General features: G+C 34.3%; 15 protein-coding genes across 24 annotated transcripts; 9 read left to right on the top strand and 6 right to left on the bottom strand.

The window, feature by feature from the left end:
• Positions 1 to 23568: 23568 nt before the first annotated feature.
• LOC25482738 (alkane hydroxylase MAH1) lies at positions 23569 to 30781 on the top strand (the record flags this gene model as incomplete). Its single annotated transcript, XM_039832683.1, is given in 3 exon segments — positions 23569 to 23626; positions 29332 to 30597; positions 30600 to 30781. Coding segments are annotated over 3 exon segments (1506 nt in total), but the record flags the coding sequence as incomplete, so codon positions are not given.
• Positions 30782 to 35852: 5071 nt separating this feature from the next.
• LOC25482735 (alkane hydroxylase MAH1) lies at positions 35853 to 37394 on the top strand. The gene has a single exon (XM_013611328.2). It carries the CDS (start codon positions 35853 to 35855, stop codon positions 37380 to 37382), a length of 1530 nt encoding a protein of 509 aa, XP_013466782.2. The 3' UTR covers positions 37383 to 37394.
• A 5400-nt stretch (positions 37395 to 42794) lies between these two features.
• Positions 42795 to 43409, bottom strand: LOC112418343 (uncharacterized). The gene has a single exon (XM_024774646.1). It carries the CDS (start codon positions 43407 to 43409, stop codon positions 42795 to 42797), a length of 615 nt encoding a protein of 204 aa, XP_024630414.1.
• A 719-nt stretch (positions 43410 to 44128) lies between these two features.
• Positions 44129 to 45667, top strand: LOC25482734 (alkane hydroxylase MAH1). Its single transcript, XM_013611327.1, has one exon. The coding sequence runs from the start codon at positions 44129 to 44131 to the stop codon at positions 45665 to 45667; it is 1539 nt and encodes a 512-aa protein (XP_013466781.1).
• Positions 45668 to 50264: 4597 nt separating this feature from the next.
• On the bottom strand, positions 50265 to 52131 carry LOC25482733 (alkane hydroxylase MAH1). The gene has a single exon (XM_013611326.2). It carries the CDS (start codon positions 51853 to 51855, stop codon positions 50341 to 50343), a length of 1515 nt encoding a protein of 504 aa, XP_013466780.1. The 5' UTR covers positions 51856 to 52131; the 3' UTR covers positions 50265 to 50340.
• Positions 52132 to 58767: 6636 nt separating this feature from the next.
• On the top strand, positions 58768 to 59666 carry LOC25482732 (kunitz-type trypsin inhibitor-like 2 protein). Its single transcript, XM_013611325.3, has one exon. It carries the CDS (start codon positions 58827 to 58829, stop codon positions 59499 to 59501), a length of 675 nt encoding a protein of 224 aa, XP_013466779.1. The 5' UTR covers positions 58768 to 58826; the 3' UTR covers positions 59502 to 59666.
• Positions 59667 to 60813: 1147 nt separating this feature from the next.
• Positions 60814 to 62654, bottom strand: LOC25482731 (alkane hydroxylase MAH1). Its single transcript, XM_039832570.1, is given in 1 exon segment — positions 60814 to 62654. A coding segment is annotated over 1 exon segment (1563 nt). The 5' UTR covers positions 62518 to 62654; the 3' UTR covers positions 60814 to 60954.
• A 2947-nt stretch (positions 62655 to 65601) lies between these two features.
• Positions 65602 to 67611, bottom strand: LOC25482730 (alkane hydroxylase MAH1). Its single transcript, XM_013611323.3, has one exon. The coding sequence runs from the start codon at positions 67439 to 67441 to the stop codon at positions 65918 to 65920; it is 1524 nt and encodes a 507-aa protein (XP_013466777.1). The 5' UTR covers positions 67442 to 67611; the 3' UTR covers positions 65602 to 65917.
• Positions 67612 to 78408: 10797 nt separating this feature from the next.
• LOC25482729 (probable xyloglucan galactosyltransferase GT17) lies at positions 78409 to 80069 on the top strand. The gene has a single exon (XM_013611322.3). It carries the CDS (start codon positions 78481 to 78483, stop codon positions 79861 to 79863), a length of 1383 nt encoding a protein of 460 aa, XP_013466776.2. The 5' UTR covers positions 78409 to 78480; the 3' UTR covers positions 79864 to 80069.
• Positions 80070 to 81604: 1535 nt separating this feature from the next.
• Positions 81605 to 83264, top strand: LOC120580502 (probable xyloglucan galactosyltransferase GT17). Its single transcript, XM_039834154.1, has one exon. The coding sequence runs from the start codon at positions 81687 to 81689 to the stop codon at positions 83097 to 83099; it is 1413 nt and encodes a 470-aa protein (XP_039690088.1). The 5' UTR covers positions 81605 to 81686; the 3' UTR covers positions 83100 to 83264.
• A 19171-nt stretch (positions 83265 to 102435) lies between these two features.
• LOC25482728 (BTB/POZ domain-containing protein At3g19850) lies at positions 102436 to 105470 on the top strand. The gene is made up of 4 exons (XM_013611321.3): positions 102436 to 102516; positions 102651 to 102724; positions 102858 to 104018; positions 104761 to 105470. The coding sequence occupies exons 2-4, from the start codon at positions 102662 to 102664 to the stop codon at positions 105121 to 105123; spliced, it is 1587 nt and encodes a 528-aa protein (XP_013466775.1). The 5' UTR covers positions 102436 to 102516; positions 102651 to 102661; the 3' UTR covers positions 105124 to 105470.
• A 297-nt stretch (positions 105471 to 105767) lies between these two features.
• Positions 105768 to 114647, bottom strand: LOC25482727 (uncharacterized). 10 transcript variants are annotated; one of them, XM_039834143.1, is made up of 9 exons: positions 114379 to 114647; positions 113634 to 114157; positions 111092 to 111197; positions 110683 to 110757; positions 109896 to 110016; positions 109201 to 109283; positions 107298 to 107359; positions 107082 to 107187; positions 105768 to 106248 (listed from the first exon to the last, which is right to left on the bottom strand). In XM_039834143.1, exons 2-9 carry the CDS (start codon positions 113969 to 113971, stop codon positions 106090 to 106092), a joined length of 1050 nt encoding a protein of 349 aa, XP_039690077.1. In that variant the 5' UTR covers positions 113972 to 114157; positions 114379 to 114647; the 3' UTR covers positions 105768 to 106089. The 10 variants fall into 10 exon arrangements, with proteins under 10 accessions (XP_039690077.1, XP_039690078.1, XP_039690080.1 ...); XM_039834144.1 differs by having other exon boundaries at positions 113634 to 114122; XM_039834146.1 differs by having other exon boundaries at positions 107082 to 107178; positions 114379 to 114644.
• A 4610-nt stretch (positions 114648 to 119257) lies between these two features.
• On the bottom strand, positions 119258 to 125464 carry LOC25482726 (uncharacterized). Its single transcript, XM_013611317.3, has 6 exons — positions 124376 to 125464; positions 122319 to 122374; positions 121991 to 122221; positions 120777 to 121065; positions 119700 to 119896; positions 119258 to 119621 (listed from the first exon to the last, which is right to left on the bottom strand). Exons 1-6 carry the CDS (start codon positions 125249 to 125251, stop codon positions 119468 to 119470), a joined length of 1803 nt encoding a protein of 600 aa, XP_013466771.1. The 5' UTR covers positions 125252 to 125464; the 3' UTR covers positions 119258 to 119467.
• A 10393-nt stretch (positions 125465 to 135857) lies between these two features.
• On the top strand, positions 135858 to 137391 carry LOC25482725 (alkane hydroxylase MAH1). Its single transcript, XM_013611316.2, has one exon. The coding sequence runs from the start codon at positions 135877 to 135879 to the stop codon at positions 137389 to 137391; it is 1515 nt and encodes a 504-aa protein (XP_013466770.1). The 5' UTR covers positions 135858 to 135876.
• Positions 137392 to 141077: 3686 nt separating this feature from the next.
• On the top strand, positions 141078 to 143059 carry LOC120578013 (B3 domain-containing transcription factor VRN1). The gene is made up of 6 exons (XM_039830092.1): positions 141078 to 141205; positions 141314 to 141707; positions 141802 to 141947; positions 142335 to 142614; positions 142746 to 142845; positions 143044 to 143059. The coding sequence occupies exons 1-6, from the start codon at positions 141137 to 141139 to the stop codon at positions 143057 to 143059; spliced, it is 1005 nt and encodes a 334-aa protein (XP_039686026.1). The 5' UTR covers positions 141078 to 141136.
• The last annotated feature ends 1120 nt before the right edge of the window (positions 143060 to 144179 follow it).

Below are 144179 nucleotides of genomic sequence, written 5' to 3'. Positions count from 1 at the left end.
AGTATTTGACAAATATGTTTGAAAGGTTGAGAAAATACAAGCTTCGATTGAATCCCAACAAATGTACATTCGGCGTCAGATCCGGGAAGTTATTGGGCTTCATTGTCAGCCAAAAGGGCATTGAAGTCGATCCTGATAAAGTCCGGGCCATCCGAGAAATGCCAGCTCCACAGACTGAGAAGCAAGTCAGAGGTTTCCTCGGGCGTTTGAATTACATCTCCCGATTCATATCTCACATGACCGCAACCTGCGGGCCGATCTTCAAGCTACTCAGAAAGAATCAGCCTATTGTATGGAATGATGAATGTCAAGAAGCTTTTGATAGTGTTATCATGGTTTTTGGGTGCCAAGCCATTAATTGGACTTGAACCTTTTGACCGTTGATGTCTCTCTTTTTTCTTGGGAAGGGAAAAATTGAGAAAAAACCCTTAGATTCTAAGTTCGGGGGTCGGTTTTACTACGGGAAGGTGTTAGGCACCCGGAGTAACTATAGTCCTCTATAGGAGCCGTTTTCCTAAGTTGATTTCTACGCTTTAGTTTTATTGCTTATTTGTAAAAAAAGAAAATGTGATTAGTTAAGAATGGGGGTGAGAAGAAGTAGAATTTGATTTTATTTCGGCTTGGATGAGTTTTGACTCATTGCCTACGTACCCTTTTAAGGGATCAAAACCGTTCGTAGTTCTTACTAAAAAACTTGTTTTTTGTTTTAATTGTTTGATTTTAAGTTTTGAAAAAAAAAAGTTTTGAAGAAGGAGATTGGGAGGCTTCATGAGCATTAGATTTAGCAAAAAAGTGAGGTTTGATTAGTGATTAGAAAGAAAGTCTAAATGATTAAGATGAATTGAATTTTTTCTTAAGAAAAAAAAAGAAAGGAAAAAAAATGAAGTGTTGACTTCATACTTATTATGAAAGTTTTTGAAGTGAAGTTCAATTATTTTTTGAAAAAAGATGGATTTTCTCTAAGTGTTTAAAACCTAAACGCTTATTTAACCATACAATCCTATGCATACATCTAAGGTGAGTGTGTGCGTGTCGGTGCGTCATAGTGTCCATGGTCCATATTACAAAAATTGCCTAAATACATTCTATGGCCCCTTTGCCAAGCTACAAAATAATGATGACAAATTACATCTCTAAATGAATTAAAACTTGAAAAAAAAATAAATGCTAGGCTAAAGAAGGTGGAGGGAATACTAAATGAGATGCATGAAACATGGAAATAAACTTGTTAGTCAAAAGAAAGAACATAATAAGCACTAAGAAATAAAAGCATGCAAGATGGCACAAAAAGTTAACAAAATGACATTAAACCCTAAAAACTTAGGTATGAAACCTAAAGCATTCTTGGCCTCTAATTCTCATGCTTTAACAAATTTTGCAAGAGTTTTCTTTATCTCAAGTTATAGCATAGAATTATTGGAAACATGCAAACATGGTTTCATGCCATATCTTCTAGAATAAACTTGGCATTTTATATCTTTCAAAATATGCATATATTGTTCATAAAATCAAGCACTCATGAACCAAATCAAAACAGCAAATCAACATGAAATTAGTGGCACAAATCTCTCATATTAACACGTCAAGTAGCTTTTATTACATATTCTCACATCAAGGACAAATGTGTGAAGAAGAATCCATAACAAATAATTTAAAGAGAATTAAAATGCTATGAATTAATTATACAAAAATTTCATAGATCCTTAATGTTCAAAAATGTCATAAAAACACTAAGAAAATATCAAGAAACATGTGATAATTTTTGGAGATTTTTTGGAGAAAATTTTAAGCATGCAGGGGTTCAAACAGCAAAGAAATATGGTGCAAATAGCAGGAAAACAAACAAAAACGTAAAAGATCAAAGCCCAAACCAAAGGCCCAATACACAAAACTCAGATTGCACAGGAGACGTTAGATTGATCTGAAGGCTGAGAATGAGAGAGTAAAACCGAAAATAAACCGGACCGGTTCAAGTCTCTATATATAGAGGTGAAATCCGGTTTTTTTCATTTTGATACTCCTCTTTCTCTTTCTTCTCTCTTTTTAGAGAGAGAAGCTCCAACTTCTCTCTAACTTTCCGGTCATCTTCTCCGGTTGGCATGGCTTTTCCGGCGCGGCGGACGGCGGTGGCGCCTCCGCGCCGGAGTTCGAAACTGCTCCGATTCAAATTTTTTTTACGTTTTTAAACATCCTTTTTTATGTATTCAAAAGAGCTTTGAATCGGAGTAGATCTAAACTTGAACCTTGATGAAAAAACTTAAGAAAACGGAAGGGAAAAGAGGAGGAACGACGGCGGTTACCTCACGATCTTGTTGCTCCGCGTGTTTGCTCGCGTCCTTGCTTGCTTGTTGCTTGCTTGCGTGCGCGCTGCTTGCTTGCGTGCGCGTTGCTTGCGTGCTTGCTTGCTTGCGTGCGCGCTGCTTGCTTGCGTGCGCGTTGCTTGCGTGCTTCTGTACAGATTCTGTTTTTCCCTTCTTCTTCTCGGATTCGCACGCCTTTCGTGATCGTGCTTGAGTCCGGTGACGGATTCGCACTCGTATTGCGAAAGGAACAAATCGATGATGATGATTCTCTGACGAATCTCCTGAGATTTGCAGAAATTTCAATGGATTTTGATGATTTTGTTATGAATTTGTGTGTTAGGGTTTGATGAATTTCTGTGTTCTTGGTGATTCTGTTTTCTTTGATCTAACAGAATGGAGAGAGAAAGTTTTGATCTGTTTGTGATGTGTCACTGTGTGAATGGAATCCTCTGAAAAAATCTGACACTGTTTCCCTTTTATATGCTGCCATGTGTACCTGAACCAATGAAAAAAAGACACCTGGACTGGACTAAAATTTGTGCGAAAATTGGACCAAAATGCCCTTTGGGGCGCCTCTGCAAAAAAAATGATAATAAAAGGACTGAAATGCAATTTTTAGAAACTTTTGGACTGAAATGCAATTTTGGGACCTTAATCGAGGGACCAAAATGCAATAAAAAAATAAAATTTGAATAAAAAACGCAATTTGATCAAACGTAAAGTGAAACCAAAATAAAATTGACAAAACGGACTAAAACGAACCAATGGCCTAAATGAGGTACTTCAAAGTAACCTCCCCATGCCAAAATTTCACGTGAAATGACCAAAATGCCCCTAGGGCTAAAAACGACCTAAACAGATTCAAATTGACCTGACACTGACTCAGACGCAAACTTAAAATGAATTTAAACAGGGTTTACTGATGAAATGTCAAAAATGAATTTGAAAAGACTCAGAGATAGTCACAAGGATGAAAATGGGTCCCACTGCAGGAAATGACCAAAATACCCTTCTGTATGACTTTTTGCAAATTTTGAAATAAACTGTAGAAAAAGCAATGTAATGATTCAGAGACACTTTTGAATGACTTACAAGACAAGTAAAGACATTTTGAAAGGTTTTATGCAAGAAAAACATAGGTAAAAATGTGATTGAAAACACTGCGTAGCAGAGACAAATTGAACTGTGCAGTTGAAATTTGACATTTGACAATGTTTGAAATGAAATTGGGCCCAGTATTTTTAGGTCCAAAAACAGGGTATAACAGCTGCCCCTATTTAAGTTTCTTTGTCTGGAGAGTCAAGAGACGGAGTCTTTGGCTTGACAGGACGAAGATACTTAAATATTAGCATTTGCACTGTATTTGGACGTAAAAATACGCCTACCCATTTTCAAATAATATGCATGCCATGCATCATTTGGATTATGAATGCAAGACCTCATGGGGATTGGAATTAACAAAATATGTCGTATCCATTGCGGGATTGGTAGACATTGACAAAGATAGTGAATAGCAGAGTAACGGGAAACTAGAAACAAGTTGGACAGGTACAAGCTGTTCTTGGATTCGAACTAGCCACTTGACCGGGGATGAAACAAACAGACAACTGCGAGTTGTTCTTATGGATTCGAACTGGTCACTTCACAGGGGATAGAGGTTACTGGACGAACATGAGTTGTTCTTATGGATTCGAACTAGTAACTCACTTGGGGATATTGGAGAGTGCGAGTTGTTCTTATGGATTCGAACTGGTGACCCGACTGGGGAAATTGACAAGTACGAGTTGTTCTTATGGATTCGAACTGGTTACTCGACTGAAAGCAAGGCAAATAGACAGGTGCGAGCTTGTTCTTGGATGCGAACTGGTTACTCCACCGGAGACAAATACAAAATAGACAGGCGCAAGCTGCTCTTGGATCGAGCTAGCCACTTGAGCGAACAGAGACAGATAGGCGGGTACAAGCTGCTCTTGGATTGAGCTGGGCACTTGACCGATAACATAAGCAAATTGATAGGTACAAGCTGTTCTTGGACTTGAACTAGCCACTTGACCGAACAGAAACATATTCACAGGGGATTGGTTTGTTGACAAAATATAGATTGAGATTGACTTGACGTCGATTTGAATTGAAAGGTAGAAATTGACCGATATTATTGGCTCACAAGGTTTTGACAGAGAACCTGACATGAGTATTGAATTGAGACTGATGTTGACATTGGAAATGCGATATGCATGGATGATATAACAGTTTCATTAAATGCATGGGTACGCAATATGCATGCTTATGCATGTATGAATGCTTGTAATGCATGACTGTTGGCAGTTTGTAGGCACGACTTCACGGGGAAGACAAGACATTAGAGTATTGGGCACGTAGTGGCTCGTGCTATATTACACATTCTTGGAAATCCTCTTTGGAGATGACGTCGTTGGGAGACGTGTCGGAACCATAGCTGAGGGCAGGTAGATATGCAACTTGCTGGAGATAGAATCTTGGAAGACCTGACTGGGGAAAACGCCGTTGTGCTGGGCATTTCAGTGCTGGGTATGTTGTAGACATTGCATCTGTGGTCAATGCTTTTTGCATGTTATTTTCTCAATTTTCATTCATTTTTGCATCCCGTTTTTGCCTGGATTGCCCTTTCGGGTTTTCGACCCACCGGGGAAATAAATTCTTTTCAATGCCCCATTTTTGCCTGAACTGCCCTTTCGGGTCGTCAATCCAGCGGGGTGCTCATTTTTGCCTAAGCCGCCCTTTCGGGTTTTCAACTTAGCGAGCTCATTTATTTTCATGCATTTTTGTTCTGTTTTTTCATTCTTGCCATTGACCACAGACTATCCTGGAGGAGAACCTGCTTGTAACATATATTGAAATAGACATTAACATACTCTCGCTCATGCATGTTTCATTTGATTGTACCCTGTTGCTCAGGTTTGCTTTTCAAAATAAACAAAAAGTTTTCAATTTTCAAAAATGTTTGTTTCAAACATTGTCATTATCAAAATAGAAGGAAAATGTTTTGTATATAGCTTTGAAAGTAGAAGAAAATAGAGTTTTCAAACAAAAACAAAGGCTCAACTTGATGTATAAGAGTGGTGGTCAGCCAAAGGCGTGACTCCACGGATTCACAAAGCTTGGAGAATGGTAATTTTATTGGTTGGTGGTACATTGAACACAGCAATCATTACATTTCCCGAAACTTTGAATTCACAAGTACAAGAGCTTTTGATGAAGACGGTCATTAACAGCTGCAGATGCCCCAAGGGGGACGGTGGTTGGCCAGATATAGTTACTTGCCCTCTTGTTTCAATCTCATTTTTGCATGAACCGCCCTTCCGGGTTTTCGGCTCATCGAGACGCTCATTCTTGCCTGAGTTGCGAACAACCTCAGCGAGCTTTTTCATATTTGTTTTTTTGTGTCCCTTATTTTTGCCTGGACCGCCCTTTCGGGTTTTCGATCCATCGGGAAGCGCATTTTTGCCTAGGCCGCCCTTTCGGGTTTTCGACCTACCACGCTGTTCTTTTCATATTTCTAGGCAAAGTATTTCTTGACTATATCGGCATTCACTAGATTTGGAAGTTCCACACCATCCATGTGTGTAAGGATTAAAGCACCACCAGAGAAGGCCTTCTTGACAACATAAGGACCTTCATAGTTAGGCGTCCACTTGCCCCTTGGGTCGGGTTGCTGGCTTATCCTCCTTTTCAATACAAGTTCTCCTACCTTGAATTCTCGAGGATGTACTTTCTTGTCAAAAGCAGTCTTCATTCTTGCTTGATATGACTGTCCGCGAGCCATGGCATCCATACGTTTTTCCTCAATCAAATTCAACTGATCATACCGGCTTTGGCACCATTCAGCCTCAGATAACTTTGCTTCCATGATCACACGGAGGGATGGGATCTCCACTTCCAAAGGAAGAACTGCTTCCATACCATATACAAGAGAGAAAGGGGTTGCCCCGGTTGAACTGCGCACAGTAGTACGGTAGCCATGCAGAGCATAGGGTAACATCTCATGCCAGTCCTTGTAAGTGGTTACCATCTTCTGGACAATTCTCTTGATATTCTTGTTGGCGGCCTCAACTGCACCATTCATCTGAGGTCTATAGGGAGAAGAGTTATGATGCTCAATTTTGAATTCTTCACAAAGAGCTTGCACCACATTGTTGTTCAGGTTGGTACCATTGTCAGTAATAATCTTGCTGGGAACACCATATCGACAGATGATGTTGTTCTTGATGAACTTAGCTACCACTTGCTTGGTCACATTGGTATAAGATGCTGCTTCAACCCACTTGGTGAAGTAGTCAATTGCCACTAAGATGAAACGATGACCATTTGAAGCCTTTGGTTCAATTCTTCCAATCATGTCGATGCCCCACATTGAAAACGGCCATGGGGATGACATAACATTGAGAGCGTGCGGAGGCACATGAATCTTATCAGCATAGATTTGACATTTGTGGCATTTTCTGGCGTACTGGTAGCAATCATGCTCCATGGCCATCCAGTAGTAACCTGCTCGTAACAACTTCCTTGACATAGTATGCCCTGTAGCGTGGGTCCCGAAGGTACCGTCATGTACATCATGCATTAACTGCTCTGCTTCGTGTTCATCAACACATCTTAACAATACCATGTCATAGTTCCTCTTGTACAGAATATTTCCATCTAACAGGAATCTACCGGCCAATCTTCTCAGGGTCTTCTTGTCTTGTTTGGAAGCACCTGGCGGATACTCACGGCTCAGCAAGAACTGCTTGATGTCATAGTACCAGGGTCTATAGTCAACCCCATTTTCACCAGCCTGATCGATCACATCCCCAATAGCAAACACATGCGAAGGTCTTTCAAGGCGTTGCACTTTAATTATTGGCACATCATTCCAATGGTTTACTCGAAACATGGAGGATAGAGTAGCAAGAGCATCAGCCATTTGGTTCTCATCACGAGGAATATGATGCAGCTCAACCTTTGTAAAATATGTCAGAAGGCGTCTCGCATAATCACGATAAGGAATCAACTTAGCATGGTGGGTCTCCCATTCACCCTTTATCTGATTGATGACGAGCGCAGAATCTCCATAGATGTCGAGGTGTTTGATTCTCATGTCAATTGCTTCCTCGATCCCGAAGATACATGCTTCATACTCAGCCATGTTGTTGGTACATTCGAACAGAATTCGGGCGGTAAAGGGAATGTGATGCCCTTGCGGGGATACAATGACTGCCCCAATTCCCTTACCATAAGCATTGACAGCACCATCAAAGACTAAACCCCACTTGCTATTGGGATCTGGACCTTCATTAATCAACGGTTCGTCGCAGTCTTTGGATTTCAAATACATGATCTCTTCATCAGGGAAATTGAATTCAATTGGTTGGTAATCGTCAAGAGGTTGGTAAGCAAGATGATCGGCAAGAATGCTGCCTTTGATTGCCTTTTGAGTTTTGAACACAATATCATATTCAGACAAAAGCATCTGCCAGCGTGCGATCTTCCCAGTAACGGCCGCTTTCTCAAAGATATACTTTATCGGATCCATTCTGGATATCAACCAAGTTGTATGATTCACCAAATAATGGCGCAGGCGTTTAGCAGCCCAAGCTAGAGCACAACAAGTCTTCTCAAGCATTGTATACCGAGTTTCACAATCGGTGAACTTCTTGCTTAGATAGTAGATAGCATGCTCTTTCTTTCCGGTTTCATCTTGTTGACCAAGTACACATCCCATGGATTCATCAAATACTGCCAAATACATAATCAAAGGCCTTCCTTCCACGGGAGGGACAAGGATAGGTGGTTCCAGCAGGTAATTCTTGATGCTATCAAAAGCTTCTTGGCATTCATCATTCCATACAACAGGCTGGTTCTTTCTAAGTAGCTTGAAGATCGGCCCGCAGGTTGCAGTCATATGAGATATGAATCGGGAGATGTAATTCAAACGTCCCAAGAAACCTCTGACTTGCTTCTCTGTCCGTGGAGCTGGCATTTCTCGGATGGCCCGGACTTTATCAGGATCGACTTCAATGCCCTTTTGGCTGACAATGAAGCCTAATAACTTTCCGGACCTGACACCAAATGTACATTTGTTGGGATTCAATCGCAGCTTGTATTTTCTCAACCTTTCAAACATCTTTGTTAAATATTCAACATGCTGCTCCTCATCTGCTGACTTCACAATCATGTCATCCACATATACCTCGACTTCTTTGTGAATCATGTCATGAAACAGAGTGGTCATTCCCCTTTGGTAGGTAGCACCAGCATTGATTAGGCCGAACGGCATCACTTTGTAGCAGAAAGTACCCCATGGAGTGATAAAAGATGTCTTTTCTCTATCTTCAGGAGACATCTTGATTTGATTATAACCGGAAAAACCGTCCATGAAGGAGAACACCTTAGATTGAGCAGTATTATCAACAAGCACATCAATATGAGGTAATGGAAAGTTGTCTTTCGGACTGGCTTTGTTCAAGTCCCTGAAGTCAACACACATCCGGACTTTACCATCCTTCTTTGGCACAGGCACAATATTGGCAACCCATTCGGGATACTCAACTGTCATGAGGAAACCCGCATCAATCTGCTTTTGAACTTCATTCTTGATCTTGAGAGCCATATCGGGATGAGTCCTTCTCAATTTCTGCCTGACGGGAGGGCATTCAGGCTTGGTAGGGATCCGATGCTCCACAATCATAGGGTCTAGACCGGGCATATCTTCATAGGACCATGCAAAAATATCCGGATATTCCCGGAGGAGTTGGATGATCTTCTGTTTAACCCCTTTCTCTAGAGTAGCACCAATCTTGATTTCTCGCTTGTTTTCCTCGGTACCTATGTTGATAAGCTCAATTTCTTCCTGGTGAGGCTGAATGGCTTTCTTTTCTTGCTCAAGTAACCGAGTAATCTCATATGGTACGTCATCACCTTCCTCATCTTCGGCTTCATACACAGGGAATTCAAAATTTGGAGGAACCGTAGGATTACTGTGTTCAACGGGTTTATTATGGTTCAACCTGCATATAATGATTGGATGATTTTAGAAAGAGTTTTTTTTTTTTCATGCAGATTTTTGAAATTAATAAGAAAATACAGACGTTTTGGTTTTTTCTGGCATTACCATTGTTTCCAAGGGAAAAAGCACTAAAAAAATAGTCGTGGAAGAAACGACAAAATTTTATTAATCAACGGCAATGCCGAAACAAACATGCCCTTACAGAAAATATCACTCTCGCTTTGGGTAGAGCGAGAGGATTGTTATTTTGAAAACAAAGCATTAAAGCAACAAGACACATTACTCAGAAACATGCATGATTGAAGGAATGTCAATGGCATCCCAATTTGTCGCAATGCCTCCTGGTATAACAAATGCAGGCCTGAGACCAGATCCAGTGGCTTCTTCAGAGATAGCATTAACAAACCCTGCACTGTGGAAGACTCCCGAGGAAACCCTTGATGACGGGGAGAACCCGAGACCTTCTTTACGCTTGTTCTCGCAGAGCTGTATCACCTTGCCCCAGCCGGCAGTCTGACCTTCTTGGATGGCTCTCTGAGCATCCTTTAATGAAGCCATAGCAGCCCCAACTTCCTTAGACTCTGCACCTTCAATGGTCAAACCTTGGAAAGCAGTCCCTTCAGCAGACCCTGCTTCAATACAAGAAAAAGAAGACAACTGGCTGACTAAGTATGCTTCTTCACCATGGATTGTAACGAGTTTTCCATTCTTCACAAATTTCAACTTCTGATGTAAGGTGGAAGTAACCGCACCTGCATCGTGTATCCACGGTCTTCCCAGCAGGCAACTGTAGGATGCATTAATGTCCATCACTTGGAAAGTAACCAAAAAATTCTCAGGGCCAATGGTTATCGGCAAGTCTATCTCTCCCAGCACATTCTTTCGAGATCCATCAAAAGCTTTGACCAAGAAAGTACTTCTTCTCAACGGGGTCCCACGGTAGCTCAACTGATCTAGAGTTGTCTTGGGCATTACATTGAGAGAGGAACCGGTATCCACCAACACATTTGATATCATGTCTGATTTGCAATTCACCGAGATGTGTAAAGCCAGATTGTGACTCTTTCCCGCTTCCGGCAACTCTTCTTCACTAAACCAGATGTTGTTACAAGCAGTGATATTTCCCACTATGCCACCAAAACGATCTACCGAGACTTCGTGGTCAACATAAGCCTGCTCCAGCACTTTCAACAAGGTATTCCTGTGAGCCTCAGAGCTCAAGAGTAATGACAAGACGGATATCTTCGAAGGAGTCTGCAGCAACTGATCAACGATCTTGTAGTCACTCCTCTTTATTATCCTCAGAATCTCATCTAAATTTGAATCCTCTATAGATTTGCCTGGCTGGTTCACATCTGTAGCAATGGGTGAAACAACGGTTGGAGTTGCTTCTTCAACTGGTGGAGTGATTGGCGTAGCTACCTTCTTCTGAAATAATGGCGGACGAACCTTCCCGCTTCTTAGCGCTGCAGAAGTCCCTTCGGCAATATTGCTTACTGTGGCAAAGGAGGCTAGAGGCACCTCTACTCCATTTTCTATCATAGTAGCATTGTATTTGTATGGCACTGCCTTGTCCGAAACATAAGGAATTGGTCCTGGCAACCTTATCACCAAAGGCTCAGCACACTTCTTCAAAGGTACACTCTTGACGGGCGGATCGTGAAAAACTGGCACAATCACGCAAACATCACTGACGGTCAGAAGATTATCATTCATCAAGCTTTGGATGTCGTCTTGAACAGCATGGCAACCCAAAGGATCACGGAGGCATCCTAGACACTTGGCATGATCATGACTGAACAGAGAAGCTTTGCACAGCTTGATGTGCAGAGGTACCAGAGGAGTTGCGACGTTGCGGACATCAAGTCTAGGAACTTCCTCACACACTTCGATCATATTCACAGCGGCATGATTTGGAAGAGGATTGTCAAGGACATGTGGAACATTATTCTCAAAAGTCAGCTTTCCCTGATCAATGAGCTTCTTCACGATATACTTCAAAGCATAACACCCCTCGACATCATGACCTAAGGCACCTTGATGAAAGTCACATTTGAGATCAGACCTGAACCTTGGAGGCAACGGATCAGGTGGTGGCTTGCCCTGTCTAGTTGTACAATGACCTCTCTGGAGTAAGGTTGGAAGAAGTTCTGCATACAACATTGGTATAGGAGGAAAAGTTGGTCTAGCATATTGCTGCTGCTGCTGTTGTTGTTGTTGTTGAACCGGCAACTGTTGTTTCATCTGTTGGGCAATTGCATTGACGGGCACTTGAGGCTGGCCCTGTGGCAAAGGGTACTGATGATAAAACGGTGGGAAGAACGGATGCTGAGAATACGGCATATATGGGTATGACGGAGGCATTTGAGCTGCATTGATAGGAGCAACGGTAGCCATGGATTGACCGGCTCCAGCTGACACCATCCCCACTTCCGTTTCTTTCTTCTTGTGGTGTCCATTACCATACCTCTTCGACGCACTTGCAGAAGATTCAGCTTTCTCAAACACAATGATTCCATCCCTGACGGCTTCCTCAAGACGGGTTCCCATAGTGACCATCTCCGAAAAGTTGTTCGGGGCAGCGATGATCATCCTCTCAACATAATCTTTCTTCAAGGTCTTTAAGAATGTCTGGGTCATTTCTTCTTCATCTAAAGCAGGAGTGATACGGGCAGCTGCCCCTCTCCACCTTTGCGCATATTCACGGAAACTTTCCTCCTTTTTCTGAGATAGGGACCTGAGGAACTCCCTATTCGGCTTCAACCGAGTGTTAAACCCGTAGTGGCTCCTGAAAGCGGTGGCTAGCTCATCAAAAGTATGGACATCGTCTTTGCTCAGACTAGTATACCACTCTGCAGCATCTTCCATCAGACTGTCTTGGAAGTAATGGATCATAAGGGAATCATTGTCCTTGTAGTTGCCCATCTTCCGGACGTATTTGATGATGTGATTTTGAGGACAAGTTAGCCCGTTGTACCGGTCGAAGTCCGGAATCTTGAACTTTTTAGGGACATCCACTTTTGACACTAAGCAAAGGTCTTGAGTTTTGACAGAGTCTGCATTTCCTCGGTTGGCCTGGATTTCGTGACGGAGTTCTTTAGCAAGTTCCTCCATCATCTCTTCCATAGTCTTGGTTACGGGGATGCTTCTGTGCTGTGTGTTGATGTTAACACCTTGAGGCAGAGTGTGTACCAGAGGCTCAGTGACAGCTGCTGTTGTTTGTGGCAAAGTAGCAATGATGGATGCGGCATTTGTTGCAGGGATCAGAACATTGTTACCAGTGCCCGAGGTGCTTGCTGTAGCAACGGGAGTGAAGAACGGTGGAAGCCCATACGGAAACCCCACTGGCATAGTAAAGCGGTTGTCTGCAGAAGTGGTAGGGAGCACGCTTGTAGTTACTGGTGCAGCTGTGGTTGTAGGGATAGCTGTAGCTGATTGCTCTTGAGCAGCTAGTAGAGCAGTCATGACGTCATTAGCTTTAGCCAATTCCTCCTTTAGAGAGGCTAACTCGGTGCGAAGCTGAGCGTTCTCTTCTTCCATAGCCCTTTTCTTTCTTCTGTATTCTCTGGTTCGATCAATTCTATCTGGTTCGTAAACTCTCTGAGCACGAGCCACTTTTCACACTGCGGCAGAGGAACCAGGAGATAGTGAGCACTTGGAAGCCTTTGTGACCAATGCATGATGCATATGATGCATGATATGCAAATGCAAATGCGAAAGACTTATTTTTTTATCGAAGGATTTTTAAACAAATTAGAAATCTTGCAAATAAACAAAATTACACAACATTTTCAACAAGGTAAACAAATAGAGCTCTCAAGCATAGGAAGTAGTCGGAAGATCATCGGACTCGGAATCTGAATCACAGTATCTGTCAAAGAAATCTCGTCGTCCTCGAGCTCTCTTGGAATCCCTCATAAGCAGCTCGTCTTTCTCTTCCAATTCCCTCCGGGCTTTAGCTAGTTCTTTCTTCAACATCAGATTCTCATGAGTCTTCTGCTCATCTCTACCATCCAAAGTCATGATTAGATTCTCGGCTTGATTATACCGAGCTTTCCACACTTGCTTCTCACGACTCTCCATAGCTAGATGCTCCTGATACATATCCTGAGTTGCGGGAAGCAGAGGTAGAGGCATAGATGGGGTAGATGAAGACACATATCTCATAGCTGGATAAGGCATACCAATCTCCTCAGCTCGATCTATCACCCACTGAGTATAGGCCCCATGAGCGACACCGGATCTCACACCTAGATGCTTCACACTCTTCCTTCGAACCTTGGACCAAGCGTCTATGAAAGCTTTCCTTTGTCCGGTGGGAGCATTCATGTAGAAGAAGAACTCTGGAGATGTAGCAAGATTGATGGGCTTCGACCTCATAGGAAAACCAAACTGTCTCATAGCAAGCTCGGGATTGTAGTTGATTCCTCCACGAGTACCAAGAAGAGGTACATTGAGAAAGTCTCCACAACCCATGATAATTTCCTTGGCTTGAGAGGCGGGAGTGATCCAGACGACCTCATTAGGAGTGAGGGCCATAATCCGCTGCGAGTAGGACCAGTTTTCCGAGTTGTCGTGGAAGGAACTCGGAAGGTGCGAAATAAACCACCTATACAAGAGAGATATGCAGCAAAGAATATACCCACGGCCCTTGAGAGTCCTGTCATGGATGGCGTGGTAAGTATCCGCTAGCAAAGTAGGAACCGGGTTCTTGGAATGAAAGATCTCGATAGCATTCATGTCCACGAAGTTGTCGAGGTTCGGAAAGAGAATGAGCCCGTAGATAAGCAAAGCAAGAATAGCCTCGAGTGTATCCTGACGAGTAGTACCGAGATTAGCCTGATCAAGAAGATACTTCGAAGTGAACCCCTGGATGTGAGATTTGGTAATAAGATGGTTGGAGACGTCGGAAGTCTTGAGGTAGAGATCCTTAGCAATAACCAGAGGAGTAAGAGAAGCCCCGGGACCGGTGAAAGGTGTCTTCTCGGCTATAGGTAAACCCACTAGATTGGAGTAAACCTCGAGAGTAGGAACCAACTGGAAGTCCGGGAAAGTGAAGCAACGGAAGCTCGGATCATAAAACTGCACTAGAGTGTGCACTAGCTTCTCTTCCACATCGGTTCGGAGCAAAGTAAGCAATCCCCCATATCGGAGTCGGAACCCTGTTTGACTCTTGACCTTGAGTGCCAACTCTCTCAAACTAACCAAATCCACTTCCTTGAACTTGTAGCACTTAGTCTTCTTCATACCTGTGATTATTTACAAAAATTCTCATTTGTTTAAACCCTTCGATGAATGCATGAAAAATGTTTATGCATGAATGCATGTATGCATGATTGTTTTGTTTAGTTATAATGTGGGTTGAGATTCAAAGTAACAGGGCCACGGATGGACACGGCGTCCGGCGAACTAAGGCTTTGGATAGTAGTAACCAAGGTTCTAACACAGTTCCCAAACTGCAACCTCTCTCACATATATCATGGTAGTACAGGACGACACCCGTTCCATGATTATTTGTGAGAAGGTCTAGTTTGAGTGTAGTATCGCGTGACGACTAAAGTTTGAGACAACACTCAATTTAGCCACCGCACTACGTCCTAAGAAGGCTAGGATGGGTTTGGTAACTACGGTTCATAGCTTCGTCGAACAATTGAAAGTGAAGTGCCTAAGCATGACAACACACGCCGACAATATCACCTTCAAAATGCCTCAGCTATGTGAGATTGATCGCATAATCCAATACACGAGGCAACCCCCGGATCGAATTGTCGATTATATCTCTACCTAAACATAAGTTCACTCAGCCCGGGTTAGGACTTTTGATATTCTCACCCCACACGTTGAATGAAAGTAAACAAATATTCACATATATAAGCAATAAAATAGAGCATAAATATAAACTAAGGAAAACTAGGCGCGACCCGCTAAAAAGAATCCCCAGTGAAGTCGCCATTTCTGTTATCATGGTTTTTGGGTGCCAAGCCATTAATTGGACTTGAACCTTTTGACCGTTGATGTCTCTCTTTTTTCTTGGGAAGGGAAAAATTGAGAAAAAACCCTTAGATTCTAAGTTCGGGGGTCGGTTTTACTACGGGAAGGTGTTAGGCACCCGGAGTAACTATAGTCCTCTATAGGAGCCGTTTTCCTAAGTTGATTTCTACGCTTTAGTTTTATTGCTTATTTGTAAAAAAAGAAAATGTGATTAGTTAAGAATGGGGGTGAGAAGAAGTAGAATTTGATTTTATTTCGGCTTGGATGAGTTTTGACTCATTGCCTACGTACCCTTTTAAGGGATCAAAACCGTTCGTAGTTCTTACTAAAAAACTTGTTTTTTGTTTTAATTGTTTGATTTTAAGTTTTGAAAAAAAAAAGTTTTGAAGAAGGAGATTGGGAGGCTTCATGAGCATTAGATTTAGCAAAAAAGTGAGGTTTGATTAGTGATTAGAAAGAAAGTCTAAATGATTAAGATGAATTGAATTTTTTCTTAAGAAAAAAAAAGAAAGGAAAAAAAATGAAGTGTTGACTTCATACTTATTATGAAAGTTTTTGAAGTGAAGTTCAATTATTTTTTGAAAAAAGATGGATTTTCTCTAAGTGTTTAAAACCTAAACGCTTATTTAACCATACAATCCTATGCATACATCTAAGGTGAGTGTGTGCGTGTCGGTGCGTCATAGTGTCCATGGTCCATATTACAAAAATTGCCTAAATACATTCTATGGCCCCTTTGCCAAGCTACAAAATAATGATGACAAATTACATCTCTAAATGAATTAAAACTTGAAAAAAAAATAAATGCTAGGCTAAAGAAGGTGGAGGGAATACTAAATGAGATGCATGAAACATGGAAATAAACTTGTTAGTCAAAAGAAAGAACATAATAAGCACTAAGAAATAAAAGCATGCAAGATGGCACAAAAAGTTAACAAAATGACATTAAACCCTAAAAACTTAGGTATGAAACCTAAAGCATTCTTGGCCTCTAATTCTCATGCTTTAACAAATTTTGCAAGAGTTTTCTTTATCTCAAGTTATAGCATAGAATTATTGGAAACATGCAAACATGGTTTCATGCCATATCTTCTAGAATAAACTTGGCATTTTATATCTTTCAAAATATGCATATATTGTTCATAAAATCAAGCACTCATGAACCAAATCAAAACAGCAAATCAACATGAAATTAGTGGCACAAATCTCTCATATTAACACGTCAAGTAGCTTTTATTACATATTCTCACATCAAGGACAAATGTGTGAAGAAGAATCCATAACAAATAATTTAAAGAGAATTAAAATGCTATGAATTAATTATACAAAAATTTCATAGATCCTTAATGTTCAAAAATGTCATAAAAACACTAAGAAAATATCAAGAAACATGTGATAATTTTTGGAGATTTTTTGGAGAAAATTTTAAGCATGCAGGGGTTCAAACAGCAAAGAAATATGGTGCAAATAGCAGGAAAACAAACAAAAACGTAAAAGATCAAAGCCCAAACCAAAGGCCCAATACACAAAACTCAGATTGCACAGGAGACGTTAGATTGATCTGAAGGCTGAGAATGAGAGAGTAAAATCGAAAATAAACCGGACCGGTTCAAGTCTCTATATATAGAGGTGAAATCCGGTTTTTTTCATTTTGATACTCCTCTTTCTCTTTCTTCTCTCTTTTTAGAGAGAGAAGCTCCAACTTCTCTCTAACTTTCCGGTCATCTTCTCCGGTTGGCATGGCTTTTCCGGCGCGGCGGACGGCGGTGGCGCCTCCGCGCCGGAGTTCGAAACTGCTCCGATTCAAATTTTTTTTACGTTTTTAAACATCCTTTTTTATGTATTACTCGAATCCGAGCTTAGATTTTTCAAAAGAGCTTTGAATCGGAGTAGATCTAAACTTGAACCTTGATGAAAAAACTTAAGAAAACGGAAGGGAAAAGAGGAGGAACGACGGCGGTTACCTCACGATCTTGTTGCTCCGCGTGTTTGCTCGCGTCCTTGCTTGCTTGTTGCTTGCTTGCGTGCGCGCTGCTTGCTTGCGTGCGCGTTGCTTGCGTGCTTGCTTGCTTGCGTGCGCGCTGCTTGCTTGCGTGCGCGTTGCTTGCGTGCTTCTGTACAGATTCTGTTTTTCCCTTCTTCTTCTCGGATTCGCACGCCTTTCGTGATCGTGCTTGAGTCCGGTGACGGATTCGCACTCGTATTGCGAAAGGAACAAATCGATGATGATGATTCTCTGACGAATCTCCTGAGATTTGCAGAAATTTCAATGGATTTTGATGATTTTGTTATGAATTTGTGTGTTAGGGTTTGATGAATTTCTGTGTTCTTGGTGATTCTGTTTTCTTTGATCTAACAGAATGGAGAGAGAAAGTTTTGATCTGTTTGTGATGTGTCACTGTGTGAATGGAATCCTCTGAAAAAATCTGACACTGTTTCCCTTTTATATGCTGCCATGTGTACCTGAACCAATGAAAAAAAGACACCTGGACTGGACTAAAATTTGTGCGAAAATTGGACCAAAATGCCCTTTGGGGCGCCTCTGCAAAAAAAATGATAATAAAAGGACTGAAATGCAATTTTTAGAAACTTTTGGACTGAAATGCAATTTTGGGACCTTAATCGAGGGACCAAAATGCAATAAAAAAATAAAATTTGAATAAAAAACGCAATTTGATCAAACGTAAAGTGAAACCAAAATAAAATTGACAAAACGGACTAAAACGAACCAATGGCCTAAATGAGGTACTTCAAAGTAACCTCCCCATGCCAAAATTTCACGTGAAATGACCAAAATGCCCCTAGGGCTAAAAACGACCTAAACAGATTCAAATTGACCTGACACTGACTCAGACGCAAACTTAAAATGAATTTAAACAGGGTTTACTGATGAAATGTCAAAAATGAATTTGAAAAGACTCAGAGATAGTCACAAGGATGAAAATGGGTCCCACTGCAGGAAATGACCAAAATACCCTTCTGTATGACTTTTTGCAAATTTTGAAATAAACTGTAGAAAAAGCAATGTAATGATTCAGAGACACTTTTGAATGACTTACAAGACAAGTAAAGACATTTTGAAAGGTTTTATGCAAGAAAAACATAGGTAAAAATGTGATTGAAAACACTGCGTAGCAGAGACAAATTGAACTGTGCAGTTGAAATTTGACATTTGACAAAGTTTGAAATGAAATTGGGCCCAGTATTTTTAGGTCCAAAAACAGGGTATAACAGATAGCATCAAGAATTACCTGCTAGAACCACCTATCCTTGTCCCACCCGTGGAAGGAAGGCCTTTGATTATGTATTTGGCAGTATTTGATGAATCCATGGGATGCGTACTTGGTCAACAAGATGAGACTGGAAAGAAAGAACATGCTATCTACTACCTAAGCAAGAAGTTCACCGATTGTGAAACTCGGTATACAATGCTTGAGAAGACTTGTTGTGCTCTGGCCTGGGCCGCTAAACGCCTGCGTCATTATTTGGTGAATCATACGACTTGGTTGATATCCAGAATGGATCCGATAAAGTATATCTTTGAGAAAGCTGCTGTTACTGGGAAGATTGCACGCTGGCAGATGCTTTTGTCTGAATATGATATTGTGTTCAAAACTCAAAAGGCAATCAAAGGTAGCATTCTTGCCGATCATCTTGCGTACCAACCTCTTGATGATTACCAACCAATTGAATTCGACTTCCCCGATGAAGAGATCATGTATTTGAAATCAAAAGACTGCGAAGAACCGTTGATTGAGGAAGGTCCAGATCCCACTAGCAAGTGGGGTTTAGTCTTTGATGGTGCTGTCAATGCTTATGGTAAAGGAATTGAGGCAGTCATTGTATCCCCACAAGGGCATCACATTCCTTTTACCGCCCGGATTCTGTTCGAATGTACCAACAATATGGCTGAGTATGAAGCATGTATCTTTAGGATCGAGGAAGCAATTGACATGAGAATCAAACACCTCGACATCTATGGAGATTTCGCGCTCGTCATCAATCAGATAAAGGGTGAATGGGAGACCCATCATGCTAAGTTGATTCCTTATCGTGATTATGCGAGACGTTTGCTGACATATTTTACAAAGGTTGAGCTGCACCATATTCCTCGTGACGAGAACCAAATGGTTGATGCTCTTGCTACTCTATCCTCCATGTTTCGAGTAAACCATTGGAATGATATGCCACTAATCAAAGTGCAACGCCTTGAAAGACCTTCACATGTGTTTGCTATTGGGGATGTGATCGATCAGGCTGGCGAAAATGTGATTGACTATAAACCCTGGTACTACGACATCAAACAGTTCTTGCTGAGCCGTGAGTATCCGCCGGGTGCTTCCAAACAAGACAAGAAGACCTTGAGAAGATTGGCCAGTAGATTCCTGTTAGATGGAGATATTCTGTACAAGAGAAACTATGACATGGTATTGTTAAGATGTGTTGATGAACATGAAGCGGAGCAGTTAATGCATGATGTACATGACGGTACCTTCGGGACCCATGCTACAGGGCATACTATGTCAAGGAAGTTGTTGCGAGCAGGTTACTACTGGATGGCCATGGAGCATGATTGCTACCAGCACGCCAGAAAGTGCCACAAATGTCAAATCTATGCTGATAAGATTCATGTGCCTCCGCACGCTCTCAATGTTATTGCATCCCCATGGCCGTTCTCAATGTGGGGCATCGACATGATTGGAAGAATTGAACCGAAGGCTTCAAATGGTCATCGTTTCATCTTAGTGGCAATTGACTACTTCACCAAATGGGTTGAAGCAGCATCTTATACCAATGTGACCAAGCAAGTGGTAGCTAAGTTCATCAAGAACAACATCATCTGTCGATATGGTGTTCCCAGCAAGATTATTACCGACAATGGTACCAACCTGAACAACAATGTGGTGCAAGCTCTTTGTGAAGAATTCAAAATTGAGCATCATAACTCTTCTCCCTATAGACCTCAGATGAATGGTGCAGTTGAGGCCGCCAACAAGAATATCAAGAGGATTGTTCAGAAAATGGTAACCACTTACAAGGACTGGCATGAGATGTTACCCTATGCTCTGCATGGCTACCGTACTACCGTGCGCAGTTCAACCGGGGCAACCCCTTTCTCTCTTGTATATGGTATGGAAGCAGTTCTTCCTTTGGAAGTGGAGATCCCATCCCTCCGTGTGATCATGGAAGCAAAGTTATCTGAGGCTGAATGGTGCCAAAGCTGGTATGATCAGTTGAATTTGATTGAGGAAAAACGTATGGATGCCATGGCTCGTGGACAGTCATATCAAGCAAGAATGAAGACTGCCTTTGACAAGAAAGTCCATCCTCGAGAATTCAAGGTAGGAGAACTTGTATTGAAAAGGAGGGTAAGCCAGCAACCCGACCCAAGGGGCAAGTGGACGCCTAACTATGAAGGTCCTTATGTTGTCAAGAAGGCCTTCTCCGGTGGTGCTTTAATCCTTACACACATGGATGGTGTAGAACTTCCAAATCCAGTGAATGCTGATATAGTCAAGAAATACTTTGCCTAGAAATATGAAAAGAACAGCGTGGTAGGTCGAAAACCCGAAAGGGCGGCCTAGGCAAAAATGCGCTTCCCGGTGGATCGAAAACCCGAAAGGGCGGTCCAGGCAAAAATAAGGGACAAAAAAATATATGAAAAAGCTCGCTGAGATTGCACGCAACTTAAGCAAGAATGAGCGTCTCGATGAACCGAAAACCCGGAAGGGCGGTTCATGCAAAAATGAGATTGAAACAAAAGGCAAGTAACTATATCTGGCCAACCACCGTCTCCCTTGGGGCATCTGCAGCTGTTAATGACTATCTTCATCAAAAGCTCCTACGCTTGCAAATTCAAAGTTTCTAGGAAATGTAATGATTACTGTGTTCAATGTACCACCAACCAATAAAAATTACCATTTTCCAAGCTTTGTAAATCCGTGGAGTCACGCCTTCGGCTGACCACCACTCTTATACATCAATTTGAGCCTGTGCTTTTGTTTGAAACTCTGTTTTCTTCTACTTTCAAAGTTATGTACAAAAACATTTTCCTTCTATTTTTAAAAATGACAAATGCTCGAAACAAGCATCTTGAAAATTGAAAAAGTTTTTTGAAAAGCAAACCTGTGCAACAGGGTACATTCAAACGAACATGCATGAGCGAGTGTGTGTTGGTGTCTATTTCAATATATGTTACAAGCAGGTTCTCCTCCAGGATAGTCTGTGGTCAATGGCAAGAATGAAAAAACAGAATGAAAATGCATGAAAATGAATAGGCTCGCTAAGTTGAAAACCCGGAAGGGCGGCTTAGGCAAAAATGAGCACCCCGCTGGATTGACAACCCGAAAGGGCAGTTCAGGCAAAAATGGGGCATTGAAAAGAATTTATTTCCCCGGTGGATCGAAAACCCGAAAGGGAGATCCAGGCAAAAATGGGATGCAAAAAATGAATGAATGAAAATTGAAAAAATAACATGCAAAAAGCATTGACCACAGATGCGACGTCCACGATACATCCGGCATTATTCCCAGTAGAGTCTTCCGAGATTCTATCCCCAGCAAGTTGTATAGCTACCTGCCCTCAGCCATGGTTCCGATACGTCTCCCAACGACGTCATCTCCAAAGAGGATTTCCAGGAATGTGTAATATAGCACGAGCCATTACGTGCCCAATACTCCAGTGTCTTGTCTGTCTCTGTGGAACTGTGTCTACAAACTGCCAACAGTCATGCATTACAAGCATTCATACATGCATAATCATGCATATTACGTGCCCATGCATTTAATGAAACTGTTATATCATCCATGCATATTGCATTTCCAATGTCAACATCAGTCTCAATTCAATACTCATGTCAATTTCTACCTTTCAAATCAAATCGACGTCAAGTCAATCTCAATCTATATTTTGTCAAAAAACTAATCCCCAGTGAATCTGTTTCTGTTTGGTCAAGTGGCTAGCTCAATCCAAGAGCAGCTTGAGCCTACCTATTTGCTTATGTTATCGGTCGAGTGCCCAGCTCAATCCAAGAGCAGCTTGTACCTGTCAATATGTTTCTGTTTGGTCAAGTTACCAGTTCGCATCCAAGAACGACTTGTACCCGTTTACTTTTCAATGTTATCGGTCGAGTTACCAGTTCGAATCCAAGAACAGCTCGTACCTGTCTATGTGTCTATGATTTTGGTCAAGTGGCTAGTTCAAGTCCAAGAACAGCTTGTACCCGTCTATCTGTTTCTGTTCGCTCAAGTGGCTAGCTCAATCCAAGAGCAGCTTGCGCCTGTCTATTTGTCTTTGTCTCCGGTGGAGTAACCAGTTCGCATCCAAGAACAAGCTCGCACCTGTCTATTTCCCTTGCTTTCAGTCGAGTGACTAGTTCAAATCAAGAACAGCTCGTACCTATCTACCTTTTCTATGTCTCCGGTCGAGTGACCAGTTCGAATCCAAGAACAACTCGCACCTGTTTGTCTGCTTTTATTTCCGGTCAAGTGCCCAGCTCAATCCAAGAGCAGCTTGTACCCGTCAATTTGTTCCTAGTCTCCTATCTACCCTGTTATCTGTTATCTTGTCAATATCTACCAATCCCGCAATGGATACGACATCTTTTGTTAATTCCAGCTTTCGTTTGTCTCGCACTCATAATCCAAATGTTGCATGGCATTCATGATATTTGAAAATGTACGAGCGTATTTTTACGTCCAAACACAGTGCAAATGCTAATATTTAAGTATCTTCGTCCCGTCAAGCCAAAGACTCCGTCTCTTGACCCTCCAGACAAAGAAACTTAAATAGGGGCAGCTGTTATACCCTGATTTTGGACCTAAAAATACTCGTTCAAATTTCTTTTTTAACAACTGATATTTGTCAATTCGCTGTTGTTTTTTTCTCTGAAACTTTACTCTCTTTTTAAACGAATTTTACTGCCTCTGTCTTTTCTGACATTTCAAGTCATTTAAGAACTCTCTGAAACGTCGCGTTACTTTTTCTTGCATTTCATTTCAAAAAAATCATGCAAAAGGGTATTTTGGTCATTTCCTGCAGTGGAACCCATTTTTGTCCCTGTATTTGTCTCTAAGTCTCTTCAACTTGTCTGTACAAATCATCGTTAATTCTTTGTTAAAAATCATTTCAAAATCGCATCTGAGTCAATTTGGGTCAGTTTAGTCCCTAGGGGCATTTTGGTCTTTTCCCGTCAAAATTTCGGCAGGGAGGTATTTTAAAATACCTCATGTCGGTAATTTGTTCGTTTTAGTCCGTTTGTTGATTTTATTTTTCGTTTCACTTTACCTTTTTACCAATTACCAATTTTAATTCATTTTATTTTTTATTTACATTTCGGTCCCCCAAAAGAGTCCCAAAATTGCATTTTTGTCCAATACTTTTTTTAATTGCATTTTTTTAGTCTTTTTTTTTATTGCAGATTAGTCCTCATATTAACTTTTTTGCAGATTAGTCCTTAAGTCCAAAACAGTCCAGATGTCATTTTTTCATTGGTTCTCAGATACACATGGCAGACTATAAATAGTAAATCAGTCAAATCAGTCAAAAAAATCAGAATCAGTCACATCACAAAAACAGAAATTTCTTTCTCTCTCCAAAATCAGTTAGATCCAAAACAGAAAATCACCAAAAAATTCTCCAAGAACACCAAGAACAAATCTTCACAAAATCAACAAATCCGAACCGGATTCACTCAAAACCAACTCAAATCATCACAAAATCAACAAATCCGAACCGGAATCATTCAAAACCACCGCGAATCACCACACCAACACCAAATCCGTACCGGATTTTCGAGCAAAAGCGGCACCACCGGAGCAAATCCGCGCGCGCGCGGCGGAGAGAAGAGGAGGCTCGGATTTTTTTTCTCCGTTTCACGACTACGGTAACACTTTTTTCCCTCGTTTTCGCGCATATACACATGTGAAAAGTTTGTTACGGATATGTATTTGTAGATCTAGGCTTGTACGTTCGGATTTTGAAAATTTTGAGGCCGGATTCGGACACTAGAGCGAAAAGGATATCTAGATCCGTGGTTTTTTTTTCAAAAAAAGTGTGAAGAAATTTACAAAGAAAAATGTAGATCTAGTCCGAACCGAACCGTTCTCGCTAAAACTAGTGCCGGATTTGTGTAGAGGAGGAGGAGACGAAGCTTTTGGTATAAAAATTTAAAAAAAAAAAAAAAAAAAAAAAGCTCCGACGCGGTGGCGCCGCCGCCGGAAACCGGCCGGCCACCGCGCCGGAGCAGCTCCGGCCACCACCACCTCATGCTCGCCGGCGAGCTTGTTTTAGAGAGAAGGGAGAGCTTCTCTCTCTAAGTTTAACTTAGAGAGAGAAGAGGAAAAGGTTTTGTGAGTTTTTTGTGTGAAAAATCCTTTTTATACTCCCTCCGTTCCCACGCACGCGCGTGCGTGCTCTTGTTGTGTTCCCTCGCTCTGTGAACCATCAGATCTGGATTGTTCCAAGATCTGATGGCTGCTGTGTGTTTGATTTTGAATCCTGTGTGTGACTTTTTGTGTGGAATATGGTATATCTTCTGTTTGAACCGTTAGATCTTTGATCTAACGGTCACTGTGCTTCCTGCATTTTTACACTATCTTTTGTGCTTTTTTTTTGGACCCTTGGATCTTTGATCCAGTGGCTGTGATGTGATCTTGGGAGTTAGATCTGGACCTCTGGATTCATCCAGCGGACCAGATTAAATCCTGCTGAGCCTCTTTTTAATTGCTTTTTAATTGTGTTTTAAATACCTTTTTTACACTTTCTTGGTGTTTTATGCTTCTAAAAAAAATTTCTAAAAATATTTCCCTATCATTTTGATTTTTCCTCTAAGTTTTAGAATTTATTTGCTTATTTTTACATTTATTTTCTTTACTTTGTTCTTTTAATTCTTGCTCATTAAATTCTATATATGTTTTTGATGCATTTTTTCATATTGTGATATTTTGGCATGTGAAATAATGTGTGAAAATATCTCTAGGAATATGATATAATGCTTTGCTTGTGTGTGCTCTTATGATCCTCACATTGTAGCTTAAATTCAAACCTTTCAAAAATGGCTATAATGAGGGAATTATAGGTCATATGCATGTATGAGTGTTATACCTAAATTCTAGGTGTATTTTTACCACTTTATTTCATTTCATTACTTTTTTTTCTCTCTTGCTATTCTATTCAATTTTGTTTACCTTTCTACTTTTTTATGCTTTATGATACTAACCATCTCATCTCACATTTCATTCATCCTATAGTTTTGGCATCATTTTTTCTATTCATTTCTATATCAATTGGGTTTGTAATAATCTTAGATAGATTAGTTCCTTTTAAAATTCTTCACAAAGACCATAGCATGTATCTAGGACAATGTAAAGGACTATGGACTATCTCTAATAATGTACACCGACACAAGCACCGACACTCGCACACATGTTGCATGATTATCGATTTAGGTGTATGTTTAGGAATTCGACGCCTAGTGAAATTGCTTCTTCGAAATAGGCTAAATTTTTCAAACAAACTTTGGAGTCAAAACTCCAATGCCTTTTTTGTGAAATAAAAGTAAAGATCAAATTCGACATTTTTCTTCTATGCCTTACGGCTTCTCTCCTCCTTTTCAAAAATCATTTTCCAAGTAAAATAAAAACCTCAATCATCTTCTCCCCCCATTCTTCACTCAAATAAAATTTCTCTCTTAAATAAGTAGGCAATAAAAATAAAGCGTAGAAATAAACTTAGGAGAACGGTTCTTATGGAGTACCATAATCGCTCCGGGTGCCTAACACCTTCCCGTAGCGAAAACGACCCCCGAACTTGGAATCTAAGGGTTTTTTCTCAATTTTGCCCTTCCCAAGAAAAAATAGAGAATATCAAAGATTGAAAGGTTCAAGCCAAATTAATGACTTGACACCCGAAAATTGCGATAACAAAACTCATGATTTAAGACCCAAATAATAGGTTTATTCTATGCCACCAAATTCTTAGAAACGGCCCTGACAGGAACAATGGAAGAGTTGATGGAGGTGCTGGCTACAAGGAGTGGAAATTCTGAACAATTGGAAATTAAAGGGTGATTATCAATGCTAACTCACTAATAGATGATGATCTAGATCAAGAAACAAAGAAGAGTTAGTACCATCACCACCGGAATTAGATGAGCTCAAAGAGAATTTCGAAGATGGAAGAAAGAAGAACACGCTTGAGCCCGAGCTGGAAGAACTCTCCAGCATTTGAATATGTGTTCTTATATAACATTTCAATAAAAAAAAATATAATATTTTTTGCCTCAAAAAAGTTATTCTTACTATAACAAAATAAGACTAACTATTGGTGTTTGCTGCGAAAGATACTCATCATTAATTAATCACCATCTCTTTTCTATATAGTATGACTGGTGAGAATTTGAAATGTGTGTTCTTAGTGAAAAAGCTTTACAACTGATTACACAATTGTTCTTGTGATCTTAATTTTTACTAACAATTAGATATCATAATGACTTTTATCTCTCTTTCTCTCTTTAAGTTCAAACCGGTTACACTAGGTGAATCCGAACTTTTGTTTCTCCAAGTTCAATCTGATCACATATATGTTAATATGAAATTTTCAATGGACTATAAAGGATATTCCAAAGAAATAGTGGAAGCTTAAGTGTACTTCTTATTGTTATATAATGTTGAAGAATGAATCTAAAGTTCAGAAGATGAATGTGATCTTTTTCAAACAATCTTGATTTTCTGCTTTTAATCTTTTTGGGATTTGATCCTCATGTAGAAATATGAGAGATTTTGTGGAGAGATTCATGTTTCTCTTGAATGATGGTGTGCTTTATAAAGCTTTTTATTAGTGAGAAAACAAGAAAACAAGTTGTTTGGACCTAGCCATTTTTTTTGTCCTTTAGCTGAAGCTTGCACTGCTTTAAGTTTATGTTTTGTTGATGTTGGTTAATAGTTTTTAGATGATTTTTAGTACTAATTTTATTTTGTGGTTGTTTTGTTCTTGGTAGTATAGCATAGAATCACGTTAAAGCACCCATAAATCCATGGCCATTGTGTCATATGTTTTCTTAGTTTTTTGCATACCATTTTTGCATATAGAACCTTCATTCCAGGCTTCATATCGATTTTGACCTGTTTCTTCCCATTGAATTAGTGCAATCGTGTTAATGCAACCGTGTTACAAAGGTTGAACCACGCTAAATTCATCACTAGAAACTGTCACCATTGTAACAGCCCGATTTTTAGCTAGATTTATTTTAATTACTTTTATTATGTGTTTTATGTGTTGTGTGTGATTATTCTTCATTGGGTGCATTTTCATGGGTTTCCGTGTTAGAATGGTATTTTAGTCATTTTAGACTTAGGGGTATTTTGGTCATTTTATGAGAACGGGTAAAATTATAATTTTAGTGGGAATTACTTTTAGTGATTAGTGAGAATAGTTATTTTACTAAGTTACTAGAGTAAAATTGAGATTTACCGTTTAGTGACCGTTAGTGACATTTTACCGTTATTAGTTAATTATCGGTTAGAGTGTAGAAATTTTGAGATGTGAATAGAAATGGGTTAAGCCCACTAGAAACTAGGTTAAGCCCATTAAGGGGTATGCCAAATGAGTTGTCTTAGGAAAATATCACTTCATTCATTTCATAAGATAGGCCAGGCCTAGTTTAAAAAATTAAAGCTTAAGTCTGGCCTATTAGCCTATCAAATACTTTAGTTTAAGCTTGACTTGACCTTTTTAAAAGCCCAGCCTGTTAAAAGCCTAATTTATTCTAACAATTTTAAATATAACATTTGACCTATTTATAAAAAGGTTAATAAACATATATTGTTTTAAAAGGTTAATAGGTCAATAAAATTTTGTAAGGCATGTACATCAATTTTTCCCCCACTTTATATATATATATATAATAAAATTTGGTAGAGCTAGCACATCCAATTTTGTAGCTCATCAATTTTTCCATTGTTACGTAGAGTTTAGCTCATCATAAACTTTTAATGTTTAGCTCACCAATAAAAGTTTAGCTCATCAATTTTTCCATTGTTACCATTCCATATAATGACTAGATGTTGTCACGTGCGTATTTTAGATAATCTACTTCAATTCAGATGCTTAGGATAATTCGAAAAAAAGTTTAGCTCATCTCTACGGTTAATTTGGCTCTCAACCGTTATGGTTATATCGAAAGAAAGAAATTCAAGAATTTTCAAACATAAGTAGAAAACATTGCAATATTTACTTGACGAAATTAAGTTACAATCTTTTTGATGGTTAAAAACGAAATATACTACCTTTACTTTTGACTATCGTTTTTGGTGGTTTGACCCACCAATGTGCTTGGCTTTTAATTTGTTTAGTGCCCAGCTTGTAATTTCATGTTTTTCTTTTTGGTTGGTGTTTTCTTTTTGTTCAGGATATATGTAATTATTATTAGTGTTCTATAGTATTTATTCAACTAACCACTTATCTTCACTACTGTTCCATATTCTCTAATTTTCAAACCATAAAATTCCGAGTCATTAACAGGAGGCATGGCACATATTATTTTCACAACTGTTCAATGGTCTCTAATATGTTTTCGCTTTTGCTATATATCTTATATCTTATCTTGATGTCATCTCGCATTAGATTTTTCAACCAACCACTTATATTAATGCCATGCATCTAACAATGTCAAGTGGTTACGTTTCTTCACGCAGTAAAGGCTATATAAGTGTAAAGCATGTACACATTTTATAAGCATGCATGAAAGACACATGCAATTTATAAACATACCCTTTAGTAAATCTTCAATGTCTATAATTCAGTGTATTGGAGGATTTCACTACTAGGAAAAGCAAAATTAAGGAGGGAAATTTGTGACGGAAAACATAAAATTCATCACAAATTCCTTGGTCGCAAAATTTAGTGACGGAATTAGAAAGAGATTTTATGTTTTCCCTCACTAAATTTCCCTCACTAATTTTTGTTTTTTTGTAGTGTTTGTAGCCATCCTAATCTTCCTATACATCTACTGTCGGAGACGTAATAGAGATGAAATTTTACCAATCAATTGGCCAATAATTGGTATGCTACCAGCGCTTTTGCGTCACCTGTCCAATTTCCATGATCATACAACCTTAGTTTTAAAACATCATGGAGGAACGTTTCGATTTGAAGGAGCCTGGTTCACAAACACTGGCTTTATCGGTACCAGTGATCCAATGAATGTTAATCACATTGCGAGCAAGAATTTTAGCAATTACGGAAGGGGGTCCAACTTCCAAGATATTTTTTATTTTTTTCAAGGTAGTATTTTAAATTCTCATCCCGACGTATGGAAACAACAGAGGGCAATGTTTAATTCATATCTCAAAAGGAAAACCTTCATGAATTTCTTCCAACAAACTATGAAGAAAAAGCTGGAGAAGTGCCTACTACCGTTTCTTAATGATGTATCTGAAATAGGTGCTCATGTGGACCTGGAGGATGTCTTTAGTAGGTTCACTTTTGACAGCATCTGCACTATTGCATTTGGATTTGATCCTAATTGCCTTCCAAACAAGTTTAATGAGCTTAGGGATATTGCTTATCAAAAATCTCTTCCTGTGATGGATGAGGTGATAATTTACCGACACTTCATACCAAGTTATCTATGGAAGCTGCAAAAATGGCTCAACGTTGGTCATGAAAGGAAGCTAAGGGAAGCCGAAGAAAATCTTGACAGGTTCTTGTATGAAAGTATTACGTTTTCCAAGCAAGAGCAATGCAAGTGCAGCAGCAGTGAAGAGATGGATGACTTCCTAAAAGCACTAACGAAGGAAGGATCTGGAAAGGGGGAAATGGATGAGAAGTATCTTAGAGACAATGTAATCACTCTCTTTTTAGCAGGAAATGGCCCAGTTAGTTCAGCTCTCAGTTGGTTTTTCTGGCTTGTTTCCACTCATCCTATTGTGGAAGCCAAAATAATTCAAGAAATCAAAGATAACTGTCCTACACAAGAGGAGAATCAGATTCCTTCGAGAGATGAGTATCTTGATAAGCTAGTGTACCTCCATGGAGCTATATGTGAAACCTTGAGGCTTTATCCTCCTGTACCTTTTGAGCATATATGTTCAATCAAATCCGATATACTTCCTAGTGGAGAGCGTATTAGTCCAAATACAAGGTTATTGTACTCTTTGTACGCTATGGGAAGGATGGAACAAATATGGGGAGAAGACTGCATGGAATTTAAGCCTGAGAGATGGGTGTCAGAGAGAGGACACATTATACATGTACCATCTTACAAGTTCATAGCTTTCAATCAGGACCTAGAAGTTGTATGGGTAAGGATATTAGCTTCATTCAAATGAAGATGGTCGCAGCTGCTTTGTTACCGAAGTTTCACATACAGGTGGTGGAAGGTCACCCTATAACCCCGAAGCTTTCTTTTGTTCTTCACATGAAACATGGCTTGAAGGTCAAAGTCACTAAAAGATGCATTTAACGGAAGTCTCTCGAACTATTGGTGCTACATGTTGTATCTTATAACCCAGTGTAATTGTTGCTCTTTGTCTTTTGTTAAACATTGTTATGTTATTCTCTATTTTGGAAATTATGTGTCTATGTAATAATCTGCTTTAAGTTGGACTGTGGTTATATTTTGAAGTTCTTATCATGGTCTGGTTATGTTATTCTCTATTTTAGAAATTATATGTCGATGTAATAAACTACTTCAAGTTGAATTAAGTTTATATTTTGAAGTTATGGGCAAGGTTGTCAAAATCGGGACTTTACTTCAAGTCGAAAGGGAATGGCAAAATCGGAACTCGTAAAATCGCAATCAAAATCAAAGGATTTTACTCAAGGACATTTGTAGAATCGATATAAGAAATCTTAAAATCGCAATCAAAATCGATGGATTTTACCCAAAAAATAAATACTAAATATATGTTACAAATGGTATATAGTCATAAATGACTTGGTTTATAAGAAATTGTAAAATCGCAATCAAAATCGATGGTTTTTGCCTATTTTAGGATTCTACTATGGATTTGAGTCGTTGAACGTGAAGAAAGTCGTAAAATCCTCGATTTTAGAATTTAAGTTGGGATTTTGACAATAATGGTTATTGGTAATGACCATTTATGATTTGCTTCAAGTGTAGATAAAGATCATTTATGACTGCTCCAGCAAATAGGCCAATAGCTTGCAATATTTGAAACATTATGGGATTGAACACAAACCGTGTTGTAATGTAATCTTATTGTAATAAAACCCATAAATTTGAACATGATTTAATAATACAGTCCACTTCCTCCAAAGTAAAATATTCAGATCATGATTTAATAATACATTCTCTTTAATTTTTCTCCCCGGCTAAAATTTTTGGGACCTCATAGATGACTAGAGTACTTCAACGTCAAAGGACATTGATCAAAAACTTCTCTATCAAAAGCCCACATACTTGTCGACCCCCAGCAGTCGAAACCAACCATCATATACCATGACCCGATCAAGCCTGCTACCTTCATCTCAGGAATTTTTTTTTTACTGATCTTCATCCCAGCAATAATGATACATTTGCATTTTTTTTTTTAAATGGACGTTACTTTCGACTTCTAATTTAAGAGTCAAGCTAATTAGTGCCTTATGAGAGCACCGGTTAACAAAACAAAAAATATATATTTTATATTAAAAAATATAGTTTTTTCTTCAAAAAAATTATTACACCTAGTTCTTGAAGGCACTCTTTAATCTAATGCATTGCCACCAGGTAGGTTACTGTGGTTTGCGAGTAGCACTTAGAGTATGTGGAAGAGAGGGAACAAGAAACTATGAAAGTGTGTCAGCAGGTTACTAAGACAAGACATGTAGTCAAATTTTAGAGAGCGCATAACATTTACAGGAAGATTGGTTGAACACAAATGTAATGAAGTGTGGTCAGCAAAAACAACGGCATCAGCATCAGCATTTTTGGACTCCTATCTTTTCAAAAGTTGCGGTTATGGTTCCCTAACTAATTTAAATACAAAACAATCTCTTATATTTTGATTCTTTGACAATTTTGGACCCCCAATCTATTATTGACTTGGTCGTTGCTGACGTGGCACCCACATCCCATTAGTGAGGTGCCACGTGTATTTATTTATTTTTTTACTTTTTTTAATTCATCATGTTATTTTTAAATTGGAAAAAATAAAAAAAAGAGGAAAATAAAAATAGAAAGCACGTGAACTAATGCTTTTCAAGCCTTCAAAGTGCACAACAAGGCAATGTTACTAGTATGTTTAAACATGATCTGTTTAATGCTTTTTTCCTTTTTTTTCTTTCTTTTGCTGCCGCTACCAACGCTAGTGCCAGGATTTTTCATCCCATTTCCAGATTTGGGGGATGGGCTTTCTGTTGCATTCTTTAACCACTCGACAAATTCTTCCTCAGTCATGGTTTCTTCAAAATTAGGTGTTGGCATATTAGGAGTTGGCACCTGCCCACCCCTTTGAGTTGAAGAGCTAGTTCCTTTGCCAGGATTTTGTTTCAACATTATACTGGTGTTCACATGAAAACTTTGTTTATGTGTATTTGCTGGGCATCTCATACCCTGCAATAAAATATACTAATGTTAATATCTATGGATCTTTTAATCTCCAGAGAAGGCTCAAAGTGCAAGCTATGAAGTGTTACGTGTGAACAAACCTATGGATCTGTTAATTTTTAAACATTTAATGTTTGTAACTGTGCTTCAATGTTGACCCATTAACCGATGAAGATAAATATTCAACCATTTTTGGTTTCCAACAAAAACTGAGCTTCTTGTGTAGTTATGTGAGTCAGGTGAACAAACAGAAGGCCAGAACGAAATCGAAATCGATTTGAGAAGAAAGAAACAAGGACAACGATTGGACAAGAAGGAGGAGGAAATCGAACTTGATTTGAGGAGGAAATCGAACAAGGACAACGATTGGAGAAGAAGGTGGATTGAGGTGGATTTGCAGATTTGGGAAATTGGGGGTTTTTAAACCCTAATTGGTTTTCCTTTTTTTTATTTTTAATTTCTTCCAATTTAAAAATGCCTGCATGAATTTAAAAAAACAAATAATAATAAAATAATACACCTCACTAATGAGATGTGGGTGCCACGTCAGCAACGACCAAGTCAACAATGGACTAGGGGTCCAAAACTGTCAAAGAATCAAAACATAGGGGGCTGTTTTGTATTTAAATTAGTTAGGGGGTCATAACCGCAACTTTTTAAAAGATAGGGATCCAAAAGTGCAATTAAGCTAAAAGCCAATATTTTTGAATTGATTAACGCAGTGTTCTTCCACTAAACTGCCACCGTCATTTATGCCATTGTTGAAATCTTTTCAGATAATTTTTTAACTAGTTAGCTTAATAAACACAATAACAGTTTAGCAACTGAACCATATATGGCAATAGCAATATGATAATTAGTTGTCAACAAACTGATTAACGTAATAATTAATAGAGTAACAGCTAACAAAATGAAAGCGAACGAACCATGATGAGTTAAATCATGGTCAAAATATTTACTAATTTATTGAAACACCGTTGCATAATCGATACTCCATTTTCCAAATAAAGAAATCTTTTAACCACTAATCACTTTCAGTGTTGATTTGAGTTTTAATACAAAGCGGCATTTCCATAGGCGTAGCGTAATTAGGAGTTAGTAGTTAACTGTCATTAACTAGTTCCTTCGTTTGCTCAAAAAAAAAAAAAACTAGTTCCTTCGTAATCATAATTACTTCATCTGTCCCCCAAGGTATAAGTGGTTTTGGCCAACTATCATTGGACAAGTATTAAGAAATCATACCTTAATTGATGTATTATGAGTTATTTTACAAGATTGTCCTTTTTTTGTCTTAGATGAAGTGGTAATCCAATAAAATTAAACTCACATACAACTGTGAGGTTCTAGGTTTGAATCCGGGTCACGACGTCCGACCTTGCAATAAGGAGCATGATGAATGGAGGGAGTGTTGGTTTTGACAACCAGAGGATCGGTTGTGGTTGTTTTTGGCTTTTTTGTTGGAGAAGAAAATCAGAAGGGAGGCCGGAGGCGGCGCGGCTAGGGTTTAGAAGAGGGAGGAAATTAGGGTTGCTAAGGGAGATAGATTCGTGATACCATAATAGAATTATGTCTCATATGTTTCATTATGTTGTAATGTATATTTATAAAATGATATTGTCTTCGACCTCAACTATCTCTAACTTGGGCATCAAGTATCTTGGACATTAAGTATCTTTAACTTGGTCCTCAATTTTCTCTAAATAATATCTAATAATTTATACAATGAATATTTTATATTCTTTTTTTTTTTTTTTGTGGTGGTCGGGGTTCGAACCCCGACCTTGTATATTTTATGCATTGTCCATACCATTTGAGCTAAGCTCACGAGGACGAATATTTTATATTCTAATATAAGTTTAAAATTTCTGGTTAATATATATCATTTTAACTTATTAAGAAAAAAGAAGAGATATTAAATGAATGTATATGAATATAAGATGGTTAAATATAATTGTTATAATTTTTTAGCGGAGGACACTATTATTCCAAAAAAAATAGGCACGTGGTGTATGCTTTATTGAAGATTGAAAAGAAGGCATAGTTGTAATAATAGGCATATATGTCCTTCCTTTCAAAACTAATTACCCTAAACCCTAAACTCTCGCAAGGCGCAAAGAGGCGGAGAGGGAAATATTACAAGGAAGCCGCATATAGGCGTAACATCCACCCGGTAAAACTAGTTTACCACGTCCAAAACGAAACGGCAAACCAGCACCAAAAAGAACAACAGCAACCCTCAAGGCTGAAATTATGGCTCTGAAATTTGACTGATCAAACCAAAGTTCAGGCCCATAGCTATGCCTCTAACCAACCCAAGCCAGCACCTGTGAAGCTCCCATCCAAACAGCACCTGTCACAGCCATAACAACAACAAACAGCTGCGCATTATGCAGAAAAAACAGCACCCCCCGCATCTGTTCTGTCATGACAGCAGCTCCAAACATAGAAACAGACCAGCCCACAGCCGAGGCACACAGGAACGCCGCATGAGATTGAGAGTGGATAGTTCATGTGGATAGAATTTGGGATCACGGAGTGTGGTCCATTGCAAATGTCTGTACAGAGTTATCGTGCTGTTTAATTTTTTTTTGAGTGTTTAATGTTATGCACGGATTTAATTAAAATGTTTTAGATAATTTTATAAAATGACAATTTTGGTTACCGTGTTGAATTATTCTCTGATTTAAAAAATGACTGTAAAATTAACACGCAGTTTTCAATCTCAACTGTTCATCTCAGAACAAATGGTTGAGATTGAAAATTGTGTTTTTAGTTAAAACAATCCTAACCTTTCAATTGTGATTAGACCGCTATAATTAGGGAATCCTGTTCCTGTTAGATAAAAAATTGTTCTAAGTACAATCGGAAGTGGTTAGTTTTGTTAATGCACCAAAGGCTATATAAGGGTAATGCTTGTACACATTTTATAAGCATGCATGAAAGACACATGCAATTTGCAAACATACACTGTAATAAAACTACAATGTCAATAATTCAGTGTATTGGAGGGTTTCTAACCATCCTAATCTTCCTATACATCTACTATTGGAGACGCAATAGAGATGAATTTGTACCAATTAATTGGCCAATAATTGGTATGCTACCGGCATTTTTGCATCATCTCTCCGATTTCCATGATTATGCAACCATTGTTTTGAAGCGCCATGGAGGAACTTTTCTAATTAAAGGGCCCTGGTTCACTGACATAAGCTTTATCGGTCTAGCTGATCCAATGAACGTGGACTACATCACAAAGAAGAATGTTGGCAACTACGCGAAAGGGTCAAAATTCCATGATATTTTTGAAGTTCTTGGAGGTAGTATTTTCAATTCTGATTCCGACGATGTATGGAAACAGGAGAAGACAATGTTTCATTTAATTCTTGGAAGGAAAAGCTTCAAGAACATGGTCGAACAATCCATTCAGAAGAAGGTGGAGAACTACCTGATACCATTTCTTAATGATGTATCTGAAGCAGGAGCTCAGGTGGATTTGCAAGATGCCTTTAATAGGTTCACCTTTGATAGCAGCTGCATGATTTTATTCGGATTTGATCCAAATTGCCTTCCAAACAAGTTTAATCACCTTATAGAAATTCCTTATAAAAACTCTCTTCCTGTGATGGAGGAAGTGATGTTCTACAGGCACATCATTCCAAGTAGTTTATGGAAGTTGCAAAAATGGCTCAATGTTGGTCAAGAGAAGAAGTTCAAGGTTGCCCAAGAATATCTTGACCGATTCTTGTATGAAAGTATAACATTTTCCCATGGTGAAGAGCAAAGGAAGTGCAGCAATGAAGAAACGCACCAATGTTTTTTAGGCATGGTAAAAGCCCTAAAGAACGAAGGACATGGAAAGGGAGAAATCAGTGAGAAGTATCTTAGAGACACTGCACTTACTATGATATTTGCCGGAAATGGTACAATTAGTTCAGCTCTCAGTTGGTTTTTCTGGCTTCTTTCAACTTATCCTATTGTGGAAGAAAAAATCATTCAAGAGATCAGAGATAATTGGTTAACACGAGAGGATTATCGGATTACTTTGAGGGATGTGGATCTTGATAAGCTAGTATACCTCCATGGAGCTATATGTGAAACCTTAAGGCTTTATCCTCCTGTACCTTTTGAGCATATCTGTGCAATCAAATCTGATATACTACCTAGTGGATACCATGTTACTCCAAATACAACTTTAATTTACTCTTTGTATTCTATGGGAAGGATGGAACAAATATGGGGAGAAGACTGCATGGAATTTAAGCCTGAGAGATGGATATCTGAGAGGGGAGATATTATACATGTACCATCTTACAAGTTCATAGCTTTCAACACAGGACCCAGAATTTGTATAGGTAAAGATATTAGTTTCATTCAAATGAAGATGGTCGCAGCTGCTTTGTTACGGAAGTTTCACATACAGGTGGTGGAAGGTCACCCTGTAACCCCAAGGCTTTCTGTGTTTCTTCGCATGAAACATGGCTTGAAGGTTGAAGTCTCTAAAAGAAGCATTTGACTGAAGTCTCTCCGAATGAACCACGATTTATGTTGTCTGCTATAACCTATTTATAATTGTATCTCTTTGTGTCTTGCCTATACATTGTATGGTCTTTTTATTTTTTCGTGGTGGCCGGGGTTTGAATCTCGAACCTTGCATATATTATTATGCATTGTCAATACCAAGTGAGCTAAGCTCAGGAGGACATACATTGTATGGTCTGGTTATGTTATTATTTATTTTAGAAATTATGTTTCAATGTAATAAACTGCTATAACCTATTTTATAATTATATTTTGAAGTTATTGGAGATGACCTCTCCAAGCAACAATAATACATCTTATCTTTTAAAGACATGTTTCTGCAATTGATTAAATGTATTACAGTCAAAATCAAGTACTTCTGTTATAAAGGTGGGGTTCATTACAATGCAATTGATTAAATGTTTGGATATGAATTTTATTCTGATATCTTTAATTTAATCAGAGAACTTTAGGGTATGTTTTTAGGTTCCAAGATTCGTTCGCAGTGCGGTTCCTTTAAATTACAATTTGGAAATTTCAACATTTGTCTCATTTAAATTACATGTGAAAGTTTAGGTCCCCACTTTAATAACAATGTCAATGTGTATAGAACCTAGAGGGTTGTCGACGAACCTTTACCGTATTGCATGTACGACTTTAATTCATAATTGATAATCATAATTGCATTAATTCCAACAAAGAGAGGTAGATGGGATTCGAAGAATCCTAATCGTAAGAAATCATCTGAATCAACCGCATTATATTTCTGCAATCAAATCAAACTTGCAAACTCCCACCAATTTATTGCTTTAATTTAATAGATTTAACAAATTGCCTCGTTGAAACAAAAATCATTGTGGACAAGATTTACTTACTACTTTAGTCATCATGTTTTAAGCGATTTGTTTGTTAAAAAAAAAAAAAAAGACTTTACCAAATTGTCTTGTCGAAATCAAACTTTATTACTTGATGAACGTGCAAAATTTAGTCATCCAAATTTTGGCGCTATTACCGGAAATTGTTGATATTTTCAAATAGACAACTAGCTTTACTTATTTCGAATGTTATTTTATAAGTCTTTAATTTAGAGGTTAGTTTTTTTTTTTAGAACTTAATTTCTTTTAGGTTAGATTTGTTTTTAATTTATCGGTTAGAATTTGGTTTGTAATCGTTAGATTAGATTCTTTTATTCTATTATGAAAATTCAAAAAATTAAATAAAAATTTCTTAAATTAATACCATGTATACTACTGCTTTGGTATTTGTTTTTCTCTTAAAGGAAAATAAATAGGAATTCAAATAATCCATGTTATTTGCCATAGCAATAGAAAATGCATTCCTATTCCTAATGAAGACTACTCAGGAAACTCTACACATCACTAAAACTTTCTTCAAGATTCCATCCAACCGCGCATACACATGGCCAAAGATTGTAGCACTATCTTACAAATGAGGGTTCCACAAAAGAAAACCGACCTAAGAAGTTTCACCATTCCATGCTCAATTGGAAATCTATCTATACGGGAACGGCTTGTGCGATCTAGGAGAGAGTATTGTTTTGATGACACACATTATGATGAAAAATCTTGAAGGAATAATCGTTAAACTTGAAAAAATAATTCTTTATCTGGCAGACCGATCTGTCAAGTACCCATATGGAGTAATTGAAGATGTCTTGGTATATGGTGACAAATTCGTCTTCCCTGTTGATTTTGTAATCATGGATATGGAAGTAGATGATGACTGCCCACTTCTACTTGGAAGACCGTTTCTAGAAACCGAAAGAGAGATGAGCGATGGAAGCGGGAGAACTCATGCTACAGGCTCAGGATGAAAATAAGTCTAATGTGCTCAAAACCATGGTATTTTCGACCAAAACTTAGGAAGTTGAAGTAATGGGAACCAGGGCTCTGAGGCAGGGCTATTGTCCTAGGCCCCAAAGAATAATTATGAAACTTGAGCCCCAACAAAAAGAAAATTAGGTGTTCGTTAGGTCCTAATAAAATTACTCAAATTTTAATGGAAGATGTGGTTGTTAGTAATGAGCTTAGTTCTTTGCTGACCTGTTTATAATTTATTGTTTGTGATGTTGAAAAGGGAGTTCAAATCTCTAGCCTTCCATCATCACAAACCTTCCGTGAAAATAAAAATAAATTTTTCGAAGTTAAAATTATTGAAAGGCTACTCGAGATCGTCAATATCACAAGAAAAGTGGAATGATCTAGTCATTTTATGTATTGAGAAATATATGATAGAACATATTGATGTTGACACATTTATTAGTGACTTTGCACTTATAAATGCCCATTCGAAATGTTTTGTATGAACATTTGAATATTAAATAGAAAAACTCCGTGTTTTTTTGGATGAATTTTGATGTTTTTGTTAGATAATTTCTTAACAAAGTAAAAAATTATCCTCTTCAAACAAATTATTTTCACACTTTGAAATTTTTTTATTTTTTTACAAACTCAAGATTTAAGACCCAAATAATAGGTTTATTTTATGCCACCAAATTCTTAGAAACGACCCTGACGGGAACAATGGAAGAGTTGATGGAGGTGCTGGCTACAAGGAGTTGAAATTCTGACCATTTGGAAATTAATGGGTGATTATCAATGCTAACTCACTAATAGATGATGATCTAGATCAAGAAACAAAGAAGAGTTAGTACAATCACCACCAGAATTAGAGGAGCTCAAAGAGAATTTCGAAGATGGAAGAAAGAAGAACACCCTTGAGCCCGAGCTAGAAGAACTCCCCTGCATTTGAAATATGTGTTCTTATATAACATTTCAATAAAACAAAAATTAAATATTTTTTGCCTCAAAAAAGTTATTCTTATCATAACAAAATAAGGCTAACTATTGGTGTTTGCTGCGAAAGATACTCATCATAATCACCATCTCTTTTCTATATAGTATGACTGGTGAGAATTTGAAATGTGTGTTCTTAGTGAAGATTTACAACTGATTACAAAATTGTTCTTGTGATCTTAATTTTTACTAACAATCAATTAGATATCATAATGACTTTTATTTCTCTTTCTCTCTTGAAGTTCAAACCGATTACACTAGGTGAATCCAAACTTTTGTTTCTCTAAGTTCAATCTGATCACACACATGTGAATATGAAATTTTCAAATGTACTATAAAGGATATTCCAAAGAAATAGTGGAAGCTTAATTGTATTTCTTATTGTTATATAATGTTGAAGAATGAATATAAATTAAAGTTCAGAAGATGAATGTGATCTTTTTCAAACAATCTTGATTTTCTGCTTTTAATCTTTTTGGGATTTGATCCTCATGTAGAAATATGAGAGATTTTGTGGAGAGATTCATGTTTCTCTTGAATGATGGTGTGCTTTATAAAGATTTTTATTAATGAGAAAATAAGAAAACAAGTTGCTGGAACCTAGCCGTTTTTTTTGTCCTTTAGCTGAAGCTTGCACTGCTTTAGGTTTAAGTTTTGATAATGTTGCTTAATAGTTTTTAGATGATTTTTATTACTAGTTTTATTTTGTGATTGTTTTGTTCTTGGCAGTATAGCATAGAATCATGTTAAAGCACCCATCAATCCATGCCCCATTGTGTCGTATGTGTTCTTATTGTCTTGCATACCATTTTTGCATATAAAACCTTCATTCCAGGCTTTTGAATCGATTCAAATAATCTTGAATCGTATCACCAGTTCATTGATGGTCGGCAAGCATGATTGTCTTAATAAGGTGAATAATAGAATATTCAAGAGGCCGGTAAGGATCAAGAGAAAAGACGAGCGAGCCGACTTGAAATTTTGGGCATTATAAACACAAATAATACCTTTTGGATTTCCATTTTTTATTTACAAAAAAGATTGGAATCATAGGATTAAGTTAAGAAGTTTAAAACTTTCTATTCCACATATCCGTTTTCCAAATTACTAGTATTTTTGTTTGAGTCATACGAGATGAAATTCTCATATACGGTTCTCGGGGGGGTCCTTTGGTTTACCTATCTCAATAAAGTATATGATTGGTTCGAAGAACGTCTTGAGATTCAAGTGATTGCCGATGATATAACTAGTAAATATGTTCCTCCTCATGTCAATATATTTTATTGTTTAGGAGGAATTACACTTGCTTGTTTTTTAGTCCAAGTAGCGACGAGTTTTGCTATGACTTTTTATTATCATCCGACCGTTACGGAGGCTTTTGCTTTTGTTCAATATATAATGGTTGTGGCTAACTTTGGTTGGTTAATCCGATCAGTTCATCGATCGTCGGCAAATATGATGGTCTTAATGATGATCTTACACATATTTCGCGTGTATCTCACCGGTGGTCTTAATGACGGACTTAATTAAGCAATTTTTATGATTGAGTTTAAGAATTTCAATAATTTATCTTAAAAAAAAGTTCAATCATCATGACCATATTTTAATGATGTGTCATTTTTATAGTGATGTGGACATGGATAGGATGTTACGTGGAATCTCGCCTTAGTAAAAACTTTGGTGGTATCCCGGTCACCAATGTATATAATTTTTAATTTTTATATGACTTAAAATACATTTTGCAATATCATATGATGCTTCGTAAATATACAAAATTGGTTAGAAATATGTAGAAAGACAGTTAAAAAGATTTAATTGTAATTTTGGTCCCACTATTTAACAAAACCTCCATTTTTTTCTCATTAATTTTAATTGTGTAATTTTGATCCATTTATTTTAGCAAAATTGTAAATTTAGACCCTTGATCCATAAATTTCTACCAACACATAATTTTAACATTTCAATCTGATGTGACAATAAATTAAATGACATGACATTAGAACAAAAGGACAAGTGAAAGTCATATGATATTTATATGTTTTTAAAGTTAGAAAATGACATTTCAATCTGAATTGTTTTCTTATGTTGGTGAGTTTAACCATAATGGATTGGACGCAACCGGTCCAGCAATAAACGGTGAAGAAAAAAAAACCTTTTATTCATTTCAATATTTAGTACCTTTTTTTTTCATTTAAAATGCATATAAATATGACATGACTTTCACTTACCTATTTTTTTAATGCAATGTCACCTTTTTTTTTTTTGCAAATCATCAAATCGATAGTAAAAATTTATGAAACAGGAGATCCAAACTTCGGTTTTGCTAAAATAATAGGTAGACTAAAATTAGGATTTCATCAAAATAGAATGACCAAAACTGTCTTTAAGCCAAAAAATCATTCCCTAACAAGACAAGACGATGCATGAGGAGAGGAAAGGTCCACGACGGAGATGGTCGTGACCGTGGCACTTCCTAGAGGCTGAGTTATGATGATTCTTGTGGTGAATACAAATTAAATCCTTTAAAAATAGTTTAATTTCTATACATAAATATGTTGAGTTTTTTTTTTTTTTTTTTAAACAAACAAAACTCAGCTCATATCATTTCTTAAATAATATTGAATACAAAGAGGAGCATAATCATAAACATGACGATTAACATTTGAAATGGTTGCCTTTGCTAAGGTATGAGCAACCATATTTGCTTGACGTCGAACAAACTTTACCTCAAAGTTGTAATGTAATGCTAACAAACCTCTAATCTTAGAAACAATGACATAAAATTTAGGAATACCTGCACTATCTGAATGAACAGCATCCACAAGCATCTTGGAGTCTGTTTCAAATATCACATTTTGGAAGCCGCTACTAAAAGCCCAAGACATAGCTTGCCACAACCCCAGTGTCTCACCCTCATGTGGAGACAGTTCCGGTCGCGTCCAAGAGGTTAATGCTGAAACAAATATACCTGCATTGTTACGAACACAACAACCTATCCCGGTTTTGTCCGAAGCTCGGTGGAAACTAGCATCGACATTACACATAAGTCTGCCATATTCTGGAATTTGCCACCTCATATTAAAGTCAATATCAGCTTGTTGTCTGCCATTGTTACGCAAATCCTGGACCGCATACCACTTCTGCCAAAACCAGTTAACATTCAAGCATATATCATGTGCAACTAAATGTTTTTGGTTCCAAATCATATCGTTTCTATTGTTCCAAAGTCCTCACAACAGCATCATGAAGCGTTGAACTATTTCTAGATTCTCAGATGAGCAAATCATATCGTTGAGTTATTTTAAAATTATAAATTATGTGTGATCGTCACATAAACATCTTATTCATGTGAGCAGTTATAAAAAAACCGACAAATCATCAAAATGTTGTTCAAAATTAGTAACCGGTCAAATTGTCTAAAAAATTTAAAATCAAAAGACCAAAATTTCTTAATTAAAAATAAGATGATTAAAACTGTGGATTTGTGATAACAAGGAGACTCAAAATGCATTAAGTCTATCTTATACTATTCATCATATAATACATCATATAATACACTTATACGACCCAATTCGAATAGGTATCACACTCCAGAATTTCGAGAGAGGTTAAAGATAAAAGAAAATAAATTCATTGTATTTTTTCATTCATTCTCATAATAAGGCATACAATACTTATATAGACTCCCTAACATACTCGATATTATCCCCTAACAATATACCTTCTAGATCGTCTAGATTAAGGTGAGTCATAATAACTTCTAGAACTAGCCGAGTCACCACATTAATGCTCCTTATTCTGAATATCCTATCATACACACAAATTGAAACACATGCTTGAATGTTAGTATTTATACCCATATACTCTTCTTGAAGATATCACTCACAAGGAAAAATTTGAATCACAAATTCCTAGTCTAAGAGCAATGACTTTGTTTCAGTATATTACATTATTTGTAGCAATTCTACTAGTCATATTTTACTATATATGGAGACGCAACCAAAATGTACTTGTAACAAATTGGCCAATAATTGGCATGCTACCATTCGTTTTGCATAATCAATCCAATCTTCATGATTTTGTAACTTTAGGATTGAAACTTTGTAGAGGCACTTTTCATTTTAAAGGACCTTGGTTCACAAACATTGCCAATTTTATCCTCACCAGTGATCATTTGAATGTGCATCACATCACTAGCAAGAATTTTAGCAACTATGGGAAAGGAACTGATTTCCATGAAATTTTTGATGTTTTAGGTGTTGGTATTTTAAATTTGGATTTCGAAGAATGGAAACAAGAGAGGACACTACTTCATTCATTGCTCAAAGGGAAAAGTTTTGAGATATCCTTTCAACAAAACATTCAAAAGAAGCTAGAGAATTTCCTATTACGATTTCTTGATCATGCATCCAAAAGTGTACAGGTACTTGATTTACAAGATATTCTTGAGAGGTTTACCTTTGATATTACATGCATTTTGTTGTTTGGATTTGATCCTAGGTTCCTTCCTTACAAGTTCAATGAATTACCAGAGATTGCTCATGTAAAAGCTATTTCGATTATTGAGGATACAATATTGTCTAGGCACTATATTCCAAAATACTTTTGGAAGTTACAAAAATGGCTACAAATTGGTCAAGAGAAGAAGTACAAGGTAGCTCAAGAAAATCTTCACCAATTCTTGTCCAAATGTATAACTTATTATTCCAAAGGTGATGAAGAGAGAAGAAGATTGCGAAACGGTGAAGATTTTGATGAAAGCCATTTTTACTTGCTAAAGGCACTGATGAAGGAAGGCTTGGGAAATGAGGAAATGGTTGAAATTGATAAGTATATTAGAGACACTGCATTCAATCTCTTAGCTGCAGGAAGTGGAACAGTTAGTTCAGGTCTAAGTTGGTTCTCTTGGCTTGTTTCAACTCATTTCATAGTGGAAGCTAAAATAATTCAAGAGATAAAAGATAATTGTCTATCACATGAGGATAATTTGGTCACTAATTTAAGAGTTGAAAAGCTTAATAAACTAGTGTACCTTCATGGAGCTATATGTGAAGCATTGAGGCTTTATCCTCCTGTACCATTTCAGCACAAGTGTGCAATCAAAGCTGATATACTACCTAGTGGAGATTATGTTAAACCAAATACTAAGTTAATATACTCTTTGTATGCAATGGGAAGGATGAAACAAATATGGGGTAAGGATCGCTTCGAATTTAAGCCCGAGAGATGGATATCAGATAAAGGACATATTTTGCATGTACCATCTTGCAAGTTCATAGCATTTAATGCAGGTCCTCGAAGTTGTCTTGGGAAAGATATTAGCATTGTTCAAATGAAAATGGTTGCAGCTGCTATGTTATGGAAGTTTCACATACAAGTTGTGGAAGGTCATTCTGTAACTCCAAGAGTTTCTATTGTTCTCCGCATGGAACATGGATTCAAAGTCAAAGTTAGTAAAAGATGAATTTGATATAAACATTATCAGTTTTTTGAAGTTAAGAATGCTCATTGATATATGTTCAATCATTTTATTTTCCATTTGTGTTTAATGATATTCATTTTATCTTTAGTGTTTATGATAAGTTAGTGTTATCCTTGGTTCTTTTCTAATACCGGTATTCAATTTGGTTTATTTTCGGTTAATTCTCTATCTACCTACACTTTGGATATATAAAAAGGGTTATGTATTCCATCTTATATTAGATAATTTATTCTAGTCTTTATTAAGAAATTCCTAGGAATTCTTTATCTTTGTCAATTTATTACAAATTCTCTATATTTCTATAGTTATTAAGCCTTTGTTTCACACATGTTAACTATTAAGCCTTTGATACATTTTTTTGTGTTCAAAAGAGGCAATGAGGTTTATGCTAACAAACATAAATTGTGTATTAAAGTGTTACGCTAACAAGTTTTCTTAGACAAGTGCTAATCAATGTGTTAAATACACAATTCGCAAATATAAATTTCTTCTTTCAGCTTCTAAACAAGTGCTCCAAGGACATTAATTATTAGTATTTCCCTTTATTAAAACTTGAATGAAAGATTTTATTTTATTTTTGACAAAACTTTTGAATGTAAGATTTGACAACTGCTTGTTTTTAATCTAACCTATTTACAATGTTTGCTCATCCTTAGTTTTTTTTTTTCTATTTTCATGAGTGTAAACTCGCAAAACATATTTAGTAATCAAGAGCATTTTTCTTTTAAGGAAAGAGCATTGTTATTTATCTAGAGAGTTTTTATCAAGAAAATATCTCAGTCAATTAAATTTGTTATTTGCCGGAAATCAAGGGATGTAGTATCGTAGAAATTTTCTTGATACATTTTGTCATTGTATCTATTATTTCCCTACAATCAATAGATTTGTCAAAATCACGATAACACTGTAATATCGTAGATCTTTTAAAGAAGGTAACTACTAATGAATGTTCGAATTGCACTCTTTAAGAACTTTAGATAAATTTTTATGAAAATTTATGCATTAAATGCACCTGAAATTTAATTATTAAACTTTTTTTAGTGAATACTTTTTTAATTAAATATCCTTAAAGAGAAGTACACTCGTTAGCAAAATAAAATAAAGATTAGTTTTTTCAAAAACACAATGATTTTTGGTGATTCTAGGAAATTTATTATAAGTGGTTGACGCAGTTAAAACTTCAACCGCATGATGTCAATGAATGACTGAGATTGTTATAATGCATGATGTCAATGAACGACTGAGATTGTTATAAGTGTTTGATTTTACGTGAATGTGTCTACGTGCACTATCGAATAGTTTTCATCATTCACTATAACTAGCATAAGTATTTATGAACATTTATGGTTCTACTCTGAAATTTACTCTAACCAACAAAATAAATTTTAGAAGTCCACTGTATACATTTTCATGAATGGAAAAGTCAGTATTCGTATGGTCCTATTCAGACACATCATTAAACACATTCACGTAAAAATATACTCCATCCTAGGTTAGGGAAGAGTATTTGACCCCTGAATATATATTTACTCGGAGTAAAATTGTAACTTTTTATGTTTCGGTTGAAAAATTAAAATAATTTAAGACGTAGGAGTGATTTGGTGAAAACTGCAATTTGTCTTGAGAAGAAACTGTGAGAAACTTCAAGATGCCAGCTTGCAATTTTTCTATGATTATATGACAGTCAATCTCGAAGTGTTTGGTCCTCTCATGAAATACAGGGTTTACAGCTATATTAAGTGCACTTTGATTATCACAGTATAAGACATGAAGCTTGAAATAAGTAACGAAAGATCTTGAAGAAGATAAAGGAGACATTGGAGTTCACAAGTAGATGATGTTAAAGCCCTATATTCTGCTATAGATGAGGATCTAGAAACAATGATTTGTTTCTTGGTTCTCCAAGAAATGTGGGAATGTCCTAACAAGAAACATTGACCAGATATAGATATCCTTGTACCAAGACATTCAGCCCAATCTGCATGTAAGAAACCTTGGAGAGTGATGGAATAATTTATGGGAAAGAATAAACCCTTGCTAGGAGAACCTTTTAAGTATCTGAGAATTCTTAAGGCTACATTGTGATGAGTAATGGTGGGATCATAAAGATATTGGCTCAGTTGTTGGGTGATGAAAGTTATATCAGGTCTGGTAGTGCTAAGGTACGATAATCAAGTTCTCCATGCAAAAATGCATTGTTTACATCTAGCTAATGTAAAAACTAGTTGTTGATTGAAGCTAGAGCAATAACAAGTGGTTAACTTAGCAACAGAAGCGTAAGTGTCAAAATGTGTATTCTTTGGCAACCAACCTTGTTTTATACCTCTCTATGGAGCCATCAACATTATGCTTAACCTTATATATCCATTTGCCTGAACTTTTAGTAATGTTCTTAACACATCTGAAAAAAGTTGTTCAAAAACTTGAGAGTATAAGCATAATTAAACAAGTTTGAATTTACTAGGGACTAAAACTGAGTGCAGAAGTTTTTAATAGAGACTAAAAAAACTATTAAAATTAAGTGAGGACTAAACTTTGAAAGTCCTAATTTTATGGCGATCAAAAACATATTTAACCCTTTATTTTATTTTTTATTTATTTTTTTATGTGTTACTTTTTTATATTCACCCCTACAGATTTTTATATCATCTAAGTGAAAAATAATTGCATATGAGAACAATAAGGATACTCAAAAATGTGGTTTTAAGTTGTAGAAAATTCTAAGTAAACGAAATTCTGTCTTTCGACCAAGTCAACTCTATGAACTTTGGTCAACGCTCTAAACCTTGAAGTGAAGCTTTATGTCATATATAAGGACATAGCTCTGTATCAAGATCAAGGTCGAACTTGTGGAAGTTAACACTATGTGATTCAAACCTCTGGATTGAGATTCCTTGTACCAAGTGTCTGAATTAAGTACATGTCACTGATGCATGCAAGGATTCTTTGCTAAGAAAATTCATTAAGAGCATCATTAATAAAAATGAATGGATATATGGTTTGCAGAGTGCACGTAATCAAGATAATCTGTGCATTTAATTAGTTATTCAAAGACAATAGATTCTTCACTAACGTTCATGAAGCTTTATCTATATATAGGACAAGTTCTGATTGAAGTAGGTTATGAACCTGTAAACACATACAATATACTGCACTCTGTTTTTATCTTGTTTATATTGTACATCTTGTATTAGAAAAAGTCAAAGAAAACCAACAGAGATACACTTATAATGTATTGTGTTTAATTTTTGTGTAAATTTATTTACTATTATAGTTTGTATAAACACATATGTTGTAATATTTTTTTGTAAATCTCTCGATTAAAATTAGGATAGGTTAAAAAAAAAACAGTCTAGTGCACTAAAGCTCCCGCATGCGCAGAGTTTGGAAAAAGTTCCATCAACCATTTGGTGTATTGTACACGTCCGTACCTTCTTTTATTTACATTGGTTGTTTCTACGACTTGAATTCATGACCTTTCAATCACATGATAACAATTTTACCGGTTGCGCGAAAGCTCCCCCTTTAGAAAGTCCTCTAGGTTGAGGTAAAGGAAATCTAGGGCTAGCTGTCTTGGTGTTGTTGCTGTAATCAGGATTTTATTAATGTGGAAGAATCCTTTGAAAAGTGCAAGGGGACTGAACGTAATCTCAGTTTATGGGTGAACCAAAATAAATATATATATTGTGTCATCTCTCATCCCTTATCTCTTTATTTTCAACATTATTTTTATCCAATCATAAAAAGAGACCAACACAATTGAAACCCCTCTCTTATGTTTTTTGCACCTTCAAAAAATAGTGTAGATTCATATGTATTTATTAATTTCTTTCACAGGTTATATGGATTTCTGTTAACACAAGGGACTAATTTAATGTAAATCAGGTAACCAAAATCCTTATGAATTATTAAATATAGGATTCTTTCAAATTAATAGTTTTTTTTTATCATATTAATATTGTACCAACTTTATGTGTTCCACTTTAACATTATTCGATCATATACTTTTAAGTTATATTATACTCAAGTTATATGATACATAGTGACAATTGATTCTGCAGTTTTTTGCTAAAGGTGGTTTTCCTTGTCCAAACCTACACAAGGCTTCAGATCATTTCTTAAGGATCATAAACTGATTTTGAAATGGTAAGTAAACTTTGAATTTGGGTAATGTTTATTTTGGAGATTAACTTTCTAATTAAGAAAATGCAGTGGAAATCTTGAATATATTTGGAGATTATCATTTAGTTAGGAACTTCAGCCTTCATGGGACTACATAGAGATTTTGTTGGTTGAACAACGTTGGAGATTCGTCTCAGTTCTCGTCGGTAAAGGGTCTGAGCTACAACTGGTAATTCGCATAATCCTTGATTCATGAATATTTACAACGAACAATCGAAGGCTTGAATTTTAATTTCCGATTTGTTTATCTTGATTGTATTTTGCGATTTCCCTTCAGATATTAGCTACGCAAATTTTATCAACCAAACATTGAGGATATGCATTCTGTGTTACAACACACGACTAGAAAATAGTGAAGTTTTAAAATAACATTATTTAACAATGACAAATAGGGCAACATAAACAGATTTTAAAAACACACAACATGCATCACACTAATCATTCTGAACTTTATAAAACTTGTAATGCTTATATCAAATGCATCTTTTACGAATTTTGACCTTAAAGCCATGTTCCATGCGAAGGAGAATAGAAACCCTAGGAATTATTGAGTGACCTTCCACCACCTGAATGTGAAACTTAAATAAAACTGCAGCTGCAACCATTTTCATTTGAAGAAAACTAATATCTTTCCCAAGACAGCTTCTTGGACCTGCATTAAACGCTATGAACTTATAAGACGGCACTTGTATAATTTGTCCTCTATCTGATATCCATCTCTCAGGCTTAAACTCCAAGCAATCCTCTCCCCATATTTGCTCCATCCTTCCCATTGCATACAAAGAATATATTAACTTTGTATTTGGACTAACATGGTCTCCACTAGGAAGTTTATCCGATTTGATAGCACACTTGTGCTGAAATGCTACAGAAGGATATAGCCTTAAGGCTTCACATATGGCTCCATGAAGGTAAACTAGCTTATCAAGCTCTTCCACACCTAAATTAGCGATAAAATTCTCATCGTGTTTTAAACAATTATCTTTGATCTCTTGAATAATTTTACCATCTACCCTAGGATGCGTTGAAACCAGCCAAAAAAACCAAGTGAGACCTGTACTAATTGTTCCATTTCCTGCAACCAAGAGATTGATTGTAGTATCTCTAATATACCTCTCAACCATTTCCCCCTTTTCCAATCCTTCCTCCATTAGATCTTTAAGCAAGCAAAGATGACTATCATCGCTTCTTTTCTCTTCACCACTTCTGTAGTAGTTCAAACATTTGTATATGAATTGATGAAGATTTTCTTTTGCTACCTTGTACTTCTTCTCTTGACCAATCTGTAACCATTTTTGTAGCTTCCAAATACATTTTGGAATATAGTGCCTCGACAAGATCACATCCTCAGTCACAGATATAGCTTTTACATAAGAAATATCTGATATCTCACTGAAATTGTTAGGAAGGCAATTAGGATCAAATCCAAATACAGAAGTGCAAATAATGTCAAAGGTGAACCTCTCAAGAATATCTTGTAAATCAAGTATTTGTACTCCTTTGGATGCATGATCAAGAAATGGTAATAGGAAAATCTCTAACTTATTTCTAATGCATTGATGAAGGAGTATCTCAAAGCTTTTCCTTTTGAGCAATGAATGAAACAATGCTCTCTCTTGTTTCCATTCATTAGAATCTAAATTGAAAATACCAACACCAAGAATTTCAAAAATTTCATGGAAGTCAGATCCTTTTCCATAGTTGCTGAAATTCTTGCTAGTGATGTGGTGCACATTCATGGGATCACTGGTGATCATAAAGTTGGCAATGTTTGTAAACCAAGGTCCTTTAAAATGAAAAGTGCCACCATGATGTTTCAAAACTAAGGTTGCAAAATCATGAATTTTGGATTGATTATGCAAAACGGATGGCAGCATGCCAATTATTGGCCAATTTGGAACAAGTACATTTTTGTTGCGCCTCCATATATTGTATGATATGATGAAGAGAATTGCTACAAATAATGTAATATACTGAAACAAGGTCATAGTACTTACGAGTACCAAAGTGCATATGATTCAAATTTTGTCTTTTGAATGCTATCATGAAGAAGAGGTTGGTATAAGTAATTGATTTGGAGTCTAGAGGAACTCCAGGAGTAACAACGGGCTAATGACCATTCACATAACAAAATCTAAAATATTCAAGCATATGTCTCTCAAAAAAAATTGTATTTATAATGAATGCAGTAGAACATATTCTAATTCAATATGGACGTGCATCAACATCAAGCACAATTTCCACAAAAAAACATCTAGCAAACTTTCGGCCATGACCCACAATAATTCAGACCATGCATGTCCGATCAATTATAATTAAGTATATGGACATGCATCAATCACACTCTAAGCATTTAAATAACAAGAGTGGTTGAAATACGTACGGCTCGATATTTTAAGCTCTGTGCGATCAATTGTAATTAAATATATGGGCATGCATGCAATCAGACCACCAGCTATTAAATACATGATCATGAACTCGTTATTGTTGGCATCGATAGTGTCAGATTTGTTTAGAGAGGTTGGTTGATTGAGGGGTTTTGTTAGTTGTTTTTATTTTTCCGGTTGTGGTTAGGTGTTTCTGATAGAAGTTTATTTGGTTTTATGGTGTTGTTTTAGTTTTTGCTTTTATATTTCATTTTATATATATAATATATAATTTTTCATTAAAAAAAGTTATTACTCACAAGCTTTTGATTATGAGTAATGATATTTGTAGAACCATTTTATGATAATTTTTAAGACAATTTTCTTTTTCGTTCTTTTTATTGGTAAAAAACAATAGAAAGAAAAATGAGAGAAAATAAAAACACAACGAGAGTATGAAAGAGAGACTTGTTCAAAAATTGTATCAAAATGATTGTATAAATATCATTTCTCTAAAAAGGGTAATTTTACTTCTTGCGAAGAATTTTCTAGCGAAAAAAGATGACGACCTTGTTGCTAGTTTTTTATTGTAACTACAACAAACTCTTTCATTTTTTCCACCAATTTAGATCTAATGGTGGCATTCTTTTTGCTAAAGTTTCGTGGTTTTTCTTTACTTCGCTATGAATAGCAATGCCGCTCTAAAAAACAATGTTATTTTAACACTGTTTAAAAATACACCATTTATAACTATTGATTTGACTAAAGAGAAAAAAGAAAATCGTATTTGAACAACTATTTTAGAAAATTTTGATGACAACTTTCCTTTTTTCTCTCTTTATTGATAAAAAACAATAGAGAAAAAGAAAGAGAGAGAATAAGAATCTAATATAAATATGAGAGAGAAGATTTTCAAAAAATTGTCACACTAGAATGAATGATCATTGAAAATTATTAAACAAAGAGCCACTGATATTGTACACGGTGGCAAAGTTATACAATTTTTTAAGAAGTGGCCAAATATAATGAAATAAAATAGAATATATTTTTCTAATATATGTATTATATAATTTTTAGTTCAATTGATAGGGACAATGCATAATGTATGTAGGGGACGGAGTTTGATCCCGAACACACCACTTATTCACCTTAAAAAGTAAATTTCTAACCGTTAGCCCGCTTGACCAGAAAACGTCAGGCTACTTGACCAAAAATATTAAAAATACAACAATATATAATTTAAAGCAATACATTCTACTCATATAAGCAAAATAAACTATATAATATTCCTTATATAGTTTTGTTTTTTTAAAAAAATTCAATCAATTTGTCTTTACAAATTTTTTTGGGTTTTAATTTGTCTTTACAATTATTATTACTAAAAAGAACTCAATTAGAAATAGTTGTTGTTGAAGGGTGGAATGGGGGTGGTGTTGTGGAAGTGTCTGGTCGGGATCTGCATTACTCTTTTACGTTACAACGATGGGGCTGGAGTAGGGTTGGGAATAGGCCAGATCGGCCTACAGGGGCCTACGGCCTGGCCTGGACTGTTTAGTAGATAGGTCTAGACTTAGGCTTTTTACAAAGCCTGATTAGTTAAATAGGCCAAGCTTAGGCTTCAAAAAAAGACTGTTAAGCCTAATAGGCCGGCCTATTAATACTTATTTATTAAAAAATATTTTTTTATATTAAAATAATTGCATATATTAAAAATATAAACATCTTTTTCTCTATCTATTAGTCTCTTAATAGGCTTTGTTGTTATAGGCTTTTATGTAGGCTTTAATCTAGTTGAAAATTACTTGTAGTAAAATAGGCTTTTAAGTAGGCTTTAAGACATGTTTAACCTATTTAGTAGGTTAAATGAACTATTTGATGGCCTTAATGTGAAGTAGGCTTGTAAGTAGGCTTTCAGGCCAGTCCAGGCTTTTAAATAGGCCAGGCCAGGCCTAGAAAAACGGCCTATGATAGGCCATAGGCCAGGCTCAGGCTTGTGATTTATTTCGTAGGCTAGGCTCAGGCCTATCAAAGTCTGGCCTGACCTGGCCTATTCCCACCCCTAGGCAGGAGGAAGATAATTCACTTTCAGGAGGAGATACAACAATGCACTCGCATTCTTGAATCAATTAGGAGCTCACCTAATGGCATGAATACAACTAGGTTCCTCAAAGAGAATGAGCGCCATGCCCGATTGTTTGTACATGAGGAAGCTTTTTGGAAGAAAAGGGCTAAAATGCATTGGTTGAAAGAAGGAGATATGAACACAAAGTTCTTCCACATGTCGGCAACCGCGAGAAGAAAGGTTAAGAAGGTGACGACGCTACAGCAGGGTACAGTTGTTACTAGCTAGAAGGAACTTTGCAAAATTGTCAAGGATTATCTTGATGTTGTGTTTGCTCCTAATATTGGTAACCATGTACACACCGGTGCTTAATATCATTCAGCCTTGTATTACTATGGAGGATAATTTGACACTCAACAAGCCCATTATTAAGGATGAGCTTAAACAAGCATTGTTTCAAATGCATCTGGATAAATCTCGAGGGTCAGAAAGTTCGTAATCCTCACAAAGTGTGAAACCTGTTGTGGCGGATCTGAAGGGGTTGTATCCCAACTCGTACTAAACTGATCCAGTGTCATGTGTCGTGCACTAATAGTTGTCTGTGGCATCATTGTGAGGAGGGAACGGATTGGCATTCTTTCGTTGGTTGTGAAATGCCTAGAGAAAGTTGGTTTTCTGATGGTCTTTCTGCTGTGTTGCTACCAAGGGCTAGCCAATTTCAGTCCCTGCCTGAGCTTATTTTCGATATTTGTTGCAAGGAGAGTGATGATATGGGTGGTTGTGTTGCGGTGCTACTATGGTAGTTATGGGCAGCAAGGAATGATGATGTTTGAAACTCTACTCGTGACACGCCTTTGGGAATTGGGAGGATGTCTTTGAGAAATTGGCAGCAATGGAAACTTGCCCAAGATGTGAGCAGTTCGGGTCGGAATGTAGATCGCCCCTTCCCCGCGAAGATTCGATGGGAAAAACTGCTAATGGCTAGCTGAAGTGCAATGTTGACGTTGCGTTCCATAGCTTCGTAGGAATTTTGAAGACATGTTGTTGCTTTAGGAATGCATATGGCGTGTTTATTATTGGTCATTCGACAAAGATAAATACTCATATATCAGTCCTTGAAGGGGAAGCTATGACACTACAGGAAGCAATTCAAGTCACTATTGCAAAAAGTTGGGACAAGGTCGTATTTGAGACGGATTATCGTACTCTTGTGGATCGAATTTCATCCCGGAGTAGTGGTGCTTCAGAGTTTAATAGACCATTAAGTCTATGTTAGATTTATTTTTCAACTTTGAGGTGAAGTTTGTTAGGCATCAAGCGAACATGGCTGCTCATACCATTCTAGGGCGGCATGTTCATAGCCTAGTCCCCATGTTTTTGAGATTTGTCCTCCTTGTATTAACTCTATTTTATTTAATGATATCAATTAATTTTTGACATAGAATCTTCCATCTGCATCTTTTTTCTCATTTCTTTCAATCTAAATAAGTGATTCACATATATCTAAGTATTTTCTTTTGTGTTTTTTCGTGATTTCATCGTCTGAGTGCGTATTTATGTTGTTCGTTGTCTTGTGCAGCGTTGTTTGATTCTGCATCTTGTTTATTGAAATATGTTCCATCGATCACAAATTCAATCAATGATTTAGGAGGCAACGTTGCAGATCCGAAGACATGAGTATTCTAGTGATTTAGATTTTATCATATTATTTGTAAGCATTTACCCTTTGTATGCTATAAATTGGGTTTTGTGAGATTTTTCGCAGATTCACCCTTTACTTTTTTAGCGATATTGATTATGTTATTGTATCTAATATATTCTATCAACTTAAATGAATGAGTATTGTTTTGCTTTTGTCACTCGAGTAGCGTTACATGACTCAATTACATCTTTATTAGATATTCTAAAAAAATTATTAGATATTCTAAAAAATATATTAGATATATTATTTTTCATCAATCTCAAATTATTCGATATATCATCTTATCTTAGACAAATATACTTTTAAGTGGGTGGAGCCTCAATTAAAATCCTAAAATAATTAATTATTAGGTTGAGACCTCTAATACCATAATTATAGTGCAGTTATTTTGTTAACAATGTTGAGTTTCGGAGAGAATAATACACCAATGGCGGCTAGGCGGGTTTCGTCAATGACACATCTTGTTAAAAGACTACTAACATAAAAAGTCCAATAACATAAAGCCTCAATAAACTTATTATTATCTAATAATAACACCTCTCCCTTTAAATTTACGATGCATCAACACAAAGCATCTAGAGTTCGTCAAACACACAGAAAAAAAAAAAAAAAAAAAAGCATACTTAACATAAACTAAAAACACATTATTCTAATAATACCACTCAAGTGAAAGCCTATTAAGTTTAACGTTGTTAGAATTAACCTTGAAAAATAACCAAACCAATTTATAGCATAACCAATATGCATGGAGAGGAGCAACGTAGAGAAACCATCGTAGAGAAAACCAAACCAACTGAGAGAAGTAATCAAATAAAAGAACTAACAGAGAGAAGCAATCAAACACAAGAGTCAATAAAAACATGATCAATCAAATAGAAGAATCAACAAGAAGATCAGGTCAATGAAAGAGAAGAACCAAGGTAAAGAAGTAACATAGGATTTCATATAAATATTTAAGGCTAAAATATATTTTTGGTTCCTGCAAATATGACGAGTTTGAGTTTTGGTCCCTGGTAAAAAAAAATTGAAATCCATCCCTACAAAAATTTTGGTTTTTTAAAATAGTCTTTGGCCCCACTTTATTGATGATTTGGCACATTTATGCCTACGTAGCATTCGCTGACTGTGTAAGTTTGCACATTTGGCAGCCATGTGGTAATTATTTTAGTTTAATTTCCAGTTTTTTTATTAATTTCATTTTTTTTCAATTTTTTATTTTTATTTCGAAAATATGTTTTTTGTTTTTTAAATAATTAAAATGAAATCAGTTACACGTGGCTGCCACATGTGCACAATTAAACAGTCAGCAAGTGACACCTATGCAAAAATAAGACACATAAAAAGAAAGTGGGCCTAAGGACCTTTTTAAAAAACAAAAAATTTTGCAGGGATTGATTTCAAAAAAAAAATTTACAAAGGACCAAAACTCAAATTCGCTATATTTGCAGAGACCAAGAGAATATTTTAGCCAATATTTAATAATACCGAATGGACTAGACTACGTATATAAAAAAATCCAATAACATGCATGAGTCCAATAACTTTATTATTAAGATTAGAGTTTTTCTATTCACACCCTATATATTTCTGCATACACCTAGTTTTTTTAAAAAGTTTTTTATAATATCAAAATTGTCCTTTTATATAAATTTTCTTAAAATCTTGATTTCATTTATTGTCACTCTAAAATTTCACTCTCTTTCACCCACCAACGATCAAACAATCCTCATGTTCAATTAATCTCTATGGAAGATTAAAGAGTGAATCAAAAAATCTTTCATTCATACTCGATTGCATATAAATAAGTGAATTTTATCTTCTTTTTCAATAACGCTGGTTTCAATTTTCTTCTTTTTGTTCAACTGCAGTGTACGACAGTTTCAGTTTTACATTGTTGAGGTTAACTTAAATTCAGTTTAAGTAGGTTCATGTAAACTTAGTTTACATAATCTACTTAAATTTAGTTTACATAACCTACTTAAACTGAGTTTAAGTATGTGCACTTAAAATCAGTTTACATTACCTACTTAAACTAAGTTTACATGTACCTACTTAAACAAATATTACATATAAGCATTGAACAAGGTTGAACTTTTAGATGTACGCTTAAACTCAGTTTACATGACCTACTTAAACTTATTTTACATGACCTACTTAAACTCAGTTTACATGAACTACTTAAACTAAGTTCACATGATCAGTTTAAGTATGCACACTTAAACTTAGTTTACATGATCTACTTAAAATAAGTTTACATGTACATACTTAAACTGAGATTACGTAGAATCATTGAACAAGGTTGAACTTTTAAATGTACACTTAAACTCGATTTACATGACCTACTTAAACTGAGTTTAAGTATGTACACTTAAACTCAGTTTACATGACCTGCTGAAACTAAGTTTACATGACCTGCTTAAACTAAGAAGGATTTTAGAGAGTAACCAAGAAAAAAGAAAGATGTTTTTTGAAAATTAATTTTATAAAAATGTAATTTTGTCATTTTGGGATGCAATCAGGATTAAACATGTCTAATTAGAAAAACTCTTAAGATTATTATTATACAAAAATATAAACATAAGACAAAAAGCACATGCTAAATTCTTATACAAAAATATAAACATAAGACAAAAGCACATGCTAAATTCACGTGTGTGCCTTTTTCAAAAATGTATCACATGCAATGCTAAGTTCCAAAAACAAGTAATAAATTAAATCGATGAGAAATTTGAAATTGGTCTTCACTTCTTTATACTACTATAAATAAATACACGGGGAGATGTAATTAATCCTCCAAAACACACAAACAATATACTCATTAAGCAAATAATGAAGTTTATTTATTCACTTATCATTTCCTTCCTCCTTTTTGCTTTCATCACCACCAATCTTCCACTAGCTTTCTCATATGATGATGGTAGATACATAATGGACTCAGATATGTGGCCCGTTCATCCTGACGGTCATTACGCCTTGATACCATCGTTTATGGGCATCAATATTGGAAGAGTATATCTAGGAAAAACTGGTGATTCAACATGTCCGGTTACTGTCTTAGAACAAGATTTTACTAGTGAAAGAGGTATACCATTGAAATTCAGCGTACCAGGAGACCCTTATTATGGTGAAATTTTTACAGGTAAACCAGTTGATATCGAGTTCGTTAGGAAGCCTGATTGTGTTGAATCTTCAAAATGGTTGATATTTGTTGATAATGTTATTCAAAAATCTTGTGTTGGTATTGGTGGTCCAGAAAACTATCCTGGTATGCAAATATTGAATGGTACGTTTCTTATTCGGAGAAATGGTGGTGGAGTTCGATATATTTATAAGTTTGTGTTTTGTGTTAATGGATCTACTACTAATTGTTCGGATATTGGGTATTATAAGATTGGTGAGATGGGAGGACGATTGATTTTGAATGCCAAACAAGCTTCTAGTTTTTTGTTTGTTGAGAATTATTCTTATAAAGATAAAGATGGAATTATTAAGTCCGTTGCTTAAATATCGACTTTGCTATCTAACTTGATTATGCAAGATTTGGTCCTTTTCTAGTTTTGATGAATATTGTACTTTTCCAATGCAAGCTTTAAGTTGTATTAAGTTTTTTTTTTTTTTTGAGAGGTTAAGTTGTATTAAGTTGAATAAATATATTGTTGTTGTTGTTCATGTAATCTTTTTTTTTTTTTTTTTTTAATTATTCTATATGATCAATATATACATATAGAGATTTGTTAAGATACATACTAGATTTTATGCAGGTATATTTTAGCAACATGCGTCATTGGGTGTACTTAGTCACTTTTTAGTTATGACATGCTAAAACACTCATTCTAAAAAATAAGAGGTATTCTAGCAAATGCTTGTGGAAGTTGCTAACTTATACGTACTTCAAAAATATCTTTGAAGTACCAATTACTGGCCATTTCGGCATAATTTCATCCCTATTTCGTCTCCAATAGTGGATGTATATCAAGAAGAGGATGCCTAAAAATCCTCCAATACACTGAGTCATGCACGTTTTCTATTTACTAAAGTGTGTTTCAAATTGTTTGTGTCTATGATCCATGCAAAGAAAGTAGAGGATAGTATATTAAAAAAATGTACATGTTTTACACTTAAATATTTTTTAGTGCATGAAGAGAATTAAAACTTTTAAATGCAATCTTAATTGACTTGCCTTCTCCTCCCAGTGTGGTTGAAAGTACCAATAAATTATTCTGCTTAGTTTAGTATATAGATTGTTGAAGGGTAGATCAAATTTCCTTTTATGATACAAATGGTGGTCTAGTAATTATGGTTCATGGGTGGCTACCATAGAACAAACTAAAAAAATAATGAAAATTTGTTTGTTTTCATAAAACCCACTTGTACTATGCAGTAGTTATAACTTGTGCTTAAATATTTTAACTCAAAAAAGTGTGAACACTATCTTCTTAATCTTCCTGTCACAGTCATATGCTAGAGTAATGCTCTGAAATTGCACTTAATCGCTTTCAATTAGTATAGGCGCGTCACCTTCACACCTATGCTCGTGTGAGAGACAGAGTACGGGATCTTCAATACGTGAAGCTATAACAACAAGATCTTTTATCGAGTAATAGATATATACTAATAGTTGTTCTATTATTTAAAATGTTTTAGAGGGAATAAATTAGAAGAGAGATCGTTAAATTCACGTGCAAGGCTTTCGTAACATACAGCATAGCTGAATAAATTAATCATTTGAAGAAACATGTTTTTAAAATTATGATGTATTATATTATTGTTGCTTGGAGAGGTGGTCCTCTCCAATAACTTCAAAATATAAAAGCAGTTCAACTTAAAGCAGTTTATTATTACATTGACAAATAATATCTAAAATAGAGAATAACATAACAATGTTTGACAAAGAACAACAATGACTAATAGGTTATAGGAGAAAATATATGTCAGCAATCGCTCGGAGAGACTTCAGTCAAATGCATCTTTTAGTGACTTTAACCTTGAAGCCATGTTTCATGTGAAGAACAAATGAAAGCTTTGGGGTTACAGGGTGACCTTCCACCACCTGTATGTGAAACTTCTGTAACAAAGCAGCTGCGACCATCTTCATTTGAATGAAACTAAGATCTTTACCCAAACAACTTCTCGGACCTGTATTGAAAGCTATGAACTTGTAAGATGGAACATGTATAATGTGTCCTGTCTCTGATACCCATCTCTCAGGCTTAAATTCCATGCAGTCTTCTCCCCATATTTGTTCCATCCTTCCCATAGCGTACAAAGAGTACAATAACCTTGTATTTGGACTAACACGCTCTCCACTAGGTAGTATATCGGATTTGATTGCACATATATGCTCAAAAGGTACAGGAGGATAAAGCCTCAAGGTTTCACATATAGCTCCATGAAGGTACACTAGATTATCAAGATCCACATCTCTCCAAGGAGTCTGATTCTCCTCTTGTGTGGGCCAGTTATCTTTTATTTCTTGAATAATTTTGGCTTCCACAATAGGATGAGTTGAAACAAGCCAGAAAAACCAACTGAGACCTGAAGTAACTGTGCCATTTCCTGCTAAAAAGAGAGAGAGTGCATTGTCTCTAAGATACTTCTCATCCATTCCCCTTGTTCCATATTCTTCCTTCATCAGTGCTTTTACAAAGTCATCAATTTATTCACTGCTGCTGCACTTGCTTTGCTCTTGTTTGGAAAATGTTATACCTTCATACAAGAAACGGTCAAGATTTTCTTCGGCTTCCCTTAACTTCTTTTCTTGACGAACATGGAGCCATTTTTGCAGCTTCCAAAGATAACTTGGAATGAAGTGCCGGTACAATATCACCTCATCTATCACAGCAAGAGATTTTTGATAATCAATTTCTGTTAGCTCATTAAACTTGTTTAGAAGGCAATTAGGATCAAATCCAAATGCAATAGTGCAGATGCTATCAAAAGTGAACCTACTCAAGGCATCCTCCAGGTCCACCTGAGCACCTATTTCAGATACATCATTAAGAAATGGTAGTAGGTAGTTCTCCAGCTTTTTCTTCATAGTTTGTTGGAAGAAGTTCTTGAAGGTTTTCCTTTTAAGAAATGAATGAAACATTGTCCTCTGTTGTTTCCATACGTGGGAATTAGAATTTAAAATACCATCTCCAAAAAAATCAAAAATTTCTTTGAAGTTGGACCCCCTTCCGTAGTTGCCAAAATTCTTGCTCGCAATGTGTTCAACATTCATTGGATCACTGGTACCAATAAAGCTTGTGTTTGTGAACCAGGCTCCTCCAAATCTAAACGTTCCTCCATGATGTTTCAAAATTAAGGTTGCACGATCATGGAAATTGGACAGGTTACACATAAGCGCCAGTAGCATACCAAATATTGGCCAATTAATTGGTACAAATTCATCTCTATTGCGTCTCCAATAGTGGATGTATAAGAAGATTAGGATGGCTGCCAATCCTCCAACACACTGAATAGTGCACATTTTCGATTTACTAAAATATGTTTTGAATTGCTTGTGTCTATGATGCATGCAGAGAAGCTACTGAATAATGCACATTTTCGAATTGCTTTAATGAATTTGATAATTAACCATTTCAAACGCAAACTTAACTTACTTGCTTTATCCTCCTCAGTGTGGAGACTGTTAGGTGTATGACAGTTTTTTAGATTCAATCTTACAAAAAAAATTAGATTCAGTTAGGTGCATGACATTTAAGTAGGTAGTTGAAAGTAAGAATCAAATATTATTTATAGTTTAATACAGATGGTTTATGACTATTGTGTTAATAGAAAACAAAACTAAAAATTATGCAAATTTGTTTGTTTTCAAAAACCCACTTGTACTATGCAGTAGTTACAACTAGTGCTTAAATATATTGCCTCAAGAAGGTGTAAACATTATCATCTTAATCTTCTTGTCACAGTCACATGCCATAGTAATGCTCTGAAATTGTTCTTAAACTGTACTTAGCTCTCCCACAAATTTTGTTCAATTAGTCCTTAATACGCATTGCAAATAAATTTCCTAGACAAAATTGGTTTGAGTGGCTATTAGCTGGAGTCTTTTAACCATATGTCTAGGGTTTGAATCCTTACGATGAGAATAAAGTTGCATCTGTTGGGAGAGAAGTATCCCCTTGACTTGTACTTTATATTATCGGAGGATTATGGCTACTAACTGTGTAGATACGTGGTCTGTTCCCAGAGAAAAATAAAATTGGACAATGTATTGGAAAATGCTACCCCAAAATGGAAATGATATTTGTCCTGAAAATTTACTCGTGAGTGGATCACGAAGGAAACATGTAATTAGGTGGCACGATTCTAATTCTACTTCTCACCGTGTTTTCTGGCCAATACAAGATTTAATTAAATGGATTAAAATTCTCGACTCCTTCGTGAGAATATTATCACTATATTGAGACCTCTTGTTACTGCAATTCACTTTTACACTTTCACACATACATGATTCACTTCATTGTTTTGTTATCAAAAAAGAAGAATAACAGAAAAAAGAGAAAGTGAGAGAGAGAGAGAGATATTAAAGTATGTTATGGAGTATTCAATTATCACTTAGTTGTGATTTCACATTCACATTAGTTATTTCTATTTCAAATGGTAGAGCTATATTGCTCAACAACCAAAACTGAAAACTAACTAACTGTAAAAACAGTTATAAAACTCTATCTCTAATATTACTTGTTTTTCGCGTTTGGAAAATGTTATGCTTTCATACAAGAATCGTTCAATATTTTCTTGGGCTACCTTGAACTTCTTTTCATGACCAACATATGGAGTCATTTTTTCAGCTTCCATAGATAATTTGGAATGAAGTGCTTGTACAATATCACTTCCCCTATCATAGTTAGAGATTTTTTATACGCAATTTCTCTAAGCTCATTAAACTTATTTGGAAGGCAATTAGGATCAAATCCAAATATAATGGTGCAGAGGCTATAGTGAACCTACTCAAGGCATCTTGCAAGTCCACCTGAGAACCTGCTTCAGACACATCATCAATAAATAGTAACTTTCTGACTAGTATGTTGGAACAAGTTCTTGAATCTTTTCCTTTTGAGAATTAGTCTTCTTCTGTTGTAATTAGAATTTATAATACCACATTACCACCTCCAAAAATATAAAAAATTTCATGGAATTAGTTGGACCCCCTCTCATAGTTGCCAAAACTCTGCTCATGATGTGGATAACGTTCATTGATCAGTTCAGTGGTAATAATAAAGCTTGTGTTTGTGAACCACCGTCCTTTAATTTTGGACAGAGGAGATAAAAACGTCGCTAGCATACCAATTATTGTCCAATTTGGCATAATTCTATCGCTATCCGTCTCCAATAGTGGACAGATATGAAAAAGGGGATGGCTACAAATCCTGCAATACACTGAATCTTGCACATTGCAGATTTACCTAAGTATGTTTTGACTTGCAATTGTCTATGATGTATGCTTATAAAATGTGTACATGCTTTACAATTTTATATCCTTTAGTGCATGAAGAGAATTAATCATTTCACGCCTTGAAGTGTTGTACTTTCCCACGCTTACTATATTTCTTAGAATGTATAAACACAAATGCAAACTTAATTGACTTGCTCTCTCCTTGGTGTGGAAGTGTTAGGTGCATGATATTTAAGTGAGTCAGTGAAATTAACAATCAATTATTAAGACGCAATAACGAGATTTTACTTAAAAAGATACCGTATACTACGTGTTTAGTTTAGTATATATTGTTGAAGGGCATCTGAAATTTTCTCTTTGGGTACAAAAGCCAAAAAGATTGATGATCTAGTAATGATGGTTCCTGGTTTAACAACTTAGCACAATACCGTTCACTAAATTGAAAACAAAATAAAAAAAATTTATGAATTTTGTTTTGCTTTTATAAAACACTGGTATTATGCAGTACGTAGATCTCACTTGACGACTTGAGCTTATATATATCGCACCAAAAATTGTGATTACTAACTCTAATCTTCTTGTCACAATCACAAGCCAGATAAACCATTGACTGTGGTAATGATCTGAACGGTTTCTAATCTATATCAAGTTCTGCTACGAAGTTTGCTGAGTTAGTCCTAAACAAGCTTTGCAAATATATTTCCTAGGTTTGGTCCAAGTGGCTATTAGCCTGGGTCGGTTTAACCATATGTCTCGAAATCGAATACTGGTGATGAGAATAGAGTTGGATCTGTTGGGATAGGAGTTATTACTTCAAGAGATTAGTCCTGCAGCTACCGACTATGCTGATACCCTGGTTCCATTCCTGAGCTTAAAACAGAAATCCTAGACAAAATTCTGGAAGATGCTACTCCTAAATGCTGGTGATAGAATCATGAAACGTTCTCCAAGAAAATGTTCTCTCATCAAATTTATAACTGACGATACTCATTCCAATCCTTCATCAATCTTTTAAAGCATCTTCTTGAATCAAGATTATCAAAAGTGAAGATTTGGCTAACCTTTGGGTTCTATAAATGATGAAAATTGATAATACCACAATAACATTCAAATTTCTGCGAGTCTAACATGTTTAATATATAAATATAAATGTATCTAAATAAATTTTTAGCAGACTTCAAATTCTATTCACTACCAATGTTGAAAAACTTTTACATAGACATGCATTCCATTATTTACATAACAATAGTCATGAAGCCTAGTGAATACATGACAGTTAATGAACTTTGTAGATATTGGGGAGAAGCATCCTTTTTGCTAACACAATTAATTAGATTATAATCAACACATGAAAGTGATGCTTATAATTGGCACCTCATAATATAGTTATAGGTCACAAAAACATAATAAAAACATTAACAATTCAAAATAATCAGGGTGTGTTAATTGGACCATATATAACAATATTTAATGATGACAACTAATCAGAAATAGGCTAAAGGAAACACAACATATATCAAATGCATCTTTTAGTGACTATGACCTTCAAGCCATGTTTCATTCCGAGGGTAATAGAAAGCCTTGGAGTTACAGGATGACCATCCACTAAATGTATGCAAAACTTCCATAGTATAGCCGCGGCAGCCATCTTCATTTCAACGAAGGTGATATCTTTACCCAAACAACTTCTTGGCCCTGCATTGAAAGCTATGAACTTGTAAGACGGTACATGTATAATTTGTCCGCTTTTTGATATCCATCTCTCAGGCTTAAATTCCATGCAGTCTTCTCCCCATATTTTCTCCATCCTTCCCATTGAATACAAATAGTATAATATCCTTGTATTTGGACTTACATGGACTCCACTAGGAAGTATATCAGCTTTGATTGCAAACTTTTGCTCGATAGGTACAGGAGGATAAAGCCTTAAGGCTTCACATATAGCTCCGTGGAGGTAAATTAGTTTATCAAGCTTTTCCACAATTGAAGTAATCAAGTTTTCATCATCAGATAGACAATTATCTTTCATCTCTTGAATAATCTTGGCTTCCACAACAGGATGACATGAAACAAGCCAAAAGAACCAACTGAGACCTGAACTAACTGTGCCGTTTCCCGCTAACAATAGATTGACTGCAGTGTCTCTAAGATACTTCTCACTCGTTTTCCCTTTTCCCGTTCCTTTCAGTATCTCTTTTATCAAGTCACAGTCGGAATCTTCCACTTCTCTAGTGCTGCTGAATCTGTTTTGCTCTTCAAGTTTGGATAGTATGCATTCATGCAAGAATTTGTCAAGACTTTCTTGAGCTACTTTGAGTTTCTTCTCTTGACCAATTTGGAGCCATTTCTGCAGCTTCCATACAAAAGTTGGAAAGAAGCCCCTGTAGACTATTGCTTCCTCAATCATAGAAAGAGCTTTATGATAAGTGATATCTCCGAGATCATGACTGAAATTGTTTTGAAGGCAATTTGGATCGAATCCAAATAGGAAAGTGCAGGTGATATCAAAAGTGAACCTTGTTAAGGCGTCATGCAAGTCCACGTGAGCTTTTACTATGGATGCATGATCAAGAAATGGTAGTAGGAAATTCTCAAGTTTCTTCTGAATTGTTTGTTTGAGAAAGTTTTCAAAGTTTTTCCTTTTGAAGAATGAGTGAAGCATCGTCCTCTCCTTTTTCCATTCATCGGAATCAGAATTTAAAGGTCCAGCTCCAAAAGTTTCAAAAGTTTCTTTGAAATTAGACCCTTTTTCGTAGTTTCCAAAATTCTTGCTTACGATGTGGTGTACATTCATTGGATCGCTGGTAAGGATACCAGTGGAGTTTGTGAACCAGGATCCTTCAAACCTAAAAGTGCCACCATGATGTTTCAAAACTAAGGTTATATAATCATAGTAATTGGAAATATTATGCAGAGTCGATGGTAGCATTCCAAGTATTGGCCAATTTGGGACGATTGCATTTCTGTTGCGTCTCCAACTATGGACAAATAAGAAGAACAGGATTGCTACAAATGCTCCAATGCACTGAATAATAAACATTGTAGATCGGCTAAAGTATGTTTAAAATTGTGTTTTTGTCTATGATGCAAGTATAGCAGGTAGTAGATTTTTTTTCATAAAAATATGTGTACATGCTTTACACATTCATATATAGCCTTTAGTGCATAAAGATTTCGCACGTAATGTTTTAGGTGCATGACATTTTAGTTGGTAGCTGAAAGTCAACAATCAATTTTTATGTTTCTATTAAATATCACTTCAAAGATATATATTTAGTAATTATTGTAGAAGGGTTGATTAAATTTTCTTTTTTAGTGTAAACCTGTGCGCAATTGTGGAGATCTTATATTCTTCGAGCGACGTAGGATCACTATGCGGAAAATCTCTCTTCAATGATTCTTAATGCTATTAGATTTTCATGACTTTGATTCAAACACAAGACCATTAGTTAAACTAATAGATCGCATGTTATCTCATTCAAGCGCTCTTCTACAAAATAGGAATTGATGTCTAGTCGTGATGGTTGACTATAAGCCAACTTCTTAGCACAAACCATTGGTTAAATACAAATCCCAACAAAAAAAACTTGTAAAAATAGGTTTGTTTCTTCTACAACCAACTTATTTATTATGCAGTAGTTACAACTTGTGTTAAACGCATTACTTCAAAATGGATTACCGTAATCTTCCCTTCACAATCAGGATTCAGAGAGGTCTTTTATTTAGCAATTGCTTTACTCTGAAATGGCTCCTAATCAACATCAAGCTCTCCCACAAGTTTGTTGAATTAGTCACAAACAGCATTGCTAATCACTTTCTCTAATTTAACGATCGAGTATTATCAAGTGCATTAAATATAACGAGATCAACTTCTTTACTGTTCTTGGCTGATTAATTAAATATGTTCTAAAATTTTATAATTTCTCTATTTTTGTGAATCAGTTAGTTAGTTAGTTGGTAGCTTTTTCAGCTGGCATAGACCTTTCTTGTGAAAATACGTTCTGCTATATTGCAATGGAGTGTCTAACATAGCTTCCACTAATGATTTAATGCTGACTTAAAAACATAAACGTATTGAAAATGAAGTGGGAGATAAATCAAAAGTTGAACTTCACTGTTGCAATCCGTTGTCTCAACTCCTTCTTCTGCGGCTGGTTTATCCCAAGAAATTCAGGAACATAACAGCCGTACAGATGCTCACCACATTAACATGAATTTAGAGGCAGAACTAGCTTCACAGAATTTGAACCATCCAACACAAACGTTACCTGCAGCTGACACACTAAGGACCTCGAGTCATTTTGATATGAACCTTTCTAGTGAAGTGGCGGAGCCAGTAGACTCCTCTCTTCATCAGATACCCTGCTCTCTAGATGGTGATACCACAACCTGCAGAGCACAAGATGGTTTGGTTGATCAACCTCTTGCGCTGCACAACTCATTTGATTTACTTTTTCTTGAGAAGGATGTAGTTTCTGGTGAGGCTTTACCTGAATATTTGCATACTTTGGAAGTGCCTGGTGCTGTCACCGACCTTTCCAAAGATATTCCAGCGGAAGTTGCTCTTTCAGAGGCTCCTCCTAAACCAGTGGCGTATGCTTCTGAGCATGATAGGTCCCCAGTTTCTAGGGGTCACTCCTCTGATAAACAGATGAGGCAGAATGTTGGGAGGGTGTCATTCCCCAACCCTTCGTCCCTTTCTTTTGAGCAGGGTAGCATTGATGCTAGAGTTGTGGATTCAGACAGGTTAAAGGCTTGGGTGGATACTCCAGTACTTACTCCTATGCCGCAACCTATAACTACCAGCTATGCTAATTTGACAGTTGACAAGCTCCCTTCAAGCCAAATCTTGGTTCTTGCTTCCAAATCCTCCTTCCATTCTGCTGCAGCCTTAAAGAGTGTGCAGATTCTTTCCAAATTTTGGGAGGATGAGGTAGAAAAAGTAGAAGATGTGATGGAGGACACTCTCAGCCATGACAAGAGACTTGAGATGGAAGACTTTCCAAGTCTATCTGAGAGCACTAAGACAGAGAAAAAGAAGAAGAAGCAGGTGAACAAAGTGATGCCTTTTAGCTTTAACTCAGCCGAAATGAGGACCCGTGCTGAAAAGAGTACCTCCAAAGCCGCCTTGACAAATACAGAATAATTGGTCCAATTGCAAAAGTATAGATGGGAATGTTAATACTTTTGTTCAAATTTTCATAGAGAGGGTAGTCTTTTAGCTGTTGTTTGGCCTAGAATGGTCGTAGTTTGACTAGTTTTCTGTTCAATGGTTGTATTTGACACCTCTTTCATTAGGCCTTTTCATTTCTTGGGATAGACTCGGTTTCTCTTTTCATAGGTTTTACTCTATGTATCTCTGTATTGGTTCGGGCCTCTGCTGTCTTTTATATTTTATTGTTTTTATCAACAAAAAAAAAAGTGGGAGATAAATTAATCCATACCATCTACGGTTGACCAAGATTGTAATTAAATGAAAAACTAGGTCATGTTAGAGTAACTTAGGCTTTGTTTGGAAGTTTAGAGGGGAGGGGAGGGAAGGGTTTTGGAAAAAAGGAAGGAGCAAGTGGAAGAAATTGAAGACATTCGGAAGAGAGGGCTTTGGAGGTTAATTTTTTACTCCTTCCTAATAAAAAATCCCCCTCATTTAGGGGATCTCAAAAATTGTATTGGGGGAGGGTTTTTGGGGTTATGGATGGTTTGTATGAATTTTTCAAATTCAATCTATGTTGTTATAATATTCTTAAAATTAAAAGTATATTAATCATAAGTATTAGTTTATCATTTTCTAAAAAAACTGTTCTTTCAAAAAATGTGAATTTTTTGTCCATTTCTCTATATATTTCCAACCCCCCAAAACCCTCCCCTCCCTTCCCCTCCAAACTTCCAAACAAAACCTTAATATGTTAACCGATCTTCTTCAAAAAAATATGTTAACCGATTAGCTAGACTACACTCAAGTGGTTAATGAATTTCAGTTAAAATTTGATCCATCAAAATTATATAACTTAAATCCCTATAGTTGAAATATTCATAAGTTAAATCCCTTTTTAATGAAGATGGAGACATGCGAGCCCTAACTTAATATATTTATTCATATTTCAATTTCTATTTATCTTTTTTTCTATGATTAAGAATCAAACTCGCTATTCTGATGTTTATAACACTCATAGAATTTACGCACAAACCACTTGTGTTGGAATGTAATGGTTAAGTTTTCGATTATCATTTTGTGTATAATAAATAGTATAGGTTAATGTTACGCACTAGACTCAGATGATATCTCTGTGTATATATGTGTTCCAATGAGACTCCTTCAGCCCCTATATATATGTAGATTTCCTATGCTTAATGTCATCATGAATAGTTGGTATGCCTAAAAGATAAGAATCAGGTAAATTAGTTTTAATATTGCTAGAATTGTGAGAGTATTAAGTGGTTATTACTTAAGCCCCAGTTTTGTTTCTTATTTCACTCATTGGACTAAAGTTGGTACCCTGTTGTTATTCCTTCAAAATTTTGCTTCTTAATATTACAGTTACTGAGGCAACATTGAGAATCAAATTGTGCCCTGAATCAAATGACTATATTATCTAGCAAATCGACGCAACAGCTACCTTCCCAAAACTGCGGGCATTCCAATAGAAAACTTTTAATATATATATATATATATATATATATATATATATATATATATATATATATATATATATATATATATATATATATATATATATATATAATATGTCTGTGTGTATGTATATATTGGTGTATATACCCGGCGTTGCTCGGATTAGATATAAAAGTATGAGAAAAATTTTGCATGTATGATATTAGCATACAAAATTCACCATTGACTGATATGAGACGAATATCTTAATGGATACACACGAATATAATAAAATAAATTATATTTTAAATACTAATAGATTAATAGATACACATGCATATGAAATTAATTGGATTTAGTTTTTTTTTAGGGAAAAAATTAATGGGATTTAGTAAAATTATCAACACGTATAAGACAAAATAAATATTTTTTAAGTATTTGGACTCGCAGAAATCCGTACACGTTAGTAAAATTAGGCAATTGTCGTAGTACTTAAATAAAAAAAATTCTCTTCATGAAATAAAATATAATTGGATTTCCTAATTAAAGATTTTTGTTTGATTAGTAATTTGTTGTCAAAGTGAAAGTGTACGCTATAATATTTTTGACTTATCAAAATAGAAGGAATAAGTATAAGAGGTGTCAACTCAGTGGTAAGAACTTGACTTTGTAACTTCAAGAGGCGTTGTCCAAATTTGACATAAAACACTTATAAAATGTTCTTTTTGCCACAATTGTTATTAATAAAACTTAAGGAATAAATTCTACGTAATTTCAATTATTTTGTAATAATACATTTTTTTATATAAAAATCATTTTATACATTGATATTTGCAATGTTTGTAAATACCTTAATATTCACTAATACTTGTCTGACGGATATTCATACAAATGTGAGAATGACATAAATATTATTTTTATCAACTGGGAGCGTTAACTACTATGTATAGCTGTGTACATCCATTATCATCTGTGATAATAGTATAATAACAACAACAGTAACAACAGCAATATTATAATAATAATAATAATGATGATGATGATGATGATGATCATAATAATAATAATAATAATAATAATAATAATAATAATAATAATAATAATAATAATAAATAACACTTCCATTAAAAAGAAATAATCTCAAAGTATAAAGAGGAAAAAAAAAGTAATGTTTGAGTCCAAAGAGTAATACAAACTTTACAGTAATTGATTAAAAATTGATAAATGTTTATTTGACATTAAAAATAATTCAATAAATTTTTGTTAATATATAAGGAAATAAATATCTAAGAAGAACAGATGAAAGAAATTACATTGATAAATTTAGCTCTTTTGTTGCTTGACAAATTAAGTGGGGTGTATTGGATTAAGATTTTAACAAAAGCACACGGCCACACGTTCTACATACTCTCATTTTAACTCAACTGTTAATATGTGTTAATATGTGTTTTAAGCTTGCAAACAAGCAAGTCCTACATCGGAAGTGTTGAGACGAATAGCGAAAAAGATATCTATAAAAGGAGAAGCTTGAGCCATTCTTGAGGTACAATGGGAATAGGAATTGACAATAATTAATTAATAATAGTCTGTTTTCCTACGGCGGCAGTTGTTTGTTCCAGCAGAGAACTGTGACGGCACTCTCTTGTTCTCGTCGCAACGTTGCTGTTCAGTTCGCTGTTCTTCCTGCATACAAGCCTCGGTAGCATCCTAACCTTATTCGGTGGTCTTATAGATCACTGTCGACTCTAAGCCTGTCAAGGGTTGTGAAGTGGCTTTGTTTCGTTAGTTGGTGGTATTTGCTTCCAGATTTTCCGCCTCCGTGTCAGAGGTTCACTATTATTGGTTTCGGTTGTGATATTGTAGACGGATTTCTAGTTTGTTGTTTCGAAACCCGTTAGGGTCTGTTATTGTGCTTGTGGTGCTCAGTCTCATTGATTGTCCATCCCACACGATCTGGCTATCGATGTGGTTCTGGGTTGCTTTGTGTTGATTTGGCTTGAAAAAGCGTTGATGCCTATTGTGGTTGTTATTAACAGGGGTTGTTGGAACGTGCATTTGACCGTGTTGGCAGTCGATACATTCATTGTATCGATCCAAGTGAAGACTGACACCAATCTATTTTGATCTTTGAATTCGTTTTGTTTAATGAATTGTTGGGGTACAAATTGTTTGGGACTCGAAAGAGTTGTTAATGCTTGATGTTGATGGTGCAGGGAGTTGATGGTACGTGATCTGTTATGTGTTGACAGCTCGTTCATTAGCCAACTTATAGACCTGGTTGGTGCTCGCAAGCATCGTTTGTTAGAATTGACTAGGGTTGAATTGAGTGTGCTGTATTATTCGTTGTATTTTCTGTTAGGGTTCATGCACTTGAATTCACTAGGTTAGATTTTATGTCCCTTGTATATGAGCACTTGATAATTGTAGGCTTAAAATTGGATGTCAATTTCGTTGGAACGTCATCTCTTCCTTACATGTCAATTTTTTCTTGCTTATAAAAAAAATATTAAGAGTTTTTGAGCTACTTTTGTTCTCATTTACGCCTTAGTTAATTTTTATTTTTTTTTTTATATTCGAAATTAAAGTTTAAGCAACTGTCTCTTGGTTCGTTTGATTGGAGCCGAACCAAGCTTAATCGAACAGTTTGTGAACTTAATATGAGTCGAATTCGAGCTGAATAAATAGTTTATGATAAACTAAAGTTGAGTTTTGAGCCGAGTTAATTTTTATCGAGTCGAGTTGAACTAAATTTGACTCAGATAAACTCGTTTTCAGTCCTAATTCTAGGCAGTGATAATAAAAAGAAGTAAGAATAAGCAGCTTCAGTTGATATGTTCTTCTTTTATTAAAAAATAAAACAGGTATGTTTGTTCATCAAACAGAGTAATTAAAATTCGTTTTCATAAAGTTCAGACGTTTGTGCTACATTTTGTTTTCATTCCAAAATTGCGATCTTGCTTGGACTCGTCAATTTCCTTTATTCATGTCACATTAGATCATTTAGGTGTGTGTTTTTGGTCTTGTGTTCTCGCTTTCCCCATACCTATTTATATTATCCTCCAAAGTCAACCAACTTTTCTTTATGCATTCGTTTTCTTTATTTTGGGATACTTTTTGAAAACTAATACTCAAATTGTTAACTCTAGTTTACCTAACAAACAAAATGAATATATTTAAATTTAATTTTTTATTATCTCAATTATACCTTTAAATAATTTTTTCTATAATAAAGATTGTTGTTGGTGTTATTGAAATGGATAATCATGTTTAATTTGGTTTGTTATAACTAAAAAGCAACAAACATTTATATTTTTAGTTTTAATCAAAATAAAAAATTTCATAAAAAAAAAAAAAAACATAGTTTATAATTTACAAATTTATTTTTATGCAGTAAAAAGAGCGGAGTGTCCGTCTTTTCGCTAGTATTTATAGTGATAAGCATAAGAGACAAAATAATCATGATTAAATTTGCAACTATACGCTTGGACATATATTATTTTTAAGGATGATGACTTTTCAATTTGACAACCGTTTCAATTAGTTAGGAAGAAATCATCAATCGTTTATTATTTACTATTAACATCTTTCTCTAATACTGCCATCATCAATTTCATTTTGACAAGTGTTTCAATTAGGTAGGAAGAATTTATCGACGATTTCAATTTCTTTTGACAATTTGATTATTATCATTAGTAGCGTAAACAATTCATTAAGCAAGGAATATTTTTAAACAAAAAACCAAAAGTAATCATAATCATTGGGTGATAAGAATTAATGATTTCAAAAAAGTAACAATTAAGGTAAAACGATTTCAAAAGAGTAACCGCTAAGGTATAATTAATATTGCTGGATTTTTTAGTTTTATCGGTATATCTTGAATTATAGAGACTTTTTTTTTTTTTTTTCTGTTTATTAATATATCCGCTCAGCCTTTAAAAAGTATAATGACTATCATTGATTTAATCTTTTATTATGGGAAGATCTTAATGAAGAGTCAAAAAAATAACGAAGAAGGAGTCTTGTCGCGACAACATCCTCTCACCTGATTATCAACAATGTTCCAAAAAACATAGATCATATTCATTTAATATTACAATTTCATTTTCATCCAACAATATTCCCAGCTACGTAGGCCGTATTAAAAACGTGTGACAAACTGTAATCTTATTATGTAAGAAATATAAGAGATTAAGATTGCATCATTTTCTTAAAGTTTAAGTAGCACATAAATACATTTTAAATAAAGAGCAAGCAAGAAACTTAACAAGAGAAAAAAATATGTCATTCTATAAAAGTTATCACTGAGTTTCTATGAGTATTAGTCTAGGTGACATAAGTTTAATTAGTGTGTGTTTGGTATGGCGGTGGCGATAATTGATTTTGATAGAATGGAGTTTGAAAGAATTGATTTTGGTTAAAAGTGAGTTGAGTGTGAATTGATTTATGTTTGAATACGCTTATTAAAAGTGATTTTTATGAGTTGATATTGTTTGGATAGTTTGAATAAAAATTGATTTTGAATGCGTAATGACGAAATTACCCTTTTAACTGTGTTTAAAATTAAATATCTCATTCTTAATTTAGATAATCATTTGAATTTATCTAAAATCATAAATGGATTTTTATTGGTTCACAAATTTATTTTAAAACAATGTCAGTTTATGAGAGTCTTTTTTTAAAAAAAATAAAATAATCATTTGACATATTTTTAAAGAAAAACGTTATTCTGATTATAAAAAAACTCGATTAAGCTAATGGGCTGGGTTAGGTAAGAAAATATAACATGTCAAATTAATGCTTCATCTCTAACCTAAATAATAAAATATGGCTGCAGCCTAAAACATGAAACAGGGGTTACATATAATCAAAATTACATAACTGCACATGACTATGAAAGGGGCAAAACTGGTAAATCAAGTTGGTTTGTTGCAGAATGGATTACATGAAACGCTGAAGCTTGAAATTCCTGCTTCTCTCAAACCTGCGTTTAGCTTAGAAAAGTGAAATACTAGAATTGCTTTTTCTTTTGTCCAAACATCATTGAAAAAGGTAAACTCTATTTGACAATTCAAACTGGCTTTTGGATGGCAAAAACGCCATACCAAATAGGTACTTAGTCTTTTATCTTATGTCGCGGCTTGGTTAGGTTTATTTCGTTTGATAAAATAAAAATCATAAACTGAACTGTATCGTGAGATTGAGTAAAAAAAATATTTGAATACATCCAAACAAAATGTGATTTTTACACTTTTCAGTTTAAGTTGATTTAATTTACGATTTTTCTATTGAATTGATTCGGTTTTGAACACCCCAAAACGTAAAGATATCTAACAATGGCAATATCACCGGGTAGCAAAATTTCCACCCCAAACCAATGGCAATATCTAACTGTAGATTTCACCCAAATAGCACATGTCCATTGTAGAAAATATCTAGTTAAGTGCATAAACCCTAAATATGATATTATTGCTAAAATCACATGAATTAAGAAAGTTGGTAGTAGTATTAAATTTGTTTGTAATTACTTACAATTTTGTCCTTAAGAGAGAGTTAGTTTATTTTTATTTTCGTGGTCGAGGTTCGAACCTCCGACCTTGCATATATTATGCATTGTCCCTACCAACTAAGCTAAGCTCACAAGGACAGAGAGTTGGTTTATGTTTTCAACATAGTATTTATTGTTGATTGTAGAAAAAGATGCAAAATAAATATGAGCATTTTGATAAATAAATAATTAATATAATATAATTGAAAATAGCAAATGAGTCTTATAAAAAGAGACAAACAAAATTTTCTCAAAAAAAGTCTTATATTTAAGAACGGAAATAGTAACAAATTCATCAAATAAAAAAAAAATTATTTTTTTATATACTAAAACAATACTTAATTTTATTTTTTTTGTAACAAGGGTAAAAGAGAAACAAAAGAAAACAAAACAGAAAAAAAAAAATACTTAATTTAAGACCGTAGGAGTAAAAGGTTATAAAAATATGTAAACAGCAAGAAAGGACATAAGTTCGATATTCCAATTGGTTCTTTTTGTCAAAAAAATAAAGCAATATTTAAAGGCAAAAGGTAAGGACTTTTTAAATAGTCTCACATCCAAATTAGCTTAGGTGTCGAAACTTTATAGCAATTGCTAATTCAACTTATTCACCAAAAAAATATTGCTAATTCAACTCAAACAATAATGAACCATGTGTGGAGAAAAATATACCCTATACTCCATATTTGGCAAAACGTGGGTTCATCAAGATGTGAATGAGAATGAATACAGCTCAGAATTATAAAATTTTGGTTGATTCCTTCAATTTTATATAATGATAATTTTGGTGTATCTGCTATGTTGGTTTGGTTGTTCGTGTCATGACTTTTCTTTTGATTTTTTTGTCCTTCCCACCATGTTAAAATTGAATGCTTGGACCCACAACTAGTGGCTTAATGAAAAATTTATTCTAAAATTATAAAATTCAGTAACATCACTTTGTGACATTAAAAGTTCATTTAAAATACATCACTGATAGGCACTCTTGAAAATAACAGTTTGTATACGTAGTAATTTATTCAACTACGATTTAGAAATCCTAGTTCAACTGGTAAAATATCGAAATTGTTAGGCCGGATGTCATGATCGGAGTTCGAACCCCGGTACCTCCATTTATGTGTGTGAGTTTATAATGGTTTTGCCATTCCGTCTATCTACCAAAAAAAAAAATTATTCAACTACGTACTCGGTCACTATTATAAGAAAAAATTAATATTTTAGATAATTGATGTATATAATCTGATTATATACATCATTAATTGAATGAATCTAAAATATTAATTTTTGCTTTAATAGTGACCAAAGGGTGTAAGTATTAACTTATCCATTCTAAATTATATGTTGTTTGAGTGTGTTTGTTTTAAGTTTATCAAAAAAAAAATTGAAATAACATTTCTTGGAACATAAAGAAAGGAATTTTATGCTAAGGTATTTAAAGAAAATATGTTTGCTTAACATGATAATATTCTCAGGAACACTAAAAATAAGGATTATAATAGGTAATTATACATGAATTTAATTATTCCCATATTCATGGAAACTTTATTTCCACCCTTTTCTTTAGAAAAAAATTTATATTCCTAGAAATGTTTTATAAATTTAGTAGACTTGAAACAAAGACATATATATATATATATTACTTCTAAATAATTTACCCTAAATTATATATCCTTAACTATTTATTACTTCTTCTTTTAATTTTTTAATTTATCTTTTTTTATACCAATTATTAATGACAATTTAGTAAAAACTTTTCAAGCATTTTTTCTATATCAAGTTTTAATGCTTCCTATTTCCAAAATAAACCTAGTCGTTTTCAAATTTTCATGTATATATAATATCCAAATAAAGACCTCTTCAAAATCGTGCATGCAATCATTCATCTCCTACATCTCTCTCCCTCCTTCTCTTTTTTTCCTTCTCAATGTTTTTCAGAAAGTCATCACCAACTCAACCTCTAAATTCTCTACCATGCACAACAAAATCCCAAAGCTTCTCAAAAACCAAAGAAACTCACCAATGGGTAAAATTCACTCTCTTTATTACTTTATGCCTCTTCCTTCTTTACTTCATGTACCCCACAACAATAACCACCACAACTACCACCACCGACACCACCACCACCACCACATGCGATGGATCAACTCCATCATTCTACATTTACAATCTCCCTCCACGTTTCAACCTTGACCTACTCAAAAACTGCGAAAATCTCAACATCTACACAAATATGTGCCCTCATGTGAAGAACAATGGCTTAGGTCAACCCCTCTCAAAAACATCATGGTACACAACACACCAATTGTTAGCAGAAATGATTTTCCATGCTAGGTTAGAAAATCACGTGTGTCGCACGTGGGATCCTAATCAAGCAATTTTATTCTATATACCATTCTATGGTGGACTACACGCGTCAAGCATGTTCCGCGAAGCGAATCACACTCTCCGCGACTCCTTAGCCGTTGATCTAATCGACCACGTACTAAGTCTACCTTGGTGGAATCGTCACAATGGTAAGGATCATTTTATTTCACTAGGAAGGACCGCATGGGATTTCATGCGGTCATCAAGTGGGTCCGATTTTGGAGCCAACATATTATTAAACCTACCACCTGTCAAAAACATGTCGGTGCTAACAATTGAAAGACAACCTTGGGAAGGTGAAAACCAAAACGGCATACCTTACCCGTCGTATTTTCATCCAAAAACAAAAGAAGAAATGCTTACGTGGCAGAATAAAATGAGACAAAACGACAGGCCGTTTTTGTTTTCATTTATTGGTGGGAAAAGAAAAGGGTTAGGAAAAGCAAAGATTCGTGATGAGTTGTTTAAACAATGTAATGAGTCATCTCTTTGCAAGTTGGTTGATTGTGGAGGTGGGAATAGTAAATGTCATCAACCAATGGAAGTACTTAGTGTTATGATGGAGTCACGTTTTTGTCTTCAAGCACCAGGTGATTCTTTTACTAGAAGGTCAACTTTTGACTCTATACTTGCTGGTTGTATACCTGTATTTTTCTCTCCACATACGGCGTATTCGCAATACCATTGGTATTTGCCTAAGGAAAAAAATACGTATTCGGTGTATATTGAAGAGGGGGGTGTAGGGGAGAAGAGTAATATGATTGAGGAGGTGTTAATGGGAATTAAGGGGGTGGAAGTTGAAAAAATGCGTGAAGTTGTGATTGGTTTGATCCCTAGGGTTAGTTATGCTCACCCAAATGGGAGTGATGTTGGGTTTAATGATGCTGTTGATGTTGCACTTCAAGGACTTTTTTTTTTTGGTTACACTTCAAGGACTTGTTAAGCTTGTTCGAGAAAATATTGAGATTTCAGAGATTTAATTTTCTTTTTGACACAAGAGTTTGATTAGTTACTTGTGATTAATTATAATAACAAACTTTTTAGATGCAATAAGTTGCTTATATATGAGTATGTGATGTAATGTAAATGGGTTGATGCTTTGGTGGCAACATTATATTAATTAATAATACTTTTTCATGTTTTATTATATACCACTTTATATAAAAAAAAAAAAATAAATAAATAAATTATGAGTTATTTTACTGTCGGTCCATATAGATGTGATGTAAGTGGGTTTATGCCATTGCCACACATGTTTTTCCTATTTACAGTCCTTTAAGGTGTGGTCTACATTTCAACATATTCTTTTGTGGTCTAGAACAAAGGATTGAACATTCCACACCTCTCTTCCTTAAATTAAACCTAATAGGAATACTAATACTATTCAGCTTCAAAAGGTATTTCCAAGTAGAGATTTGGCTCAAGAGGAGAGAGATAGTTTATGTTTTTAACATAGTATTTATTGTTGATTATAGAAAAATATGCAAAATAAATATGAGTATTTTGATAAATAAATAATTAATATAATTAAAAAATAGTAAATGATTCTTATAAAAAGAGACAAACAAAATTTTCTTCAAAAAAGTCTTATATTTAAGAACGGAAATAGTAACAAATTTATCAAATAAAAAAAACTTGTTTTATTTTTTTATATACTAAAACAATACTTAATTTTTTTTGTAACAAGGGTAAAAGAGAAACAAAAGAAAAAAAATACTTAATTTAAGACCGTAGGAGTAAAAGGTTATAAAAAGATGTAGACAGCAAGAAATGACATAAGTTCGATAATCCAATTGGTTCTTTTGTCAAAAAAGTAAAGCAATATTTAAAGGCAAAAGGTAAGGACTTTTTAAATAGTCTCACATGCAAATTAGCTTAGGTGTCGAAACTTTATAGCAATTGCTAATTCAACTTATTCACCAAAAAAATATTGCTAATTCAACTCAAACAATAATGAACCATGTGTGGAGAAAAATATACCCTATACTCCATATTTGGCAAAACGTGGGTTCATCAAGATGTGAATGAGAATGAATACAGCTCAGAATTATAAAATTTTGGTTGATTCCTTCAATTTTATATACACCCTCCGATCACTAATATAAGCAAAAGTTTGATTTTTAGATTCATTTATTAAATGACGTACGTTGACTACGTACGTCATTTAATAAATGAATCTAAAAATCAAACTTTTGTTTATATTAGTGACCGGAAGGTGTATCTGACTATTTTGGTTTGGTTGTTCGTGTCATGACTTTTCTTTTGATTTTTTGTCCTTCCCACCATGTTAAAATTGAATGCTTGGACCCACAACCAGTGGCTTAATGAAAAATTTATTCTAAAATTATAAAATTCAGTACATCAGTCTGTGACATTAAAAGTTCATTTAAAATACATCACTTATAGGCACTCTTGAAAATAACAGTTTGTATACGTACTAATTTATTCAACTACATACTTGGTCACTATTATAAGTAAAAATTAATATTTTAGATTCATTCAATTAATGATGTATATAATCTTGTATACATCATTAATTAAATAAATCTAAAATATTAATTTTTGCTTTAATAGTGACCAGAGGGTGTAAGTACTAACCTATCTATTCTAAATTATATGTTGTTTGAGAGTGTTTGTTTTAAGTTTATCAAAAAAAATTAGAAATATCATGTATATATAATATCCAACTAAAGACCTCTTCAAAGTCGTACATGCAATCATTCATCTCCTACATCTCTCTCCCTCCTTCTCTTTTTTTTCTTCTCAATGTTTTTCAGAAAGCCATCACCAACTCAACCTTTAAATTCTCTACCATGCACAACAAAATCCCAAAGCTTCTCAAAATCCAAAGAAACTCACAACATCATAATTCACCAATGGGTAAAGTTCACTCTCTTTATTACTTTATGCCTCTTCCTTCTTTACTTCATGTACCCCACAACCATAACCACAACAACTAACACCACCAACACCACCACCACCACCACCACCACATGCGATGGATCAACTCCATCATTCTACATTTACAATCTCCCTCCACGTTTCAACCTTGACCTACTCAAGAACTGCGAAAATCTCAACATCTACACAAATATGTGCCCTTATGTGAAGAACAATGGCTTAGGTCAACCCCTCTCAAAAACATCATGGTACACAACACACCAATTCTTAGCGGAAATGATTTTCCATGCTAGGTTAGAAAATCACGTGTGTCGCACGTGGGATCCAAATCAAGCAATTTTATTCTACATACCATTCTACGGTGGACTACACGCTTCAAGCATGTTCCGCGAGGCGAATCACACTCTCCGCGACTCCCTAGCTGTTGATCTAGTCGATCATGTACAAAGTCTACCTTGGTGGAATCGTCACAATGGTAAGGATCATTTTGTTTCATTAGGAAGGACCGCATGGGATTTTATGCGGTCCTCAAGTGGGTCCGATTTTGGAGCCAACATATTATTAAACCTACCACCTGTCAAAAACATGTCGGTGCTAACAGTTGAAAGACAACCTTGGGAAGGTGAAAACCAAAATGGCATACCTTACCCGTCGTATTTTCATCCAAAAACAAAAGAAGAAATGCTTACGTGGCAGAATAAAATGAGACAAAACGACAGGTCGTTTTTGTTTTCATTTATTGGTGGGAAAAGAAAAGGGTTAGGAAAAGCAAAGATTCGTGATGAGTTGGTTAAACAATGTAATGAGTCATCTCTTTGCAAGTTGGTTGATTGTGGAGGTGAGAATAGTAAATGTCATCAACCAATGGAAGTACTTAGTGTTATGATGCAGTCACGTTTTTGTCTTCAAGCACCAGGTGATTCTTTTACTAGAAGGTCAACTTTTGACTCTATACTTGCTGGTTGTATACCTGTATTTTTCTCTCCACATACGGCGTATACGCAATACCATTGGTATTTGCCTAAGAAGAAAAATATGTATTCGGTGTATATTGAAGAGGGGGGTGTAGGAGAGAAGAGTAATATGATTGAGGAGGTGTTAATGGGAATTAAGGGGGTGGAAGTTGAAAAAATGCGTGAAGTTGTGATTGGTTTGATCCCTAGGGTTAGTTATGCTCACCCAAATGGGAGTGATGTTGGGTTTAATGATGCTGTTGATGTTGCACTTCAAGGACTTTCTAAGCTTGTTCGAGAAAACATTGAGATTGCAGAGATTTGATTTTCTTTTTGACACGAGTTTGATTAGTTACTTGTGATTAATTATAACAAACTTTTTAGATGCAATAAGTTGCTTATATATGAGTATGTGATGTGATGTAAATGGGTTTATGCTTTAGTGGCAGCATTATATTAATTTATAATATTTTCTTCGTGTTTTATTATATATCACTTTATAAAAAAAAAAAAAATTGCTCCTTCAAATTTTTTTTTTTGCAAAATTATAAGTTATTTTAGTGTCGGTCCATATAGATGTGATGTAAGTGGGTTTATGCCATTGCCACACATGTTTTTCCGATTTACAGTCCTTTAAGGTGTGGTCTACATTTCAACATATTCTTTTGTGGTCTAGAACAAAGGATTGAACATTCCACACCTCTCTTCCTTAAATTAAACCTAATAGAAATACTAAGAGTGTGTTTGGATCGGAGAATATTTTGAGATAATGTAATATTTTGAGGGAATTTAATTATTTTGAGGTGGATTTAAACAATAGAATTCACCTCAAAGTAGTTGAATTCCCTCAAAACATTACATTTTCTCATCTAAACACACTCTACTACTGTTCAGCTTCAAAAGGTTACTAGAAGAAGGATTGTTATTTTCCATATTATTCCATTTACTACATCATGATTGTTTTGCCATTGTAAATACCATATTTGGTCTCTTTCCAAGAAAAGGTGGTCCGGTTCAGCTATAGGATGTAAGGGAATTTGTTTCACTTGGTCGGCTTCGAAAGGGAGAAAAATTCTATAGTGATCTTATCTTTCAAGCAACTTTTATCTTCATCAATCAAGTCTTTAACCATGGAATAAAAATTGCTATTTTCCCTTTTGGTTTTGATTATTCGTTTAATTCAGCGTGAGTTAACTCATGCTCGACATTTTTTAGTGTGAGTTACTCACACTGACACTTTTAAGATTGATTGAATCACTTTTTAAGTCAATTCTGAAGGTGAAAAACACAAGAAGGGGGGGGGGGGGGGGGGGGGGGGGTTGAATTGTGTTTTCTTTTTCTCTTAAAAAATACTTCTTCTGATAAAACTTCAGAAGCAGTTTGATTGCTTCTGATGAAATGATCAGAGTCAGATTGCAGCGGAAAAGAACAGAGCAGAGAAAAGAAAGACAAAGACACAAGCAGTTATCCTGGTTCCTTCCACAACACGGAAGTAGTCCAGTCCCCCTTGCACTTCCAAGGAGATTTCACTATAATCACAAAGATTACAACTGCTCAATACTTTCTAAGTATGAGACTTCACAAAAATGCTCAAGCACACACGCAAGAGTCTTCCAATGCTCAAGCACTAAGCAAGAGACTTCTAATGCTCAAGCACGCAGGCAAGAGACTTCTAATCAAACAAAAATACAGAGAATTGAGTTTGAATTGAACACTTGATATACAATCAGTGGTGTTCACAATACAATACAGAAAAGACTCTAGACTTTGAATTTCTAAGATGTATCAAATCAGTGCAGAAATTCAGTGTGCTTTGTAGAATCAAATTGACAGAGTTTTGGCGCTTTTGAACTTATGTATCTCTCTATTTAATCTTCAAGTCTTCACTCCTTTATATAGAGGCGTGAAAGAGACGTTGAGATAATCAGCACGTCTAAAGAGTCGTTTGAAATCCTTTGATTATCCACCAGTGATCCTTTGCCTGATTTGGGTGTAGTCCTTTGAAGAATAAGCTTCAAATTCATTCCCATCTTGAGTGTACAAATTCTGCAGGCATGGCTGTTGTTTTGTCTTGTAGCGTAGACAGAAAACAGAGCAGTGGAGGTAGTGGTTGTACACTTGTACTTTGTCAACTCTATTAACGAGAGACAAGTGCTCAGTGCTATCCATATATCCGTTGATACCTCCCTTTCAATTCTTCGTTCTTCTTGGATAAGACTGAATTGAGAATCAGCTACTTTGAATCTTCAGTTTGATTAAAGGATCAAACGTAGCTTCTGGTGAATATATTGCTTCTGATGAAAACTTTTGCTTCTGAAGACCTTCTGCTTCTGATGACGTCATTACTTCAGAAGCACTTCAGCTTCAGGAGCAGTTTTCTTCAGATGCTCAGAATTTCTTTTACATTCCATTGTTCTTCCAAGACCTATTGAAATAACTTGAGTAGCCTTTGGTCCTGTACACTTGAACAATTATTAGTAATAACCAATTGACAATTTTTAATACCTTGTTATCATCAAAACTTAATAAGGTTCATTGTGAAACACATTTTGTTCCAACAATCTCCCCCTTTTTGATGATGACAAACAATAGTATTTAAAATGTTCAATTGTTGTTGATCTAATTAATAAGTTGACCACTGGGATAGAGGTTTGTAAGCTCCCCCTGAGTCTAATAGATCTTTAAGGTGAGGTTTGTAAGCTCCCCCTGAGTTCTATTCTTATTAATTAAATTTCAATAAAATACTCATAAAAATCAGATCAGAAGTATTTAAAAAAAAATTAGAAGTGGTTATAGTGGGGCTCAGTGCCTTAAAAATACTATACATTTACTCCCCCTTTTGTCATCAACAAAAAGAATAAAAACAAAAGAAAGAGTAGCAGAGCATATAAACATATAAACCTTAAAAAAAATAGTATTTCAGAGTAAAACATATTGAAGGTGAAAAAGCACAAGATCCAGAAACAATGATAATATATATAAAGAAAGGTTGAGATACAAAGACAAAGCTACTAAGAACAAAAGTAAAAAACAAGCTAGTGTTGGGTGTGCAACTAAGGTTGGGCTTGCTTATACAACTGTTCTAAGAGATACTTGATCTGATCATCTTTCTTCTGAAGTAGCTCATCCTTTTCCCTTAATTTCCTTTTATGCCCAGCATGAATTCTTGCAGCCCTTGTGATGTACTCTTCTTCTGGATAGTAAGGAGAGATGTCCAGCAGAGGCACAAAATTCAGCTCTTTCTCCTTAGCTGCTTCATGCATATCATCCAATAGCTTCTTCAGCATAGCAGAGTGAGATGACACACATTTTGTTCTGAGCTGACTCATCAGATCAACAAAGCTCTTCTCCAGATCCATCCACTGATCATAATAGTGAATAGGAGGTACATGAACTGTTCTGCGAAGAATCAGTGCCTGAATCTCATCACTAAGTCTGATCAGCTGTTCCTCTATATACTCAGTCTCAAGGATACTGTCAGGGATGGTTGAAGGTTCAGATTGAGTTGTATTTGATGTGGAAGGTTGGTCAGAGGTTAAGTCTATTATTGGTGGCTCTGGTTGTTGTTCTGGTTCTGTTGTTTGGTCAGAGGCTATATGTTGGTCAGAAGTTGTTTGCTGGTCAGGAGCAACTTGTTCAGAAGCAACTTGTTCAGAAGCATCTTGTTCAGGAACAGTTTGTTCAGGAACAGTTTGCTCAGGGATGGTTTCTGTTTGTTGGTTTTCTAACACAGTCTTTCCAGGGACTGTCTTAGAGGCCTTTGTGGGTGTTGGTTGCATTTCACCACCTAGATGTTTTTCTAATTTGTGAAGGGTTGAGTTTTCTTGTTGTTGGGGGGTTTCTGAAGTAGTTGCTTCTGAAACTACTTCAGAGGCTTTTTGTGGAGTTTGGTTATTTGGTGAGTTTGTTTGGGTAGGTTTTTGGTTAGGTTCAGGTTGTTGTATACTAACAGGTTCTGGAATATCTGGATATAGTGGATGAGTAGTAGGCAAATTGAATTTCTCACACAGTTTAATCCTATTTTTGGAAAATTCTATTTGAGTTCACTCATAGTCAAGTGTTCCAAATTCTGTTAGTTTGGTAGGTTTGGTTTTTAGAAGTTTGTCTATGTGTTGGCTAAGGGGTTGGTCATCTGATTCTGTGGATGATGAAGAGGGTGAAGAGGGTAGAGTAGGAAACTGAGTATAAGTTGGAGCTTTGGATGGATTACCTGAAGAAAGAGGTTCTGACTGAGGTGCTTCTGGAGCTTTTGTAGAAGGATCTGATGATGTGGCTCCTGAAGCTTGCTTATTCTTCAGGGCTTGAGAAAGCAGAGTTACTCCATGCTGAATAGTTTCTTGCTCTAACTCAGAAGCTAAAGCAGCAACGACAGGAGTAGGCACATACCCTGCAGCTTTGAGACGCTCATCCCTTTCTTTCTCATACAATTCCTTCATCCTTTTCCTTTCTGCTATCTTGGATTCAGAATACTCCCTAGCATACTGCTTTAATTCTTCAGACATTTCAAAACTGGGCATGACTATAGTCTCAGAAGTTATAGTCCTTTTTGCCTTCTTGGGGCTTGAGTCTTCATCCTAGTTTTCTTCCAATTCTTCCAACATTTCTGCCCTTCGTCCTTCAGCTGTCTTCAGATTTCTTGTTAAATTAGACCTCTTCCTTTTGATGGTCTGAAGAGCAGTTTCTCTTTTCTTCTTGGGACTTAGAGGCTCTTCAGAAGCAGCTTGCTCAGAACCTGTTTGTTCAGAAGCAGGCTGTTCTGCTGTTTCTTGAGCATTCCTTGTCCTTTTTGTGATAAGAGGGACATCATCCAAATCCTCCACTTCTTCCTGAATGGTGGACATTGCAGATTTTTCTTTCTTAGCTTTCTGATGCTTCTGAGCACCCTTCTCAGCAGCATCTTCAGCAAGGTATTCTTCCTTGGTGATCTGCTTCTTCTTAGATTTTCTGCCTTTGGCCACAGGCAGATCACCACCATACATCTCTTCAGGGATATCTTTCAAGCTGATCTTCTTGTTGTAGCTTTTGTAGAAGTCCAAGATGTAGGCCCTTTGCACATCCAGGGGATCTTTCTTGCAGATGGGGATGTGATGAGTGACTAGATCAGATATGACATCAGATTCATGCATATCTGTATCTAGTTTCTTGCAAGTTGAAGTCAGCCTCATCTTGACCAGAGTTGCCCCATTGATTATTTTTCCTGTGACTGCTCCCAGCTTCTGATTATCATAAATGCCCACATCTTTCAGGGCACTTAGGAGTCCTCCTTCTTGAAAGATTATGGAGAGCAGCCTTCCATAGGGAACGTACTTCCTGTTCTCCATCTGACTCTTCTTAAGTTCCTTGATCATATATTTAAACATATACTTGGAAACGTTCATTGTTGTTTCCTGAGAGATGGTGTGATGCAGAAAGACTTTGTGACCAAGTGAAGGTTGATCATTTCCTCCACCTTTGGGAAAGATGTTCTCATTCTGGATCTTCAGCAGCATTTTCTTTTCCATGCTTAAGGTGCTGTAAGGCTTAGCATCCTTTGATCCGTAAATAGTGTTGTTTACAATTTCCTTCCAAGGGCTTGTTCTGGGGTTAGGAATCTCTTCTCCATCGTATGTCCCAGCAGCATCCCTTCTCATGGCTTGAGCAATCACTTGCTCATTGATTGTTACAGGAATCCCCATGACGTTTGATCTAATCTCAGTCCCAGTGAAGGCGAGTAGACCCATTTCTTCTCTGGTTTTTCCTTCCAAAGTAGGATCAACCAGAATCAACTGAGCTTCTTCTTGTTTAGCAGCAACTTTGTCAAAAATTGAAGCTCTTACCCAGAATTGTCTGACCAGCACTTCGTAAGTAGGACCATTGAGAAGACTGAAGTAACTCATCAGCTTCTGCTTCTTGTAGAACTTTACCAAGTCGCACCCATGGTGAGTTAGAGAAGCGAAATCCACTGGATTTTCCGCTTGAATGATTAACTCCCATTCCTCAATAGACATAGTTCTTCCTTTGATCTCATATGTTGGAGTATCTATATCCATATTTGATGACGAACCACCAGCAGAACTTGAAGATGCCATTGATTTGAAGTAGTTTTAGGGTTCTAAGGTGTTTTGAGAGGTTGAGTGAATGCGCTTACTTTCGCAGAGGGTTGAGAAGAAAATAGAAAGTGTTTGTTGTGAAGTGAGAAGTGTGTGAATTGACTTAGTGTTTTTATTAAAACGTTTGCAATTCAGAAGGGACAAACAAACACAGCATTAATGACAAATTGGGGGCGCGTGTAAGTATGTTAAAAAGCAAATAAAACATCATTGCCCTTTTTGTTATACTCCAATACAAATAGACCACGTCAGAGACTCTTCAGAAAACTACCTTTTGGGTAATGGGACAGCTGTTACATAAAGTAACTACCAACGTTCCCACTAACCATGCTATTCAGAAGCAAAGAATACCACTTCTGAAGTTTTAGTGCTGACGTCATCTTCAGAAGCACATTTTCCTCAGAACCTCAGTTAAGAGCTTCTGATGAACCAAATGCTTCTGAATAAACTTCAGAACCAAACTTCTTATTCAGAGGCAAGCAATTTTTCAATCAGACACAAAATGGATGTTCAAATTTTTCTTAATAAAATCAAATCTTTCAACAGATAAAGGTTTTGTAAATATATCAGCCCATTGATGTTCAGTATCAATGAATTGTATATCTAAAATCCCTTTTTGAACATAGTCTCTGATAAAATGGTGTTTGATTTCAATATGCTTGGCTCTTGAATGTAGAATTGGATTCTTTGACAAACAAATAGCAGCAATATTATCACAATAAATGGGAATACTGTTAGCATTAATCTGATAGTCTTCCAACTGATGTTTCATCCAAAGTAGTTGTGTGCAACAACTTGCAGCTGAAATGTATTCTGCTTCTGCTGTAGACATAGCAATAGTTGCTTGTCTTTTGCTTGCCCAGGATATCAGATTCTCTCCCAGGAATTGACAATTTCCACTGGTTGATTTTCTTTCAATCCTATCACCAGCATAATCAGCATCACAGAATCCAATCAACTTATAATCTAGGGATTTCCTATACAGGAGTCCAAGATTAGTTGTTCCTTTCAGATACCTGAAGATTCTCTTAACTGCAGTTAAATGAGATTCTCTAGGATCTGATTGAAATCTTGCACACAAGCATACACTGAATAAAATATCAGGTCTAGATGCAGTGAGGTATAACAGAGAACCAATCATACCTCTGTATAGCTTCTGGTCTACTACTGTTCCAGTATCTTCTTTGCTTAAGGTGCAGGTTGGATGCATTGGAGTGTTCATCGCTTTACAATCTTCTAGCTTGAACTTCTTCAGAAGCTCCTTTGTATATTTTGTTTGATAAACATATACTCCTTCTTTACTTTGGTTGATTTGAATTCCAAGAAAGAATTTCAATTCTCCCATCATACTCATTTCAAATTCATCCTGCATTAACTTAGAAAATTCTTTGCAAAGAGATGCATTAGTAGAACCAAATATTATATCATCAACATATATTTGCACAATCAAAATATCTTTCTTAAGAGTCCTTCTGAAGAGTGTTGTGTCAACTTGTCCTCTTTCAAAATCATTTTTAATTAAGAAATTACTTAGTCTATCATACCAAGCTCTGGGAGCTTGTTTCAAGCCATATAGTGATTTCTTAAGTTTATAAACATGGTCAGGATGCTTAAGATCCTCAAACCCAGGAGGTTGTTTAACGTACACTTCTTCTTCAATGACACCATTAAGAAAAGCACTTTTGACATCCATTTGATATAATATTATGCCATGATTAATTGCGTAGGATAGAAGTAATCTGATTGCTTCCAATCTTGCAACTGGAGCAAATGTTTCAGTGTAATCAATGCCTTCTTGTTGACTGTAACCTTGAGCAACAAGTCTGGCTTTGTTTCTGGTTACTTCTCCTTGTTCATTCAGCTTGTTTCTGAATACCCATTTTGTTCCAATAATGTTCTTCTGAAAGGGTTTGGGTACCAGATCCCACACATCATTCCTTTGGAATTGATTTAGCTCTTCTTGCATAGCTAATATCCATCCATCATCTGAGAGAGCTTCTTCAACAGTTTTAGGCTCAATTATTGAAAGCAGTCCTATTAATGACTCTTCTTGTCTAAAATGTGATCTTGTTCTTCTAGGACTATCTTTGCTTCCAATGATTAGCTCCTCAGGATGTGAAGATTTGTGCTTAAATTTAGGTTGAATAACCTGCTGAGTGTTATCTTGAAAGTCCTCAGAAGCACTTTCATTCTGTACTATTGGGCTAGATTCTGCTTCTGAATTAGACTCAGCTTCTGGAGTGATTTCAGCTTCTGGACTAGATTCAACTTCTGTATACTTTTCAGAATCAGAAGGTTGATCAGATTCTGATGCATCTTCAGAATCAGTTGTACCTGCATTACTTTCACTTTGCTCTAAAGTTTTACTTCCAGGCTCTCTATCATCAAATTTTACATGCATAGATTCTTCAACACATTGTGTTTCTGAATTATACACTCTGTATGCCTTTGACCTTTCAGAGTAACCTAAAAAGATTCCTCTTTGAGCCTTGACATCAAATTTCTTCAGATAGTCTTTAGTGTTTAAGATGTAACAACTACATCCAAACTGATGAAAGTAAAAGATATTGGGTCTTCTTCCTTTAAAGAGTTCATATGCTGTTTTCTCCAACATAGGTCTGATATAGATCCTATTTTGAATATAACATGAAGTATTGACTGCTTCTGCCCAAAAATGTTTAGCTAAGTTGTTTTCATGGATCATGGTTCTGGCCATTTCTTGTAAGGTTCTGTTCTTTCTCTCTACAACCCCATTTTGTTGTGGAGTTCTAGGAGAAGAAAACTCATGGAGAATCCCATGTTTTTCACAAAAAAGTTCAAATGGCTCATTTTCAAATTCTCCACCATGATCACTTCTGACTTTCAAAATTTTCAATTCTTTTTCAGATTGTATTTGAGTGCAGAAGCTGCTAAACACTTCACATGCATAGTCTTTACTTTTAATGAATTTTACCCAAGTCCATCTGCTGTAATCATCAACAATGACTAATCCATATTTACTTCCATATAAAGATGCAATGTTAACTGGACCAAAAAGATCAATATGGAGTAATTCTAAGGGTCTGGAGGTTGATACAATGTCTTTAGATTTGAAAGAACTTTTCACAATTTTCCCTTTCTGACATGCACCACACAGTGCATCTGAATGATAATCAATGTTAGGCAATCCTTTGACCAGTTGTAACTTGCTAATTTTAGAAATTAATCTCCAATTAGCATGTCCCAACCTTTTATGCCATACCCATTTTTTATCATTCATTGACAGAAGGCAAACTACCTTCTGATCAGCCAGATCAGAGAAATTTATTTTATAGACATTCTCAACTCTCTTTCCCTTGAATGTAATGGATTTGTCATCCTTGTTGACTAGTGTGCAGTTGGTCTTACTGAACGTTACATCATACCCATTGTCACAAAATTGACTAATGCTCAATAGATTATGCTTCAGACCATCTACTAGCCACACATTATTAATTGAGATGGAGGAATTACCAATAGTACCTGTACCAATGATCTTTCCAGTTTGGTTGCCACCAAACTTCACTTCTCCTCCATCTTTCATTGTAAGGGTAAGGAACACAGCTTTCTCTCCAGTCATGTGCCTTGAACATCCGCTGTCTAGGTACCGTGACCTTTGTTTCTCTCTTGCCCTTAAGCACACCTGCATTTTTGGCCAATTCAAATTTAGGTACCCATATCTTCATGGGTCCTTTTGGGTTAGTTTTGGAGGTTTTACTTTTCCTCCCTTGTACCTTAGGGTGAATGCTGAGTGGCTTCTGATCATTCAATACTTTAGGTTTGACACCTTTTGGTATTGTTTTCTCAGAAGCAGTAGCTGCTTTGTTCTTCTGATCCTTTTGTTTTGGGATTTTAGATTCTGGTTTAATCAGATTCTGATGAACAGGTTCTGATATTTTCAGAATTTTAATCTTTTGACTCTTAGGATAAGATTTTGTCATCACCTTGATCTTAAGGTTTTCTGGCTTTGATGTGATCTTAGCCTGTGAACCAGAAGCTTCAGGTTTTGACTGAACAGCAGTTACAGCATTTGTACCTTCAGGCACAAAGGTGGATTTCAATCCATCCTTGATACAATCACAGTAGCTCTTGAGACTGTATTCTTTGGATTTCTCCTCAGAATATCCAATCCCTTTGCCTTTGTTCTTGTATGTGCTGTAGATCATAGAAGCAACTTTGCTTCTGTCTATTCCAGCCATAATAAAATCATCCAAGACAATCTCATGTTTATTGCCTGAACCTTTATCACATTTTTCTTGTAGCTTCTGACAAAGACTCTTTAGTCTATCTTCATATGTTGTTGATATGAGGTTAAACCCTTTGAGTTCTTCTTCAGAAGCTTTCAGTTCCAATAGAGTTGACTTTTGTTGTTTCATCAAATCAACATATTTTTCTTTTAAATCTGTCAACTCATTGGTTCTGTGTTCAAACAGTGATAAAAGTTCTTTTAGAGAATCAACAAGTTCTTGTCTAGGGATTTTGGAATATACCTCATTTTCATCTTCTGAATCTGATTTAGCTTCTGATACTGCTTCTGATGATACTGTTGCCACTAACCCCATGGCTGCCTTAGCATCATCATCAGCTTCTTCTTTATTAGAACCAGATTCACTATCCAAATCTTCCCAGGTCGCCATCAAGCTCTTTTTGATTTGCTTTCTGAATTTACTGGAGTTGAAGCTTGATTTCTTGGATTTGCCTTTAAACTTCTCCTTCTGAAGATCAGGGCAATCAGCAATGAAATGACCAGGCTTCTTACAATTGAAGCATCCCTTCTGATCTTCTTTCTTGGAGTTCTTGTAACTACCTCTCTTGCTCAAAAATTTCTTCTGCTTCCTTACCAGATACTCAAGCTTGTTGGACAGCATAGCCATCTTTACAGATTGATCTTCATCAGAATCTCCATCAGGTGATTCTTCTTCAGATTCACTGGCTTTGTAGGCTTTGGAAGATTTTGAGGTCTTTCCTTTAGATGGTAAAGCAATGGATTTACTCTTCTTGGAGGTTTCATGCTCATTTAAACTCATTTCATGCACTTTGAGTGAGCTAACAAGATCTTCAACACTTAAAGTATTTAGATCCTTAGCTTCCTCAATAGCAGTTACTTTGGGTCTCCATCTTGAAGGTAAGCTTCTCAAAATCTTACTAACATGATCAGAAGCAACATAGCTTTTCTTCAGTATTTGCAATCCAGAAACTAAAGTTTGAAATCTTGAGTACATTTCTTCTATACTCTCATCATCCTTCATTCTGAAAAGTTCATACTGATGAACTAGCATCAAAGCTTTAGCCTCTTTTACTTTCTTGCTGCCTTCAAAGTTTGCACATAGAGAAGCAAACATAGCCTTCGCAGTAGATTTGTCACTCATCTTCATGTATTCGGTGCGAGGTATAGAAGCCACAATGATTCCTCTTATCTTGTGGTGTTTCTTATAAAGCTTCTTCTGAGCAGGAGTATGTATTCTTCTGTCTATAGCAGCTCCTTCTTCATCCAAATCCAGATCATCAACTCCATCTTCCAGTATGTCCCATAACTCTTCATCCAATCCCATGATAAAGTTGTACATATTAGTTTTCCACCATGAAAACTCTTCTGGATCTCCATTAAACTTTGGAGCTTTTCCAGAGTCTGTTTTCTTGTCAGCAGTATCATAGTCATGCTTGACACTTGTGTATTTTGTAGTAACTGATTCCTCATCTCCAGACATGTTTTTCTAATAGATCTTGAACTGTAACACGGTTAAGTGCTGTGATAACAGAGCAAGCTCTGATACCAATTGAAGGTGAAAAACACAAGAAGGGGGGGGGGGGGGGGGGTTGAATTGTGTTTTCTTTTTCTCTTAAAAAATACTTCTTCTGATAAAACTTCAGAAGCAGTTTGATTGCTTCTGATGAAATGATCAGAGTCAGATTGCAGCGGAAAAGAACAGAGCAGAGAAAAGAAAGACAAAGACACAAGCAGTTATCCTGGTTCCTTCCACAACACGGAAGTAGTCCAGTCCCCCTTGCACTTCCAAGGAGATTTCACTATAATCACAAAGATTACAACTGCTCAATACTTTCTAAGTATGAGACTTCACAAAAATGCTCAAGCACACACGCAAGAGTCTTCCAATGCTCAAGCACTAAGCAAGAGACTTCTAATGCTCAAGCACGCAGGCAAGAGACTTCTAATCAAACAAAAATACAGAGAATTGAGTTTGAATTGAACACTTGATATACAATCAGTGGTGTTCACAATACAATACAGAAAAGACTCTAGACTTTGAATTTCTAAGATGTATCAAATCAGTGCAGAAATTCAGTGTGCTTTGTAGAATCAAATTGACAGAGTTTTGGCGCTTTTGAACTTATGTATCTCTCTATTTAATCTTCAAGTCTTCACTCCTTTATATAGAGGCGTGAAAGAGACGTTGAGATAATCAGCACGTCTAAAGAGTCGTTTGAAATCCTTTGATTATCCACCAGTGATCCTTTGCCTGATTTGGGTGTAGTCCTTTGAAGAATAAGCTTCAAATTCATTCCCATCTTGAGTGTACAAATTCTGCAGGCATGACTGTTGTTTTGTCTTGTAGCGTAGACAGAAAACAGAGCAGTGGAGGTAGTGGTTGTACACTTGTACTTTATCAACTCTATTAACGAGAGACAAGTGCTCAGTGCTATCCATATATCCGTTGATACCTCCCTTTCAATTCTTCGTTCTTCTTGGATAAGACTGAATTGAGAATCAGCTACTTTGAATCTTCAGTTTGATTAAAGGATCAAACGTAGCTTCTGGTGAAGATATTGCTTCTGATGAAAACTTTTGCTTCTGAAGACCTTCTGCTTCTGATGACGTCATTACTTCAGAAGCACTTCAGCTTCAGGAGCAGTTTTCTTCAGATGCTCAGAATTTCTTTTACATTCCATTGTTCTTCCAAGACCTATTGAAATAACTTGAGTAGCCTTTGGTCCTGTACACTTGAACAATTATTAGTAATAACCAATTGACAATTTTTAATACCTTGTTATCATCAAAACTTAATAAGGTTCATTGTGAAACACATTTTGTTCCAACAAATTCAACCAATTTAAAAGTGTTAGCGAGAGTTAACTCACGCTGAAAATGCCGAATGTAACTTAACTCTTGTTGGATTTAAGAGAATGAGCAATTTTATAAGTGTGATTAACAATTTTCTGATGAAATTGCTAGGCTAAAACACCATCCAAATGCAACAAAACCCTTGGCATTGAGCCTCAACCTAGTGGCACCTTAAAATTTGTATCTACGGATAAAATTCGTCACTAAATGCCATTTTTTTATAGATAAAATTCTGAAATACAACATTTTTGCTACCAGTTATGCATTTTTCATAAGCTTATATTTCCAAAACTTCGACCATTTTATCCAATGAATTTTTCTTTCATTCTTTTACTTCCTTACCAAAAGTTAGAAAACTATGTGTTCATATGTTTGCACAATCCTTTTGCACAATTCTTTTCGCAGCATAAAACAACTCATAATGTATGTTGGAATAGCTTGAAGCACAACTTTAATAAGAATACCACTCCCCGCAAAAGAAATTTTTTCTTTCCATCCCTTAAGTTTTTTCACCACATAATTGAAAAGTTGACAAGTTTTTGACTCATTTGAAACATTTTTACTAAAAACCTATTTAGACTTGTCCATGTAAATAATGATCGACCAGAGGTACTTTGACAATCTTTAAGAACATTAGTTTCCTTGGCTTCCCCTACTATTTGCTTTACCAAACATGAGACCATCTTCTACAAAAAGAAAAAGGTGAGTAATCCTAAGAGCTCCTCTAGCAACTTTAATTCTATGATTGAGATTATCGGTTCGAGACTTACAGTAAATTGAATGCACTTTGTATTTAATTTTCCTTTCGAAAATATAGTTTTTTGAAAAAATATAATTAAATATGATAAAAGTTGGTTTTTTTTTTTTTTGACATGTATAAAATTTGGTCTTTTTTACTTATAATTTAGGACAAATATTTTTTGCTTATAATTTAGGACGGAGAGAATATTAATGAACGAAGATATTAATGTTTCTTTTTCCTAGCATACACCATTTATTAGTTAATACACATATCTTTTTCATGTTATTAATGAAAGATAATTTTTTAACATCTCACTTAAATTATCTTTTCCATACGAAATTAACCATATTTATTAATATGTGTGAAAATGTCATGTAATTATAAACGGAGCAAATAATTAAGATTTTTTTTTTATGCTTTTTTTTTTTTTTTTTTTTTATGCTAGTAGTAGCTATATTCTTTTTATAAGTGCAACTGGTAACTATACGTGTATGTAAAGTTATGTGTAAAAAGTCATGAGTTTTTATATTGAAAATCCTTCCATTTCTTTACTTTTCATTTTAAAATTATTTCTACATATTAAGAAAGAAATTAAAAGACAGTGAGATCCATTATGCCTTTGAAAATTAATACAAGGAAAAGTCAAGTGAATGGAAGGTGCAAGATAAGACTTGTAGAGTCAAGTGAATAGTATGCTGCATCGACACAGATGAAATTACAACTTCCTGAAACGTGCAAACATGCATGCTAGTGGTATTTATCAAATTTTTCTATAAATGGGGTCAATACTCAAATAAGAGTTTCTATATACATCTTAAAAATCAAATCTAACTCTAAAATGATCATCGATTATTTGCATTTGATTAAGTATATCATTTACTTTCTTGTAAATTTTACTTTAATACAATTTAGGCTAAATTATATTTATGATCCGTTAACTTAATTTTTATTTTAGTGTCATGACTAATATTTGTTTTGTTTAAGTCCCTTAACTCTACTTTTATAAGCCAAGTTTATCCCTTCTATTAGTTTTTGTAAAAAAAACAAAAAAAAAAAGTTAACATTTGTCCACTTATCATGTAGGATTGGTGATTCCTCAAAAAAAAAAAAAATGTAGGATTGATGATTATGGATTGAATTTGAGAACGCAAGAGTTTACAATGCACTCAGAACCAAGATACTAACAATTTTCATCTTCTTGTCTCATCATCTACCAACCTCATACCTAGAATCAAAATAATCCATCAACACAAATATTAGGGGTGACAATTTGACACCAATCCACCATTCATCCAATTTATTCACTATAATGTACAACGTTTTATTAATTAAATAGCTATTTCTTTTACACAATGGTCCTATTTTTATATTTTTTTAAGAAAACAATTTTATATATTATTTAAACATTAATTATTTATATAATTGATTCTATATTTCAAAAAACAATTGATTTTGAAGAAAACACTTATTTTTTTATTATTTTATAAATAAGTGTTTACTTTTTAAGATAATAAATTAAAATACTATATTTATTTTTTTTATTTTATTATTAATGAACAAAATAGTAATAGTGGTGGTTGTTGGTGGCTGTCCGACGGAGCGCTGCCATCATCCGCCTTAGGGTCATCAGAGCTCCGACATCGACTAATGCGTTAACCTCCATCCACCGCTAGTTTTTTTAATTTATCTATTGAATTTCATTGTTATAAATTATATTTTGGACCTAATTCAAAAAAAAAAAAACTCTTTATGGGTTGGGCCATGCAATCAATTTTTTCAACTTAAAAAGAAATTATGTTTTCTTACAAGAAAAAAAAGTAATATTTTATGTTTAAAATCTTTTTATAAAGAAAAATGCTTTAAAAAATATGTAAAAATAAAATTAATTTTTAAAAGAAATTATATTTTTTAATTGATGGATTGGGTGGATATATCCATCCATTGAAAACATGATAATGGATGGATTGGGCCGATTTTATGTTTAATGGATGGATTTATTGAATTTTTTTTAAATTATTAATAGATTGTTTGCGAATTAATGGATTGTCTTGATCAATCCATTACAATCTAAGCCTAAATCTATCCATTGTGCCACTTCTAAACAAAATTCATCCAAATTCACAAACTAAAATTCACTTTTGTTAGGATTATGCAAAGAAATAAAAAAATAAGAAAAGGATTGCGGAAGACATAAAAATAGTCCGAAAATTTTTATTGACTTAATATCAATAAAGAATGATATTGAACTTATTGAAACTATTATGAATCATGGTATTATAGGGAAGAAGATCATAATGATCAGTAAGAAAGCAAGTATAGGAATATTCAAGTGGGAAATACTAATAGAGATTCATGTAGGATGAATATTGATAAAAGAATATGGAAATGATATAGTGAGTGTTCCTATATACAGAGATTAATATGAGCAATTAACTATAACTAAGCTTCTCAAACACTTTAACTAACTATAGTATAATAGTCCCTCATACTGAAAATGGGAAATTTATCAATTTGAGTTTGAAATACAATTCAAATGAATTAACAAACAAAACAACTCAAATGTAAACCAAACAACACTCTAACTAACTAACTAACTATAGTAGTGTAACTATGCGAACAAAAAACATGGAGACGGGGGGTGGGGGGGCGGCGTAAACTAAGTATAACAATTCTGCAATAAAAGCCCAACTAATATCAAGCCCATCAATGAGAAATCCAAGGATTTTGAGAATTTTAAATCACTTTCTTCTACTTCTTCATCCTCATCCCTAACTTCTTCAACGAGCCTCTTCACAATTGCTTTTGTAAAATAACTTATTCAAAACGGGTTTCGCCAAAACAACTATTTGAAAACACTTTTATGAAATGTAATTTTGTGATTATGTGATTTTTCAAACTATTGAAACACGAGTGAATCCAAGAACGGAAAATAAATCTCCAAACCAAATTGTGTGATTCTCCAAACAAGTTAAGACATAAACCAATTCGAACGCATATCATAATGGAATCAAAACGCTTTCAAAATTGAACCAAATTTTTTTCTTCAAAAAGCACTTTACCAAACGTCTTCTCCAAGAATTGTAAATATATTAAATAGCTAGAAAAGCATGCATAAGAATATTTATTTGGAAGATAGTTATAGAGATTCATGTAGAATGAATATAGATTTATTATAAAATATGAAAATGGTATAATGAGTGTTCTATATATAGATATTAGTTGGATTAACTAACTCTAACTAACACTAACCAAACTTCTCAAACACTCTTACTAACTATAGTGTAATAGAACACATTTGGGTTAGCCTGGTGGCGGCGGCTTTGGACCTTGAAGTGCACTCATCTCAAAGCCTCAGTTTCGATTCTCTCCGATGTCAATTTCGGTGGGCTAGTTGTTAAAGTTAATTTGTAAAAAAAAAATGTGTAATTTCAATCTAAAATCTAATTTTTCTAAACAATTTTGTATTTGGTGATTAACACTCTTCTCGTTTTTTTCTTTCTTTTTAAATTTCATATTCACATAGAGATAACGAACAAGGTCAAACATTCATGTCTAAAAGTGAATCGAGTTTGCACTTTGACCAGATTTTCTGTTGCTGGGTTTTTACGATTATGGTAATTTCCAATTTGGGAGATGAAATGATGAAGATTTCGTCTTTTAGGAAATTAAAAAAAAAACGTAGAAAATAAAAAATTATCAGATGTTGTGAGTGGATCGTAAACAATTGTATACTTCACAAATTCAACCCCTACTTTTTAACAAAAACTAATGGAATTGACAAATTTGACTGATGAAAATAAAGTTAAGGGACTTAAACATGAAAAATATTAGTTATAGGAGCCAAATAAAAGTACGAAATAAAGTAAGGGACTAATTTATTTTCCCGCACTTTTCAATTTCTTGCAATTTATCTTTCAACAATTTACTTTGGTGCACAATTAAATTTCCTGCACTTTACTTTCATGCACATTTTTGCACTTTAATTTTTTACATTTCTTGCACTTTAAGTTTTGATCAATTTTCTTTAATTCATTTTATTTTTTGCACTTTACACTTTTTAGTACATTTATATACCCTTGACATTTCCAACTTCACATATCTACAAAGTTTTGACATTCAAATCATACATTTTTTTTTTGCATTTTGTTTGTGTTTTCAAAGACAAATTTGATATCGCTAACTTATATGAACTTTAGGACAATCCACTCGACTGCATTACTTCTTCCATTGCGCACCTAGTGTGCACTTTTGATTTCACATAGTAGCGTATTTTTTAACATGATAAGATCCCGCATTAAACATTTTGTTTATTGATAATTGTTGATATAAGCATTAATTTATCACTCTCTAAAAAATACTCTTTTAAAAAATGTGAAAGATTTCTTAATTTTCCTCATTATTTTTGTCCCTCCAAAACCGAAGACATTCCCTAACCATATAAGCTTTTACGACATAACACGTCTAAACTTTCTTCAATGATAAAAAATGTCTATCTTGGTTGGTTAATATAAAAAAAGTAAAAAATAAATTGTGAGATGCAAATATGTGCGACAAGAAGTACATATGTTATTTTATTTTCCATGGTATTTAGATATTTCAATTTAAATGGGTCCAAATCTTCACATGTTCACTCAAGTAAATCCAAATTCCAAACAACAAATGCAAGGCAAATAGCTGTATTATACGTGACAATACTGAAAATAATTGCCAAACTATGTGCGTTGGGGTTACAGTACTCCTTGACTTGCAGACCTTGTCAGACAAATTCTCACACACTTATTTGCTATTCATTTCATCAACATGTAGTTTTCAATAACCAAAAATCATTGTCATCTTATTTTATATTCTATCTTAATTATTACAACAATTGTCATACATGGAATGTCTCTTAAAATAACCACAAAAAAAAAACTATAACATCCAGAAATATTTTAATTCATGTGTGTTTGTATATTATAAATTTGATTTTTAGTTTCGTATTTTGATTTAAACCTATGATGATAGATTTGTTTAAAAGACCATTAGATGAGCGAGTTTCATGATTTAAGTATTAAAAAAGGACAGCAAAGCACACTAAAGTTTCCGCAAACGCAGGGTCCCAGAGGGAATCTCGCTCATGATTTAAGTATTATATTGAGATTTTATCTATTCAATACGAGACTAATTTTATATAAAAGCACTGATTTATATTTAAATTTATAAGATAAGATTACAACTAAATTGAGTTATTAATTAGATTGAAGGAATCCATAGCTCAAGACCCGAAATACCAACCACATTTAGGTTTCTTATAATAGTAAACTCTGACTCTAAAGAAAACAATACAAATAAAATATACACAAGAACATAAACGATCGATCACACATTTTGGTCAATTCGTGCCTACGCCTTCGATAATAGAGCGACTAGCGGATATTTTATTATTCAAACTTATGGTTGCAAATTACAATTTAAAATTAAGTATCCATTTTACAAGATTACCCTTGTTTACTTTGTATTTCTACACTTGTTGTGTTTCCAAATCCACCCCTATGTTCTGTTATGCTCGTGTGACTGTCCATGTGTCATACTTTGTTTTATTAAAAGTAAAATGAGTCTAACTCAACATTGATATAATCCAAAATATGTATTTAGAGAAAAACAAATTAAAGACTATTTTTAATAGGATGGGACAAAATAATTATTAGATATATGCAACTAGTTACTGGGTGACTTTACCTGAAACCTACAGTGAACAATTTATTTGGTATAGACTTGACATGAAGCACACTCTTCCATATAAAAACAATGAACTGTCTTTGGCATGGATAGGGTAAGATTTTCATATACTTGGCCAATATATATATATATATATATATATATATATATATATATATATATATATATATATATATATATTTCCTCTTTTACACCAAATTCAATTTCATATATTTTTGTTCAATGCAGAGATAGCAGCTATGTCAAAATTCTATGACATGCAAATCCACATTAATGATGAGGAAATATTCTTTATACACGAGGTATATATTCTAAGGACTTTATTATTTTTAGTTATTTACTTTAGTTATTTTCATCTCTAATATTGTTAGATTATAAGAAAAATAATTAAGATCAATATATGTCTAAGGTAAATCTAGTTCATTTATTTTGCAGAAGTTGATATCAAAATATTGTGGAAAATTGAAGAAAATGTTAAATGATGAAAGGAGAATATTTCATATCAATGATTTTCCTGGAGGATCATATGGATTTGAGTTAGCTTTGAAATTTTGTTACAACAATGGCAAAATCACCATTAATGCATCCAATGTTCTTATCCTTCATTGTTGTGCTCATTATCTTGAAATGAGTGAAGAAGTTTGTAGCAACAATCTCTTGCAACAAACACAAACATTTCTTGATGGAATCTATGATTGGAAATGGAATGAAATAATAGTAAGTCTCAAGTGTTGTGAATGTGAGAAATTTTATACATATGCAAATAGCTATGGTATTTTGGAGAAGATTATTTGTGTATTATTAGCAAAGTTGGTTCAAAATTCTGATTTCAATTTCATCACTTCCTCATCTTCATCTTCAATATCTTCTCCGGAAAGTAATTTTGCGAAGAAACTCTCTTTTTCGACCAAAGTTTCTTCTCCAAAGAAAATTGTTCCGGACTGCGCTGAGATCCAACTAGGGTCAATAATAAAGTCAAGTTCTCCCAACAAAGTTTGGTGGTTTGAGGATTTGTCTACATTACCACCAAAGATTATTGAGAAGTTTCTTAAGGGTATTGGAGCTTATAAAAGTGATAACAAAAATTTAATTGTCACAAGATTTCTTCTTTATTACATGAAAAAAATTACTCCAAATTGCAAAAGTATTAGTGAGTATGCAAGTCTTGGAGAAACAGCTGCTCATGGAGTCATAAATGTTGGTGACAAGAATTTTTCATGTAGAGGCCTTTTTTGTGTGCTAAGGATTTTATCAAAGTTTGGAATAAGTAAAGATTGTAGAAATGAAATGGAGAAATTGATAGGTGGAATGTTTGATAAAGCAACATTGGATGATCTACTAGTTTGTGGACATGACATGGGACTTTATTATGATGTTAGTTTTGTGGTAAGGTTGATTAAAGTATTTGTTGGTATCAATGAAAATGATGTAGAGAAAATGAAAAAAGTTAGTGGATTAATTGACAAGTATTTGATAGAAATATCTCCTGATCAGAACCTTGAGATCTCTAAATTCCTAGAAGTTGTAGAATGTTTGCCTGATTTTGCAAGGGATTGCTTTGATGGGGTCTATAGAGCCATTGACATCTACCTTGAGGTGAATACCATATACTTTGTTTTTTGTTGCTACATTTATGCATTATTATCTTTTTAATTAATCATATGAAGTGGAAATAGAAGGAAAAAAAAATGATTTCATGTTCAAATTGGTTTCTCACCTCTTTGATAACTAAATAATTTTGCAACCAAAGTAAGCTTGACCAATGATTTCAAGCCTCTTATGATCATGATTCATAGGCTATGTTCAAATCCATTCATGTTAAATAGCATTGTTCTTCAAGGTTCCATTATACTTGCTTATTTTTATGGCATTATGTGGTTATAAAAAAGAAAAGGAAAAGAATTGTATTTCTTGTTCAAATATAATTGTTAGATGATTAAAAATGTTTTTTTTTTTTTTAAAGAAAGAAGATGATTAAAAATGTTTGACTTTAAATAAAATCATCATTAAAGTCATATATGAGTGGTTATAACTATTTGACAGTGGAAAAGAATATTCACTATGTATCAAAATTAGACTTTTGCTTTGGAAATATTAGACTTTTTACATAGGACAAAATTTGGTTTAATTATTTTTGTCATATTATGTATCATGAGCAATCAATAGTAGAACACAGCAAAAATAGAAGATAAGGTAAAGTTCCCTGTCTTGTTGGTAATGAAGCTTTGCTTGCCAGCTGTCAATTTCATTACTATATTACAAATTTTTAAATGTCATAAGCTTTTGACTTCCAATATTATCTTAAAATCACTCATTTTTTGAGCCAATGAATTTGCAGTCTCATCCAATGATTGCATTTGAGGAGAGTTCAAGATTGTGTAGATGTCTTAATTACAATAAACTAACCTTTGAAGTTTGTAAAGATCTTGCCAAGAACCAAAGAATACCTCCAAGGATTGCAATGCTGGCACTTATGTCTCAACAAAAAAATGTTCCACCCTGTGATTATGCAATTGATGAAAGTGAAATGAGCCCTTCACAAATCATTTTGTACCATCAAGATAAGAATGACAACTTCTTGGAAGATAAAGAAGATATGAGAATAAACCTTGAGAGAATGCAATGGAGAGTTAGGGAATTGGAGAAATTATGCATGGAAATGAAAGTTCAGATCACAAAGCTCAATGGCTATAATGTATAGATTTTTCAGTCTATTACTATCCAAGATATATTTATCTCTTTGAATTGTAAAAAAGCTGCATTATTTTGGGGATTAAGGTGTTTATAGTGGTAGACTAGTTTGTGAATCTATCCAAGCTACATTTTGTACAGATTGAATGTGTTTTCTTAGTCCCCATTTGGATTGAGCTTATTTTGAACTTATGAAAAATAGCTTATGCAAATAAATAAACTTTTATATTAATTCATAACTTCTCACTAACGAAAACTTTATCTTCATAAGTTGTTTTTTCATAAACTACCTTAACAAGCTCATGAATAATATATAAAAGCTTATTTATTTGCATCAGCCGTTTTGCATAACCTCAACATAAGCTCAATCCAAACGGTCCCTTAATCTTTGTGATTTAGTTCTTTATTTCTTATAAATAGGACCAATAAGAAATCCAATAATTGTCATCCTCCCATAGATGGATAAGTCTTTACATAGGGAGGATCTTCAAAGTATAGACATTCATAAGCAATTCTGTGTTTCTGGACGAAGTGACAAACACTACTAAAACTCACACATCCTGAGTTTGAATCCGGATAAAAGTGCATAGCCTAACAATATCAGCATTTGCCGATTGAACATACATAAGCAATTCAATAATAAATAAATACAAATTTGGTATCAATTAAATGGCTAAAGCCATTAATTTCCACAAATTGCAAATGACATTAATTTGTTATCCTCATGTACAACCATGAAACAATGTAAATAATAATGATTTTCCTTTACATATTACAAAACCAGCCAGCTAGTCACCATGGCAAACTAGAATCAAAGATCTACATCAGTTCCTAAGGCCATGATAGAATAATCAATAATCCAAAACCATTGATACGCTAGTTCCTTTTACCTATCCTTTTTTTCCTTTTGCAAATATTTATACATCAAAAGTGCAAATATTCCTTCAAACAAAATAGACAAACTAGAAAAGTAAGATCAAAGATGAATTAGAAACTCCGGAATAGTGTGATATTGGTTATGATGTGGCTCCTCAATCCCATGCAGCACCAAAACAATTGACTTCCACACAAAAAATGCCAATCTCTCTACACTTGTCCACTTTGAGTAGGCAATCTTGATGGAGTCAGAAATTTCCTAGCTTGAATTGGTAATACATAAACTAATCAACTTTCATATTTGATACAAAAAAATTCAGTTCACAAATAGCACTGAAATATGTTAAATTTAAGCACCAAAAGAAGCATTATAAAAAGAAGTTCTAATTATGATGTATGGCCTATTTGAATTGGCTTATTTGAGCATATCCACTATCATAAGCACTTGGAGACTATTTGGAAAATCTTATAGATACAACTTGTGATATCTGTGTAAGTTGTTTTTAGCTTATTTCCATAGGTTGTGCATGATAGCTTTTGAAAAAAGGCTTATAGCTGACTTGAAACTAATTTGACTTTATCTTTTGTTATAGAAATAGCTTATACATAAGCACTTATATGACAAGAACTTAAGTTATAAGCGTTTAATTAAATTGTTCATCCAAAAAGGGCCTTAAAGTGACAGCAATTTCACAAAACTATTATTGTTAGGTCATCATATCATTCAGCTAACAGAAACACCTATTTTTGTAATAATTTTTGTAAATCACTCTTCTATGAATCTTAGTAAAATGGAAATGAAGTGAAAACAAAGTGGCATTTTTAAAAAAATAAAAAATGAAAACCGAAAAAGGCTTTACAAACCAAACAGGCCATTAGCATCTTTCATGACATTTTTACTTCGCATTGTTTCGGTCCCTTAATGTGTTCAATTTGTTGCTATTTGTATGTGGACAATGAGATTCAAATTTTCAATTAATTAGAGGAGCATAATGCACACGAAAATAAATGGAAGCAAGATGGTGTAACATCAACGAAGGAACAGTGAAATACATGAAATGAGTTTTGTTAACCAGCAAGGCAGCAACTTACCTGAGTTTTATTATGTAATATACTACTTGCAAGGTCCTCGTCAATCGACACAGGAAGTGGAAGCATTTGGCTCATTATACCAGGCATCGCTCTCATGCTGCACAAACTTAATCAATAAACTTCAAAAGGCAATAGACATCAAATTCAAATTTGTACACAAAAAAAAAGTAGATTTTGATTATACTAAAAGTGAACTTGTTGAAAATATCCACATACTCATCAAGAATGGTACTAATGTTGTGCCGTGTCTGACTGAAGAGGTCGATGTTATCCTGCAACTGTTTATAAATGAAAATGATCATCATCACAAGCTTAGAGGCCAAAAAGGCAAAAACTAATTCAGATAGTGAATAGTATCATAGGACAATACAAAATTTACAGAGAAAGGATTTACATAAATCAAAGGAAAAGAAAAAAAAACATGATAAAGCAAGTAAAAATCAATAACTATGAAGCCTTTACTGTGTATCCCCAGCTAAGTTATCGTATTTCTAGTTAAATTACGATTATCTTGTCTAAGGTTCAGATGGTTCAACAAGTTAAAATAAATGAATCTTAAATCACACTTCATTCGGAGGGATTGATCAGAAAAAGGCCAAGTGAAGCATCGTAGAATGCAACTGTTGGAACTTTGGCTCACAGGACTAGTGCTACGTATGGACTTGAGCATTACGCTTTTGGGTTAGTTATAACATGATATGAAGCTCCCGAATCTAGATCCAATACGGAGAGTTAGAGGGCCTTGGAGGAGCAACACCTTGTTATAAGCTAACTGAGGATATTGAGCAGCGAGCAAAGTTGATTATTGAGCATCTTATACAGGAGACAAGGGTGCTTCATAGATGTTTGGTGATGAGTGAGTAACTAGATGAATTTGATGGTGGTGGAGGCACAATTTATTCAAACCAATGACAACATTTGTATGCATTATGACCATACTTGTGACATGGTTGAAAAGTTGATTAAAAGCTACCTAATCATGACCTCTGCCGCAGCCACATCCACATCCTCAGCCAAATTGAGAAGAAACATTAAGCATTGAGACTGTGATTGTGAAGATACAAGTTATGCAATATTTAATAAGAAAGCAAAAGAGACTATAGATTGACAAAATGATGTCTAATCAAGCTTCTTAAGCCCGAAGACATAGGCATGGATACTCCCAGACTTGACAAGTTGCCATGTGTGAGTGCATCCAGTAAGTATAACGCATGAGGCTGGATACAGAGAGAGAAGCTAGGAAAATATCATTTGGTTACTTCCAATTCGTGGTAGGCTTCTTTAACAATGTTAAGTTCGCAATCTTCTTCAAAGGCAAACCTTGCTTGTATCTATGAACCTACCAAATATTAATGCAACTTGGACGCTTTGACGACCACTTCAACACAGCAAGTAGGTTTTGCCGTCAAGTTTCGAAGGAATTGCATGAATGAAGTTCACTGGACTGAGGGAAGTAGGTTTTGCGGCACTCGGTGACCGAGATGATCAGAATCCAAAAAGAGGACTTTCGGAATCGGCGTGGCCGAAAAGTGATTGGAGATCATGTACTTGAGGACAAACAGACATATTTAAAGGATTCAGAACCGAGCAAACTGAAAAGGCTCTAGATATTATGTTAGGACTGAGAGAAAGTTAGGGAAAGTAAAGGAAAGTGCGATGAAGTACTTGACTGGATAGAAAATTGGTAATCTCTGTTCGGAGAACTTGGTAAAAGTGATTCTTCCATTCCTTCGACATGATACAGAACTTTTTATAAAGGAAGTGAGCTTTTAGAAGCTCAATATCAGCATATTCTGTTATTACACTTACTATCTATCCTACTGAATATATACAGCTAAGCTGCTACTACATTGATAAGTGTAAATATGCTAACATTACTCTAATATTCTTCTTTATCCAACAATTTCTTCTCCTATAGAACACATCAATTAATCATCAACAAAAACACCTGGATATATGCAATGTCCCATAAAATTAAATTTTGGACTATTAAATCATTAATGAATAATATTAAGAAGACTTTCTATCTATATTTTTAAGGGCTTAAAAATCATCAGTTACACCAGTATTTATGATCTTACAAACAAAGACTAATAAAAATGAAGGTGGAGATAATCACCTTGAAAGTAGATAAATTGGAATTTATTTGACTAAAAGCTTGAGCATTTTGCTCCAAGAGTCGCTTCACGGGATCACAAATTCCTGACAGTAAAAATAAGGGGAAAATTATTGACAAAATAATGACGCCTGTGCGGTGACACTAAGACACACAGCAAAAACTAGGAAAGGCCAGGTAGTCTTAGAGCATATGAAGTGATGAGAGTTAGGTAACAATGAAAACTGTAAATAAACAACACTGATTTACACCTTAGGGGCCTAGTCTACCCACTTAGCAGATTAAACTTTAAAGAGACTTGTTCATGAATAATCATATTTATTAGGCTTTAATAACTGGGTAGTCAATAATTAAATCCTTGCATTCTCCATGCTTTAGAATTAAATTTATAGCAAACAGTAAAGAATAGTTTCCAGTCAATGTTATCGATGGCAGACCATGGCGGAAAGCCAAAAGTCCGCAGTATGACGCCGTCATATCCGTCACAAATTGGCATGGCAGTTGTCAAAAAATCCACCACCACAATATGCATTGCCAATATTGACAACAATGTTTTGGGTTTCCAGTTACACCTAGTAGTTGTTATTAGTAGAGTTTTGTAGTCTACAAAACTGACATAAACTAAAAAGTCAAAAATAAATAGTGTTGCGCTTGCATCTATGCAAAGAAAAATGCATGAAAACTTGACTTATACTGACCATTATCATATGGTATCCGTTGACTTCTGTCCACATGTTGTGATACACACGAGTACGTGGTCACACTTGGGGTTTGAACTGGTTGCATACACTGCTTTGGTGATGAAACCATTGGCTTATCCTGAAGAAGCAAAACTTTAGAATGCAGTTTTTTCAATCAACACTAGATCCTAATGACATTAATTGATTCAATGTTATCGAAAGAGGAGTCCTGTTCATGGTTTGAAACATAAGCATATTTTGATTTAAAGCAGTCACTGACGTCCTAGACATGAATCGGTAGTTTTCATCAATGATCTTCATTTTTATATATACATAGACCTAAAAAACATTTTTTGTAAGAATAAAATTATAGATTTTTTGGCAAAGAAATTTTCGCTTTATAGCTATTGTATTGTTATAAGGCATCTAAAATAACATTTACTTATGATTTTATGAAAAGATGTGTTCAATGTATTAGATGTACATGTACTGTTTTCCATGTTCCTTCTTTAAGAAGATACCTTGTACTGCATTTTTCTCTACCATTTAATTGATGTTTTATGATTAAAAAAGAATGAAAGAATTAAGCTCAGAATCGCAAACAAAAAGCATCATAAAATTACGTCTTTTTAATCTGTAAAATTTACACAAGTATATCGTCAAACATAGATGTAAAATGGTAAAATTATATTTAACATTCAAAAACCTATTAAAAAGGTCAGGTATGCTGTATCAAAAATTACTCAGATTAACCAGACTATTCTTCAAGAAACAATAAATATATTATAAGAAAGATAACACACACCAGCTTCCTAATTTCATGTACCTTCCTATTGTTGATCTTCTTTACCATGTGCTCTTCTGATTTCCTTCGCTTTCTCTGCAAAATGGTTTGAACACATTTTAATTTCCTATATGCATACTTCGAGGTGCTATTTACATAAATATCCAAGTTTATACTTAATCCATTTATCCGGATGAAAGTTTGTGCAGAACATAGTATTTTTCACTTTTGAATGGAGAAAAGAGGTAAGCTAAGGTAACTTGTTCTATTTAATTAAAAAATATCAATTTGATCATGAGATGGAACATAATCTTTAAATACGGTCATTCTTATCCTTTTTATCTTGTATGAAAATATCAGAAATCAATAACATTTTTAATAAAATAATATTAGGAAGATTGAAGACATTGTTAAGAGAACAAGAGCTTACAGTCATCCACCTACACCTCAAAGCAACATCACGAACAGTTTTATCACGCAATGAGGCAGCAATTTTGACGTACCTCATGATACTCGGCTCATCAGCATGTCTAGCCATGAAAGAGGGCAAAAAAAGAAAGAAAACAAGGGTTATGCAATAGAAAATATATAAAGAGGAAGACATATTAGCACTAGAATATAAAAAACTGTGGGACAAAAAGCTTGGCATAGCCAATTTGATTCAAGCAATTCTAGTTGAATAGAAAAATATAGGACCATACAAATGTCAAAGCGTTGTCAATAGCATGCAATAGCGGACCTATAGCGCTGTAGTTGAGCGACCCCTGGCTACTACAGGACATGCTGTAGCGGAGCAGTTTAACGTAGTGGCCACAGCATTAGCAGCCACTATAGCGTCCAAAATAGTGGATGCCGCAGCTGCTACAGTGCCATACCTAACCCCGGAATAACTTCCAAATTTCAAATTTTAAAGGTTAAGGGCCTGTTTGATTTGCTTTTTAAAAACTGTATTTTAGTTTTTAAAAAGTAAAAAACTAAAAACTTGTTTGACAATGAGTTTTTGTTGATATTAGTATTCAAAAATTGTTTCGATTTTCTGTTTTTAAAAACGAAAAAACCAAAACATCTTTTAGGTGTTTTCTTTCTCTATTCTGTGTTTCGAAAACATGCGGAAAACATGAACTTTTCATTAATGGCATCACTATAAATATGTTGAACTTTTCATCTCAAAGACAATTTTGAAAAATTGGATTTCCAAACAGATTTTATTTTGTTATATTCCCAAAAATACTTTTCTGAAAATGATTTAGAAAACAATTTTTAAAAACAGAAAATCAAAACTCAACCAAACAGGCTCTAAGGCTTTTTGCTAGGAGTATTTTAGGAATCCCTCTATAATGTGCTTGGAGTCGACCGCTACTTCCGCTATCTGGGATATATAACACATTGTCGACAAAAGAATAGAAAATAAAAGTAGGCTTTGCAGCATTTGATGTTGGAATTAAGAAAGAAATATCGCTTTTGGAAATTGAAGAGAATGTTATAGACGGAAAAGCGGGTACGCGGTTCCATAAAAAAAGATGGAGGACAAGCAAAAGGAAAGGACAATAGTTTTATTCCCTAATTACACTTTTAAAAGTATGAAGAGTAATGAATCATAGAGTCAACATTGTTAACTTGTTGTATTTGAAACATTCTCTACATAAAGGTTCAGATTTGAAAAAAGAAAACAAAATGGAGAATAAATAGATAGAAATACAAATTAGAACAAGTGAAGCACATAGATAAAGTATCTAAGAAGCTGAAAAAATACAAAACAAGTGCAATGAAAACAGAGAACTATAAATGCAGCAAGGATGCAGAGTCTCTCAGCATGTCGTTGATGCACAAAGCCTTGAAATAGCTAACACCAGAAAGACGGAAAGAGCATAACTACAATTGTCTACCTTTATGAACGTAAGATAAGAAAAATAATGGCTTCATGGCCCTAAACCTGCTATGAGATATGAATTATGACCATGTTTACAAATTCCATTTGGTTTTTGAGGACTACTAAGGATATGAATTATGATTATGTTCAGAACTTCTATTTGCTGCATTCCTGAATTGTTTCACATTCCTAGTTGCGTCTAGAGTTTCTTTTCTTTATAATTTTGTGTCAATGTCTCAGCCAAACAGTTCCTCCTATCTTTTTTTTTTTGCCATAAAGAAAAATATTATTGAACAATCATACCATTTAAGCCAAGCAGTTCCTCCATAATTATTGAAAATATTATTGAACAATACCTACGTACTGAAACTGTAGTTAGACAACACTGTGGCCTTCATTTAAGACAAAGCTTTCAGGCCAAATTGGGTGAGATATAGGGCCGGAAAATTGTGTTTATAAGAGGTGGGCAGTCCTCACCTTACAAACCGATTATGTAGGATTAAGTTATGCTCAACCCAAATTCTAAGGTGATGTAAGAGTCTATCTAAGATCAGTTCGGTAACTCACTATCAGCTTACTCGAGTCACACTCTAGATGTCTAGTCCTTAGCTTGAGAAGAGTGTGTTAAGAGTCTCACATTGGATGAGATGTGACCTAAAATGTATTTTATGTTTATGATGGGAAGTCCTCACCTTACAAACTGGTTTTGTAGGGTTGAGTTAGGTCCAACCCAAATTCTAAGAGTTGTTGAAGTTGTAGTTGAGTGACAACAAAGATATGTGAAATACATGATTATGCTCATTTCAAATTATGTTCCTGAAAAAGTCAAAGTACTCTACCGAAACAAAGTTACTATGCAGCAGCAATGAAATACAAAGATGTCAAAATCTATGCAGCACCGACACTTCACACTGAAGATGCGTCCGGTGTCAGACATGCCTTCAAATTTTTACCGACACAACACATGTGTGTGGTTACAATCAATTATGTTTTCTCAGAGTACTATCGATATTGACGTGTCAATGTCGTGTCAAGTGATTGAAATTGTACATCATACGCAAAAACCAATAACAAGAACGACAACCAAAGATAAATTACTTACTTGAGAAGCCCCTCCTCCAATTTATACTGTTCATCAACAGACCACTCAGCAGCCAAACCTGCATCATGCTTCAATCCAGGGACAGAATCAACAAGAAGAGAACAGCCAGACGCAATCCCCGGTTGACTTAAAACCGACGAATTCCTATTAACAACACCTGAATTCCCCGAATACATCATCATCCCAGCTGTATCATTGTTCAACCCAAAATAATTTCCCATTGGAACCATCTCAGGCAAGCTACTAACAACACCACCAGATTCAAATGATATTGCATGCCAATTCAACGATGAATTCATATCACCATAATGAAAACCAGTATTTGACTCTGCTGCCATCACTTTTTCACTACTTGTATCTAAATTAATCTTCAACTAAATCACCACTATATGCCACAGACATTCAAATTCACCAATTCGCCAAGAAACTATAACTTTACTTCATTTTTGCAACAAAGTCTACACCAATTCACCAAAACCATTCAAATTCCTTGAAGAGAAAGAAAACCCAGATGGAATTAGATCCTAAATACACAAAAGAACACACTATCACAAAAAAAAAATGGAATTTTGCTAAATTCAACTACAATACACAAACCCTCAGAAACATCACAGATTCAGCAAAGAAAACAAAACCTTATACAAAAAAACAAATAAAAATTCAAACTTTAGCTCAAAATTGATGAGAACAAGTTGTAAGTAAAGTCTTAAAACTCAAACTCAAAAAACCCATATCAAATTTTTACCTAAAGATAAAGAAAAGAGGACCCTTTTGAATTTTTGGTAACAAAGTTAAGAAATTTGTGTGTGGGAAGAATAATTGATGGTTATTGTGAGTGCAGTGGCAGTGCCACTACCCATTTGGCATTTGATACTTTTTTTTTTTACTTTTGTGGATTAATAATAAGTTGAAAAAGATACTTGCTTTTTGATATCTCTCCCTAGAGAGAGAGAGAAATTGATCAGAGAGAGATATGGATTTGAGGTTTAACTTTAACCAATAGGGATGCAGAAAAATCAACAAAAAGGTGCTTCAGGGTGTTTTATATTTGAAGTGATAGATATTTAGCAGCATATTTATTTATTGAAAATTGATTTTCTCACCATCACTTTTGCTCAAAACACTGAGAAAATACAAAAAAATACTCTCTGGTGGTAGTTAATTGTCGATGGCTAATGTTGTTATTGTTGATCTTTGATCGCAATTAATTTTCGTTGGGAGTATTTTTGTATTTTCTTGGTATTTTGGATCAAAACGGATGGTGGGAAGATCAATTTTCATATTTATTTGATTGGCGTATGTATGAAAAACCATTTGTTGAAAGTGTTTGATTTGTTAAAATAAATTGAGGGAGAGGTTAATTTGTTAATTGTTAAATGAATTTCGGTTACTTAAAGAATAGTCTTAATAGTTTTATGTGGAGATAGATGATACATTAGTTTTTTATGTAAATAAAGTATCTTGCGCGTAACTGTGAAAGCAAATTCCTTGAGTGATGAAGACTCAATTGAGTGGAAATTTTTTCTTCAAGAGCTTTAAAGTTGGTGCATATTTAAAGATGAATGTGAAGTTAAGAAATTAGATAATTTAGAAAAGACTAGTGCCATCTTATTTAAACAATCTTGAGTCTTGTTAACAAGTGTCATAAGGTCATTCTTTAAGAAATTTACAAAAAGAAATTGTGTCTTAAAATATAAATCAAACACAAGTAAAGTAAAAGTTATAACTACACAATTTTTAATGTAAAAGTTACTACTTTTAAATACTTAAACAATGTTATAAGAGCATTTGCTAACATTTTTCTAAAAGTATTTTTAAATTTTGAGAAAAAGATAGGCATGGTGGAGAAATGAAGAAATTGTATTACACGCAATGACTAGTTTGTACATTCACATGGTCACGACACACGTGATCGCTGGATCGAGATCAAATACTTTAAATTTAATGTTTTAGAAAAACAATAAGATGTATACTCATAAAATTTAGACTGTTCGATCTCGATCTAACGGTAGTAGATGTCATAGATTTCGTGACTTTGTGATGTCCTACTGTAGGCAAGCCTAACACAAAATTGAATAGGTGAATGAATGAAATGGATGGGTGTTGTGGATCTTGGAATTTAGTAACAGTGGGAGTGCGAATACCAATAATAATAACCATTTTCATATTTTATTCATTTCTTAATCATTGTGGCCACCCTCTAACTAGTTTGGTTGGCAGTACATACTTTTTCTATTTGTTAGTATTTTTTTGGGTTGGTAAAACTATAACTTTGAGACATTATTTTAATTTATTCTTTTTTAGATTTTGTGTCAATTTTTATTGTATCTTGATGGAATTTGGATTCAATATGGTTTAAATCTTTAAGCACTTCACTTTTTAAGTCTTGTGTTTGGGGTTTTATATTGTGATGGAATTTGGATTGAGTGTTATCTCAATATTCGAGCATTTCATTAAACGATTGTTTTCCTTTCTAGTTTGATCCATCTTACTTTATTTAGATCTTAACTCGCAAAGTGTGCGAGAGCATAAATCTATGTAATTTGAATAAGACTAGGATATGGTGTTAACCTAGTCGCCAGGTCTTTATGACGAACAAAAGTCACGTCGAAGAGGGAGGCCGTAATTGTTTAGAAGGATAACGTTAAGAGAAAAAAACAGCAAATTCATTTGATCGAAACACAAAAAACCACAATCTTAGAGCACAAAAGTGTAATAGGTGTTTGTGAATTAATTATACACATAAGATAGATTTTCTTAATCAAATTATCTTCGTATACAAAACTTAATGTTCGAACTTATAACCATTAAACTCGGATATTTGAATCTTTAGTCAATGATGGAATCAAGTACATGTTAGTTTCCGATTCAAAAAAAATGTACATGTTAGTTTATTTTAATTATCATTTTATTGCAAGTAATAGATTTAATTAGTTTTTATGTCTTCTAACTTTATCAATCTTCAATTTCGTACCTCTACTTTTAATTTTGCAATTTGTATTCCTTTTTTTAAACAATTAAACATACTTGGTCACGCTGTCCAATAGTTAACAAACATGGTGAGTTGGAATTGAGGAGGTGACGTGGTGTTGTGAAACATTGATACATACACATGACTTTTTAATTTTTTTCCATCTTTTAATTAATATAAAAGTGGATTTGGTTTACTTTTTTTTTTTTGGTTACTGGATTTTGTTTACTCAAAAACTTGTACTCCCACCTAAGTCGAACAAATAAAAAATTGTACCCCAACAATGCATTTCCTTAGAGAAGAAATGAGTTAGGATTATTATACTCGAGCTATCAAGGATATGTATAACGGAACTTTAACTAGTGTGCGGACGTAGGATGAGGTTACCACGATTTTCGTAGAACAATAGGATTTCACCAATGGTCAATCATAAGTTCTTATCTTTTTGGATGTACTTACAGAAAACATCCAAGAGCTAGCACTGAGATGTATGTTTTTTTTTTTTTTTTTTTTTTTTTACGGATGATGCAGTCCTCCATGGAGAATTGAGGGAGGAATTGATGGGTGGTTAGAGACTTGAGACAAGCCTTAGAAGCATATGGCTTTTGTCTAAGTGGAAGCAAGCCTTATTAGAGACAAAAATTGAAGATCATATCATATTACAAGTTACTCTGTTTAAGTATCTTAGATATATAATACAAAAACAATGGAGACATAGAAGCATATGTAAATCCTTCAATACAAGTTGGGTGGTTTAAATGGAGAAGAGTCTTGTATGTTTTATGTGATACAAAAGTATCGCTAGAGTTAAAGCTAAAATTTTATCGAACAACTGTAAAATAAACAATGTTGTATGGAATAGAGCGTTGAGCGATGAAGAAGCAACACAAAAATAAAATAAGAACATCGAAGATAGGGAAGGTGTGTTACATGTGTGGTAAATTTAGATGGGATAAGATTAAAAGGGACAAATTAGAATGAGATGGAAAAAATGAGAGAGGTATATATATATATATAGAGAAAGAGAGAGAGGGAGAGTGAGAGAGAGAGAGAGTTGGGGCAGCATATATAGTGGAAACGATGGAGGAAAATCGACTTAACATGTAAAGAGAATACATGTAGATTATGTAGTATAAGAAGAGTAGATCAAACGAATGATAGTGAGATCGCTATAGGAAGACCTAATAAAACTATAAAAGGAACTATTACAAAAAGAATTAGATATCATAAGTTCGAAATATGGTTTATGATAGAGCATTATGACGTTATATGTTTCATATAGTTAACCTTATCTAGTGGGATAAGGTTTGATTGTTGTTGTTATTGTTAACTATTTACACATAAAAATAATAATTTGATGGTCGAGATTAAAGTTAGGCAAATACAAATACAATTAAATGTGAATTAGTCAAATCTTTCTCAAGTCTATTGAGGTCCACGAAGGTTGTAGTCTTGTAGAGGTGTTAGAATCAGTCAAAACGCAATTGAACTTGACAATTTAGCCTTCCACCCGTGGTTAATGTGTATAGCACCACTAACTTAAGTCATTATGGGTATGAAGACACAATTTGAGTAAATTGACACAATTTAAGGAAGTTGTATATGTGTGGATAGAGGAAACAAGAAATGTAGCAATACTGGATAGATCAAGACAAACATGGAACGTAGCGTACCCCCAACAATGGGAGGATCCAAGCATTACACATGTCGATAATCAAGCAAGGCTAAATTTTGTGACCCACATCATTTTGGCTAGTATGAATAGTGCTTACCTATAAATACCGGACTTTGTAAACTTTTCAAGATACATAATTTATCAAACAATCTTTTAGAGCATTTTATCATTTTGCTTTACTTTATATTTTATACATTTCTTAGTTCAGTATCTCAAAAAACACTCAAACACCGTACTTAACACTTTTTGTAGTAGTTAAAGAATTCATAGTTGAAGGATAGAGTTCCTTCCTTAGCGTAATCGTTTGAAGAAAATTGTATCACAATTAAGAGCTATTAGTTGATACATCAAATAACTTTCAAGTTTGATAACAAATTTGGCACGTCCAATGGGACATTATGGCCAAAACCACTTAAAAATTTGGCTCTTCAGTTCACAATTACGTTTGGCGTATACAATTGTGTTCCGATAAAAGTCTCAGCTACATGGATCAATCATCATCGTTCACATCAAAGAAATCAGGCCAACATAGACCTAACGAACCTCAGCAAACTATGGGAATTGCCAACATATGTGGCTCTTCGTAATGTCTTTTCATTAGACGACTAATCAATGTGTGATACATGACATCATGTATGACGTCTCACTACAACCCGCTGACATTGTTAAATTTATGGTTCTCAACTTCATTATTTTGAAAATAGATAGACGAAAAGTGAATTTAAGCCAATATATTTATAAAATAAGTTGATAGTTTTTGTAAAAAAATTTGTCTATCACTATATGTTATGATATTTACAAGTAATTCTTATCGCAAACTATAGCAACTCAAAGGTTGAACCAATGATCCAGTTATTCTCAACTCGCAGGTGATATGAATTTATTCTGTGTGGATTCACTTATTCTCATACATGATATTATTGTCATTTCCATGTCTACACATAACATTATTTTTCTTTTTTTGCGCAAAGGAAACAATAATGTTTGAACCTGATACTTTATGTAAACTACACTCCCTTATACTTGCGGAGGCCATCATAGTAAGATAAAAAAAACTTTAACATAATATATCATATCTATATTCTGCACTGTTTCAGCACATTCAGAAATAATTAAAAAACCTTACATATGTACAATAATAAAACATCATGCAAGTTCAGTGTAATATATTTCCTAGTCCTGCAATATTCAAGAATTTATTGACCAGTCATAATTCTTGTATGATATATGAACAGGACCACCATCAGCTAAGAGATGTGTCAAAAGACCAGCTTTATTTGCATCCAAGTAATTCATTATCCATTTTACCACATTTCTTTCATTTCCAAAATCAACACTGTACCTGCCAATAATATAAATTACTATATTAATATTTTCATAAGCATAGTGCTAGAAATTAGTGCATAAGTTGCTTAATTACCACTTCAAAATTGGAGTGAGATGAAGGGTCCTCTTCTCTAGGTCAACTTCAATGCCATCATCCTCAAAGAACTCTCTAGTTGCACATCTCAATTCATCAGCAACTCTACAAGGTGAAAAAAACCTCACCTTTGGGCTTGATTTAGTGCCATTACAAAGTCCAAAGTGAATCAAAGGATTCATTTTGACAACTGCAAGCTGTAGTTTTGTATGAACAAGTCAGTATTTCTTCATACGAAACCAGATTATCAATAGCAGAATGTTATTTTTATTGAAATAGTTACAGCACTTTATGGGAAATAAAGACAAAATAAATTGAAAAACAAAAGGGAAATACGCGATATTTGGTAACGAAGTTTGGCTAATTTTGTTTCCGTCTTTGTATGCAGAGTGGCTGAAGTTTCTTTCTATTATCAGTTAAAGCTAAGAATTTACAATGTCTAACTAGTATTTAAATACTACCGTCCAGATTACAACATTACCTTGAACCGTTCATTTGGGGCTGGGCTAGGGCTTGTTTCGCCACCCTCATCCCCAAGTCACAACTCAACAAATGTTTCGGCCTGGCCCAAAGGGCGGTAACTATGACTCATACTCAACTCACACAAAATTTGAAGGTGCAACACTAGTTTAATTTTATTTGGTCAATGATAGTAATCCAAGGGCGCGTCAACTAAAGTTTTAGGGTCTGTCTTTTTTTAGGTAATAAAGTTATTGGTGCAAAGTATCGACTTTGCCTATAACTAATCTCTGTAAGGAAACATGGATGACCACCTGTTGTGGAACTTCCTCTTCGAAACATGCTTTTTCATTATACAAGACTCAAATCTCAGACCTTACTTAAGGGATTCGAATCCAGTTCTAGTAAGACCGACCATGTAATGTTCGTAAAGACAAACCATGTAATCTAAGTCCACCAAGAAAAAAATTATTTGCTATTAGTTTTAAATTTTGTAAAAGCAAAAAGGTCATGCATGCAGACAAAAAGAATCAGGCAACAATGTTTCTCAAAATCCTTAGGCCGGCTCATAAGGTAACAAATTTGTCCAAAATTTAATATTGAAAAACAAAAACTAACCTCTAGTCTTCTGTCTTTTGTGCCAAAGGGCTTGACTAAGGAATAAGGCGACCTCCGATTGCTTCTAAGGATACCATTTGTTATAGTGGCAAGAGAATAAGGATGTCCTCCAATCAAATACTGGAAATCAGAGAAGGATTTCCTGTTAATTTCACCTTCTTGACACCCTACTCTTATCATAGCATGGATGACGATGGCATTGTACAAGTTTAAGAAGAATGCGAGCTTCTCATTTTCTGATAGTTCTAAGAGATCGACCCGTTGCAGATCCTGTGTCATGTTTACATACCTGCAGTTTAGAAAATCACTTCAGCAAAGTAATGCTCCTCATATCAGAAGTAACATAGATTTCATTCAAGTTTAGCTTAGGTATTGTTGAAATAAAAGTACTATTATATAATACATGTCGAAAGGGAAGGGTTCAAAAGTGGGTTACAGGCACCAAGAACCTTATTTCTGATACCAGGAAATTCAGGTATTTTCTTTAAAAAGAATAGAAGTTTTACCAGACATGTAGACAACACTGGACCAAAGGTGGAGGTTCCGATTTCAAGACATGAGAAAGAAAGTTTAGGAGCAAGCATATTTCTCAAAATGATCAAAATCAAACATTCATTCCCTAGTTGTCTAGTGAAAACTAAGATTGGACAATGACTACATTTGTTTTTAAAAAATATAAGTTGCAAACCGGAGATAATTAATCTATCAAGAACGGACACAGACACCGTACGTGACACTAACGTGTAAGCACATGCAATAATTTAAGAAATAGAAGTAATTGAATGAAGCTAAATGTGGCATGGTCGTGTCAGCATCAGACAGTGACTTGTGTTCCAAGGTTCTTAAAGAGTTACTTGTTTTGCAAGCTACCTATGAGCTATGGCTGCCACACCATCACTAGCAGCTATGACAGTTAGGAATTCTGTTATTCTCTGCCTTTCTTTTCCTTGTATCGTGCACCTTGACATGTTCTATACATAGCAGTCTTTGTATCCAAGTTAAACTAACGTATAAGGATGTACTTCTGTTAATTTTTCTCCCTTCATTTCATTCATCCTCATTTCTCAGTAGAACCAAGTGCCAACACAAATATGGACATTGGATACGAGATGGACACTAAAAAGTAGACACCGCTAAGAGTTTAAGAAAATGAAATCACTGAATGAAACTACTTGTGTTGATGTCGTGATAGACAATAAGATTTACTACCATACCTCCTAAATTCTTCACTTTTGCTGATGGCCACATAATCAACATGTCTCCTATCTTCAGAAGCATAAGACTCAAGAATGGCATACATAATCTTGGTAAGTCTATCACAAACTGCAGCTGCACTTTTCGGTTCACTATCATTTGTAGCACCCCGGAAATTGAAACATTTTGAGATAAACGGTTCATGTTCAAGGAATCGATAGAAGTGATTTCCCTCCTCAAAACCATTTTCCCTAAATCAAATAGTTGAGAATGACAAGAAAATTAATCAAGGACTATTGCTTAAAAACATTTTGTAGCTTTCTTTGGTTTCAAAAGTTATTTTCTTACCCGAAAACAGGATGGATGAAGTGCTTCTTGCATAACTGTTTTCCAACCTCAACAGCCTAAGCATTTGTTTTGGAATGAAAATCATTTAGGCGAAAGATATAGTTAAAGAAACATAATTTGGGAACAATGTTTGAAATTGTAAAACTAATTAAAAAATGTAACATATTCAGAATCTATAAATTATTTCTGTGGTAAAATATGTTTCTAAAATTCTAAATACATGAATTATTTTTTTACAAAAGTGCCCCGTCAAATAATGAATATGACAACATGCATGTTATCGGACACATTAAATTATGTGACAACATGTCATTGAAATATAGTGTTTTTAAGTATGTCTTTGGTTGCAAAAATTACTTCATTTGACTCTATAATCAATGCAGTAATACAAAATGAATGCAATTGGAAAGTGTCATTCAAACTTGTATCATTAATGCAATGTAAAGCGGAAGCAAATATTCAAATTTTTAAAACAATAAACAGTCGTTATCTACATCTGCATCATAAATGTCTATATACTAGAATAGAAATCCCAATTTTATTTTTTTTTTAAAAAAAAAGACTAAAATTTTGGTTTACATGTTAAGAATTAAGATACATATTAAGGACTAATCTCCATCAGAAAATTGTGAGGCACACAATGTAAGTTATCCTCACTCAATCAAATTTTCTCTTGAAGAGTCAATCGAACATTTCACCACTTAAGTAACGTGTCAAAGTTTCATATCAGTTGGACTAAATCCATCGTTAGCAAATGACATATGTTACACTTTTGTATGCATATACAAAATTAAATTCTAAGATTATTATTGATTGTACCAAAAAAAATTGTTAGATTATGAAAAATAGTTAATATTACACTATAGATTCATTTAAATATATAATTGTTGAAAGAATTAGGGCCTGTTTGAAATGGTTTTCAAAAACTGTTTTTCTATTTTATAAAATTGAAAATTTTAAAAACTTGTTTGATGAAGTTTTTAAAAACTGTTCCAATTTTATTGTTTTAAAAACTGAAAAACGGAAACTGCCAAAAGTTGTTTTGCTTTTTGTTTTCAAGTTTTCTCTCAACTGCAAAACACGGAAGTCTTTTATTAATGGCATTTTAGTAAATCTTTTAAAAAATTAAAATACTGAAAACTGATTTAAAAGTACGATAATCAAACACGTTTTTTTTTTTTTAACTTTAATCTTAAATAGTGTTTTGTAAAAGTGATTTATAAAACAGAATTTAAAAACTGAAAAGCAAAATTCAATCAAACAGGCCCTTAGTGTTTTTTTTTTTTTTTTCTTTTTCTTAATGTGTAATTTAGGCATGACAACAAAACCTATATCTGCGGTTACCTGTCCGAACCAAACTCAATCTGACGGGTTTTCTCCGTCTTGACTGGGTTTGGTTATGGGTATGGGTTTTCCCCGATTTCAAAACACGAGTATTTTGTTTGATAATTGTCATGTTAATAAAAACTACCATTGATATTTAAAGTATCAACTAAATCATTCCGTCTAACAAATATTAAAGTGGGTGTATTGTTCGATAATGTATTATAACGTTGCTCTTGAAAATAAAAAGAAACTTTTATTTTTTTATTAAAAACAATTATTCAATGCGGGGACGGGGATGAGGCGGGATACCCGAACCCGTCGGGTATGGGGGTTGAGATTCAATTTCTCATCCCCGTTGAGTATAGGTAGGGTAACGGGTAAGTATATAAGAATCAGATACCGGACCAGAAAAGTAAAATCCGTACCCACCCCGCCTCATTGCCATGCCTATGTGTATAGTAGGACCATCCATTAAATACTTTCTTTTAAATAAATCTCAATAAATACTCCTTTGAACTCTTTCATTACTATCCAAAACAGTCAAATATTATTTTAAGCTAAAAAAGATTATTACTATAATCTTTCAAAATCAAAAGTCAACTAAAAAATCCCAAATATAATTTTTAAAACTATAGAACCAATCATAAAAAAAAAAAAAAACTTAAAAATCCAAAAAAAACAAAAACTAACAAATTCAAAATAATCAAACAAAATGCAAAAACAGAACACACCTTATTATGAACATAACCATGGTTTCTCACAAGAAGCTGAACCAATTCATTTCCATCAAAACAATTCCTCACAATCTTCATCTTCATCAACCGATCTTGAATCGGTAATCTCTGTCTCAATACTCTCACTACCTTCACTATCTCATCCTCCTTCTCCATCTCCACCATCTCATCAAATCCATACTCCGGTGCCACCGGAATATCACCGGAATATTTTCCATTCGCAATTTCGATCAGTTTCTTCTCCAATTCACCGCCTTCGTTCTTCCTCATCGCGTTTAATTCCACTAATCCTCCGATTAGCTTGTCGTTGAAGAAAATCATTGGAACAGTTGAATTTGAATTTCCAGTTCTTTCCTTCAGCTCTTTTTCTCTCTCTGTATACACATCAATGTTGATTTCGATGAATTTCAATCGTCTTTCTTTGAAAAATCTTCGAACTGCAGAACAGTCTCTGCAGTTCGATTTTGAAAACATTGTTATTTGTACTTTTCCCAACGACACTCTGTCGTTGGAAAAAACAGGAGTAGTTACTACTACTTTTAAACCGGAGAGATTGAACTCAGTCACATCGTTAAACTCATTTTTATCGTCTATAGAGTGTTTTAACGATGTGATGGTTCTGGAGATTGCTGATGACAGATCATTACTGCGTTGTTGGAAGAAAGTTTTGAGTGTTGATGGAATTGTTTCGTTTGGGGGGTGTGAATTTGAAATTGGTGGTGTTGGTTTTGGGAGAAGTGAATGAGGTTGTATAAGTGAAAGTGTTTTTTTTGTAACAGTTATGTTACCGTTGGTGTTGTTTTCGGTAGAAACAATGTTTTGAGTTGTTTTTATTGTTGAGTTTGGGTTGTGTTGTTCTACATCAAAACCCATTTTGATGTTTGAAGGAGAAAATGGAAGAGAAATGAGATTGAGGAAGAGTGAAATGAAATGAGGAAGATAATGGGGTATTTAATGTGATGAATTTGATTGATTAAGTCCAAAAATGGTAATTTGGTGAATCATGGTGATGAAAGAATGGGATATGGATTATGGATATTGACAAAGTAGAGGGGAGTATACGAGGAAGGAGTCAGATGATGGATACGACGGACGTGGGTTTATGCTACTACTTGTTCTTCTATATAGAAAAAAAAAAAAAAAATTATAAATTTTCAAATTACAAGAGGTTTTAGTACATTGGCTCTTAATCCCGTGAGATGTGAGATACATGGTGCAATAATAATAATGTATTTAAATTAATCATTAAATGGGTAGAATTGGTCCACAAGTTTTAATTCAAACAAAAATGTTTAAATTGTTAAGTCGGAAATTTTGATTGAAGTTTAATTTTTTTTTTAAGGAATTGAAGTTTAACTATGGGCTCTTTATCTTGTAAAAAAAAACTATGAACTCATTTATTTGTGCATACTAACTTTTATTTTCAATTGTCATTGGAAAAAAAAATTGGTGCTATTGTGTTTTATATTGGTAAAAAGAAAAGCATTTGATCAAAAGAGTTTTGGAATAAGGTATATATAATTTTTATTGTGAATGGGTATGCTTTGTGGTCTGAGTGAGGTACTATCCTTCCATCCTTAATTTTTGTCATAAAAAATATATTTTGTAAGAAATAAATAATTTTTTTTTTGGAGAAACATATTTATTTCTTTTTTTGGTCAAGAGAAATATATTTAATTTAAATGTGACATAATTGTGAAATTATTTATAATTAATGTTTGACTTCTTTTCGCTACCATGCCATGTTTGACTTTCGGTAAAAACAAAATTCGTTTCACAATAACTATCTCATTTTATCATTCCATAATTTTTTTTTTTTGGTAGATAGACGAAATGACAAAGCCATTATAAACTGACACATACAAGTGGAGGTACCGGGGTTCGAACCCCGGTCATGGCATCCGGTCTAACAATTTCGGCACTTTGCCAGTTGAGCTAAGACTTCTTGATATCGTTCCATAAAAATTAAAACATGATAAATGAAAGAGAGAATATAAATATGGAAAATGTTAATTAGTACCTCCAAGGTCAGTCCTCTGTAAGTGCAATAAGACTCTTGACACAAGGCATCAATCATAGATGGGCCTCAAAATTTAAAAAGGAAGAAAATCTATGGTCAGAATCCGTCACACAATGTCATTTATTTGTAGGTAAAAGTCTAAATGACAACAATTTTGATGTCAATTAGGCACTGTCCATAGATAAATGTCTATTTGACTGTAGATAAAAGTAGTGTTTGAATCGTTGCTTATATATTTAACTACAACTTAGTTGTATGTCACTATAAAGGATGTTAAATTTTCAATCCTTTTAAATAAAAAATTCTCAAGATTATAACAGGGCCGATCCGAATTATCGGGGATGGTCATGATTCTTATTGAACATCGTATATTTTCAATATCATAAATTAGCAGAGAAATGAACACTACATGGGTGTCTATCCACATTTTTCTTGTATTAATATTTTGTGTGTTTTTTAATATAAATTTGAAACAATATTAGATTGTTATGGAAAATTTGAAACAAAAAATGTTCAACTAAAAAATATTTATAGATTTTGATTTAAAGCTGAGGGTACTTTTGTTCAGAAAAAGGTCTCACCAAAAATTAATTAAGTGGTGGGTAACTTTGTGTTTCTGTTTGTCAATTTTTTTATTTTTTTTGCATAAGCAAACGGGGTATACCTCCTAAGCATAAGGTACAATCTTCATGTTAACGAACATACTCCCACGATTGGTCGTATGCTCCTTCTCCGAACGAGGGAATGTATCTACAAAGGACATTCTAATGCCCAAGTAAGTGTGGGCATACCCAACGGCGGGAAATGCCACTATTTATATCGATGTTTCAGTCGACATATTCTTTGATTGTTGTTATCCTTGCTTCTCTGATTTAATTATTTTCTTATGGAGCTACACCAGTTGTTTGGAGTAGCTGAATTTGAGATAGGCAGGTGGACTTATCAAATTTAAATGAGCTATGAGTTAGTAGGAACAACTTAGTTGTTTAGTACATATTTAATAGTTTGTTGACACTTGAGACGGTGGAGTGTGTTGGTGTTATGTTCATTCCTGAAATAGGAATGGGGTGGTTTTTGAGATGGTGTCTGAGGCATTGTTTATTATTATTATTAAAACTAAAAACGTGTTTATTGAGTTCAACCTTACTTCCTATTTTTTCTCAAGCCAAGCTACATGTTTTTATTTAGCCAGTGTTATTTACTTGCTATTAGATAGCTTTCATTCAAGAAACCTTTAACAAGCATTGAGATATTATTTAGAGTCTTGGCATCATTTTAAGCATCATTATTTGGTCAATCCCCACTTACCTAATTAATAGCATCCACTTACATTTGAGTGGAATAAGAAACTTGTTGCATACTATTTTATAAGAACATAATCTTCATTACGTGAAATTAAGTGAGTTAGAAACCATTTTCTTCAAAGCTACTTCTTTAAGTGTTACAAAATTACTAAAAGTCTCAGTCATTGAGTTTGTGTATTTTTCTCGTGTCCTGATAGTCTCCGTACGCTTACCGCCGAGAAGAACCTGTTGTACTATGGGGAAGTTACGCAATTCTGCAGATAATTCCTTAGTTCAGTGACATTGTCACGCCTCAGATTTTACGTTTTATTTTCTGTTTTTGCAGGTTATGATCCTTTAGTCATCCGCGAATAACAGTTAGTCAAGCTACATCTCTTCAATTTCAGAGATGTAGTGTAAACTTAATTTGCATACACTATCATATACTCAATTTACATTACTTATGTAAATTGAGTTTACGTAGACTCGTATATTTTTCTTCTATTTAAAGGTTTATATAAGTTGATTTGTTTACATTATAGTGTATAGTGAATGATAATACGAGTTTACATACAAATACTTGAACTCAGATTATATGACTTACGTAAATTGAATTTTAAGTAGACTTATTTTATTGGATAATACAATGATAATCTATTTTATTATAAAGATATTTTAGTTTTTTTTTTCTTTTTCGGGTCTAAGAGATCAAACAAAAAGCTCAAATGTAAACACTTATCCTTGTCAATTTAGAGTGTTAATTGGTTGATTCATACGCGTAATTAGAATGATATACCCAACGTGTGATCCACTAGAAAGGGACATAACAAAGTAGTACCATAACTGATTCACCAACCGATTATGCTGGCCGGAGACAGCACCTAACAACACTTTCATGATCACTTTAGGACACTTTAAACTTGTTTCATGATTTTTTACCAAAAAAATACCCTTAAAGTGACGAAAATACCCTTTGGCCTGATGAACCAATTGGCACTATGTGAAAGAAACGTATTGTATGTGACAAGGGTATGTTTGAATTTTTGTTCTCATGGAATGTGGCGATAATCTAGGCCATTAAACTGATTGATTGTGTTGTTGGAGTATTGACAAGAGTAAAGGGTCAACTAACTTCTCAGAGAATGGGCAAGGGTCAAAGTGATAGTTACCCAAATTGCATTAGTTTGTGTCCAAGTGGGGGCCTTATGTGAAATTAGGACAATTTCCATCTTCTTTCCTTTTTCTTAATCTCAATTAGCCACAATCGAAGGTCAGCACAAAGTTTGGGGAATTGGCACGAAAAACGTCTCAACTTTTTTTTTTCTTTCTTTCTTTTCAAAATGTTTAGGTAAGGATTTTTGAGGTTTGTTATAATTAGAGTAAGCATCAAGATTTATAGAGTATTTATAAATATATTTACTCATTATTCACAAAGAAGTCCTAATAATATTGGTGATATGAGTTGAACTTACCATTTATAGAGTATGAGCCAACTCTTTACCAATTGAATAATTTAGGTTGGCAAAAACGTGTAATCTCTCTATCATTTTATAATTTTTTTTAAAGGATACAACGAAGTCCTAATATTGGTGATATGAGTTGAACTTACCATTTATAGAGTATAAGTCAACTCTTTATCAATTGAATAATTTAGGTTGGCAAAAATGTGTAATCTCTCTATCATTTTATAAAAATCTTTTTTTTAAAGGAAGTAAATCTTTTTATAATTTACTAGAAATATTATGGGAGTTTCATAAAAATGTGCTTAGAATTTGTTTTAGGGGGTGTATAGAATTTTATTGTAAGCAGCAAAATATTGCTTTTTTATTAAAACAAGAGAAAAATATTGCTTTTTTTATTAGAACAAGAGAAAAATATTTCTTTTTAATAAATATAATCATAAGTGGTTAGTCGATTAATTTTAATTGTATTTAAATAATATTGTGATATAAATATATTTAAGGGTTAAATATGTTTTTGGTCCGTATAAATATACCAACTTTTCATTTTAGTGCCTCTAAAATTTTCCTTCAACTTTTAGCCCCTATAAAATTTTCAACCTAACACTTTTGGTCCCTATTTTTAAGTAAATTTTTGTATTTTTTTTAATGAAATTATGCAGAAATGTATAGAATATTGTAAAAATCACTCCAAAAAAAAAAATAGAATTTAGAAAAAAAAAACATAAATTAAATATAAATTTTACCACAAAAAATATATAAATTTATATTTAATTCATAGTTTGGTAAAAAATTCTATTTTTTTTGGGAGATATCCTTATAATATTATAAATATTTCTACAAAATTTTATTCAAAAATATGAATTCTACATATGAGTTTACTTTAAAGGAGGGACCAAAAGTGAAGATCAAAAAAATTTGGAGGACTAAAAGTTGAAGAAATTTTTTATAGGGACTAAAACGAAAAGTTGACATATTTATAGGGACTAAAACATATTTAACTCTATATTTAACCGTGATTTATAAGTAGAAGGATATATCTCCTTAAGAAAAAGTGAAAGGATATATAGCAAGGACAATTAACATATTTTTATTTTTTGTTTTAAGTTTCAACAATAACTACTCTGTATTCTAATTCTGAAAAAATGTTTCAAATGCAAAATTTTACTTCTATTAATTTATTAATATTAATAAGCTAATATTTTATAAATATAATATGGTTTGACGGTAATTGACAATAGAGTTAATACGTATGTTTGGTTGGACTCGTGGGTGGGTGTTATTCCTCTAAGGTTGAGATTTAATCGTCTATATAAGCTGGTAGAAAACATGATTTCGAGGGTTGTCGAGATGTGTCATTTAGGATGGGAAGAGGGGGAGAGGCTTGGAAGTGGAGGAGGAGGTTGTGTTGCGTGGGGGGATGAGTTGATTGGGGAGTGTTGTGTTGCAGGTTAATGTGGTGGATAAGTGGCAATGACTTTTAGATCTTGTAAAAGTCTATTCATTCAGCAACACTTATCAATTTTTAGTAGTTTTTGATGAGCCTAGTTAACCTTTTATAGCTAATAATATTTGGCTTAAGAATGTTCCTTTGAAGGTCTCAATTTTTGTGTGGTGTGTTTTACGGAATCTGCTTCCAACAAGGGACAATTTAATTGGATGTGGTATTTTCCAACTTGACTCTAATCTTTGTGTTAGTGGTTGCGGGATGGAGGAAATAATTGATCATCTTCTTTTTTTTTTTTTTTTTTTTTTTTGTGTTGCAATCATTTCAACGGTCTTTGGACTCTCATTCACACTTGGATCAGTATTTTTTTTTTCTGTTGACTAATCTCGTGTATCATATGACTTTATGCAGTTTGGACATATAGGCGGGCTTCTCCAGAACTTTTCGATGTTTTTTAAACCGGGTTTGGTTTGCCTGAGGTTGGGTGATTTGGAAAGAAGTGAATAATAAGATTTCTAATCACAAGAAAGATCAATTGCATCATTTGTTAGACAAGATTAACCTCGTTTATTTTCGGTGGTAATTGAAAGCAAACTAACATTCTTTTACTTTCGATTATTATACTTGGTGGCTAAAAGATATCTAAAAGTCTAACTTAGAGCCATGAAGATTCAACAGATTTTACGTTGGTTTGAGAGCTGTGAAGCCCCAATACTTCAAAATGGATGACATATCGTATCCCCTGTGTATCATGCACTGATACCTGCCCGATACTTCCCGATACGTATCGGGAGAGTATCCAAATATTAAATTTTATTTTTTAAGAAAATAATTTTCCGATACGTCCCGATACGCACTGATTCTTGTGTTTTTTATATTATTTTGATTTCTTTGTTTTTTTTTTTTTTTTGTAAAAAATAAGAATAAAAACATTATATTATTATAATATATATACATTTCCTTTATCTTTCTTTTGTGCCGGTACGACCCACACCATACCACAGAAACAATTTCATCTTCCCCTTTCTAAAAAATTAGGGTTTCAACTTTTTCTTCCAAAATGGTCGCCTTCCACTTTGGATATAGTGCTTCTTTCTTGGATCGATATAATATAGCACTAGCAATGTTCCTTTTAGATATAGTATAACATTGATGTATGGTGCTCTTTTTGGTATATTTTGCGTATGTAATTGACTAATCACCACTCTCTTAATTGTCAATATTATTTATATTTATGTTAATGTGCTACGAGTCTAGTTTCTTGTGTTTGTTAATATATTTGCATATTAAAAAAAAGGTCATATATATATATATATATTATATATTTAATTATATAATTTTTTTTATTAACGTATCCCAGCCGTATCGTATCTTGATTTTTGAAATTTTCCCGTATCGACGTATCGGTGCAGTATCGTATCTCGTATCCAGGCTTCACAGTTTGAGAGAAATATGAGATTAAATAATGTTTTTAAATTTTATTTCTTCATTTTACAAGATTAATATTTTAAAATCTTAAGGATACATCTGATCTGATTCTCGATTAATATTTTAAATTTTATTTCTTCATTTTACAAGATTAATATTTTAAATTTTAAAATCTTAAGCATAATAATAGAAATTTTTCAGAGCATAATAGGTGCGTAGATTTATGGATTGTTGATTTTATCCCTTTAGATAACTCAAATCTAAGATGCATTTTCTTTCAAAAGCTCCATAGTGAGATAATGAATTTATTTCCTTTGAACAATATTACAATGGGATAGACCTTAAAAAATTGGTCAAAATTCATCTTGTACAATGCATGTATACATGAGTAGGGGAAATGAATAAATAGAAATTATCTACATGAATCAATGGTAAAGAGTGACAAAATTTCCTATGATTTTCCTATTTACACAAAAGAATAAACAGATTTGGCATCCTATTCTGGCTCAGGAACAAAAGGAAAGGTAGAGAAAATAGAGAAACACTCTAATATTCTCAAAGAAAAGTTATATTATTTGAATGATTCAATGCTTGATTCTTTGAATGTGTCTAAACACTTAGTGGTGAGCCTTATTTATACTACTCTAGGAAGGCTCTACATTAAAAACTAAAAATATCTAGAAACATTTAATGCTACTACTTAATTACAAGAACTATCTAAGATGATCCTAATCACTATGACTTTATTTTGTAATATTCTTGAAAGTTCTTCGACATCTTAAAAGTTTCATAATGTTCTATATTATTCTCCATAATTCTCTATCATATTCATATTCACTCATGACATAGGAATAATTTGCATCAACAATGTCCTTTTGATGGCTCAACCATGCCCAGTGTGTGTGAGACAGTACAAACCATTTCTTGGAGACACATTAATTTATTCTAACTAACTCAGTTCTCATCTAAAATTCTGGGATTTCCTTGTCTTAGGTGTATAGACTCACTCTTAATTTTAATCAAATTGGCCTTGTCCATAATTGAGTCTTCAACTATGAAGAACAGATACAGACACGGACACCGAACACGACACGAACACTGACATGCCGACACAGCTAATAATTTGAAAAAAATCACATAATTAAGTGTAATTACAAGTGTTGGTTTTGGACACAACACCAGAACACACCTAATCCGAGGAGTGTCCGTGCTAGTAGCCTATACAACCCTTAAGCAACTCATGTTCCCAGTTAAGTCCTCTTCAGATAGCTGGACCCCCTCCATTTATTGATATTGTGTCTGAAGCAGGTTCTCAGGTGGACTTGCAAGATTCCTTGAGTAGGTTAACATTTGACAGCCTCTGCACCGTTGTATTTGGATTTGATCCTAATTGCCTTCCAAACAAGTTTAGTGAGCTTAGAGAAATTGCTTATAAAAATTCTCTTAGTGTGATAGAGGAAGTTATTTATGCAGGCCGCAGAAATGGCTGTATGTTGGTCAAGAGAAAAATGAGAGTATAACATTTCTAGGTTAAGGGAAGCCGAAGAAAATCTTGACCGATTCTTGTATGAAAGTATAACATTTTCCAAACAAAATCAAAAATAGGTGCGGCACCATTGAAGAAATGAACGAAAGTTATGGGCGAAGATCTTAGTTTCATTCTAATGAAGATGGTCGCAGCTGATTTGTTATGGAAATTTCGCATACAAGTGGTGGAAGGTCATGCCATAACCCCAAAACTTTCTATTATTCTTCGCATAAAACATGGCTTGATGAAGGTTAAAGTCGCTAAAAAATGCATTCACAGAAGTTGCTCTGAATGATCTGTGATATAGAATGTTTCCTTGAACCTATTTGTCATTGTTTTTCTGTGTGTCTTGGTTAAATATTGTTAAGATCTAGTGATGTTATTTTATATGGTATTGGAGATGACCTTTCCAAGCTAATTAACACATCAGAGATGTTGTTATCAAAATGTCTCTGCAAATGTTTCATGGAAAACAAGTAACTACTAATGTTTCATTCAATCTGATTATCTTCTATGCTTCATTCAACGACACCGAAGAGGTATGATACTAAGTAACTACAAGTTGGGAATAGGACAGGCCATAGGCTCCTGTAGGCCGGACTGACCTACCTATTCCCAACTCTACTGACAGCAAGTCGTGTTCCCTGTGAAATGAGTTGAACAGGCCGGACCAGTTGTAAGACTTTGGTTTGCACTCTAATTGTACTACTAAGTGCATTTTGAAAGAGTCAGAAGTTATTCAAATTTATTTTGGTACGTTTTGGGATTCTCGGTTAGAACTATAGTCATAGGATGGGCGTGCCAATTTTAACCCGTAGTTTCATTTGTTGATTATTATCTTATTAATTGTGTAATGTATTCATCATGCTTCATGACTTCACCCTGAATATTTATGAAGTTCGTAAACTGCGATGTATTCATCATGCTTCATGACTTCTTGTTATGTAAGTGATGGTCTGCTAATTTTAAAACATAATTTGTGTTTTCCCTCAAGTGAAACACCAAAGAGTACAATAACTATGCCACGACAATATAATTGGTTGCCATGTTAAAATTTTATTTCCTAAAATATCTATACCAATATATGATGGAAGGGAACATTTATGTAAAAGTTTGATTACATTATTGATGAATAGCAAGTTAAGTCTACTAAAAATAATTTAGATGCATATTTTATTAAAAATATCAGACCTTGAGAAGTTTAAATGTTAATATTGAGTTATTATATATCAACTTTCATCATTATAGAATCAAAAGTTTAACCAATTCTTCACTTTTGATTAATCTTGACTCGAACAATTTCAATGCTAAGCACAAACAACACACCCTAGCATCAAATTTAACCAGTTTTTCTCAAAAAATACTGTCAGGATTTAGCAGCTTGATGAAGGACTGGAATGTGTATTGTGAGTTATAAATTTTCATAGAACTCAATTTCTTGGAGGATCTGTGTTGATTCTGTCACCAGCATTTTAGAGTGAGCAGTACTCAATATAGTGACAAATTTTCTCACGAAGGAGTCGTGAACATTAAGCCCAGTAACTAAATCTTGTATTGGCCAGAAACGTGGTGAGAAGTAGAATTAGAATTGTGTTTCCTAATCACTTGTCACCCTCGTGATCCATTCACAACTACATTTTCGGGACAAATATCATTTCGCAGGGAACAGACCCCAGCTAATAGCCACAATGCTCTCTGATAATATAAAGTACTAGTCAGGATTCAAACCCTACACACATGGCTAATAGCCACTCAAACCAATTTTGTCCAGGAAATTTATTTGCATTGCTTAATAGGGACTAATTCAACAACATTTGTGGCAGAGCTTGATAAAAATTAGGTGCAATTTCGAGCATTACTATGGCATGTGACTGTGGCAGGAATATTAAGAAGATAGTGTTCACACCTTTTTGAGGCAAGATATTTAAGCACAAGTTGTAACTACTGCATAGTACAAGTAGGTTTTATAAAAACAAACAAATTTTCATAAATTGTTTTTCTTTTGTTCTCCATTAACCCAACTGTCATGAACCATCTGTATTAAACTAAGGATCACTGTATCATTCCAACCTTCAACTACCTACTTAAATGTCATGCATCTAATTGAATCTAATTGCTATTTTAAGATTGAATCTTAAAAAATGTCATAAACCTAACATTCTCCACACTAAAGAGAATAAAGTAAGTCAATTAAGTTTGCATTTAAAGGTGTGAAACGGTTCATTCTCATAATGCACTAAAGGCTATATAAGTGTAAAGCATATGTACACAATTTATATGCATGCATCAAAGACACATGCAATTTGAAAACACATACTTTAGTAAATCTACAATGTCCATAATTCAGTGTATTGGAGGATTTGTAGCCATCCTAATCTTCCTATACATCTACTATTGGAGACGCAATAGAGATGAATTTGCACCAATTAATTGGCCAATAATTGGTATGCTACCTGGGATTTTGCATCACCTGTCCAATTTCCATGATCATACAACCTTATTTTTGAAACATCATGGAGGAACATTTCGATTTGAAGGAGCTTGGTTCACAAACACAAGCTTTATCGGTACCAGTGATCCGATGAATGTTGATCACATCGCGAGCAAGAATTTTGGCAACTACGGAAGGGGGTCCAACTTCAAAGAAATTTTTGATTTTTTTGGAGATGGTATTTTAAATTCTAGTTCCCACATATGGAAACAACAGCGAACAATGTTTCATTCATTTCTCAAAAGGAAAACCTTCAAGAACTTTTTCCAACAAACTATGAAGAAAAAGGTGGAGAACTGCTTACTACCATTTCTTAATGATGTATCTGAAATAGGTGCTCAGGTGGACCTGGAGGATGCCTTGAGTAGGTTCACTTTTGACAGCATCTGCACTATTGCATTTGGATTTGATCCTAATTGCCTTCCAAACAAGTTTAATGAGCTAAGAGAAATTGCTTATCAAAAATCTCTTCCTGTTATAGATGAGGTGATAATTTACCGGCACTTCAAACCACGTTGTCTATGGAAGCTGCAAAAATGGCTCGACGTTGGTCAAGAAAGGAAGTTAAAGGAAGCCGAAAAAAATCTTGACAGTTTCTTGTATGAAAGAATAACATTTTCCAAACAAGAGCAAAGCAAGTGCAGCAGCAGTGAAGAAATGGATGATTTTGTAAAAGCACTTATGAAGGAAGGAGCTGGAAACGGGGGAATGGACGAGAAGTATCTTAGAGACAATGTCCTCACTCTCTTTTTAGCAGGAAATGGCACAATTAGTTCAGGTCTCAGTTGGTTTTTCTGGCTTGTTTCAACTCATCCTATTGTGGAAGCCAAAATTATTCAAGAAATCAAAGATAACTGGCCCACACAAGAGGAGAATCAGACTCCTTTGAGAGATGTGGATCTTGATAAGCTAGTGTACCTCCATGGAGCTCTATGTGAAGCCATGAGGCTTTATCCTCCTGTACCTTTTGAGCATATCTGTGCAATCAATTCCGATATACTACCTAGTGGAGAGCGTGTTAGTCCAAATACAAGGTTATTGTACTCTTTGTACGCTATGGGAAGGATGGAACAAATATGGGGAGAAGACTGCATGGAATTTAAGCCTGAGAGATGGGTGTCAGAGAGAGGACACATTATACATGTACCATCTTACAAGTTCATAGCTTTCAATACAGGTCCTAGAAGTTGTATGGGCAAGGATATTAGCTTCATTCAAATGAAGATGGTCGCAGCAGCTTTGTTACCAAAGTTTCACATAAAGGTGGTGGCAGGTCACCCTATAACCCCGAAGCTTTCTTTTGTTCTTCACATGAAACATGGCTTGAAGGTTAAAGTCACTAAAAGATGCATTTGACTGAAGTCTCTTCGAGAGATCGGTGATATATGTTTTCTCCTATAACCTATTAGTCTTTGTCAAACATTGTTATGGTCTGGTTATGTTATTCTCTATTTTAGCAATTATATGTCAATGTAATAAACTGCTTTAAGTTGAACTATTTTTATATTTTGAAGTTATTGGAGATGACCTCTCCAAGCAACAATAACATCATATATTTTAAAAACTTGTTTCTGCAAATGATTAATGTATTCAGTTATGCTATATGTTGCGAAAGCCTTGCACGTGAATTTTACGTACTCTCTTTTTATTTATTTCCTCAAAAATATTTCAAATAATAGAACCACTATTAGTATATATCATTATATCTATTACTCGACAAATATCTTCTTATAGCATCACATATCTAAGATCTTGTACTCTATCTCACGCGCGCATAGGTGTGAAGGTGACGCGCCTATACTAATTGAAAGCGATTAAGTGCAATTTCAGAGCATTACTCTGGCATGTGACTGTGACAGGAAGATTAAGAAGATAGTGTTCAGACTTCAGACCTTTTTGAGGCAATATATTTAAGCACAAATTGTACAATTGTTTTTTATGAAAACAAACAAATTTTCATTATTTTTTTTATTTTGTTCTCTTTTAACCCAGCAGTATTTGTGCTAAGGTAGCCACCCATGAACCATAAATGATCAACCATCTATACTAAACTAAAAATAATAATTTAAAAGTGTTAAATGGTTAATTCTCTTCATGCACTAAAGAATATATAAGTGTAAAGCATGTACATATTTTAATATGATATCCTCTACTTTCTGTGCATGCATCATAAACACAACCAATTTGAAACATACGTTTGTAAATAAAATATGTGCGTGATTCAGTGTATAGTAGGATTTTGTAGCCATCCTCTTATTCATATGCATCAACTACTGAAGACGAAATAGAGATGAAATTATGCCGAAATGCCAGTAAATGGTATGCTACCGAGGTTTTTGAGTCATCTATCCAATTTACATGATTATGCAACCTTTGTTTTAAAGCATCATGGAGGAACTTTTCGATTCGAAGGGCCCTGATACACAAATACAAGCTTTATCGCGACCACTGATCCAATGAACGTTGACCACATCACAAGCAAGAATTTTGGTAATTACAGAAAATGGCCTAACTTCTTCAAATGAATGGAAAAGCAAGAACTTCTTCGAACAAACAAGAAGCTGGAGAACTGTTTTCTATAATTTCTGAAATAGGAGCTCAAGTGGACTTGGAAGATGCCTTGAATAGGTTCATCTTCGACAACACCTGCACTGTTGCATTTTCATTTGATCCTAATTGCCTTCCAAAGAAGTTTAGACAGCTTAGAGAAATCGCTAATAAAAAATCCTTTACGGTGATGGATGAAGTGATGGATTCTTGTCTATGGAAACAACAGAAATGGATCCATGTTAAGAAAGTATCGACCGATTCTTGTATAAGTGCATACTTCAAATGTCAAGAGCTAAACAAGTGCAGCAGCAGTGAAGAAATTGTTGAATGTTATTTTGACGGGGTAAAAATTAAGATCCCTCTGTTGTGAGTTCAATTACATTCTTCCAAACACCACATTCCACCATATGGACCATATTTCCAGCCCACCAAAATCCTCAAGACTCCCATTAAATTACAAGTTTTGAAATCCTAAACAAGCCAACAAATTTAAACACCATTGATGAAATTAAAATTCAAAACATTTGATTTTAGCCTTTAGCCAATTCAAAGAAGTGTTCTTGATAAATGATATTTGATATTTGACTTTGATATGTGATTAAATTGTATATGTGATTGCTTGATGGCTAAATTACAGTTTGGTTCCTTAAAGTTACTACATAGATAAGTAAATTGTTTTTTTTTTTTTTTTAGACAAAAGATGTAATAATTGGCTTAGTGTTTGCTTTTTCATGGAAAGAAATTGAGTCTCTACCCTAATATGCATGTAATAATATTGAGCATTATAACATGAAGAATTGTACATATTAATGGACCTTCTGTGACTCATTCTCGATATGCCAATCTCAAAGATAACTTATTGATACACCAAACTTTAAATTATGATAGAGCAAACAAACATATAAACTTTAAAGAATATTGGAAGATGATATATAATGGATCTGTCTAATGCACACAAGTAAATTAATACACTGCACACCATGACTAAATATAATTTTTATTATTGAATTAATAAATCACATCATAGCACGTTCAATTTAATGGTAAGGTTTATTGATTTAATGGTGAAAACAAACTTGTGAATGATGCAAAATTTATCTCACTTATACACCATAGAATTGACCATTTACAAGGAGAACGAGGGAAGGAGAGAGAGATATATTGGGGAAATAATGATGAAGGAAAAGAAGTATGGATATTATTATCTTTCAATTTATCGTTCATCGATTTTGATTTTTTTATTATGAAGTTAACGTTTTGGTTAACGATAAGGATAAAAGTGACTAACGAGGTGAATAGTGGAAAATGTAATTAGGTTTTTTTGTCTTAGTCAAGATTAATGTGACCAAAATGGTAGTTTGTCCATTTTTCAAAATTTAGATATAAGCAAATACTTAGAGCATCTTTAATGGGAGGTCCTTACTTAACAAATACCACTCCCTGTTAAGGACCTCCCATTCGAGGAAGAAAAAATGAGTCCCCGTTAAAGAACGGGTAACTATATAAGAACCTTCTCTCTCCTAATGGGTCCCACGTTTAAAAGAAGTAATCAAATATGTACTATATGGTCCCACTTACAAAAGAAGTAATATTTTAATAATTAATAGTTGTTTTGATTTAAAAAATAATAATTCATTGTTGTTTTAAATATTATTTTATCTATTTGTCATCATTTTAAATAAAAAATAATTCATGCAAATTATTATTATTATTTTTTAACAAAGGAATGTAAAATTTGTAATATTAATTTTTCCATTTGCAAATTATTAGTAAATGTGGCAGAAATTTAAGTTCATACGAATAAATAAATATTTTATAACTTTTTTTTTAAGAATTATAATTAAATATTATGATGTAGTTTATAGTTTAATAAATAAATTATTTTTGTTTAATGATGCAAAATTAGTGGAGTGAAACATATTTAAGTACTTTTTATTGGAGTCCTTATTAGTGTACTCCCATTGGAGCCATTGAATCCTTAATAGGTACTTTTATTAAAATATTATAAATAAGTGACGTGTAACGTATGATTCATTTAAGGAGTCCCTATTAAGGAACTATCATTGTGGATGCTGTTATCACATGAACAAAGGTCACATGTATTGAAGTCGGATCCATTATTACTACTAGATTTTCCTTCTTATATATCTTTGGTGATTATTTCAAATGATGCTTACTTTGACAATGTTTTTAGCTAGACACTTTCATGGCATGTTCATTTAGGGTAACTAAGTGATGTCATTTGATGTTGTCTTCTTTGATATCCTTAATTACTTTGAAGACAAAAAAAAACGTATATTGGGTTCTGCCATTTTACATAAGATCCAGTACATTTCACATGATCACATGCAGTGACATGCTCATGCTTTCATTATGGACACCCTAAAAAATCTTTGAAAATATATATGCTATGATACAAGTAGATCTGGAGCATCAACTTTTGTCTTGAGCAAAATTGGCTTTGCTTTATATATAGTTCCCCAATAAACCATTGTTTTTCTAGGTTTTCAATCCAGTACCATAACTTCTTCTAATTTCTTTCTGAATCATCATGTCATTTTATCACCCTAAAAAGTTCTTCAAGATAATGCGAAATCAAGAACTGCAAAATGGAGAGCTTGTAAGCATTTTCTATTAACTTCATGTGTATTTCTTTCATTCCTTTTAAAAATGTTCAAAAATCACACAAAATAACAACTATGCTTATTCAAAAATATTTATCTTGCAGAGGGTTCCCAAATATTTTGTGAAGCTACATTGGAAAAATGTATCAAATCCAGTAGCCTTTACTCTCCCAAATGGCTCTAAACAAGATGTATTTTGGGTGGAGCATAATGGTGATATTTGGTTTCAAAAAAATTGGGAAACAATTGCGAAATCTCTTATACGTGGACATGTTCTAGTTTTTAAATATAAAGGAGGATCATGTTTCAAAGTTGAAATATTTGGTTGCAATACATTGGAATTAGACTATTCCAATATAAAAGTTGAAGCTGAAGAAGTAGTTGTAGTGAGTAATGACAATGTTACTAATACTAATGGAGCTGGTACATCTCAAAGGAGAAAAGGTGGCAAGAGAAAAATGAATATGGATCTTGATGCTAATCAGAAAAAAATCAAAGGTGATTACATCTAATAATTTTTTTTATTTCATATTTTTTTGTAACTTGTAAATGTCAAAATTAGTTTCATTTTTTTATATGTGTAACTTTGCAGGTAGTAATAGAGGAGGCATGATCAAGAAGGCTAAGAAATGCCTAAGAACTGAAGCTGTTAAAGAGAGAGTAAGAAATTATCATCCTTTGGAAAATCCCAGTTTTGAAGTTGAAATGTCACAATCTTATGCCAAAGGATGTTATTTGGTATGTTTTCTATCAAAATTCTCTATTTTGGCTTTCATTAATAATTTAAATTTTTTTGAAGGAATATTACTAAGAATTTTTTTTGAAGGAATATCTCCAGTGAATTGAGCTTCACATTTTTTTTTGCTAAAAAAATGATTTTAATATTAATAATTTTACATTTGCTTTTTTTTTTAAACCAATAATTTTATATTTGCTAAAAATAAAAAATAATTTTCTAATAAATAAAATATCTATCAATTATTTTTAAGAGGAGAAAATTGTCTAAATAGGTTTCATATTTTAAGCCTTCTTTAGATTTTGTTTTTTGAAAGTGTAACAAATGGATAAAAATCTTTAAAAGTAATAGTAGCAAGTATTTTTTTTAACAAACTAATATTGAAACAGAGGATACCAAGGGATTTTTCGAGAAAATACTTGACAAAGTTGGAAGGGACCGCAAGATTTAGAGTTGGTGAAGACATGGCTATAGAAGTGAAGTTGAATTTTTATGATGTCACTAAATCATCTACTGTGACCACTGGTTGGAACACATTTAGCAAAAGATATAATTTGCAACTTGGTGATGTTTGTAAATTTGTGATGACTCAAAGAGAACCACTTTTATTCACTATTATCATTACTCGAGCAAGAGAGGAACCTAACTCTAAGAAGTTGAAAATGCAAGGTCTTTTATTTTATTTTTCTTAAATATTCTTTTAATTGATATTTGAATAACATCTATCTATGGCTTTTTTTGCTCAAAAAATCTATCTATGGCTTTTTCTCCACTTCTTAATTTATTTGATCCTTGACTAGGTTATAAAGAAGGGATCTCTTGTAGTGATAACGATGCAAAGAGAAAAGACATTAAAGGAACTTCCAGTTCTAGGAGCTGCCCAAAAATACATCTACTCGGGTATTTTTCTAACTTTAACGTTATTTAAAAGTTGTAGGATCGATTAGTTTTTTTAATCCAGAATCTTACTACAAATTATTGATATACTTAGGGCAAATTTTTTTATTTTTTTTTCAATATAGAGACCTGTTTAAAAATCTCTAAATAATATAAAGGACCTATTGTTAAATTATATATTATCATTATGTGTTTATGCAGATTCAGAAGGTCATAATGTGATGAAACATAACTCATTCAAGATTTGTGTTGTGTGAATTCCCAATACCCGGTAGGATTAATTACGTAGAATATGGTTACTATGTAGATTTTTTTGGGTGCAATAGCTACTATATAGATATATATACACAGAGATGTTTGTTTTTTTAGAGGATAGATATACATGTTAAACTATATAAATATATAAGTTACATTGTTCATTATATATGCAGGATGTACCAATGGAGTTGATGAAAAGAGGTTGCCATTATAATTTGGTGGAGTTGAAAATGGAGGGAAAATCATGGTTTGTAGGTTCTCTGCAGGTTGGAGACAGTTCATAAAAGAATGCAAAGTGGAGATTCTCCATACTTGTCTCTTGAAGTTGATTGATGAGAAAAAATTTGTGTTTAATGTTTCAATTGTAGAAAAGAACCCATTAGCTGTTTTATCTCTTATTTAAGCCCTAAGGTACTAACTAGATGTTTAGTTGGACATTTCTTTGTTTTTCTCTTTTAAGTACTATATGCTTAGCTCTACATTTTTATGCTTTGTATTTTGTTGTTGAAATTTGTATGCATCTATATTTCATGTCATTTTTGCATTCTACTATTTGGTCATGTTTTTCTGGTTGTTTTAAACTTTAGGTTCTTCTCCAACTTGATTCCTTTAAAACAAGACTTGAACATAATGCATGCAAAAATATATCATTTTTGGCTTTTAGCTAAATAATTATATCATTTCTGGTTATTTGAGTTTTAGTCATGGTAAAATTATTCAAATTATAAGATAATGTTTACTTTAGAGCCGGACTTCGAATTCTTAAGATCTCATTTCCCTTAGATCCGGAGTGTTACACAAAAAAGAATTATCTTTTTGGCTCTTGATCCTTTAGTTTGTTTTAGTCCCTTCATTATTTATGTTGACATTAATCTTTATAATTTCTAGACCGGGAACTTTTTCGACTAGAGACCAAAACAAATTAACATTGAAACATGTTTGTTGAGAAGAAAAAGAGAGAAGTTTTTTAATTACAATTTCCCCTAACACAACAAGGAAATGGTGAATCATTATTTTATTCATCCATCACATAAAAATGCACGAAAAGAAAATAGAGAAAATTCCAATCATTTATCAAA

Source organism: Medicago truncatula, chromosome 1 (assembly GCF_003473485.1).
Source record: "Medicago truncatula cultivar Jemalong A17 chromosome 1, MtrunA17r5.0-ANR, whole genome shotgun sequence".
Taxonomy (NCBI): domain Eukaryota; kingdom Viridiplantae; phylum Streptophyta; class Magnoliopsida; order Fabales; family Fabaceae; genus Medicago; species Medicago truncatula.
Note: the sequence above shows the minus strand (reverse complement) of the source record. Positions and strands in the feature narration are given on the sequence as shown.

What these genes read in the sequence shown, in the direction of transcription:
- LOC25482735 (XM_013611328.2), top strand. Translation starts at nt 35,853, where the DNA reads ATGTCAATAATTCAGTGTATTGGAGGGTTTCTAACCATCCTAATCTTC.
- LOC112418343 (XM_024774646.1), bottom strand. Translation starts at nt 43,409, where the DNA reads ATGATTTGGAACCAAAAACATTTAGTTGCACATGATATATGCTTGAAT.
- LOC25482734 (XM_013611327.1), top strand. Translation starts at nt 44,129, where the DNA reads ATGACTTTGTTTCAGTATATTACATTATTTGTAGCAATTCTACTAGTC.
- LOC25482733 (XM_013611326.2), bottom strand. Translation starts at nt 51,855, where the DNA reads ATGACCTTGTTTCAGTATATTACATTATTTGTAGCAATTCTCTTCATC.
- LOC25482732 (XM_013611325.3), top strand. Translation starts at nt 58,827, where the DNA reads ATGAAGTTTATTTATTCACTTATCATTTCCTTCCTCCTTTTTGCTTTC.
- LOC25482730 (XM_013611323.3), bottom strand. Translation starts at nt 67,441, where the DNA reads ATGTTTATTATTCAGTGCATTGGAGCATTTGTAGCAATCCTGTTCTTC.
- LOC25482729 (XM_013611322.3), top strand. Translation starts at nt 78,481, where the DNA reads ATGTTTTTCAGAAAGTCATCACCAACTCAACCTCTAAATTCTCTACCA.
- LOC120580502 (XM_039834154.1), top strand. Translation starts at nt 81,687, where the DNA reads ATGTTTTTCAGAAAGCCATCACCAACTCAACCTTTAAATTCTCTACCA.
- LOC25482728 (XM_013611321.3), top strand. Translation starts at nt 102,662, where the DNA reads ATGTCAAAATTCTATGACATGCAAATCCACATTAATGATGAGGAAATA. An exon ending in AAATATTCTTTATACACGAG is followed by an intron (nt 102,725 to 102,857) that starts GTATATATTCTA and finishes TTTATTTTGCAG; the next exon opens with AAGTTGATATCAAAATATTG. An exon ending in CCATTGACATCTACCTTGAG is followed by an intron (nt 104,019 to 104,760) that starts GTGAATACCATA and finishes ATGAATTTGCAG; the next exon opens with TCTCATCCAATGATTGCATT.
- LOC25482727 (XM_039834143.1), bottom strand. Translation starts at nt 113,971, where the DNA reads ATGGCAGCAGAGTCAAATACTGGTTTTCATTATGGTGATATGAATTCA. An exon ending in TTGGAGGAGGGGCTTCTCAA is followed by an intron (nt 111,198 to 113,633) that starts GTAAGTAATTTA and finishes GCCCTCTTTCAT; the next exon opens with GGCTAGACATGCTGATGAGC. An exon ending in TACATGAAATTAGGAAGCTG is followed by an intron (nt 110,017 to 110,682) that starts GTGTGTGTTATC and finishes TTGCTTCTTCAG; the next exon opens with GATAAGCCAATGGTTTCATC.
- LOC25482726 (XM_013611317.3), bottom strand. Translation starts at nt 125,251, where the DNA reads ATGGGTTTTGATGTAGAACAACACAACCCAAACTCAACAATAAAAACA. An exon ending in CAAAAGACAGAAGACTAGAG is followed by an intron (nt 119,897 to 120,776) that starts GTTAGTTTTTGT and finishes ACAAAACTACAG; the next exon opens with CTTGCAGTTGTCAAAATGAA. An exon ending in CTCACTCCAATTTTGAAGTG is followed by an intron (nt 119,622 to 119,699) that starts GTAATTAAGCAA and finishes TATTATTGGCAG; the next exon opens with GTACAGTGTTGATTTTGGAA.
- LOC25482725 (XM_013611316.2), top strand. Translation starts at nt 135,877, where the DNA reads ATGTCCATAATTCAGTGTATTGGAGGATTTGTAGCCATCCTAATCTTC.
- LOC120578013 (XM_039830092.1), top strand. Translation starts at nt 141,137, where the DNA reads ATGTCATTTTATCACCCTAAAAAGTTCTTCAAGATAATGCGAAATCAA. An exon ending in AACTGCAAAATGGAGAGCTT is followed by an intron (nt 141,206 to 141,313) that starts GTAAGCATTTTC and finishes TTTATCTTGCAG; the next exon opens with AGGGTTCCCAAATATTTTGT. An exon ending in TAATCAGAAAAAAATCAAAG is followed by an intron (nt 141,708 to 141,801) that starts GTGATTACATCT and finishes GTAACTTTGCAG; the next exon opens with GTAGTAATAGAGGAGGCATG.